At 37.1% G+C, this 142,598-nt stretch overlaps 10 protein-coding genes and 6 long non-coding RNA genes across 20 annotated transcripts; 10 read left to right on the plus strand and 6 right to left on the minus strand.

Moving 5' to 3' along the window:
- Positions 1-2,900: 2,900 nt before the first annotated feature.
- On the plus strand, positions 2,901-3,513 carry LOC139188759 (uncharacterized). Its single transcript, XR_011572010.1, has 2 exons — positions 2,901-3,003; positions 3,116-3,513. It is a non-coding gene; the product is annotated as an uncharacterized lncRNA (long non-coding RNA).
- A 7,953-nt stretch (positions 3,514-11,466) lies between these two features.
- On the plus strand, positions 11,467-14,644 carry LOC103422273 (uncharacterized). 2 transcript variants are annotated; one of them, XR_011572275.1, is made up of 9 exons: positions 11,467-12,048; positions 12,330-12,401; positions 12,508-12,533; positions 12,735-12,781; positions 12,896-12,929; positions 13,109-13,273; positions 13,909-13,980; positions 14,261-14,351; positions 14,459-14,644. It is a non-coding gene; the product is annotated as an uncharacterized lncRNA (long non-coding RNA). The 2 variants fall into 2 exon arrangements; XR_011572274.1 differs by lacking the exon at positions 14,459-14,644 and having other exon boundaries at positions 14,261-14,415.
- A 3,207-nt stretch (positions 14,645-17,851) lies between these two features.
- Positions 17,852-18,815, plus strand: LOC139188686 (zinc finger BED domain-containing protein RICESLEEPER 1-like). The gene is made up of 3 exons (XM_070806357.1): positions 17,852-18,373; positions 18,601-18,662; positions 18,767-18,815. The coding sequence occupies exons 1-3, from the start codon at positions 17,852-17,854 to the stop codon at positions 18,813-18,815; spliced, it is 633 nt and encodes a 210-aa protein (XP_070662458.1).
- A 4,146-nt stretch (positions 18,816-22,961) lies between these two features.
- Positions 22,962-25,399, plus strand: LOC139188901 (uncharacterized protein At4g26485-like). Its single transcript, XM_070806948.1, has 4 exons — positions 22,962-23,273; positions 23,994-24,195; positions 24,419-24,775; positions 25,060-25,399. Exons 1-4 carry the CDS (start codon positions 23,120-23,122, stop codon positions 25,073-25,075), a joined length of 729 nt encoding a protein of 242 aa, XP_070663049.1. The 5' UTR covers positions 22,962-23,119; the 3' UTR covers positions 25,076-25,399.
- Positions 25,400-42,437: 17,038 nt separating this feature from the next.
- Positions 42,438-43,899, minus strand: LOC139188934 (uncharacterized). Its single transcript, XR_011572354.1, has 5 exons — positions 43,709-43,899; positions 43,528-43,625; positions 43,347-43,444; positions 43,166-43,263; positions 42,438-42,990 (listed from the first exon to the last, which is right to left on the minus strand). It is a non-coding gene; the product is annotated as an uncharacterized lncRNA (long non-coding RNA).
- Positions 43,900-58,989: 15,090 nt separating this feature from the next.
- On the plus strand, positions 58,990-62,712 carry LOC103445876 (phosphoglycerate kinase, chloroplastic-like). The gene is made up of 6 exons (XM_008384928.3): positions 58,990-59,724; positions 60,452-60,529; positions 60,655-60,915; positions 61,297-61,614; positions 61,786-61,944; positions 62,277-62,712. The coding sequence occupies exons 1-6, from the start codon at positions 59,308-59,310 to the stop codon at positions 62,484-62,486; spliced, it is 1,443 nt and encodes a 480-aa protein (XP_008383150.1). The 5' UTR covers positions 58,990-59,307; the 3' UTR covers positions 62,487-62,712.
- A 5,599-nt stretch (positions 62,713-68,311) lies between these two features.
- LOC139188838 (uncharacterized) lies at positions 68,312-72,142 on the minus strand. Of its 2 annotated transcripts, XR_011572183.1 has the most exons (4): positions 71,425-72,134; positions 71,046-71,309; positions 69,010-70,444; positions 68,312-68,891 (listed from the first exon to the last, which is right to left on the minus strand). It is a non-coding gene; the product is annotated as an uncharacterized lncRNA (long non-coding RNA). The 2 variants fall into 2 exon arrangements; XR_011572184.1 differs by lacking the exons at positions 68,312-68,891; positions 69,010-70,444 and having other exon boundaries at positions 70,773-71,309; positions 71,425-72,142.
- Positions 72,143-74,529: 2,387 nt separating this feature from the next.
- Positions 74,530-76,910, plus strand: LOC139188783 (uncharacterized). The gene is made up of 5 exons (XR_011572071.1): positions 74,530-74,689; positions 74,774-74,933; positions 75,039-75,107; positions 75,659-75,717; positions 76,650-76,910. It is a non-coding gene; the product is annotated as an uncharacterized lncRNA (long non-coding RNA).
- A 1,322-nt stretch (positions 76,911-78,232) lies between these two features.
- Positions 78,233-81,459, plus strand: LOC103445883 (phosphoglycerate kinase 3, cytosolic). The gene is made up of 7 exons (XM_008384936.4): positions 78,233-78,521; positions 78,634-78,845; positions 79,591-79,668; positions 79,767-80,027; positions 80,216-80,533; positions 80,619-80,777; positions 81,036-81,459. The coding sequence occupies exons 2-7, from the start codon at positions 78,651-78,653 to the stop codon at positions 81,228-81,230; spliced, it is 1,206 nt and encodes a 401-aa protein (XP_008383158.1). The 5' UTR covers positions 78,233-78,521; positions 78,634-78,650; the 3' UTR covers positions 81,231-81,459.
- A 2,014-nt stretch (positions 81,460-83,473) lies between these two features.
- On the plus strand, positions 83,474-85,427 carry LOC103445912 (pyruvate kinase, cytosolic isozyme-like). Its single transcript, XM_008384966.4, has 3 exons — positions 83,474-83,716; positions 83,867-84,328; positions 84,434-85,427. Exons 1-3 carry the CDS (start codon positions 83,474-83,476, stop codon positions 85,241-85,243), a joined length of 1,515 nt encoding a protein of 504 aa, XP_008383188.2. The 3' UTR covers positions 85,244-85,427.
- Positions 85,428-85,506: 79 nt separating this feature from the next.
- LOC103445882 (uncharacterized) lies at positions 85,507-89,974 on the minus strand. The gene is made up of 13 exons (XM_008384935.4): positions 89,833-89,974; positions 88,849-89,058; positions 88,557-88,607; positions 88,163-88,293; positions 87,926-88,042; positions 87,667-87,786; positions 87,271-87,359; positions 86,886-87,052; positions 86,723-86,776; positions 86,370-86,479; positions 86,074-86,187; positions 85,830-85,964; positions 85,507-85,752 (listed from the first exon to the last, which is right to left on the minus strand). Exons 2-13 carry the CDS (start codon positions 89,023-89,025, stop codon positions 85,725-85,727), a joined length of 1,293 nt encoding a protein of 430 aa, XP_008383157.1. The 5' UTR covers positions 89,026-89,058; positions 89,833-89,974; the 3' UTR covers positions 85,507-85,724.
- A 7,350-nt stretch (positions 89,975-97,324) lies between these two features.
- On the plus strand, positions 97,325-101,460 carry LOC103445881 (glyceraldehyde-3-phosphate dehydrogenase GAPCP1, chloroplastic-like). The gene is made up of 14 exons (XM_008384934.3): positions 97,325-97,749; positions 97,893-97,987; positions 98,085-98,152; positions 98,237-98,275; positions 98,573-98,673; positions 99,172-99,284; positions 99,531-99,630; positions 99,715-99,861; positions 100,104-100,164; positions 100,261-100,358; positions 100,472-100,614; positions 100,713-100,796; positions 100,924-101,013; positions 101,133-101,460. The coding sequence occupies exons 1-14, from the start codon at positions 97,654-97,656 to the stop codon at positions 101,179-101,181; spliced, it is 1,284 nt and encodes a 427-aa protein (XP_008383156.1). The 5' UTR covers positions 97,325-97,653; the 3' UTR covers positions 101,182-101,460.
- A 1,465-nt stretch (positions 101,461-102,925) lies between these two features.
- LOC139188425 (uncharacterized) lies at positions 102,926-103,709 on the minus strand. Its single transcript, XR_011571834.1, has 2 exons — positions 103,572-103,709; positions 102,926-103,285 (listed from the first exon to the last, which is right to left on the minus strand). It is a non-coding gene; the product is annotated as an uncharacterized lncRNA (long non-coding RNA).
- A 6,657-nt stretch (positions 103,710-110,366) lies between these two features.
- Positions 110,367-114,982, minus strand: LOC103445879 (uncharacterized). 2 transcript variants are annotated; one of them, XM_008384931.4, is made up of 11 exons: positions 114,686-114,982; positions 113,882-113,943; positions 113,287-113,447; positions 112,763-112,821; positions 112,608-112,631; positions 112,011-112,093; positions 111,827-111,891; positions 111,575-111,624; positions 111,213-111,314; positions 110,763-110,822; positions 110,367-110,650 (listed from the first exon to the last, which is right to left on the minus strand). In XM_008384931.4, exons 1-11 carry the CDS (start codon positions 114,686-114,688, stop codon positions 110,543-110,545), a joined length of 777 nt encoding a protein of 258 aa, XP_008383153.1. In that variant the 5' UTR covers positions 114,689-114,982; the 3' UTR covers positions 110,367-110,542. The 2 variants fall into 2 exon arrangements, with proteins under 2 accessions (XP_008383153.1, XP_028965898.1); XM_029110065.2 differs by lacking the exon at positions 112,608-112,631 and having other exon boundaries at positions 114,686-114,910.
- A 785-nt stretch (positions 114,983-115,767) lies between these two features.
- On the minus strand, positions 115,768-118,663 carry LOC103445878 (uncharacterized). The gene is made up of 10 exons (XM_008384930.4): positions 118,421-118,663; positions 118,264-118,347; positions 117,819-117,949; positions 117,642-117,739; positions 117,365-117,453; positions 117,158-117,266; positions 116,881-117,035; positions 116,658-116,728; positions 116,359-116,473; positions 115,768-116,225 (listed from the first exon to the last, which is right to left on the minus strand). The coding sequence occupies exons 1-10, from the start codon at positions 118,661-118,663 to the stop codon at positions 116,079-116,081; spliced, it is 1,242 nt and encodes a 413-aa protein (XP_008383152.1). The 3' UTR covers positions 115,768-116,078.
- Positions 118,664-118,797: 134 nt separating this feature from the next.
- LOC103445877 (uncharacterized) lies at positions 118,798-122,259 on the plus strand. 2 transcript variants are annotated; one of them, XM_008384929.4, is made up of 10 exons: positions 118,798-119,032; positions 120,099-120,141; positions 120,240-120,359; positions 120,459-120,526; positions 120,857-120,965; positions 121,053-121,121; positions 121,234-121,291; positions 121,524-121,759; positions 121,849-121,900; positions 122,040-122,259. In XM_008384929.4, exons 2-10 carry the CDS (start codon positions 120,139-120,141, stop codon positions 122,105-122,107), a joined length of 783 nt encoding a protein of 260 aa, XP_008383151.1. In that variant the 5' UTR covers positions 118,798-119,032; positions 120,099-120,138; the 3' UTR covers positions 122,108-122,259. The 2 variants fall into 2 exon arrangements, with proteins under 2 accessions (XP_008383151.1, XP_028965899.1); XM_029110066.2 differs by having other exon boundaries at positions 118,952-119,032; positions 120,079-120,141.
- Positions 122,260-142,598: the final 20,339 nt, after the last annotated feature.

Below are 142,598 nucleotides of genomic sequence, written 5' to 3' on the forward strand. Positions count from 1 at the left end.
CTAGGGAAATTTAATTTGAAGATACTGAATATTCCATTAGTGCTAGTTTTGTCATCTAAATTGAATTTTAGAATTGAAATCACTCTCATATAATATAACTCAAAATTTCCAGCTTACTATAAGAGTTCGATTACTATAAAATTGGAATCACACTTCAGGCCTTAGAAGTATTTTTTTGTATTCGTGGAACTTGATTTTCAGTAAGGTCGTACCCAGTGCACAAGGCTCCCGCTTTACGCAGGGTCTGGGAGAGGTGAATGTCGGCTAGCCTTACCCCCATTTATGGAGAGGCTGCTCCCAAGTCTCGAACCCTAGACCTACCGCTCATGGAACTTAATTTTCAGTAAAGAATATAATTTTATATATCCTCTACTCAAAGTCAAATTGCAAAAATACACAAACAAGCACCTCAAAATTGTTATTTCTCTTGAATTTATCAGGCTAAACCCACGGCTTCATGCCTATCCGCTCATGTGAAAGATTTGTGAGGGGTCCATTAAGTATCGAAAGAAGGATATATGCGAAGAGATGATCAAAAGAGCTGTATTTTTGCCAGAGAATTGAGGTTCAATGCATGATTACTTAACAAGGGGATTCACTGCACATATTAGCTTGCCTCATTATTGTCGAGATAATGGTCTACTTCTTCACATTCTCTGTGCAATGCATGCAGTTATCGATAGACAAAGAATCATGGTATACACTTCCGTGTACTAGCTAAAGTATTATGTATATCTGGAGGAGATTATATACACTCTGGTCTCGTAGTAGGTAAACTTAAGGGGGAAAGAGAGATTACTTTAGGCTTTGTTAATTTACTACATGATGATTTTGTTGAAAAAGATTGAAGCCATGATATTTATTTCACTCAAGATTGGGTCTCACTACCAAGTGTTTTGCCTATGGCTTCAGGGGTTATTCGTGTTTGGCATATGCCTGCTTTGACCGAGATCTTTGGAGATGATTACAAAACTAATACAAAAAGACAACCGCCTCTTAGTATTACGATGTAGTGGTATTCTTCTTTAATTGTAAGTGTGATGTCTTAGATTTGATTCTCGCCAAAGACGAATTTGAACCAAATTATTGTTAGCACATTATGAGGCTAAACTCATCCCTTCTTCTTTAGTATATATAATATCGTTTGTTGAAAAAAAGAAGATACAAAAAGGCAACTATTAGAGCATCTCCAAAGGAGATGTCAAAAGATAAATATCAAATGTTAATTTGATCGCTGACGTAGCAATATCAGATTTTCTATTTTTCCAACCAATATTTTTTTTTATTATAAATGATATTTGTAGGATCCATTTTAAAAAGAAATTAATTAAAATAAAATTTTATGATCTATAATTGGTGCATTAATGAGACCTACACAATAAAATAATTATAAATTATTTGACATCACCTTTTCTTATTTGTTAAATTTGGATTTGGATTCCATCCGGATCCAAATTGTGGGGTTCATAGGGATCGTCACATCTTAGTTATTTGTCGTGTTTTAAAAAATCATTTGACTTTTTTTATTTAAAATTAAACATAAATAGTATCTGACAAAAACTGGTCGCACGATGTACGATGAACGACTAGAATGTGGGGATCCCTAGGATCCCCACAAAGTGGATTTACAGTGGATCCTCTTCCGTCAAATTTGACATATGAAAACTCATATGTCAATCCTCATTTGATTACATGACATTCCACTTAGGATTTGACATCTCATTTGGAGATGGTCTTATCATGCATTCCTCTCTTATAAGATGTAGAAACATAAGAGAAAAGTTAAGGTTCCACGAGTTCATAATCACATTTTAAAGCTGCATAAGAATTTTGATAAAAAGTTATCTAAGCTAGTTTGAGTTCGACTACTTTTCTTTTTCCCTTCAATTTCTTGGTATCTTTTTTTTTTTTTTTCCTTTAACATAGACATGCATCATCAACTATAGTACTATCATTTACTCATTTTCCGATTTGACTCAATCAAAAGATGTATCGTGTTCTTTTTTTTTTCAAGTCCAAGGAAAATTAAGTAACATATCTGTTATTTCTTAAAATAATAAAACGTGTTCAAGTATTATTGGGCAAAAATAAAAAAGCCAGTATATAAAGTAGGATGCATTGAATTTAGATTTTGAAATTGATGTCTATCTATTATATAGATCTTGAAATTTTAAATTTTTTTATCTATTCTAACGATGATAAATTAAGGGTAGTGAACAAAAATATTTTTTATAAATACTTACTAATGAGTACCTAAGTATCTAGCTCATAGGTGCACGGATTCACAAGAGTTAAGCATAATTAGTAGTTTTCCAATTTCCAACAAGGAGACCCTACAATTACCAACATACGGCACATTTGGAGTGATAAATGGTAATTATTTAAATGAAATGGGGAGCCTAACAGTTGCCCTATCCTGCAACTCTATATATTTCAACGATCAAGTAAACAATTCTAAGAAATTTCAGACTACTAAAAAAGAGACAAATGGAAGAGGGTAAACAAGAGAAACGGATAAAACATTACAGCAGTTCTCAGAGTATACTTTTAGTGGGTGAGGGTGACTTCTCCTTCGCTGCCTGCTTAGCTAAAAAATTTGGCTCTGCTGCTAGCATGATTGCCACTTCTCTCGACTCCAAAGGTAACATTTTATTCTACTTTTTGATGTAATGGAGTTGTAAGATTCATACAATTGATCCCACTTAGTGGGGCAAGACTTTGTTGTTATTGTATTAGATTCTTCTTCCCGGCTGATTAATTAATCCTTTCAATTATCCTTTGCATTTATGCTAATTAATTTTTAGAATTGTTGTTCTCTAAGTATTTAAGTGCAAAGAGCAACGTGAAGGAGTTAGAAGACAGGGATTGCTTAGTACTGCATGACGTGGACGTCCACACCATGAGCCTACACCCTCTCCTGATTCATAAACTATTTGATCGGATCGTGTTTAATTTTCCTCATGCTGGTTTCTTTCTTCGTGAACACAACAAGTACCAAATTGAGTAAGTTTATATAGAACCTTAACGTTCGAGAAGTACCAATAGACTAAAAGCCCTAGTTATATTCCTCGTTATGTATACGTGAAATAATATTGCATGCAATGCACACTTTCAGGCTTCATCAGAATTTGGTTAGAAATTACTTCAAGAGTGCGCATAAAATGCTGGCCAACTGTGGAGAGATTCATGTGACACACAAGACTGCATATCCTTTCAATGAATGGAAGATTGTAGAGTTGGCAGAAGAATTTGGGCTGCATTTGGTTGAGGAAGCAGAGTTCTCACTATGTGATTATCCAGGTTATTTAAACAGGAGAGGAAGTGGGATCAAATGCTCTATGGAATTTCCTGTGGGAAAGTGTAGCACCTTCAACTTTGCCAAGCAATCTGCAAATAATGACCCTTGAGGCCTTATCTGACTGTTGATTTTTGGAATTTACCAGAACAAAATTGTCCCAATTAAGTTTACTTCAATATTTTGAAGCAATGAAGAAGTGAAGATGTTGGATTGTATTTATATCAATTTTATCATGGTTTCACGTAGACACTGTCCACTTTTGGAGTGAGTTTAAAACGACTTGACGTTAGCATGTAGGACATCAGTCAGATTTAGGTCTTGTTTGGTATAAAGGATTAGCTTCATTTGGAGTAATGTCTCCTATCTCCAAGTTGGTCACCATTTTTCCATGTATACCTTTCAAGTATTTTTAAAATAGTGTCTTGCGGGTGTAAAATTGAACATGCTGAAATGTATTTACAACCAGCATCAATTCGTATGAAATTTATGAAATCATAGGTTAGAGCATACCTTGTAATTTGTGCAAGACGGAATCAATTTTTTATAGGGTGCTGGAAAAACTAAGTTGGAACCTGTTATGGAAGAACATTTCAATCAGATGGACCAAAGCAAAAATGCTGAAACAAATGAGCAACATAAATGTATGAACTGGTTCAATTACGTTTATTTGTTTATATAACTGTTTTAATCGTCCTTACTTTTCAGTTGCTTAAGGTGTAGGCAATTATATCCATACATGAATGAGGTTTACATGTCAGTGTTGAACTACTGAATACAAATTAAGCTTCACTCTGCAAGTTGACACAGGTTGTATAATGTTGTTTGTTGAAATTATCTAGACGATAGAGATGCAGATCATGAGGAGTGGCAACATACCTTGTAATCTTTGTGAGCTAGATAACAACAGCAATGCAGAATTTTTCTTAGGCATTGGAAAAATTATAACAAAAGTTAAAACCACATGATACTGTAACCAAATGACAGAAAATTTATAACAATAACTGAAAATTGAAATTACCAACGGAAAATTAAGCAAAAATCTGTTTTGTACAATACAGATTTGTTGATAATTCGTGCTTGAATAACGCTGCATCTCCTGTTTAACATTAAGTTAACAGGTTGTTTAAATTTTGATGTAAAGCTTTGCTAACATGGGGAAAATGTATAATAAAATAAATATGATAAAAAAAGCGAGGAAACTGAACAGTATGATTCCCAACGGTTTAAAATTGTAAAAATATGCTGCAAAAAGATATGCAAGTGAATTACGTGTTGTCTTCATTGCAAGAATAAACATGCCATATCAGATATGCTTCGTTCAGTGTCTCTGCAACACAGAGATACAATTTGCTGCATTGTTTGTACTTTGATTTTTTCAGGTATTATCATCATTTTCATCTTTCATCTTCGGAGGAACTGAATGTTATCATATATAAACAGACACTTTCTTCTTTCAACTTGTTGTGAACACATTATAAATTGTTTGGCTATTCAATGAAGGATTTAAGATAGACATCCTAAAATATGAATGTAGACGTTTTAACCATAGAAATATTCTGCGGATATCCTTTGGTTGGACAAAAGAACATGATATGAACATGGAAATTATTTCTAATGTATTTAACTAATGATAAAAATGTTGTATGGATAAATTTAAAGATTTCTTGATTGGTGAGGTATTTTTTGGTTTAGCCAAGGTTTATGGAGCGGTTATATTTTTGGTCAAAACGTCTTAGATAATACTTTTGGATGTCCAACTAAACCCATTTATGGGTAGGCAAGTAGTTAACCATGTATTAGGAGCAAGCGAAAAGCATATAGTGTGGATATAGATTGGTAACAACCAGTTCTCTTGAAAAGAAACGTTAGTAAAGATTTGATTTAAGCAGTAAACATTTACAGAAAAGGAATAAATTATAATTTTTTAACATGTTTTGCTGTTGTTACAGAAGTATTCATGTATAAGAGCAGTTCCAGCGTGGGCTACAGCCTGAGGGACATGCGAGGGAACAGGGCCTGAGAGCCCGAGCAATCCAGTCTAGCGTGTGCTGGTGAAGGAGCCTGAGCAGGCCCGAGGGAGAGGCCTGTGGAGAGTTGCCAGCCCGAGAGCCCGGAGTGGGTTTGACGCAAGGCTGACGTCTCCCTGACGTCAGCCACGTTTTTTCTTTTGTTTTACGTCAGTCGATGGGGCCTGCGTGCGCAGCTGCGTCAATGACCGTTGGAGGCCACGTGGCGCCTTGGCGTCCATTGGATCTCAACGGTCATTTGTTTTCTACCGTTAGATTTCCAATAGTAATAATAATTTTAAAACCTTATTTAATGTGGACCGTTGGATCTGAGATCAACAGTCCATGTTATTCACCTTTATAAATTTTTAAAAAAAAAGAAAAAAAAATTAAAAATTAGAAATCTTACTTTTGTGCCACGTGGCACAATTTGGAGTGTTGGAATTGAATTTTTTTTAATCTAACAGCAAAGATTAATTAGGTGAATAAAAATTAAAATAAAATGTAAAAAATTAATAAAAATCTAAAGAAAAAAATTTTGAATTAAAAAAAATGATTTTACTTTTCTATAAATACCTTCTCATTATCTTCTACCTTACACCACATTTTCATATTTTCTCAACTACTTTCAACCACATTCCTATTTTTCTCTCAAAGTTTTAATCCAATTTTTTCCAACAAAATGACTACTGATGCAAGAAAGAATTGGACGCTTATTGAAGATGTTGCGTTATGTACTAGCTGGGTTGAAGTTACTCATGATCCGATTACGGGTAATGAGATGCAGTTGCGAGAAATGTGGAATCTTATTCATACCAATTTTCTTGAGAAAAATGGTGGGAAGGGAACCAAAGAATCGATGTCCAGTCGTTGAAAATTACTTAGCCAATCGTTTAGTACATGGAGAGACGTCTTGGCACAAGCTAGTGGTAATCTTTGAAGTGGGAAAAATTTAGCGGATTAGGTAACAATATATTATTTATTTGTTTGTACTATACCCAAATTTACACTATAATTATTTGTTTGTATTATTTATTTGTTAGCTATTTTGATTATAATTATTTGTTTGTATTATTTATTTGTTTGCTACTTTCATTATAATTATTTGTTTGTTTCATTTATTTGTTACCTACTTTCATTATAATTATTTGTTTGTATTATTTATTTGTTACCTACTTTCATTATAATTATTTGTTTGTCTTATTTATTTGTTACCTACTTTCATTATAATTATTTGTTTGTATTATTTATTTGTTACCTACTTTCATTATAATTATTTGTTTGTCTTATTTATTTGTTAGCTATTTTCATTATAATTATTTCTTCTCCCACATTGTGTAGGAACTTCAAGCACAAGCTTGGTATAATGCCAAAACCAAAAGCAAAAACAAATCATTCAACCGATGGGAATTTTGGAATATTGTCAAAGATTGTCCTAAATTCAGAGTTGTGTCTGTCGATCCAGAAGTTTTCATGAACAGCACCCCTCTACACTCTACATTCGATCATTCAACTGGTGGGCATGTTCATGAAGATGACACAGAAGAAGTGCTCGAAACGCCCCCCTGAACAAGCGTCGCGGTCGACCCGTTATCCAATTAGGCCTCAAGGTAAAAAGGCTTCAAAGAGAAAAAGGGAGTGCTTCCAAGAATGATTATGCAAAGTATATGGAAGAACTTGCTTACCAAGGTGAATTGACTTTGGCGCGGGAAATGTCGAAATTTGAGGCTGATAAGGCTAGAGAGGAGGTAAAAGCTGCAGCTGTTGAGAAAGCATTTCAAGCTAATGAGAGAGAAAGAGAGCTACTTAGGCAAGAAAGGCAACATGCTAGAGAAGAAAGAATGGTTCAACGAGATCGTGACATTATGAACATGCCTTTAGAAGGGAAGTCTCCAAATTCTAAATATTTGTAGAAGTCGGAGAAAGCGAACGTGGTGCGAATGAGGCTTGCAAGAGAAGCGAGAGCAAGAAGAGATGGTCCTAGCATGACAAGAGAAGATCATCCTAGCACCACAAATTGGTTAAGTCATGATGAATAAAGTACTTTGGGTTGTAATTTATTATTTATTGAATAGAGTACTTTATGTTGTTTCCAATTTATTGAATTTAGTACTTTATTTAAAGTGAGAGTGAATTTATTTAATTTGGTAATTTATTTATACTAAGAGAATCTTTATTCAAATGATATAAACACACCAAATAAAATTACATAAACATACCAAAAAATAAAAAACTCACTAAATGAACTAAAAAAAACACACCAAATAAAATTAAATAAACACACCAAATAAAAACAAACACACTAAATGAACTTAAGTATCTTGAGCTTGTTTCAATTCCCACTAGTGCTCTATCAAGTTAATTTGCTGGGCATTGTGCATATATGGCCTTTGAAGTGCAATATATCGTTGAATGAGCATTTAATTGTAACGTCCATCCCTTTCTAATGGCTTGCATTGCACAGGTTCTTCGATGGTGTCATGAGCACAATATATTTGTGTTTTGGAATTGTTCATCGTGTCTGGCTCATATTCATCAACGGCATCATAATCGTACTCATCTTTCACAATCATGTTGTGAAGAATGATGCACGTCATCATGACGGATCGAAGCGACTCTACATCAAACATTCTGGCAACACCCCTGACAATCGCCCATCGAGCTTAGAGGATACCAAAACAACGCTCCACATCCTTCCTGCACCCCTCTTGACAGCTTGCAAAGTGTTTTTCCTTTACACTTCGCGGACGTGGCATTGTTTTGACAAACGTTGACCACCTTGGGTAAATGTCATCTGCTAAGTAGTATGGTCCGTCATACTTACGTCTGTTGACCCAGTACGTGACTTTTGGTGCCTTTCCTTGCAAGACATCGTTGAACACTAGGGATTGGGCAAGGACATTAAGGTAATTTTGAGCTCTGGAACCTTAAAAAAGGCGTGCCAAATCCATGTATCAAAAGATGCCACCGTATCCAAAATGATACTTTTTTATCATTTTTTATCCCCATAAGTGCCTTGCCATGCACTTGGACAACTTTTACAGGTCTAGTGCATACAGTCAATGCTTCCAATCATCCCAGGAAAACCTCGCATCTCACCCTTCTTCAGAAGCCTTTGCAAGTCCATCTTAGTAGGTTTCCAGAGGTACTCTGCGGTGTAGATAGATTTGATTGCTCCGAAAAACCTCATCAGGGATTCAAGAATTGTTGATTTCCCCATCCTCGCTATCTCGTCCACTTGGTTTGCAGATGCTCCATATGCAAGCATCCGTAAGGCAACAGTAATTTTTTGCTCAGGCAGGAGACCCATAGCACCAAAAGCATCTTTCTTTTGCATAAAGTAAGAATCATGATTGCAAACAACGCCCATGATTTTGTTGAACAATTGTCGTTCAATTCTAAAACGACGTCTAAAGTACGTATCAGGGAATGCACTGTTACGGACAAAATAATCGTCCAAGAGATCCGTACCTCGTCGCTGCCTTCTTCTATCAAGGTTTGCGGAACGGCTGGGCCTGCTGATCTGAGCCACAACTTGGATGACTCGACGGGAATGTGAGGTTTTGGCCATTCTTGCTTCGTCATCTCTCCTTCTACGCTCCTCATCATCTTCCATCTCATTTTGGGCCACCTGGAGATTGAACATTCCTTCTGATTGGTTAAACAATTCTTCCTCTTGCTAATCGATTTCCCACATCATCCTTGAAGAAGAAGACATTGTAAGAAGGAAGCAGAAAATAATGATGGAGATTTTGGTGAAGAAGGAAGCAGAAACTATGAATAATGATAGAGATCTTGAGAAAATTGGTGTGAGATTTATGAGGATATATGGTGGATTATATGGAGGATTCGGAAAGGATTAGGTTGTAGATAATGCCACGTGGCATGCTGTCATTTGTTAAAAATTTGATGGAAATCTATCTTCAATGATTGTAAACAAATTATGACATGTGGTGTGACGTGATTGGTTAATAATCTTATTGGAAATCTATCACTAATAATTGTATTTTCAGATAATGACACGTGGCGCAACGAGAATGTTTAAAAATCTTATCGGAAATTCATCACCAATAATTGTCTTTTCGAATAATGACACATGACGGAACAAGAACGATTATAAATCTTATCTGAAATTACAAATAAAATTATTTTGTATTATTTTATAAATAAAAAAATACTAATATTTTATTGCCAATTGCCAGGGCTATTCAGTGTAGGGATAGAGATGTAAAAGACGATTACTGTTCATTAAGGACAATTATTGTTCACTTGGTGGATAGCCCTAGGAGCCTCCACCACGCTGGAACTGCTCTAAAAAATAAAGTAGGTGATTGACTATGTAACTCAGTGAGTCACGAACAACAAGAGTGGTGGCAACGGAAAAGATAGGAAAAAGATGGCAAGTCGTACGATGTTATCTTGATTGGATAAATAAATAAGAACCTGCATAAGCTTTAAAAAAAGCTAATAAAACTATAACCTATTTAAATTTAACATTTTATATTCATTTAAACTGAAATAGAAATCTTACTTAAATTTAAAAATAAGAGATTAAATGGTAGTGGACAAAAGATAGCAAACACAATTAAAATTGGTGAAGTGGGCAATCAGAGGATGTCTGGAGTATCCGGGTGCAAGTATGATGGTTGTGACTATCCTAATTCGATCATGACAGAATATTAAAGATTTTCAATCAGTTTGAGCTCTTAAGGGCTCCAATATAGGGAAAGGAAAGCGGTACAGTTTGGTCTTTTTTTATATATTTTTAGTGCTAATCTGCTGCAAATTTAAGCTTCAAACTTATCATCACCACCGACCTGCAATAACGAAAGAAGAAAAAGAAAGTCGTTGACAATACATGTTTCTTAAATGTGGTGAGACTTTTAGACTCCCACGGGCCTTGGGATAGAAACACACCATTTGGCTAGAAGTATTTTTTTTTTCGTGCTGATTTTGGCCAAAACAAACTGTTCTATCTAAACAAAGCGTTAGAGGCCTTCTTCCTCTGGGTTTGGAACTTTGCAAAATACCATAATGGTGCAGCACCGCTGCTGAAGCGTGATTTCCGAATTGGCAATGCATAGTAGACTAAAATTACAAAGAAATTTAAACTCCAATCATTCCTTTGATTTCTTCTAAAAAATTACAAACACAATCTAATCTAACAATTATTAACGGGTTCCCAGACTGAGTAAAAAATGAAAAGACAAAAAACTTACCCAAAAAATAATAGGACCGCTGGAGACACTGCCAAATTTACGACTAATCAACCATCAACGAAGCAACCAAAATGCAAAATATCCTCTTAGCCAGGAAAACCCTAGCACAAGGATAAGAACTGACCCAAAACAAATGGTTACAATTTTATCCAAATCAAGCAAAACTCACAACAAAAATCAAACACAGTCGTTAGGGAACATACCTCAGTCGTAAAAAATAAATTTCCCATCAATGCAAAAACGGTTGGCCGTCAAATGAAAAACAAAACCCAAACAGATCCGGCCAAAATCAGTGAAGACCAGAGGGTAACGACCGCAAAGACCGCAAAATATTCACTGTTGATCGCAACCCCAGAAATTTTGAGATGAAATAGTCGATATGGCTTGCACTTATATGGAGAGCTTAGAGATGAAAACATCAAAGAAAAGATACAAAATTTGGAGATCTCTCTAAGGTTTCCAAGATTACTTTAATCCATATTATCACTGTTTGGTTGGCAGATTGCATTGAATCCCTAAACACCAAACCCGACGAGTGGATTGGATGACGGATATGCTTGTGGGAAGCCAAATAAATCCAATCCAATCTAGTTGGTTTCGTAGCAGTTGTTTTGGAAAGAGTTTTTATAGATGAAACACCATGAGCATGAATCTGGACATTAAAACCCATATCGGTAAAGCTTAGGAATATATCTCAACCAGTTCCTCGCTGAGCGAGCGAGGATCGCCTAAAAGCCATATCTGGTTTTAGACATTCTTTAGACCTGGTTGAGTATATTCATAATGTATCGTGGTAGCTTCTTTGGTAAAATTGCACATTTTATACACCGATACATATAGAATCCAAATGAATTCTCATTCTTTGCTAAAAGTTGGCGGAACAGTGAAGTACTAACTACCAACATCTTCTCTATATATAAGGCCAGCAGTCCAATTTGGTGTCACTGGGTTCACCAAATTTTTTTGGACAAAAATGCTCTTAAAACAAAAAAATTCAAAAACAGCCCAGAATAATTCCGGAGTATTTTCGTCGTATAAACAATGTTTTTAAAATAATAATTATTTTTATTATAATTTTGTTAGAAAAAAAGTTAAAAACAACTCATTTTCTTTCCTCTCTGCGTGCAGATCAGCAGCTGCACTGCTGTTCTTCTTCTCCTCCTCCTTGATTCTTCTTCACTCCAAAAACTTCATTTCATCGTAACTTTTTCATACGGTGACGAAATCGCGCAAGGTCAGAGTCTATAGATTTGTATCAGAACCCTCTTCCATCTTATATGACACCCATACCTCAAAATCAACTGTGCTCAAAGATTGGAGCCTAGAACAGTGATGATTTTTTGGCGGAGTTTTGCTGATTCCGCCCAATCCCGCCGGAATTTGATCTCGGGGCAAGAGACAAAGTTGATCCTCTCCTGACGATCTTTCTACGAATACTTGAGTTCGTTGAGTGAATTGAAGGGATTGTTGATTGAATTGGTAATTGGATAATGAGGGAATCTAGAAGATCGGGGCACGTTCTCAGGTTTGTACTACTCTATTCCTTTTTTTCTCTCTTTCTGGGAATTTCTTGAATTTGAAGATGCACGTTCTCATTTATTCCATCGATGGCTACTACAAATAATGATCTTTGGTGTGTTTGGTTCCCGAGAAAATCAAGGGAAACTGTTTAATTCCCAACAAGAAAATACTTATCTTGCAAATTTAATTTTCAACCTACGGGGTTTAATTCGTTCTTATGTGCAAAGTTGTTTTGATAGTGATATAGCAGGCTCTGATGCATAACCTTTATTTGATTCATTGTAGCTCCAAGATTATAAGAGTCGGCTATTAGTGTTTGGACATGATGGTCCTTACTTTGATCGTGAAGTTGCACAGGTTCTTTTTCGACGTTCCATCACTCAACGCTGCATTAATTTGTGTTGCTTCCTTTAATGTTGGTCTGCTACCTGTTTGTGATCATCTTTGTGTATGTGCAATGCAGATTCATATGCATGAAGATTTTATAAGGTACGAATAACCATTCATGTTTGTGTATCTCTTTCCTGAAATGCCTATTTAAATTTTTCCCTTTTTAAAATGAGTCAAAGAAACAATTTTCTGGATCTTCCAACACAGAGAGGCCATTGTCCTTGACAAAATGTAAGTAAGATTTAGGTAGATACCTTTTTAGACATGGCTCTTACCATATGTGGATGTTTAACTATGCAGTAGTATTGAAGCTAAATGATGATCGGTTGAACTAGATGCAGGAAAATGTGAGTTTAGTGGAGAAAAACCATGCTTCCAGAATTTGGCATTTATGTTAAATGCTGCTTTTCGTATTTTAGTTTGTTTTTTGGGGTTGTACTGATTATTGTGGCCGCTTGCAGGACGACGTTCTGATTGCCACATTTGGTCGTAATGGTAGAGTACAACCATGTTATTTCGATGCATTTTCTACAAATTTCGGGTTTAGACAGAATAATTGTTGAGATAAGGGAAGGCTGTTGCTCAAGATTGCTCTTAATTTTTTGTTAAATTAATGTTGCATTTGGTATTTTAGAATTTTTTTTGGGCTATACTGATTATGTCGTCGCTTGAAGGAACGACGTTCTCATTGCAGGATTTGGTCGTAAAGGTAGAGCACATTTGGGACCCCATAATCCGCGTGTTCAACTTCCAGAATTCCAGTCCATAGTTGGGAGACAACGAATTTTCAAAACATCAAAGTTCAGGATTTTTGTTTGGCCATCATTGACGAAGTAAAGGTAACTCCGTTCTGGATTTCAACATTTGGGGTTTCATTTATATTTATGGATCTTCCAATGCAAAGGGCATTGTTCTTGAGAAAATGGAAGTGAAATTTAGCTAAATGTGTTTTCCATTAAGAATCCTATCCAATCCTTTTTAGCTAATGGCTTTCAATTTTCATTCTACATTAGTATGGTTCAGTTACCTTCACAAAAAAACACTTTCCCACTCGGACGATAGTATAAAAGTCTTAAACCTGAACATGTACAAAGTGTTTTAGTGTTTGTCTTCCATTTCAACAAAGTGTTTGGTAGTAAAAATATCGTTATGCATGCACAAATATGAAAGGGAAAAACTCTATATGCCGCATGTTGTGACTCCTAAACCCCTGCCACTCAAACTTGCTTCCAAGTGCAACAAAAACATGGATATCTAATATTCACTCGTTGCCAAATAAATTGGCCAAACAAAAGGAAAATATTTGTAACTCACAATATACACATAAATGGTATTGTATGAAATATTCGACATGAACTTTTATTATTAACATCACTTCACTTTTATATGTTACCTAACTGTTGACAATTCACAATCCTCATGTTCTCTTTTCTTTTTTCAAAAATAAATTATCGTGTTTTTTTTTTTCATGTAGGAATGCGAAAAATTCCAAGTTGACTTCAACGGATCAAGTATGGACGGATGTGATAGGAGCAATATATCACAGGTTGTCATCTTAATTGCGTTTCTACTCTTTTTTATTGACTAAAATTTCAGTGTTTTGTTGCTTAATGTTTCAATTTTAATTTTTTTTAAATTAGTAGGGTTCATTTACCTTCACACAAAAAAACCTTTTTTTTTTTGTTCACTCGGATCAAAATACATAAGACTTAAACCTGTATTTTGGTTGGAGATTTACAATTGCACCTTTGTTGTAGTTCAATATGAATTTTTTTCCTTTTTAAAAAAAATTAAAATTCATTCTCTTTTGCAATTTCTTCGTATAGGTCAGCAATGACGGATGAGGATCCTCTCCGGATCCTCTTTGTGAGGATCTCGGGAATCATCAAATCATATCTGTTCATTATACATTGTGTGGTCAGTTTTCGTCAAGTACTGTTGATATTTAATTTTAAATAAAAGTATCTAAAATAATTCCTGACCGTACGGTGTACAATGAACGGACACGATTTGAGGAACCACAGGATCCTCACAAAGAGGATCCGAATTCGGCAATGACGAAGTTTGATTGGGGCAAATAAATGTTCACAATTCTCGAGAACAATCAAAGCAAAGGTTTCGTAGGAGCAATCAACAAAGACACGGACACCAAACTGTGAATTCATCACAGAGGGCTCAAAATTCAATGCAACGTGCCAATTATCAAACTCGATTAACTACGTCAATATAGTACAAAATCAAATGGAAAAAAAGAAAAAACAAAGAAACTATAGGATCAACATTAGCGGGGAACTATGATTTTTTTCTTTTGGACTCTAATAATTATATATTTGTAAATCCATACGATGTATGAATATTTTTGGACAAAAATGCCCTTTAAACAAAAAATTCAAAAGCAGCCCAAAATAATACAAGGGTATTTTTGTCATATAAACGGTGTTTTTTAATAATTAATTCTTTTTGTACAGTTTTATTTTTTATTTTTTATAATTATTATCTCACAATAAGTTAGCAATAATGTGATTCAATCAGTTGTTTATTAAATATTATTTTATGTATTTTTAAACACATTCAAAACATCTTAAGAGACGCGTACCGCCGGTGATAAAAAAAGTCTTTCGCACGCGCGCAATAATGTGATTCAATCAATTGTTTATTAAATATTATTTACTCTATTTTTAAACACTTAAGAGACGCGTAGTGTCAGTTATAAAAAAGGTATTTCGTATCTGCATAATAATGTGATTTAATTAGTTGTCAAATGATTTTTTTTTTGAAAAAATGATTTTATCTGCACTAAGGGGGAGAGGGTGATCTTATCTTCACAATGGCCTAGCAGTAATGTGATTCAATAAGTTGTTTATTAAATATTATTTTCTCTATTCTTAATGTAAATTCAATAGAATATAGATGGAAATTAAAAGACCGATTTTATTATGTGGATTAGCTGTTTTGATTGGTTTATGAGGGGTTTCTTCTAGTATGATCTAATATTATTCATTTACTTCAAATATTTGATTTTCTTTTTGTCACTAAAAAAAGTTATTAAAACATTCATGCATATAAATACATTTAAAACGTGTAAGTCGCGCGTAATTTTTTTAACTCTCATCATGTTACGAGACTTTAATCCATTTCACACATGTGGGATTTAATTTCAACAGTCATCGTCTTTTCTTATTTTTGAATTTCTAGGTACAAGTCTATCACCCTTTAAAAGAAGGGATGACAATTCTAACCGTTAAACCCAATAAGCATAAATAATCGCCCGAATGGGTTGGATTTAGATATGAAAATTCGGATATGGTATGGATAGGGGGAAAAACAGTGAACTTTATTCAGTTATGGTTTTGGATATGCTTATAGGAGTCTTCAATCCGTATCCGTCCCCAAATCCGACCCGAATATTATATATATATATATATATATAATGTAATTTTATTCAATTTACTGAACCCTCCCCATACTAATTCATTATGCATGCATCAAACCCTATACTATTTTTATTATGCACCAAACATCATGCATGGGGCATACCAACAACCTCATCAATTCAATACTCTTATTGTTATACTCAATCAAATTAATTCATTGAATCATTTTATATATCAATTATCAAATGTTCCAAAAGTGTATCAGATTCATCTCTCTTCAAGAGTCTCACTGTCAAGAAATTGGTGTATGTTGTTAGCTCAATAGGTACTCTTTCATTCTTTTTCATGTTATTTGATTCATGCAAATTCTCAATTAGCATCAGTTTTCTAGTTTATTACATATGTTATGAGGCCATAGAATTATGAAAAATTAAATCAATAATTGTCTTCTTGTTTGTTGTTATATATTTAGTTTACATGTTAATTGATTCAGTTTCAGTATTATACCATGTCTTTGTTTACATATTAATGGATTTGGTTGTGTTCACAGCAATCAAAATGTCTAAAAGAAAATTTAAGTCTCAAGAAGAAACAATATCTACCCCAACTGATTGTAATCTAGCACCTACATTGAATCCAAGTGTTGTGCAACGAGAAATACTAAATCAAATTGCTCGGCCCCAAGATATACCAACTCCAAATGAGGTCACTGGTAAGACTAAGGAACTTGGAGGTGATGATGGTGAAGGTAATAATTTGAGACTTCGCAATTTGGTGTGGCAACATTACACAAGAACAATAGTTGATGGGGTGATGAAAGCAATATGTAATTATTGTAACAAGAAGCTTGGTGGGAACACTGGAAATGGAACCAGCCATTTGAGGCATTATGTGACGATATGTCAGGCTAACCCAAAAAGTGGGAGATGGGAAAGTAGAGTTGTATACATTTGATCAAGAAAATGCAAGGAGAGCTCTCGCCCAAATGATAATATTGCATGAGTACCCTCTTTCCATGGTTGAGTATGTTGGATTTAGAAACTTCATGAGTGTTGTCCAACCGTTGTTTAAGGTTGTTTCAAGAAACACAATCAAGAGTGATATCCTAAAAATATATGATTATGAGCATTCGAAAACAATGCAATTGTTAGATGAAAATAAGACTAGAATTGCCATAACTACTGATATGTGGACTACAAGTAATCAGAACAGAGGATTTATGGTAATAACGGTATATTTTATTGATGACTCTTGGACATTGCAGAGCCGAATAATAAGGTGATATTTTTAATACTTTAACTTCTATTTAATTATTGTCTAGCTTTAGATTTATATTTCAGATTCTTTATTGTAACCATCTTCTTTGTAACCTTTTCATATTTATTTATGTGCCTTGTCCGCATACTGCCGAGACACTTTTAGATGTTTTGATGGAGTGCTTGCTAGATTGGAACCTCGATCATAAGCTTTCTACCTTAACCATAGATAATTGCACTACAAGTGATAAAATGATTGATCTTATTCTTAAAAAACTTTCTAGTAGTTCACTTTTGTTGGGTGGAGGGTTCTTTCACATGCGTTGTTGTGTGCATGTATTAAACTTGATTATGAAGGATGGTCTGGAAGTGATTGGTGGTGGTGTTGAAAAATTCGTGATAGTGTTGTGTACTGGAAAGCGACACAAAAAAGAGAGGAAAAGTTTGAGGAAGCATCACGTCAGTTGAAGCTTCCAAGCACTAAGAAGATGGTGCTTGATTGTAAAACTAAGTGGAATTCCACTTTTTTAATGATTCAATATGCTTTGATTTGCAAGGATGTTTTCCCTTGTTTGGAACAATAAGAGTCGCAATATAAGTGTTTGCCTGATGATAGAGATTGGGAGATGGCAAGAGAGACTTGTGAGAAGTTAAAGTTGTTTTATAATGTCTCCGAGTTGTTTTCTGGAACTAAATACCCTACAACCAATCTTTATTTTCCAAAGATTTGTGAGATCAGGTTGTCGCTAACCTGGTGGCTTACCTCTAGACGTGATGAAAAAAAAATATGGCAAGAAGTATGATTGAGAAATTTGATCAATATTGGAGTGTGATTCATGGAATAGTGGTTGTAGCTACTGTATTGGATCCAAGATTCAAGATGAGGTTGATTGAGTATTTCTTTCCTCTAATGTACGGGCAATATGCTTCGAATGAAATTGATAAGATTCGCAAATATTGTTATGATTTGGTAAAAGAGTGCGAATCTAATCATATCTTTAACATGGGTCATCAACCATCATTCACTTCATCTCAATTGAATCAATCTGACTTTGAAGAGATGAATCCTTTAATGGATAACTTTGACTTGTTTGTTTCTAGTACTGTAAGCACTGATAATGTAAAATTAGAATTAGATCACTATTTGGATGAGGCTGTTTTGCCTAGAACATATGATTTTGATATTTTGGGTTGGTGGAAATCAAATGGGACTAAATATCCTATCTTAAGTGCTTTGGCAAGGGATACATTAGCTATTCCTGTATCTACAGTTACTTCCGAATCAGCTTTCAGTACTAGTGGGAGATTTGTAAGTCCACATCGTAGTAAACTTCATCCAAAGACATTGGAAGCCTTAAAGCATGTGGGCCCAAAATTGGTTACGGAAAGAAATTCAAGGTACCCCAATATTAATTTATTTTCATCTTATATTTGTGCATGTTCTTTAAACTTAATTTCGAAATTATTTTTCAAATTTAATTAATTAGTATGCATTCAATTTTAGAACTAATTTAAGTATTTATGTTTCACAACTAGCTTCTTGTCCTAATGCACACGTCGGTTGCTACATTTATTTTAAAGATATGGATATGGATGAGGTAAGTATTGGCAATTATATTATATGTATATAACTATCTTCTTTTTAGATTATATGTGTATAACGATTCATATTAATTATTTTGTCATTTGCTTAATAGTGTAGGAATCATGCTCCATTGATGGGCGTTAAGGAGGAGCACCATGAAATATGATGCTGGCTTGGTGGAATTAGAAGCGAAGTGCAAATATCTCGTTCTTTTGTCGTCACAAGTTTTGGAATTATTAGGCAATTTGTTTTGTCTTCCTTTCGTATTTTCTTTTGTCCTCTTTTTCTTTTTTATTGGACCAATTTATCATATTAGCTTATCATGAACAACTTCAAATATATTGTTCTGTTTTTTGTAATTGGATGTTGCTATTTAATGACATAATTAGTATTTACTAAAATTTATAGTGCGTCAATCAGATGAATATATATATATATATTTTTTTTTGACGAAGATGAATATAACCGATTGAAAATCTGTTATTCGGTAGATATGATTATGAATAATCCCAAATAATTAATTTACAGTTATATATATGATTAATTTTCGTAATTATAGGAAGGAATATATTCCGTCCTCAAATCGAACCGTTGCCAAAGTCTCTTTAGAAAAAGAAGAAACTCTTGACCATAAAAAGATAAGAAACTAATGAAAAGCAAAAGCATAAAGGACCATCAGGGCTCCTCACACAAAGGAAGTAATGAGCAGATCACGCGTTTCTCTAGCCGTATTTTATTAGTTAATTAAAATTTATATTTGATCATTTAATATTATGATCTAATGATATTTTTCTTCACTTATAAATGAGAAGTTCTAGGTTCGAATCTCATTGATAATGAATTTGATACCAAATTAAGTTATCTATTATGTAACTTAATCAAACTTTCTCTTCCTTTTAATTTAAAATATATCGTCAAACTCAAATTTAAACACACTCCAATACATAAACAATAGAAATATGTTTTTTTATTTTGAATTTCTAGGTACATTTCTTTATCATCTTTTAAAAGCCAGGAGGATCATTTCTGAATCCTCTTTATGAGGATTCTAAGAATTTTCAAATCGTGTCCGTTTATTATATATCGTGTGATCAATTTTCGTCAAGTACTATTTATATTTAATTTAAAATATGTTTGAACGAATATAATTTGAAGATCTTCAAAATTCTTATAAAGACAATCCGATCCTCATTCTCAGGCCCTTTAGAAAAGGAAAAAAAAACCAATGAAGAGCAAAAGCGTCAAGGGCCACCAGTGCCACCACACAAAGCAAAAGCATAAAAATTATTAAGTATCAGAAATTGGTGGACCCAAGATTTGCTCCGCTTGGGCGAGTGGATGCAACGCGCGAAGAAAGCAGTGACAAGTGGGTCCCAACAGTACATTTGGGGCACACATCACAAGGGGTAATGTAACGGGATGATGAGTCTACAGAAATAGATCTCACTAGAAGTTGTAGCCGCGCGCTTATCAGACCTTAAAAGTTAAAACGCCACAATAGTTTTCAAACATTTACATTTAGATACACCAATTTAAATTGGTCTCAATTGAAGCTTAGACAAATTCGACAAGGATTGTCTGATCTTCCACTTTCGATGTCTTTTCGTCCCCTTCTGTTTTGTGTGGTCACGGTTAAATCACGTTAATATTTTATATTATTTTTTATAGAGATAATAAGATAAAAATAAATAATAATATAAAATATTGACGTGACTTAACCGTAACCACACAAACAGAAGGGCACCCAAAGTAGAAGGACAGACAATCCTTATCCTAAACAAAATCCAATTGAAAAAATGTCACATTTTTTAATCATACTTCTTATTCGGTTTCATAATAACACAAATCAAAAGAATAAGTTAAGAAATTTCGTAGTTGTTCAAGTGAATTATATGTTCACAAAATTAAAAAATTATTTTCCCAACAGAAATATACCATGGTCTAAATTTAGATTACATAGTAATCACTTGCAATGCGTACAATCCCCGCATGCCCCAGCGCAAACTGGTAGCACACGATCATCAACCTAGAGGCCTTCAACATCTTCCCCAACACTCAACAATGCTGTAAAAAAAATAAAGCATTTCGACACATAATTTGAAATAATTCAGAATTGCAAGCAAAAAAAAAAAAAAAAAAAAAAAATCAAGACAAAAATTAAAAAGAAACTACGTACAAATGAAAACTGTTGAGAACGACATCACTTATCAACATCTCGGAGTTGATTTTAAATCAGTTCCGAAAATCGCACCCGTATCTTGGGGAAGCATAACAGCTAGTAATATATAAAGTCAACAACTTCTTTTGGGATCATAAGCTTCACCAAATATTTCTAGACAAAAATACCTTTAAAACAAAAAAATTTAAAAGCAATCCAAAATAATATATCAAATAATGAAGGGGTATTTTCATCTTTTTAGTAGTGTTTTTTAATAATTAGTTCTTTTGTACAGTTTTTTAATATTTTTTATTTTAAATTAGTATCTTATAATAGATTAGCAATAATGTGATTCAATTAGTTGTTCATTAAATATTATTTTCTCCATTTTTAAACACGTTCAAAATATCTTAAGAGGTGTATAATACCAGTTATAAAAAAATTATTTCACATGTGCATAATAATGTGATTAAATTAATTGTCAAAAGATTTTTTTTAAACAAATAATATTATCTACCTAAGAGAGAGGAATGTGGGTTTAGCCTCACAATTAGCTAGTAATAATGTGATTCAATCAGTTGTTCATTAAATATTATTTTCTCTATTCTTGATGTAAATTCAATATAATGTAGATGAAAATTGAAAGATCGATTTTATTATATTAATCCAGCCACTTTGATTGGTTTGTGAGGGGTTTTTCTAGCATGATCTAAGATTATTTATTTACTTCAAATATTTAACTTTCTTTTTATCAATTCACGCATATAAATTCATTTAAAACGTGTAAATCATATGTAGCATGTTGTGATTAAAAAAATGCATTCTTTACGCGCATCAACGTATGCATAAAAGCTAGTATTGTGTTAACGTATCATCAATTTTAGTTCCATAAAAATTATTTATATTTCATCACGTTTTTAACTGTACATTATATTTATGTTTTCCTACATTATTTGGCGGGGGAAAGCTTCCCCAGGAAGCTAGAGGCCCAAGCTTCTATAACGCACGTACGCGACACACCGACGTTCCATTTTGGACTTCCACCATTACTTTATTTATTTTGGGACTTAAAAAGAATCATTGTATACCTAAACGAACACTGCCTCAAATGAAAAAGTCCCCTCAGTGTAAATTTTAAATTTGAGGTTTATGTAACTTTAAATCGTTAATCTCCAAAGGTTAATAAGAACAAAAATCTAGAATGCATCTATACTACTGATTGCAATTGATACTTCTTTTAAAATGCACTTCAAGTGTTTTTGAGTTTGTAAAACACTTTCATAAAAAATGTTTTCAATCATTGTAAAAGTACTTTTAGCAAACTCTATTTTTTTAATTATAACCGCTAGAGCTTAGGCCAACCTAAAACCAGGTCGAAAACAACATAAGTGAGTTGTATCAATTAGATAGAGAAGCGTGTTTGTCATTTTGCACTTAAATCTGAATCCATATATATCTTTGTATTAGAATGAACAATGTTTACTGAACACTCATTTTTGTTTCTGAACACTCTCATTTATTCGTATTTCTTATTCTTCTTTACTTTAGTCAATGTAAATGTCAAAAATAAACATGAGTATTGAAAAAATAAGTTGTGTGGGAGTCCCTTCCCATTCGAATAATAAGAATGTTACTATGTCCAAAATACTGCTCCATCTTGAAATTTAAATTTTTCTAGACATTTGCTATTAGTATTTTTCTTTAGTTGTAACTTGTAGGTGAAAGCTGTTAGATTCTAGTTTCGTTTTGAATAACAGTAGTTTCCATTGTAATTTGTTGTGAGGATAGCTTTTTAGTCAATTATTTGGGACATTCTTTTTTCCTTCGACTGAGTTGAAATTCCTGACAAACTTTTATCGAAGCTCATGTATTCATACTATCCTCTTATTGTACGGTTTCTAGCATTCTTAATGAATATTGTACTTTCTAAAAAAAAATTAATCTTATTAAATTGATCGGAATCATCTTTCAATGGAAGAGGATCCTCTCCGGATCTTTTTTTTGGATCCTGGGGATCCAGTGATCGTAGTCATTCATCGTACATCATGCGATTAGTTTTTGTTAAGTACTATTTATATTTAATTTTAAATTTTAAATTTTAAATAATTTCTAGCCACACAATGTATAATAAACGGTCACGATGACGAAATCCAAGGGATAGCGTAGCGACTCAAAAAGTTCGAAAGTGCTGCTAAATAAAGGTTCGAAAGTTAAACCGGTTTTAGTTTCCCAAGAGGAAAATAATAGTAGCAAGGCAAAACAATTCTGAGAATATTGAAGAAGACAAAGAAGAGAATCACTGAATCAGTCAAATGGAAGTGTTTAGCTTTGAGAAAAGGATTAAGCATTACAGCAGCTACCAGAAGATACTGTTAGTGGGAGAAGGAGACTTCTCTTTTGCCGTTTGCTTAGCCAGAGCTTTTGGTTTCGCTGTCAACATGGTTGCCACTTCTCTTGACTCCAGAGGTAATTCCAACACAGTGACCATCATTGTTAATTTTCTGATTTAAATTGTAATGTATTTCATGTGTTTCAATGTACAAGAGACCAAGTATATATGAGAGGAGAGGAGAGAGAGATGGGTACAAGTAACCAACTGGGAAACCCAGTGACCGGATAAACCGAGACTTAATCCAATCCTTAAAGCAAGGAGATTACACCAAACACTAGGTTATGAAGCTAATCACGTCAACTCCCTTCAATCAAAGGAAGATAGCTGTTTTAAACTCGAGATAATGATGACCTTGATATCTAGGAAGGGTGAACCTAGAAACCGAGAGATCAAGGGTGTGTACACTTCAACAATCATTGACTTGTGTTAACATCCAACTACTTTAAATCTTTGTCCTAATTTCATCCCAATTCATTGAGTTTTGAAGAAACCCCAGTTGAAATTTAAATTAATTGAAAAAACCAATTTAGTATTGTTGTTGCAAATTAACTCTCTATTTGGTGCTAAAATTTACATTTTAGTGGTGACCCAAATGAAATAATTGATTGAGGGGACCAAAGATTTTATCTTTTTGCTTAAACTATAGAGGGTTTCTGAAACCTGGTTGAAATCCTTTGCATGCTAATTGTAGAATTCATCATTGGTGAAATAATAGGCAAAGGGGCACAAAGATTTGATTTTTATTATGTTTAAACTAAACGGGTTTTGATTGATCATTTGCATGCTAAATGTAGAGTCGTTAATGGTGAATTACTCAAAAGCTATGAGCAATGTGAAGGAATTAGAGTCCAGGGGATGCATTGTACTGCATGAGGTGGATGTCCATAGCATGAGCAGGCACCCTTTCCTGATTAGTGTACGCTTTGATCGCATAATCTATAATTTTCCTCACGCCGGTTACTTGCATGGCTCTGAACGCAACAAGTTACAGATTTGGTAAGTTCAAACACACTCATTTATGCAGCTTTTTGTTTAAGCTCATGGTATATTTTGTGCTCATACGGTGTTTGTTTTAGGGCAAAGCTGGTATTTAAGGTTTATACGAGAATGGTTACTAAACGAAGGATGTGAATGACTTAATTTTGATAGCAAGCAGAACACTAGCCCAACAATGTAAACATAGGACTCAAATTCTAGACTAAATTCATGCATTTTTCAGGTCTCATCAGCATTTGGTCAGGGGATTCTTTGAGAATGCAATGGAAATGTTGACCGGAGTAGGAGAAATTCATGTGACACACAAGACAACAATTCCCTTCAGTGAATGGAAAATAGTGGAGTTAGCTTATATGGCTGGATTATATTTGGTTCATGAAGAACAATTCTCGATATGGGATTATCCAGGTTATGAAAATAAGAGAGGAGCTGGGATGTGTGATCAAACTTTTCATATTGGAAGGTGTAGCACCTTCAAGTTTGCCAGGATATTGTACCGTTCTACCACTTTTGGTTTCCACCTTGGCGCTACTTCTTCGGGTCCAGGGCCTGGATGGGATGAGTGTCCTCCCATGCAACTGTAAGCACATCATATCAAATTTGTTTTGTGATGATTTTGATTACTACTACATGAGCAAGCGAGTTGCATTGCGTGAGCCTAAATTTTTAGAGTTAGTACACCAAATGAGAAAATTGACCCTGCAACTCCCTCCATAAATAGGGCATTAAAAATGAGTATAATTTTGTACCCGTGGAAAGAAAATAAGTTCCCAGTCACGGAGTCACCTTATATTTCCAGCTTCATATGTTCATCATTAACTTATTGTAACGGAACTTTTTTCCTAACTCTTGTTTTTCTTGCAGGCCATTTTACACATAAAGTGATATTGACTGCTAGCAAAAAGTAGCATAGAGAGTACGCTTTCAATCGATAGGCGTTGGGATTCTTCATGAAACATGAGTCCCCTTGTTTCTTTCCCTATAACTTCAGAAGCTTTACTTACCAGCTTAGTTTTGAAAGTGATCATCTTGGCAGAACCTAGCTTTTTGTTGTATATGATTTTTAGTAGAAAATCAAGGACCAAGCTTTGTAAGATGATCTTTATTTAGACATTGTAGTATGATCCCAGTCGAATACATTATGTTGCTATATGTATATATTCATATTCTGACGATGAACTGCAGTTATCTATTGATGTATTAATCTTGTGCCTCTTACCATGTTTTACCTTTTGTCCAGCTACCTGATCCTCGAATCTCTGGAAGGGTTTTATTTAGGAAATATTTTTGCTCACCGCTTTCAAGTGACAATGAAGCTCGCCGCGTTATTTTTCATTGTTGGATATGTTTAAATTTCGTGATCTGTGTAGAAAATAGACACAAATTTCAAAATTTAAACTTATAGATAGGGTGGAGCATGAGCAAAATGTACCATTTTACTGAGGGCGTCACTAGGGAAGTTTAATTTGAAGGTACTGAATATTCCAGGAGTGCTAGATTTGTCATCTAAACCGAATTTTAGAATTAAAATCACTCTCATATAACTCAAATTTTCCGACTCACGGTAAGAATTTGATTCTTATAAAATTGGAATCATACTTGAGGGCCTTAAAAGTTGTTTTTGTATTCGTGGAACTTGACTTTGAGTGGCTAATATAATTTTATAAATCCTCTACTCAAAGTCAAATTGCAAAAAGACAGAGACATGCACTTCAAAATATTTATTTCTCTTGAATTTATCAGGCTAAACCCACGACTTGATGCCTATCCGCTCATGTGAAAGATTTGTGATGAATGCGTCCGGTAAGTATCGAAAGAATGATATTATACAATTACAAATTAATACAAAAAGGAAACTATTATCATGCACTCCTCTTTTGTAAGTTGTAGAAACATAAGCGAAAAGTTAATATTCCATGAGTTAATAATCACATTTTTAAACTGCCAATAATAATTTTGGTAAAAAGTTATCTAAGTTAGTTTGAGTTCGTCTACTTTTATTTTTTTCCTTCAATTTCTTGGTATCTGTCTTTTTTCCTTCAACATAGACATGCATCATCAGCTACAGTACTATCCTTTACTCACATTCAGATTTGGCTCAAGCAAAAGATGTATCGTGTTTTTTTTAAAGTCCAAGAAAAATTAAAGAACATGTCTGTGAAATCCCGTTCCTGGATTTCACTATTGTAATCCATGTATTTGTATTTTAAGATTTTATATTATTTTTTGAGAATTTATTTTAATTTGTTTGAATTTAGATTTTTTATTAAACTAGTTACGAAAAAGTGAAGTTTGGAAATTAATTATTTAAAATTCATAGACCGTTCAAGGTTACAATTTATATCTTCGAATAGAGCTCGATCTCACGAACGCGTAGGTGCAAACCGTTCGTGGAACGGAGTTATAACGAAAGAGTTATTAACGTTTAAAGTTAGGGACGTTTATGGAATTTTGGCCTTAACTAGAAGACCATATTTTCTGGAGTTTGAGATGTGCCATGTGTGTGGCTGAGATGAAAGAAAAGAAAAGAGAAAGGAGAGATGGACGATTGTGATGGAGAGGGAAGAAGAGAAATGAGAGTAAGGAGGGAAAGGAAGGAGAGGCTGGCCAATAGGGAGGAAAAGAAAGGAAGGGAAGGGAGAGAGGGGAGGCTCACCAGATCATTTTGTCCGGTTCCCTTCTTTGACCCGACCCGACGGGTTTGACGAATTCTGATGGCTTTCTCGCCATTTCTCCGACGAAGTAAGGCGATCTACCACCTGGAAAACGTTCCATGATCTTCCCTCTACCCAACACACAAAAAAACTAACAAAATTTGGCTCGGGTTCACGAAGAACCGCACTGGTGGGTGAGGGGGTTCTATGGCGGCGATCCACTATTTATGAAGGTAATACAGCCAACAACCACCATCAATAGACTCCCCTAAACCCCAGGAACAAATCCCAAACAACTATAGAGGCGACGGAGCACCGGAGTTGACGAATCGAAGTACACTTTCTTTAGGATTTCAGGTAGGTTTGGATGAAATTGGGACACTTCCCGGCTGAATTGGACTTGACCACAGGTATGAAAATTGCCCCCCTCATTGAGATGTAATTGACTGTAAAATTTGGTAATTTTTTAAAATAGTTGAATTTTCCGTTGAGTCAGGGCGGCCGACCTCACCCACGGCGGCACGTGCGACGATGCGGGGCTAGTGGGCCAATGATGTCTTCCTAAGTTCAATTAGATGCTCTGATTCCATAATTGATATCCGTATGACGTAATTTGATTGTTTGAAGTTAGTTTCATTACGATACATTACTTGATCAAAATATGAATCGCCAATCCGACCGTTGAATCATCACCAAACCCTAATGCGTTATAGAACATAATATTTGAAGATAATTGGAATTGACGGATCGGGAATCCGACATACGGATCTTCCCGAATTAGATTTCTAAGTTAGTAAAAGTAATTGTTAACTGCCACCTAATTCTAGCAATTGGCGGAGATCCGACCGTTGGATCACAATGAGATTTTAATATGTTATTCTTTGAGTATAATTTGGACCTTAGGAAGTTACAGATATAGATTATGATGTGCAGATCTTCCGGATTAAATTGCTAGGGTGTGGACACCACCTTTGACGTTTGGTCAACAGGTCTTGAACCATTTGAATTACTAAAATTAGTATTACTGGAGACTCAGTGAAGCTTTGTGGATTTGCCTGGGTGAGTGACTTTAATATATGTGATATGGTGATTACCCGATTCCTTATATTAATATCCTTTGTGGATATGACATGGTTTTATAAATGTGTTTTCTGTTAAAATATGATTCTTTTATAATTGGCCATCGATCTATTTTTATTAAATGTGATTTGATTCATGGATTGGTAATATTTGTGAAAAAGTGATTCGAATTGCATATTGAAATGTTTTGTAAATTGAGGGCTGGTAGGGGACTATGACCCTACTTGGTTAATCTGTATTGGGGGGGTCACTAGTCGTCCTGCTTGGTTAATCCGCATTGGGGGACCATACTATATATGGATCGCGCTTGGTTAATCCGCGTTGGGCGATCCTTATGGCCATTTATACTTAGGAGTGATCATGCTTAGTTAATCCGCTTTGAGTGATCACTGCCTAACAGTTCTATAGGTGTGACACTGCTTGGTTTATTCTCGTTGGGGGGTCACTACTTACCTGATTATCTTGACCCTGCTTGGTTACTCTGCATTAGGGGGTCACTAGTGGTCCTGCTTGGTTAATCCGCGTTGGGGAACCATACTGTTTGTACCATACTTGACTAATCCCGAAACTACTAAGCATCGGTCAACGTTATACCGTCAAGGACCTAGAAGAGTTTCCCTCCAACCAGGAGGCCAATCACAGAGCGACACATGTCGACATCAGAAGCCAATCATAGCGCGACACGTGTCTACATCAGAAGCCAATCACAACACGACATGTGTCAATGTCAAAATAAAGCTAGAAACTTTCTTCTATAAAAGGAGATCATTCTCCCACAATATTGCCTAATGTCATTTGTACTAAATAATTCACTAGTACTCACTAAAGGAGAGCTTGAACCTATGTATTTGTGTAAACCCTTCACAATTAATGAGATCTCCTATACTCCATGGACATAGCCAATCTGGGTGAACCATGTACATCTTGTGTTTGCTTCCCTGTCTTTATCTATTTGCATACTTATCCACACTAGTGACCGGAGCAATGTAGCGAAGGTCATAAACTTAACACTTTCTGTTGTACCAAAGTCCTCATTGATTTTGTGCATCAACACATACTATATATGGATCACACTTGATTAATCCGCGTTGGGCGATCCTTATGGCTATGTATGCTTATGAGTGATCATGCTTGGTTAATCCACATTGGGTGATCACTTCCTAACAGCTGTAGGGGTCATTGTCTACTTGGTTACTTTTTCAGGGGTGGCTCTGCTTGGTTAATCCGCTTTGGGGGGCCATTTCATGTTTGGTTATTTATGTAGGCTTCGGTCGAACTGTGTCCCTCTAGCCCTAGTTTTTAATGTACATATGAACGATGGTTTTTGAGAGTCTTGGTGGTTTGAATGGGAAAAGCCGTTGGATGTCTGGGTGACTCATTCGGAGTTGTTAGAGACTTGACTATGTTTTCATATTTACGAACTTTTATTTGAGGTTTATAAACTGTGATCGATGGTCTTTCTTTTTGTTGATGCACAAAACTGGAGGGGTCTTGGAACAACGTAAATCCGACCGTGAATCTACAAGAATGTAAAGAACACAAGATGTATCGTGGTTCACCCCAATGTTTGGGCTACGTCCACACTGATGTTGATTGTATTTCTCTATAACTGTATGTATGATTACAAGCTCATGGGGAGTCCCCCTGAGAAAGAGAGTGTTGTTGTGTTTGTGAGGGTATTGCCCTTTGTTGGGTTCACCAAGTCCGATTTGTGAGGGGGGAATGAGTCTCCTTTTATAGAATAAGAGGCTCCTCCTTTTACATAATTATGGGCTGGGTAATGAGGCCCAAATGTTGAGGCCTAATGTGTCAAGGTCTGAGGCCCAATATGTGTGGTACCAACAATAATCCCCCAAGTCTTCAGTCAAAAGAGTCTTTTAGCTGGAGACTTAAAATTCAGTCCATGTGTGGGTCGAAGTAACTAGATGTCGTCTAGAACTGATACTCGATGTGAGGCGGTGCTTAATGTGAAATGATGTTCAACTAGAAGTAGCACATGTTGCGAGGCTGTTCGGCTTGTGGCTTATGTTGCCTTGATTGGCTCAGCTTGTGGCGTTGAAGGTGAGGGAGTCCCTTTTATAAAATAATGGTTCGCTCCTCAATACATAAATGATGGGCTAGAGTTGGTGCTCGTGGCGAGGCAATTGCTCAGCAGGCGGTGATGCTATCTAATGATGGTAAGGGAGTCCCTTTTATAGAATAAAGGCTCTCTCCTCAATACATAAATGATGGGTTAGGAATGATGCTCACGGCGAGGCGGTTGCTCAGCAGGCGGCGATGTTCTCTAATAATGGTGAGGGAGTCCATTTTATAGAATAAGGGCTTGCTCCTCAATACATAAGTGATGGGCTAGAGTTGGTGCTCGCGGCGAGGCGATTGCTCAGCAGGCGGCAATACTCTCTAATGATGGTGAGGGAGTCCCTTTTATAGAATAAGGGCTCGTTCCTCAATACATAAGTGATGGGTTATGAGTGATGCTCGCGGCAAGGCAGTTGCTCAGCTGGCGGCAATGCTCTCTAATGAAGGTGAGGGAGTCCTTTTTATAAAATAAGGGTTCACTCTTCAATACATGAATAATGGGTTAGATTTGGTGCTCGTGGCAATGTGGTTGCTTAGCAGGCGGCAATACTCTCTAATGATGGTGAGGGAGTCTCTTTTATAGAATAAGGGCTCGCTCCTCAATACATAAATGATGGTAAATGAGTCCCTTTTATAGAATAAGGGCTCGTTCCTCAATACATAAATAATGGGTTAAGTCCCCCAAGTATTTTTTATGAGGCCCAGTTGCGGAAACCCAATATATGGTACATAGTGTAGTCCCCCAAGTCTTTAGTCAATAAAGTATGTTGGGTGGAGACTTAAAATTCAATCCATGTATGGGCCAAAGTGGCGGTTGTTCGGAGGCGGTCTTTGTATACCATGCACTGAAGCTTTGTAGGTGAAGCTTTGAAAGTGAAGCTTTGAAGCTGGAGCTTTTGTAAATGAAGCTTTGAAGTCGGAGTTTTCGAAGCTGAAGCTCTGTAAATAAAGCTTTCGAAGCTGATTGACATGAGTGATGCTCATGAATGTTTATGTTAATTGACATGAGTGATGCTCATGGATGTTAACATGAGTGATGCTCATGAATGTTGACATGAGCGATGCTCATGAATGTTTATGTATGATTGACATGTGTGATGCTCATAAATGTTTATGTATGATTGACATGAATGATGCTCATGTATAATTTTGGGGTACTAGACGTACTTTTGATCACCTGGTTGGTGATAATAGCGGCAGACTGCCGAATAATTTTGGAGTACTGGACGTACTTTTGATCACCTGCTTGGTGATAATAGCGGCAGGTTGCCGAATAATTTTGGAGTATTGGACGTATTTTTGATCACCTGTTTGGTGATAAGCAAGTGGGTGTTCGGTCAGACAAGAGATCATCATGAGCACGTGGCTCATCAGTCTATAAGTTGGTAGACTTCTTTAATCAGCAACAATGTAGATCAGTGGATCTAGTTGCTCAATAATTCCTGACAATAAATGACAGTATAAGTATGACCGTATAATAAATAAATCAAACTGACAAAGTTTGTCCTGTATGCCTTCTGTGAATAAATGATTTATTCTGTTGTGTGATGTTGCATAAATCAACAATATATTAGGTATTGCCTAAATGTGTGTGTATATATATAATCATGAATAAATGATTTATTCAGTTGTTTGATAAATGACATGCTGCATAAATCAACAATATATTAGGTATTGCCTAAATGTGTGTGTATATATATAATCATGAATAAATGATTTATTCTGTTGTTTGATAAATCACATGTTGTATAAATGACATAGTTTAATGGCAATCATATATTCTAGGTCATGAATAAATATTGTATATATGTCACTAGGTAATGAATAATATATATGTGTGTGTGTATATATATATATATATATTATATTTTCAGGCAAGTTGTTGATATCCAATTTGGTCAGATGAGGTGATATATAATGTAAATGGTGTAGTGGGTGTACAGACTCTGCCACGTTTTACGGTAGTGGTCATAAAGTGATCAATGTAATGATGACCGTTACAAACAATAATAATAATAATAAAGTAGTAACAGTAAGAGTCTAAGGTCATGTGACCCGACATAATGAGCATATAAATGTAATCATGTAACTTTATTATAATGACAATGGGGCACACAACCAATATATATTAGTTAAAGTTTTGTGAGTGCCGTGACAAACATAATGATAAAATATTAAAGAATAAACAAGTATTGTAAGCTTGAAGATTGTAGACAAGCAAATGCTGTAAAGTGTATGCACACTGTAAAAGAGTATGCTCATTGTAAAGCAAACGCTGTGATTGGAATTCCAGTAATGATGTGAAGATGTGATGGTGTGGTTTCCAACAACAAGATCACCACAAAATAATAATGAAATATTAAATAATAAACTAGTTAATGATTTTGCAGAAAACTTATCTTCTTCGTTGCTTTTCCCGTGGCTTTCTCAGAAAAACCAATTCTCCATTATTCTTAGGGGCTGTGAGATAGCTGGGGAAGCAGCAGGGGTATGAGTACTAGTACTCGGAGCTGGTGCGGGAACAAAGGCTGTGTGCTTCCTTTGTTCTTTTCCCATCAACATTTGGAGCCTCCCCTTGAGCATAAGGCCATGCCTTTCACCGGTGGAGGCACGGAGCCCTCTCTGGTTTCGGTGTCTAAGCTTTAGAATTAGAATTTTGAGTACCCCATTGTCTTGCAGCACTGCTTCTAGCTCTATTCTTTGATTTCTTGGCAATCACCTCCCACCCTCCGTCATCCTCGGCCGAGCCTAGACTAAAGTCTACAACACATGACTCAAATCTTCAATCTTAGGGCTACTTACTCCCGAGACATCTTTTCCCTTGACATTTCCACCACTTCTTCTCACATTCATCATACCAAACAATTCCTTTTCTGGAACATTGATGAACAACGCCGATTGTAGTCGGAAAAAAAGTCATGTGTGCCGGAAGGAGAGATTCTCGATGGGTGGTGTGAATCACGCGCTCTCCAAGTGTAAGCGAGGTTGAGAAAGTGAGAGTGAGAGTGAGTCGTAGCAGAAGAAATGGCATGGAAGGGAAGTCTTTTGATTGGCTAGGATGATGTGTTTTGTTAAGAGTGTTGAGAGCAGAGGATCTCAAGTGGGTTTTCAGTTTGGAGGAGTAGGAGGAGAGGAGAGAGTTGGGAATGTGAAGCTTGTTCGTAGCTATTGCCGTGATAGGGAGTTGAAGTGGAAGGCATGGATTCTGCAGTGACTGTGCAGGTGTTTAGTTCTTCGGTTTCTACAGATTCACGGTAGAGGTTGTGAGGTTTGATGAAAAAATGAAAGAGAACCAACATAGCTTTTTGTGTCGTTCCCACAGACGGCGCCAAATGTTGATACACAAAACCGAAGGGGTCTTGGAACAACGTAAATCCGACCGTGAATCTGCAAGAATGTAAAACATACAAGATGTATCGTGGTTCACCCTAATGTTTGGGCTACGTCCACACTGATGTTGATTGTATTTCTCTGTAACTGTATGTATGGATTACAAGCTCAAGGGGAGTCCCCTTGAGGAAGAGAGTGTTGTTGTGTTTGTGAAGGTATTGCCCTCTGTTGGGTTCACCAAGTCCGATTTGTGAAGGGGGGATGAGTCCTTTTTTTTTTAGAATAAGGGGCTCCCCTTTTACATAATTATGGGCTGGGTAATGAGGCCCAAATGTTGAAGCCCAATGTGTCAAGGTCTGAGGCCCAATATGTGTGGTACCAACACTTTTTATTGATTATCACATACTTGTATTATTGTCACTCACCCGAGCTTCGCAACTTATTCGAGTTCTATTTGGCCGGTGCACCATTTCCATGATGTAGGCACTGATTTTACATATGACAGGTCTGGGTAGATTATTAGAAACCGCTTGGTATTTTGGTTCCGTTAAGTGGTCCAGAACATGGTGTTGTTGGATTCCGTTGAGTGGTCCGGAATCCTTGCTCTCGCTTATGCCCATAAGGCTAGTCTAGAACCCTAGATTCGAGTGAATGAGAATTACCCACAATAGACCTTGTGAATATAAAATGGATTTACCATGTTATTGCTTATAATCCAAATAAGGAATTATATAGAGTTCCGTAGTTAAATTCGTGAAATGATATGTTATCACATTGTTTGATTAACGTAATTAGATGCTAAGATCGTGCATCTTTGATTCATGAATTGATTAATTGACGGGATTGTGGAATGACGTTGGATATGAGTGTCGTTATTATGATTATTTTAGTTGATCAATGTTTCTAGATAATAATATTGTGCATTGTTAATTCTTTAATATATTACACGCTATGAATTGTGATTTTATGTGGGAAACATGATGAGTTACGTGATGGTTGAAGTGGAAATGTTAATTGTCATGTGGGATTGTTATGTTGGATATCATTGTTATTGTTAGGGCTGGTTCGGTATGGGATACCGAACCGAAAATGACATACCAAATCCCGAACCGAAAATTTTCGGGACGGAAATAAGAGGACAGATCCCAAACCGAAACTTCGGGATTCCCAAAAAAATTTCGGTATTTCGGGATTTCCCGAAACCGAACTTGCATTGAAATCCAAATCAACTAATTGAAATCGAAAACATTCGAACCTGCATAAAAAACCCAAAATGAAATCAGAGAAGTGACAGTGAATCAGTGAAGATTGATGGGAGATAGAGAGACAGAGTGAAGAGATAGTTCGTCCTCCTCCTGACCCGAGCCCCTAATTCGAAACCCTAAGCCCCAATTCGAAACCCTAATTTGAAACCCCACATAGAGAATCAATGGAGAGAATAGGAGGTGGGGATGAAGCCGTGATGTGTGGTGGTGGCCGGAGGGGAGAGAGTTCGTCGGAGTGAGACTGTGAGAGGGTGGTGGCTGCTAGGCTTCGAATTCGAGAAGGAGAGACAGAGAATCTGAGACTGAGTGAAGAGCCAAAGATGAGAAATGAGAGAGAGTGAGTATGATGTGTCGGCTTGGGTTTGAATTGAGTTGAAGGAATATTTTGGTGGCTTCGCCTTTCTGGGTTGCAAAGCAGATGGAGAGAGAGAGAGAGAGAGCAGACAGCACCCATGTGCTTTGATAAAACTTAAAACGCCAGGCACACAATCAAATCCTTATCCCCACATTTAAGTTATTATAATAATATAAATAGGCCTTATACATATATTCCAACATATATATAACAATAGGGTTTAAAGTTCGGTTCGGGATGGGAATACCGAACAATTTTAAGTGTGTTTGTACCATACTTGACCAATCCCGAAACTACCGAGCACCGGCCAACGCTATACTGTCAAGGACCCAGAAGAGTTCCCCTCCGACCAGGAGGCCAATCACTACTCGACACGTGTCAAGATTAGAAGCCAATCAGAGCGCAGCACGTGTCGACATCAAGAACCAATCACAACATGACACATGTCAATGTGACAAAGCTACAAGTTTTTCTATAAATAGGGGTCATTCCCCCACAATATTGCCTAATGCCATTTTGTGTTAAATCATTCACAAGAACTCACTAAATTGAGAGCTTGATCCTTTGTACTTGTGTAAGCCCTTCACTACTAATAAGAACTCCTCTACTCCGTGGACGTAGCCAATCTGGGTGAACCACGTACATCCTGTGTTTGCTTCTCTGTCTCTATTCATTTACGTACTTATCCTCACTAGTGACTGAAGCAACCAAGCGAAGGTCATAAAACCTGACACTTTCTGTTGTACCAAAGTCTTCGCTGATTTTGTGCATCAACATTTGGCGCCGTATGTGGGAAACGACACTTATTCCTACTCTCTTCAGCTGTGTCAAGCTGGTTTCTATCATTCGTACACTTTCTTTTGATCAGGCATCCCTCTCCAACATGGGAAGCGAAGGAAGCCACAGCACACAGAATGACACCCCCCTTGCACATAGTGCGAAACAACGAAAGAAGGAAGGAAAACGAGTTCTTCTTCAAGCTAAAGTCGATGAGTTGGAAGCTCAGAACAACAAGATAGCAATGAGGAATGAGGTCCTCCAGGAGCAATATGAGAAGCTCTTCGAGACACTCCACGAAGCTAGGCAAGCTCAGACACGCGAGCTTGTTGCCCCCGTGGAAGTCAACCATCAACTGGGTGCCCTCCGACATGGAGGGTCACATGCATTCGACATAGATATCCCTGATAGGGAACAGATTACCCCTCGACTTGATAATCAACATGAGGCTTCTCTTAACCCAGTTGCTTCGACCCGAACCATGAGAAGCGGAGGGAGACACCTCTTTGCTGAAGGGGCAGAAGGATCGAAAGCCGTCTTTCGCGATTGTCGGGATTTCCTGAAGCAACGTCGAGAGAATTCCATCCATATAAGCTCAAAGATCAATGACCCAAGGATTTCTGAGAGACTCGGTCCCCTGCCACGGCCCGAGCCGGCCACCAACTTGGGGAAGGTGCAACAAGTCCTAGAGAGACATGAGGGTACAGGGGACTCAGAGGTGTTCCGACAGACATACCCTGGAAGCCAGTACAGCGAGTCCAGGGAAAAATCACATGCCCTTGATCAAACCTTCCTAATTCCAAGAGGAGATGGAGATTTACGAAAGAAAGCTCCAGTGGCACATAACTCCGCTCAGGACCCCCTTGTCCTACAACTTCTTGAGGAAGTAAACAAGTTGAAGGCTGAACGTCAGGCTGAAATACCTGACTGGAACCAACCCAGGCCTGGCCCTCTTACAAGGAGGATCCTCAACACCCCCCTTCAAACAAAGACAAAGCAGAAGCTTGGCTTGCAACTTTATACTGGAAAAGAGGACCCGATTGAGCACCTTAACCTCTTTGAGTCCACCATGGCATACCGGATGCACACCGACGAAGAGCGATGTCTTCTCTTCCCCTCCACCCTCTCTGGCGGAGCTCTAAATTGGTATTGTCGTCTTACACCTGAGACGGTAGACTCATTTGAGGAATTGAGGAAACTATTTGTTTCCCAACACATTTTCCAAACCGATCGCTTGCACTCTGCAGATGACCTGTACACTATCCGCCAGAAGCCAGACGAGTCATTACGTATGTATGCTGGCCGCTTCAGCCATGAATACTCCCGGTGTGCCGAGGCAGACGACAAGACTGCCCTCAAAGCCTTCACGGCAGGCCTACGTGATTGTTTCTTTAAATACATGATCAATGCCAAGACTTGGAAGACTTACTCTGAGGTGATGGCGCAGGCTTATAACCATGCCTCCGCCGAGGCAAAGACATATCAGGAGAAACCCCCTACAACCATCCTTTATCAACAAGTGGGAGGTGGAAGCCAGACTCACCTAAATGAGAAGACCTCGACTTTCCAAACAGCAGTGGCACCTCCCCATGCCTTGCATAATGCTTCGCCGAATCAACAGACATATCAATTTCAAGGCAAGAGGAAGGATTTCCATCCTCACCACTCTCATTTCAGTAAAAAGAGTAAGGGACACTATCCCGATAACCAAGGGTATCGCCACAATAACGCTCGCCCCCAGGCAGTCAATGCAGTGGGTCAAACCCGCGTCAAGATACCCCCTACCCCAAGGTATGAGACATACACGCCCTTGAATGCCACATGCGCGGCCATTTACCCCAGCATAGCTCACCTGATACCAAAGCCAAAGCCGAGGCACCCAGATTACACGCCCCCGAATAACGCGGGCATGTTTTGTTGCTACCATGAGCATAACGGCCATGATAGCGAGAAATGTATCATCCTCCGTGATCGTATTGAAGCTTTGGCACGAGAAGGAAAAATTGATCAATTCCTCCTTCACCCTCAAAGGGATAACCGTAACCAACGCCAGGTGAATGTCATATATTCCATAAGCGGCGGCACACCCATATCTGAATCTTCCAATAGGGCCATGAAAAACAGTGAACGAATTCTGAGGCCTGGTCACCAAGTGTTTCACGTGGAAGACATCAGGGGAGGGAAGTATCAAAAGCCTAACTGGGATCCGATATGTTTCTACCCTGAGGAAGAAAGAGGCATCATCTACCCTCATAACGACCCATTGATCGTGGAGGCTCACATAGCCAACTTTGATGTTCGACGAATCCTCGTAGACATAGGGGCTTCGGTCAATATCATGTTTGCCGAAGCTTTCAGGGCACTCAGTGTAGCTGAACACTTGCTCGATCGCTCGATTTCTCCTCTGATAAGCTTCTCCGGTGATATCGTGCAACCCTTAGGGAGCATACATTTACCCTTTACTATTGGTACAGGCCCTTACACGGCTACCATTACCACTAACTTCCTAGTGGTTGACTGCCCAACGGCATACAATGTCATCTTTGGGCGCACAGGCATCAATGATCTCAAGGCTATGGTATCCACGCATATGCTGTTGATGAAATTTCCAACCCCCCATGGCAACGGCTACATCAGAGGAGATCAGCTTAGTGCACGATCATGTTACAACACTTCAGTTAAGCAACAACACTTGCCCGGACCCAAGGAAACCCTGTCTGTACATGACCAAGTCACAAAGACCAGCCTAGATGAAGCGAACTTGGATCTTCCTGATAGCAACAATCAACCCGATGATCCTCGAGATGACTCTTTCACCCAGCAAGCCCAACCTGCTGAAGAGTTGGAGAAGGTACCTATCTCAAGAGATTATCCAGATCGCATGGTGAAGATTGGCACCACATTGTCACCACCCCTTCGGTTAGCATTGATATCTTTTTTGAAAGAGAACACTGAAGTCTTCGCCTGGTCATACGAGGACATGCCAGGCATCTCTCCCGATGTCATCTGTCATCGTTTGAGTATTGACCCCAAGATCAAGCCGGTGAGACAGAAGCGAAGATCTTATGACGCTGAACGATACGAGGCAATGAAAGCAGAAGTTGAAAAACTCAAAGGCATAGGCTTTGTCCGCGAAGTCAATTACCCGACATGGGTAGCAAATGTGGTCCTTGTTAAGAAAAATCCGACCAAAGAAAGTCTTTTGCTTCAAAAGGTCTTGTGGAGAATGTGTGTTGACTACACCGACCTAAACAAAGGGTGTCCGAAAGATAGCTTCCCTCTTCCTCTTATTGACAGACTTATAGACTCTACGGCCGGGTGTGAACTCCTGAGCTTCATGGATGCTTACTCAGGATACAACCAAATCCTCATGAACCCTTCGGATCAAGAACACACAGCCTTCACTACCGACAGAGGACTATACTGCTACAAAGTCATGCCTTTCGGCCTAAAGAATGCAGGAGCGACTTATCAGAGACTAGTCAACTCAATGTTCGCCGAGCAGATTGGGAAGAGCATGGAAGTTTACGTTGATGATATGTTAGTCAAGAGCAAACATGCTGACCAACACATCACCAACCTATATGAAACTTTCACTATTTTGAAGAGGTATCGAATGAGGTTAAACCCCAACAAATGTGCCTTTGGCGTAGGCTCTGGCAAATTCTTAGGTTTCATGATTAGCCAACGAGGCATTGAAGCTAATCCCGAGAAGATCAAAGCAATCCTCGACATGAAGGAACCGGTAACTTCAAAGGACATCCAGAGCCTTACTGGCAAGGTGGCAGCCTTAACCAGGTTCATTTCTAAGGCCACAGACAAATGTGCTCCCTTTTTTAAAGCACTTAAGGGAAGTAGGAAGTACATTACATGGACTGATGAATGTGCCGAGGCATTCAAAAACCTCAAGGAGTACATGAGTAAAGCCCCTCTACTCTCCAAGCCCGAGGTAGGAGACATTCTCATTATCTACCTATCGGTATCAGCTTCAGCCGTAAGTTCCGTTCTCATTCGAAATGATGGGAATATTGAGCGACCTGTCTACTACGCTAGCAAAGCCTTACAAGATGCGGAGACACGGTACTCTAACATTGAGAAATTGGCTCTGGCATTGGTCATGTCTGCTCGAAAACTCCGCCCTTACTTCCAAGCGCACTCCATCATCGTGCTTACCAATTATCCTCTTCGACAGATACTCCAAAGTCCTGACACTTCAGGGCGAATGATCAAATGGGCAATAGCGTTGGGTGAGTTTGACATCTCCTACCAACCAAAGCCAGTTGAGAAGGGCCAAGCAGTAGCAGATTTCATCGCCGACTTCACATATCCTGTTGACATTGCTTCTACACCTGAAGCAGTAGCTTCATTACCATCGGAAGCTCAGAAAGTAGAATCAACGACCTCAGCATGGAGTCTGTATGTTGATGGCTCATCCAACCAACAGGGCTGTGGAGCGGGACTAGTCTTGACTACGCCCGACAAAGTAGCAATGGAGTATGCTCTTCGTTTCAAATTCAAGGCATCAAACAATGAGGCCGAGTATGAAGCCCTTCTAGCAGGATTACGTTTGGCCAAACACCTCGGGGTTAAACAAATTGATATTTTCAGTGACTCCCAATTAGTGGTCAACCAGGTTACCAACAACTTTGATGCTAAGGACAGCTCCATGGCAGCATATCTTGCGCAAACACAACTTTTGCTCAAGCACTTCCACTACCAGATCACCCAAGTTCCTCGAGCGGCAAACAGTCATGCAGACGCCCTGGCTCGCCTCGCCTCAGCTGTGGAAGACAAGATTGGAAGAAAAATTCATGTCGAACTGTTGGCAACACCAAGCACCATGGCCGCAGAAGTATGCAACTTACAACGGGGGGATAGTTGGATCACCCCGATCTATAATTTCCTTGCTCATGGCACCCTCCCAAATGATAAAGTCCAGGCTAAGCAAATTCGATACAAGTCTACCCGCTACCTGATCATCAATGATCAACTCTATAAGCGAGGTTTTAGCCTGCCATACTTAAGGTGTCTTACGCCTGCCGAGGCGGAAATCGTCCTTCGGGAAATACATGAGGGAGTCTGTGGAGATCATGCTGGATCTCGGTCCCTAGCACACAAGACTTTTCGCCAAGGATATTACTGGCCAACACTCCACCAGGATGCCATCAAAGTATCCCGCTCATGTGACAAATGTCAACGATATGCGGCTATTCCTCATTCCCCTCCAGAGCCTCTTACTCCTATGATCAGCCCTTGGCCCTTCGCCCAGTGGGGACTTGATTTGATCGGCCCAATGCCGGCAGGGAAGGGCAAAGTCTGTTACGCAGTCGTTGCAGTGGACTACTTCACAAAGTGGGCCGAAGTAGAACCCTTGGCAACCATTACTGAGGCAAAGATAGAAGACTTCGTGTGGAAGAACATCCTTTGTAGATTCGGCATTCCCAATGCGATAGTCACTGACAATGGGCGACAGTTTGACAACAAGAAGTTCAGGTTGTTCTGCTCTAAGTTTAACATCAACTTATGCTTTGCCTCTCCAGCTCATCCCCAGTCTAATGGACAAGTTGAGGCCATCAACAAAATAATCAAGCGCACTTTGAAAACCAGCTTGGACAAAGCTAAAGGCTGTTGGCCAGAATTTGTACCCCAAGTTCTTTGGTCATATCGCACTTCATATCGGACTTCAACAGGAGAAACTCCATTCTCACTTGCCTTTGGCACAGAGGCGGTTGTCCCTGTTGAGCTCGAGCAAGCAACATTCCGAGTCCAGAACTACATTCAAAGTGAAAATGACAAACAACTCACCCTCAACTTGGATTTAGTCGAGGAACACAGAAACCAAGCTCACTTGAGGAATGTCGCCTACAAGCAGCGCATCTCCAACTATTATGACTCTAGGGTCAAGCCTCGTTCTTTCAAAATAGGAGACTGGGTCTTAAAGAAAAGATTACTCTGCGACAGAGTCCCGAGTGAAGGCACACTTAGTCCAAACTGGGATGGACCGTATGAAGTCATTGGCATCAGTCGCCCTGGCTCTTACACACTTAGAAGCTCCGATGGCAAGACCCTTGGCCATCCATGGAACGCTGATCACTTGAAGTACTACTACAAATAGACTCACGATGTACAAGTGTTGAGCTATAGCCGTTCGGCATCCTATGTAATGAAGGCCATTTGGCAATGAATTCAATAAAGAGGTAATTTAGCCAACTCAGCCCTCACTCTTTTACATTCATAGCAAGCGATGCCGGAACCCTTCTCAATCAGAAAGCAATCTGTCTTCCACAGTCACTACAAAACAAGCAAATGAAGACCGTGTCAAGCGCCAAAAAAAAAAAAAAAAAAAAAAACAACTTCATCCAAAAAGCTTCACCCGAAAAGCTTCACCTCCAAAGCTTCACCCACAAAGCTTCACCTAAAAAGCTTCACCCAAAAAGCTTCACCATCAAAGCTTCACCTAAAAAGCTTCACCCAAAAAGCTTCACCTAAAAAGCTTCACCCAAAAAACTTCACCATCAAAGCTTCACCTAAAAAAGCTTCACCCAAAAAGCTTCACCCGAAAAGCTTCACCTAAAAAGCTTCACCCAAAAAGCTTCACCCGAAAAGCTTCACCTAAAAAGCTTCACCCACAAAGCTTCACCTAAAAAGCTTCACCCAACAAGCTTCACCCGAAAAGCTTCACCTCCAAAGCTTCACCCACAAAGCTTCAACACCAAAGCTTCACCTACAAAGCTTCAACACAAAACCTTGCTCCAAATAAACAAATTTTGTTCACAAAACCCAAGATGCCCTTGAACTTGTACAAAAACACTTGGGTAAACATAAACATTTTTTGTTTTACACCCACAAGGGCCCAAAATTTTCCTTCTTATTTATTCACTTATATATGTTCCCAAACATATTATAATAGATCCAACAACAAGCCAAAGTCCCAAATTTCATAATGGACAAAAGTACAAGCAATTCATCAATAATGAAGGTGCTACAAAAATTGGAATCTGCCCCAAAATAGAAATCCAACCCAAGAGACTTTTTCTCTCTCTCCCTCTTCCGCCTCCTTTCATCTATCAAATTTCTGCAACCTCTGCTCTTCTCCAATGGAGCTGAATTTTGGACACCCTATAGTTCTTGAGCATATGAACAACTTTCAAGAAGGAACCATTTCTGTTTGAGCGACGGAAATTAAAGTGTTGAAGCTCCAAACATGATAGTCGGCTTCTTGCAGATTTCGAAGCTGTTGTGATGTTTCGAAGATCTGGAAATATTTAACCGTTAGTTCATCCTGAATTTTTGATATGTTATGAAAGAGTCGATGAGGAACAACTTCAATGAAGAAAGCATACCGATCTGAACAAGAGAAAATGGAGTTTCGAAGCTCACAACAAATCTGACGGGTTGACAGACAAATAATAACCAGTCATTCATCATACCTGAATTTCTTGAGTTATACAGCTCCGAGGGATCTCAAATTTGGATATGTTGTAGTTCACAAGCTGAGGAACAACTTCAATGAAGAAAGCATACCGATCTGAACAAGAGAAAATGGAGTTTCGAAGCTCACAACAAATCTGACGGGTTGACAGAAAAATAATAACCAGTCATTCATCATACCTGAGTTTCTTGAGTTATACAGCTCCGAGGGATCTCAAATTTGGATATGTTGTAGTTCACAAGCTGAGGAACAACTTCAATGAAGAAAGCATACCGATCTGAACAAGAGAAAATGGAGTTTCGAAGCTCACAACAAATCTGACGGGTTGACAGAAAAATAATAACCAGTCATTCATCATACCTGAGTTTCTTGAGTTATACAGCTCCGAGGGATCTCAAATTTGGATATGTTGTAGTTCACAAGCTGAGGAACAACTTCAATGAAGAAAGCATGCTGATCTGAGCAAGAGAAAATAGAGTTTCCAAGCTCACAACAAATCTGACGGGTTGACAGACAAATGATAAACAGTCACTCATCATACCTGGATTTCTGGAGTTGTACTGCTCCGATGGCTCTCCAATTTGGATATGTTGTAGTTAAGGAATTAACGAACAACTTTCATGAAGACAACTTTGTGATTCGACCTACAGATGATGGTGTTATGTTGAAAAACAATTCCGGTTGTTAGGGGAAATGAAAAACAATTCCACCAAAGAAACATCATTATGATGTTTCATCATTATGGTGTTTTCATCATTATGATGTTTCATCATTATGGTGTTTTCATCATTATGATGCTTTCATCATTGTGATGCTTCCATCATTGTGATGCTTCCATTATGATGTTAATGCACCAACGGTTACACCTTCTGCAATTCCACTTATTCGGGCCTAGCAACCTTCATCAACAAAATCTATGAAGAAAAAGTCCGGGGCTACCACTTAGAAAACAAAAGAATGAAGTTTTGGTACTTACGACATGGACTATTAGCAAGACACCTCATTCGTCAACTCCCTCGACTAGAGACTTGGGGGACTCCCACCATATGCTACTACGCCTTGGTACTCAAAAGTTCGTGACTACTCAGTGACTTGGATTTTTCAAGTCTCCAACCGAGAAGTTTTCCTCACTCGGGAAATTAAGGGAACACTACCTCAAACTACATGCTTCACTCACAAAGCTTCAACAATACAGGTTTCAACAAAAGCAAAAATTCAAAGAACTTTATGAAGAAGGCTTTGGTGTATTTAACACAATATGTTGAAATGAAGCAAAGCTTATTTATTAATATTTTCGATAAGCCACAAATATGTACATATACATGAGTCAAAATAAACAAACAAAAGGGAGCCTTCACAAAGGTTGCTTAGGGGAAGTCTCAGCAGTCGGTAGAGCCCCAGAAAGAGAAAGCACCGGAGGGTGGTTATCCGGAGCCTCAGTACTTGACAAAACCCCAGAAGGAGGAGGCATTGGAGGTTCATCATTTGAAGCTTCATTACCAGGTACAGCCCCAGAGGACGAAGGCAATAAATGCCTTTGGAACAAACCCACAAACCGCTGATGATCAAGTAAAACCTTACCATCAGATTCCTTCATCTGGTCAAGCTTCCTCTTCATGTTTGTAGCATAGTCATGGGCGAACCGGTGCAACTGCTTATTCTCATGCTTGAGCCCTCTAATCTCCTGTTTGAGACTCATCACTTCAGCAGCCAATGATTCAACTTGGCGGGTTCTAGCAAATAGGCGTTGGGCCATATTAGACACAGAACCTGCACACTGAACACTAAGAGCCAGAGAGTCCTTAACAGCCAACTCATCAGACCGTTTGGAAAGTAGTCTGTTATCTTTGGGAGTGAGAAGGTTCCTGGCCACCACTGCAGCGGTCATATCATTCTTCATCACAGAATCCCCAACGGTAAGAGGACCAGTAGGGGATATGAAGGATGGGCGCCATATATTGTCTGGAGAAGGCGTGGCTGTCTCTTCTCCAAGGTTCAAGTCAAAACGACGGTCGGAGGGTCCAGACATTTTCAAATGTGTTGAAGAAGGAAGAGGTCAGACAAATCAAGATCTTAGAAGTGCAAGAAATGAGCTTCTACTGGTAGAGATTCAAGTGTGCTGTGGAACTTAATGCCAGCCTCTATAAAAATCTGCACTCGACGGAGCTTCAGAAATCGAAGAGGCGTTTGCTTTCTCAAAAGCTGGGCTGCTCAGAGACCACGAGGGCCGATCTCAGAAATCGAAGAGGCGAATGCTTTCTCAAAAGCTGGGCTGCTCAGAGACCACGAGGGCCGATCTCAGAAATCGAAGAAGCACCTGCTTTTTCAGCCTCATCAGCACCTGTCACATGCACACTCAGCTTTGCGGAAATTACGGGCAATCTGTCGAAGATTTCTGGTGAAGTAGAAAGCACGTGAATCTTACTGTTCAATCACCGCTCTCCATATGCACCATCAACTCCTCGGGTACCACATATAACTTTGTCAAAGATCTCTGACAAAGTTTAGGCACGAGAATTTCGAAGTTCCAGCTACCCTACTATTACCCATAAGGGTAAAGGAACAGCACCACTGCTTGACAACTGGAAAGTCCCTATGTGTGTCGACCTCCGTGTTTTGCGGCAAGACAGGTTGGCAAGAACGTCCAACCTTTACTCACATTCGAGAAAAGACTCCCAACATAATTACTTTCTCAAAAACCGGAGTAGCACCGCTTTCCGAATCTCGAGAGTCAGATCCTCGACGGGATTGCTTGTTCGAAAACCGAAGAGGCACAACTCTCAGAACTTCGAGAGCCAGATTTCCTTAGATAAAGCTTGTCTGTAATCTTCACACGTAATATCAGCTTTCCAGATACCACATACCACTTTTTCAAAGTGCTCTGACAAAATTAAAACACGTGAAGCTGGCAGCTCCCACTACATTGCTGTGACCAAGAAGGGTAAAGGAATAGCATTACTACTTGTTATTGGGAAATCCCTATATACATTGACCTCCCTCCTCAACGGACAGGCAAACCTGCAAAAATGCTCAACCCTTTCTCGCATTCGAAAAGGCACCCTCAACATAACCTCTCGAAATACTCAGCTTTATTTCCCCCCGATAATACCTCAGCAAATAAGCCACACCAAGAACAAGAGTATCTCATATCATCAGGGTCGAAAGCAAGAGTATCCCATATCATGCTTTCTCCCTGTCTTTGTCTTTGTCCTTGTCCACACCTGCAGGACAAGGAGAAAGAGAGCAGTCAGTCGGAACCTGAAATCAAACCTCCAATTTGGAACTGACTGCCTGGAGCCTTTGCCTGGTCGCTTACTTAGCATTGCTCTCGAGTACTCATCCTCAACTGCTGTCAAGGTCACGAATTCCACCGGCAAATACCTCATGACAGTTGATCAGATATTGGCTCTTTACACTGAAGCTGCCAAGCGTGAATGAGTCACTATGAAGGAATGTTCTGAAGGACCATTTAAATGCAAAGGTTGCACACCACTTCTGCCATGCAAAAGATTGAAGCAGAAGGTTCAACGGTGGGCTGAAACAGATCACTACAGCACGACACCTTTCCATACCACATTCATTATTCCGTCAACAGCAATAGTATCCCATATCATCAAGGTCGAACGTACTCTAGATTTGATGGACTTGTTTTGACCCTCAAATTTTTGAGTCGGCCTTATACTCTGAAGGGCACCAGAAAACCCTCCAGCACAGTTCAAGAATAAGCCTGTGGAAAGTTACTTCTTCAAAAGCAAAAGTATCTCATATCATCTCTTATCCATTTGCTTCTCCTTATCCTGGCAGTTGAATGAGAGACAAGGAGAATGAGAACAATCAACCGGAAGCCGAAGTCAAACCTCTGCTCCTGGGTTGCTTACTTGGAAGTTTGACTGCTTACCTTGTCTGTCACCTCTTTCGGCAGATCTCCTAGCTCGGCGACTTGGGGGACTCCTACTATAGGGTTTGTATCGCACTTGACCAAGCCCGAAACTACAAGTAAGCTTCAAGTGAAATTGATACATTACCTTGTGCGTCAACATCAGCTAAATACACCATTCCCGGATGGAGGAAAGGTACTTCCAGAGAAGGGCAGATGAAGATCAGACCACACTTCGGTACTTAGAAGTTTCGTGATTACTCAAGGGATTGGATCTTGCAAGTCCCCAACCGAGGAGTTTCCCTCACTCGGGAACTTAGGGGAGCACTGTTTGTACCATACTTGACCAATCCCGAAACTACCGAGCACCGGCCAACGCTATACTGTCAAGGACCCAGAAGAGTTCCCCTCCGACCAGGAGGCCAATCACTACTCGACACGTGTCAAGATTAGAAGCCAATCAGAGCGCAGCACGTGTCGACATCAAGAACCAATCACAACATGACACATGTCAATGTGACAAAGCTACAAGTTTTTCTATAAATAGGGGTCATTCCCCCACAATATTGCCTAATGCCATTTTGTGTTAAATCATTCACAAGAACTCACTAAATTGAGAGCTTGATCCTTTGTACTTGTGTAAGCCCTTCACTACTAATAAGAACTCCTCTACTCCGTGGACGTAGCCAATCTGGGTGAACCACGTACATCCTGTGTTTGCTTCTCTGTCTCTATTCATTTACGTACTTATCCTCACTAGTGACTGAAGCAACCAAGCGAAGGTCATAAAACCTGACACTTTCTGTTGTACCAAAGTCTTCGCTGATTTTGTGCATCAACAAAGTGTGAGACCGAATCCCATACCGAAAAATTCGGGATCGGTTTGGTTTCGGTACCAAAATTTTCGGGATTTTCGGTATGGTTTTTTTTCGGTTTGGTTTCGGTATGGTTTCGGTATGGTTTGGGATTTTCGGTATTTTTTTCCACCCCTAGTTATTGTTATGATTAGACTTGTTGATAAATATGGCTAGAGAATATGATTGTGTTTCGTCGTTTGTTCTTTGAAATATTGCATGATATGCATTGTGGTATATTGTTGGGATATAACGATTTATGTGATGAATATTCGAGTGTAGTGAAATAATGAACTACGAATGGTTTAATCCTTATTTAGGGTACGTAAGCAATCTAACGAGGATGTTAGATGTAGTCATAAAGTCTACGAAGAATTATTGCGCAGATGGATCTAATGTTGTGTTTTGCCATTTTTCGGAGGCGGGGTGTGTTAGAGATACGGGTATTTGATGACGTCACATGTCAATCCTGGACGTATGTCGGGATCAAGGTGTGACAATGTCTATTATTTTTTAAACAATAAAACGTGTTAAAATATTATTGTGCCAAAATAAAAAAGTGAGTATATATAGTAGGGTGTATTTTTGCTTACCACCATAAAATAGTGATAATCTCATCGCCCTATTTATCACAGTTGGATGATTTTAGATTTTGAAATTGATGTCTATCTACTACACAGATTTTAAAATTTAAACTCTTCTAACGATTATAAATTAGGTGATGAACAAAAATATTTCTTATAAGTACTTACTAGTGAGTACTTATGTATCTAGAACAAAAGGTGCACAGATTCACAAGAGTTAAGCATAATTAGCAGTCTTCCAATTTCCAACAAGAAGACCCTACAATTACCATAGACGCGCACGCATGTAGAGCCTATAAATTTGGAGTGATAAATGGTAATTATTTAAATCATATGGGGAGCCTAACAATTGCCCCATCCTGTAACTCTATATATTTCAACGATCAAGTAGACAATTCCAAGAAATTTCAGATAAAAAAAAAAAAAAAAAGAGACAAATGGAAGAGGATAAACAAGAGAAACGGATAAAACATTACAGTAGTTCTCAGAGTATATTTTTAGACCATCTTCAATCTTTGGAATAAAATTTAAATTTTTTAATCCAGAAATAGTTTTTCTACTTCAACTCTTATAACCTAACATTTTAGCTTTAGATTATTAAAGAATGAATCTCACCCGTTAGATTTAAAGGAGATGAAAATCTATGTCGTTTGATAGAAATAAAGGAGATGAGATTGCATATGGGTGGCCGACAATACCATCAAGTTGGGCCCCACTTCCCCTCAAAGTGTCCCCTTTTCCTTGCTTTTTGGCGCATTTCCATGCTTTTAGCGCGTTAACTAGGGCGCTTTCTCTTTTTGCACAATGCGTCTGCACGCACAGTGGGCCAATATATTAACCGGTTTCTTGGCTAGTATTTGAGTTCTAGCACTCAACTCATTTTTAGAACAAGGGTTGGAATGATTTTTTTTTGGGGGGGGGGGGTGTGGGGATGGAGTGGGCATAGAAGGGAAATTTTAGAACTTACTCCAAGGATTGGAGTTGGTCTTAATGGGTGAGGGTGACTTCTCCTTCGCTGCTTGCTTAGCTACAAACTCTGGCTCTTCTGCTAACATGATTGCAGCTTCTCTAGACTCTAAAGATAACATTTTATTCTACTTTTTGGTGCAACAATGTTGGAGGATTCATATAGCCGACCCCTCTTAATAGGGCAAGACTTTGTTGTTGTAGTATTAGATACTTCTTCCTGGCTGATTAATTAATCCTTTCAATTATCCTTTGCATTCATGCTAATTAATTTTCAGTTGTTCTCTTAAGTATTTAAGTGCAAAGAGCAACGTGAAGTAGTATACTGCATGAAGTGGACGTCCACACCATGAGCCAACACCCTCACCTGATTCATAAACCATTTGATCGGATCGTGTTTAATTTTCCTCACGCTGTTTTCTTTCTTCGTGGACACGACAAGTACCAAATTGAGTAAGTTTATATATAACCTTAACGTTAGATAAGTACCCAGAGACTAAAAGCTCTAGTTATATATTTATATATAAAGCCGGCAACCCCATTTTGGGATCATGGCTTCACCAAAAATAATTGTATAAAAATGCTCCTCCAAACAAAAAAGTTCAAAAGTAGTCCAAAATAATGCAGGGATATTTTCGTCATATAAACAGTATTTTTTAATAAATAATTCTTTTCATACAGTGTTTTTTTTAATAATTAGTACCTGACAATAACCTAGCAATAATGTAATTCAATCAATTATTTATTAAATATTAATTTCTCTATTTTCAAACACGTTCAAAACATCTTAAGAGGCGAATAGTGCCGGTTATGAAAAAGGTATTTCGCACGCGCATAATAATGTGATTTAATTAGTTGTCAAATGGTTAGTTTTTTTTTAATTTCTTTTTCGAGCAAACAATATTATCTAGACTAAGCGGAAGGGGGGTGGGCTTAGTCTCACAATGAGTTAAAAAAATGTGATTCAATCAATTGTTTATTAAATATTATTTTCTCTATTTTTAAACACGTTCAAAACATCTTAAGAGACACATACTGCCTGTGATAAAAAAAAAACATTTCGCACGCGCACAATAATGTGATTCAATAAATTGTATTATTTTCTCTATTTTTAAACACTGCGTAGTGCCAGTTATAAAAAAAAATAAAAAATAAAAGTCTTTTACACGTGCATAATAATGTGATTTAATTAGTTGTCAAATGATCTTTTTTTTAACAAACGATGTTATTTACACTAAGGGGGAAGGGGTGAACTTAACCTCACAATAGGCAAGCAATAATGTAATTTAATCAATTGTTTATTAAATATTATTTTCTATATTCTTAATGTAAATTCAATAGAATGTAGATGTAAATTGAAAGACCGGCTTTATTATGCGGATTCAACTGTTTTGATTGGTTGATGAGGGGTTTCTTCTAGCATGGTCTAATATTATTCATTTACTTCAAATATTTGACTTTCTTTTTGTCATTGAAAAAATTATTGAAGCAATTTACGCATATAAATATATTTAAAACATGTAAATCACGCATAGTACGCATAATTAAAAAAATACCTTATGCACTGCGTGCGTGCATAAAGGCTAGTTCCTTGTTATTTATACGTGAAATAATATTGCATGCATTGCACTTTCAGGCTTCATCAGAATTTGGTTACAAATTACTTCAAGAGTGCGCATAAAATGCTGACCAACTGTGGAGAGATTCATGTGACAAACAAGACTGCACATCCTTTCAAAGAGTGGAAGATTGTAGAGTTGGCAGAAGAATTTGGGCTGCATTTGGTTGAGGAATCAGAGTTATCACTATATGATTATCCAGGTTATTTAAACAGGAGAGGAAGTGGGATTGCTCTATGGAATTTCCTGTGGGAAAGTGTAGTACCTTCAAAGTTTGCCAAGCAAGCTGCAAATAATGAACCTTGAGGCCTTATCTGACTGTTGATTTTTGTTTTTGTTTTCGTTGACATTGGAATTTACCAGAACAAAATTGTCCCAATTAAGTTTACTTCAATATTTTGAAGCAATGAGAAGTGAAGATGTTGGATTGTATTTATATCAATTTTATCATGGTTTCACGTAGACACTGTCCACTTTTGGAGAGATTTTTCAGTATGATCGATACACGAGATGATACTTCACGTGTCACTATACAAATGGTGGGATATGTGTGCTAAAAAGTTAATAACTTAAAAAAATAAAATTTCCCATAATTTCTATTAGAACACATGATATACTACTTGTATTCCCGTCACAATGAAAAATTTCTCCCACTTTTAAAGTGAGTTTAAAGCAACTTGACGATAGCATGTAGGACATCACTCATATTTAGACCTTGTTTGGTACAAAGGATTAGTTGATTTTTTCGTTTAGAGTAATGTCTCCTATCTCCAAGTTGGTCATCATTTTTCCATGTATACATTCCAAATATTTTTATAATAGCATCTTATTTACTCGAATCAAATCATCTATACCATATAATTTCTTAAATTAATAAAACTTTAAGCCCCGATCTTGAAAAATAATTAACAATAATATTATTTGTACACATAAAACTGACAATTTTTAATAGAAGTAAACCCTACCATCGTATATGAGATCCGTCTATATTAATTACTATGCAAGAAAATTTGTTAATTTTGTGTGCATAATTAGTATTATCTCAATAATAAGGATAAATTGTCGATTGATTTCTTGAACTATCACCCTAGTTAAAATTGACTCTTTAGAGGATGTCAAATTTTAAACATAAAATTTGAATTTGATAGCTTATGTGGTATTTTGATATCTTTCAAAAATTTGTTTTCCATTCGGTATGTCAAATTAAATATTATTTTATTACACTATTTTCTTTTCTTTTTATTTTATTACACTGTTTCTTCAACCCAATTCCTAAAGTTTCAATCTTTGTGCAATTCTTCGTCTGGGTTTTGCTAAAATCCAACTTATGATCCCAACCCTCAAATATGGCGGTCGTGGAGCAAATCAACGGTTCAAATTCACGGCACGTCATCCCATCCTCCCCCTTCTCCTTCTCCTCCTTCAAAGACATCCAAACACTCTGCGCCGGCGAAACCGACGACCACTCCCAGCAACCGACAACCAGCGCCGCCACCAAAAAAGCCTCCGCTATTTTCCATCGCATCCGAGTCGCCAACTCGCTCCTTCGCGCCTGGTCAGCCGCCCAGCTGTTCACATCCTCACACCTCAAACCTCAAACCGTTTGAAATTCAGAGCCTTTGGCGGGTCCTGAGCTTGGACCCGAGATAGGTTGAGAGCTTGAGGACGGGGGCAAAATGGGCAGATGACGGCTTGGGGAAAGAGTGAGAGGGGTAGGGGGTGTTGACGAAAAGGGTGGCCATGGACGCCATTGAAGGAGGTGACCAAGGTTCAAACGCCTCTGTTTTTAATCCGAGTTCCTCCAAACTCTTCAATTCAGGGATTGACATCTTTCGAATTGGAGTCTTACATTTGGGTTTTAGGTTGAGATCGTGAGGTTAGTTTCTGGGTTAGGTTCTGAGAAAAGGGGAGAAGAAGGACGAGCAAGGAGAGTTGCAGATTTGATAAAAAAATTCATAAAAATATATTTGACGTGGCAATTTGGCAGCTAAGGGAAAGTTACTATCTCACATCAGATTTAATTTATCGATTGGAAAACATTGTAGTTGTTTTTTTTATTTTTTATTTTTTTTTACAGTTATTGCTGATTTGGATATTTTTACATTTTTTAAAGATGCTTTTAAACTATTATTTATGATAAATTAAGAATATAAACTTTTCTAAAATAGACAATTCACCCAATGATTTGAAAAACTTGGAAATATAGCCATTTTAGAAATCACCTGTTGGAATATAACCTACATTTTTCATTTATTATAAAACTAACCAAAATTGATGTTAAAAAGTCTTATTGCCCTTAGTTTAAAAAACCTTCCCTGCTTTCAGAATCGTGGTGTTTCTTTTCTAAATCTTCGTCCCCGTTGTTTTTTTTTCTTAAACAAAATTTCCTCCACAAAACGCTCCAAACTAGTTTTGAATAAAATATAAACAGTCCAAACACGGCAAATATAGAAAAAGTCGAAAATGTAATCTCATCACTTGTCTGCCTTAGGGACGTTTGCAGCAACTTGTCCTCTGAGACCACCAGTCCACCTAGCAGCATTGAAACCAACCTTCTTCCCAGGAGAAGCCTTACGCCATACTATTGTAGCCGATCCAATATGTCTTTTTAATTGCAGTTACTGCTTGGCAGGATCACTAGATGAAGTTTGGTGGTGGTGTTTCAATGGAGATGAGGAGTCTAAAGACAGCACAGGAGTGTTAATAGAAGGTTAAGGGGAATTATGTCTTTTTAATTGTAATTTTGGTTTAGTTTTATAAAATTAGAAAATGTAGGTTATATTTCAACAAGTGATTTAAAAAATGGCTATATTTCCAAATATCCCCAATGATTCATCCAATTTGTTGTTAGCATGTCTAGGGCTGAGTTTTCTGCCAATGACACAATTTTGTCTGAAATTTTTTTTCTTTTAATTCGTCGCTAATGCAGCTTCTTTTCTTTTCATCAAACGCAATTTAGACCTCAATTTTTTGATAAGTTATTTTTAAGAAGGCAAGTACTATCTTATTTTTACTTCTCATACCCTTCTTAATTTTCCGTCATCTAATTGAATGAATTGAATAAGATCAAGGATCAATATGTGAAAAGTAAAAATGGAGGTGTGAATAACAATTTCTTTTTAAGAAAATGCATGAGGATGGTCTGCGTGTTTGTTTTTTTGAGTGCAAGACTATACAAGTCTTTTAATATGCACCGTCCAAAACGACAAGGGCTATATTTCTTTATTCACCAATATTCGCACCCCGTCCCTTCTTTTTTCCGGTGGCACGGCAGCCGCCGTTGTCAATACCAGTACCCACCCCGTCTCCCTTCCTCCCTCCAAGTTGAGATACATTGAAACCAAAACAAAATATTATTCAGTTAAGATGAAAGAGCAAAAAGGTGGCCAAGACGACAATGGTTGGCATCCCAATGAGACTTTGGCAGTCTTACCTTGAGGGCGGAAGAGGGAGGAGGAAGGATGATCTGCCATGGCCCATTGCATGTGGAAATGGAAGGGAAGAGGGACGGGTGGGGAGGTGAAAAGTTGAAGTTTGGAGAATGATATATTAAATACGTGGCATCGTTATAACCCTTGGATCGTTTTGGACGGTGCATATTAAAAGACTTGTACGGTCTTGCAATGAAAAAACATGCAGAGAACCCCCAACCAGCCCTTAATGGTCTACGTTGGAAATTAACAAAGGCAGTCAATTGAATGCGACCCTTTTTCTTCTTAATCCCTGTGTTTACGTTGTGTGTGCTTAATTTCCAGTTCCAAATCAAACAGTTGATTGGCCATTCCTTCCCTCTAACTCTTCGTGTTTAATGTTGCATAATAAAATAAGAAGAAATTGGGAGTAAATTAAAGAGACTCAAATGGAAGAGGAGAAAAAGATCATGCACTACAGCGGCTCTCAGAAGATACTGTTAGTAGGTGAGGGCAACTTCTCTTTTGCTGCTTGCTTAGCCACTGCATTTGCCTCTGCAAGCAACATTGTAGCCACTTCTCTCGACTCCAAAGGTAATACGAGTGATAATCTATTTTATTTTTGCTATGGTGCAGTGAGAATCTACGCTAGGGATACTATTGACTTTCTTAAATTAAGAACATTTTGTTTTTAGTGTGGGGTTCAACGATCAAAATTGTTTAGTTTTTAGATTCTCTTTCAATGATTCTCTATGCAAAATATAGATCAAATCAACAATTATTTAGTTGTTTGATTGTCTTCATTTTCATTTCAACGAACCATGTTTTTTTTCTCCACATTTTAGATTATCAAACATTTATTTATTAAAAAAATAAATTTAGATGTACTTTTTGTTGGAAAATATTAGGTTTACTTTAATGTTTGGTTTTCTAGGCTTAGCCCATTAGTATTAGGGTTTCGTTTTCTTGCTTATTAGGGTTATGTTAGTTCTCTATATATATGGTGTTTTGTAGCTTGTATAATTAACAAGTTAGTCACAATGTAGTCTCTAGGGTTTTTGTAGCCGTCTCGGCATTCTCTGTTTGATATCAATAATATTTCTAGTTTTGTAATCCGTTTGTTTGTTCATTGTGGTATGTGCACTCTGATATTCAACTTGGTATCAGAGCGGGTTTGATTCCTCGGAATTTAATCTGTTCTGGATGGATATCAATTTGTTCATCTGTTTGTCCACTGCGTATCAGTTCGTCATGGTATGTTTTGTTGGTTTGTCTGTCTGGTAGTAGTTAGGGTTTTGTTATATGTTTTTAAAAAAAATAAAAAATTTGATTCAGTTTGCTGCGTCATGTCATCGTCCTCTGCTAAACTTGGAATCGCCGCCACGAACCCCACATCACCAGCGTGCTCCTACCATCAGGACATCACCGCGCCAACCCGCCACGCCTGCACCCAGTGCCACCATGTCCCGCCTACAACCCCGTTGTCTTACCACCACCTGCTGTAAACCCACATCGCTCGCCTGCTTGCGCGCCGTGCAGACCGAATCTGATAAAGCCACACCAACTTGCTGCAAATACATGCAGTTGATCCATACCCATGAGCCTGCTTGAATCTTCGCACCCGACCCGCTTGTCGCCTGCACCCACTGCTTGCTTGCCGTTCCCATTGTTCGTTGACTAGAACTCGCGCTTGGTTTACGCGTTCTGGAGAAAACCATTGGAAAAAAGGAAGCAGAATAAAAAGTAAGAAAAAGAAAAAAAAAAGTGATGTTTGAGGAAAAGGACAAAAAGAAAAAAAAGAAAAAAAAGAAAAAGAAATGCAAAAGTATTAGAAGTTGGGCTTGCCGTTGGTCTTGTTGATTGTTTTGGAGAATGACTATGGTCGTCTGCTATTGTACCCACAACGATTGTTCGAGTGCTTGGATTGTTGATTACTCGAGTGATTATTGTTGAGGTTTTCGTCTGCTTGTTTGTTGTCGTTGGGCTATTGGAATCTCGTCCGTTTAGTGACAAGGTCCATGCTCAAACGAAATATGTCTGCCCTCTGCCATGTGAATCTATATCCACCTGCCTGTCTGTCTGTCCGCGTTGCGAAGCCTGCCTGTCTGTCTGTTCACGTTGCGGAGCCTGCCTATCTGTCTGTCCGCGTTGCGGAGCCTGCCTGCCTGTCTGTCAGCGTTGCGGAGCCTGCCTGCCTGTCTGTCCGCGTTGCGGAGCCTGTCTGCCTGTCTGTCTGTCCCCCTAACGGAGCCAGTCCACATCTGCTTGTTTGCAAACCCATGTCGTATACCGCCATGAGTTTGACTGGGGGTGTTGGAAAATATTAGGTTTACTTTAATGTTTGGTTTTCTAGGCTTAGCCCGTTAGTATTAGGGTTTCGTTTTCTTGCTTATTAGGGTTATGTTAGTTCTCTATATATATGGTGTTTTGTAGCTTGTATAATTAACAAGTTAGTCACAATGTAGTCTCTAGGGTTTTTGTAGCCGTCTCGGCATTCTCTGTTTGATATCAATAATATTTCTAGTTTTGTAATCCGTTTGTTTGTTCATTGTGGTATGTGCACTCTGATATTCAACTCTTTTTTTCTTTTTTTTTTGCAAAACTGACCCTTAAATGAGAACAAAAAATGTAGACGGTTTCCAATCGTTGAAATGCATTCTAGGGTAGCCTTCAAAAGAATGTCCTTAACTTATATACTGATATTTATATATGTACATACCAATTTCTTGACTAAAATCCCTTCCATACCAATTGCAGAGTCATTTATGGAGAAGTACCCAAATGCAGTGAGGACCTTGAACGAATTAGAGGGAAAGGGATGTGTAGTATTGCATGAAGTGGATGTAGATACCATGAGCCAACACCCTCTGCTAGCCGATAAACTATTTGATCGAATAGTCTTTAATTTTCCTCATGCGGGTTTCGTCGGGATGGAAAGCCACAGGTTTCAAATTGAGTGAGTTTTAATACAGATTAATTCTACACTAATCAAATGTGGAGTGATGCATTAGAGCGATGAATTTTTCAGGTTGCATCAAGATTTGGTCAAGCGATTCTTCACCACTGCGTGTGAAATGCTGATGGCAAGAGGAGAAGTTCATGTGACTCACAAGACCGCTCATCCTTTCAGCAACTGGAACATTGTGAAGTTAGCAGAAGAGGTAGGGTTATACCTGGTTGAGGAAGCACCCTTCACGCGAGATGATTATCCAGGTTATCTCAATAAGAAAGGAAGCGGGAGAAAATGCAACCGGACATTTCGTGTTGGACAGTGTAGTACTTACAAATTTACCAAGCTACCTCTTCAACTTCTGGTTCTTGGTTCACCTTCTTGAATTCTTGATCTGATTGTGCTCTCTCGTCTCTGTTCTTCAACATGTATACTGTTTTCTTTTCTTACTGTTTAAACTTTGGTATGGGGTATCACAGCAACAAGTCAGCAAGTCCATTTGATCATTTCTCTATACGGAGTTTTCATTTATCTCGAGATCTTCCTTCTTGAAAGATCCAACTAATTGATGGAAGACAATTCTTCATGTTCAATGTAGATCCGAATGGTTCCCGAGGAATGGCCTAGTGATGAACTAATGACTGCACTTCAAAGGCCTTTCTTACACCAGTTATACTTTCAATCTCTTGTGCTCCGCCTTGCAAATAGAAAACACAGAAAAAATGTTGATTTAGGAACGAGTACCACAACTAAAACAAACTAACAAGACATGAGCAGAACTTACCTCGTCACCAATGTGAGAAAGAAGTCATTTTCGTGAATTGGGGTTTTGTTTTATTGCCTATTAGGTATTAAGGTTAGCTCTCTATAAATACGATGAGTTGCATCTTTGGTTGATAATAAGTCTATCAAGATATAGTCTTCTAATACGTGACCGTCATAGCCGTCTTTATTTTCCATCAATAAAATAATATTCGTAGTTTAATAATCCTTTTGTTTGTTTGTGTACTATAATTTTCAACTCATGTGAGATACCAATACACGAAATATAAAATCCATATCAAGTCCATTCAACATCTAACGGTCATATACAACTAAAAGAAAGAAAATAATTAGCGTAATAGGTTATGAGGTCTACTACTCAACATTTGGTATGTCTAGGGTACTTTTAATTTTTCTTACCTTTGAATTCATAACTAGTATATTTGCCAAGTAGTGAAAAGCCAATTGGACAAGTGGTTAACAACTTGGAGCCACTATAGGATCAAAGTGTAGCAGTCATTCACGAGCTCTTGGCAACATGCTTACAAACATACAACATAAATGTCATTAAAAAGTTTTAAAAGGCGTTAGACGTTAATTAGGCGACATGCAGGAGTTTAGCGTTGAGACGTCTAGACGGCGTTAGACAAATATTTTTAGAAGATTATTGAATACGAATCACATGCTATCATGTAATTTAACTGTTCTATTTAACAATGCGAATGGACTTAAAACACCAACATTGTGACATAGTGTATACTATACAAAGATATAAAAAGGACAATGAAGAAGGGGAGACTAGTATAGACTTGAAGATGAGTCCAAAGAACCCATCAATTTGGTGAAATGAATATTTTTGTGATCATAGGCTGATTCATTTACCTCCCATCATATCACATTTTGCCACTTTTTTCAATCTCACAAAATCATCCAACACTTTGAACCTCTCCTCAACGATAAGGAGGAGTCCACAGCCCCCCACACAAACCACCCACTAAATCCCGTTGTTCTTCTCCTCCACATCTCTCCCAGTATACACAGTTGGAAAAACAACCACATTAACCTTTCATCTCACTCAGTCAACCTCCGTTTACTATCCCACACCTCCACCAACAGCAATGGCCTCCACCACCGCACCCACCACCTTCTCCCTCCTCCACTCCGCCACCACCTCCACCTCCCGCACCCGCGCTTCCCTCTCCCACGTCTCCCTCCCCTCCTCCCTCAAACCCACCGCCCTCCGCCGCCTCGGCTTCTCCGCTGCCGACCCCCTCCTCGCACTTCAAGTAGCTTCCAAAGTCCGATCCTTTGGCTCCGGCAAAGGGGTCAGAGGCGTCGTTGCGATGGCGAAGAAGAGCGTCGGGGACCTTACCGCGGCGGAGCTGAAGGGGAAGAAGGTGTTCGTCAGGGCTGACTTGAATGTGCCTTTGGATGACAGCCAGAACATCACTGATGATACTAGAATCCGCGCTGCTATCCCCACCATTAAGCATTTGATTGAGAAGGGGGCGAAGGTCATCCTTTCCAGTCATTTGGTATGTTTGTTCTTTCAATTATGTGCTTTTTTTTACTGGGTTTTGCTTGTTTTCTCTGTTTATATGGTTTCTTTGTCAACTTTGCTGAAATGGGTTCTGTTAGTTAGCTCTCTTTTTTCCCTTTTGATTTGATTCGGAATTGGGCTGAAGTCGAAATCTTTCGATATGTGCTATGGTCTCTTTCAAAAATGTATGAGCTTTGAGTTGTGTTTGTGTGAGATTCTGGATTTATTTTGGGGCTTGATTTTGGTCCCATTGGTTTATTTAGTTTTACAGTTTTATTAATGTACTAATTTGGTAGCTTTTTTCTCTGTACTTGTTACAATGTGGATTTCCAAAATCATTTTCCCTCATTGGTTGGAAATTTTTGTTTCCGACTGATGAATTTGATAGTTCTGTTTGGGATTTAGACTATTAGTTACTCTGCCACTACCAAGAACTGATGGGGTTTATGTCTTCATTTTCCTATTTGATGTTTGGGCAGATCTCATCAGTTATTGAATGATGTCATGCAATAAATCTTTGATTTTTCTTTAAGCACAGGCTTTTTTCATCGCCCATCAAGAATATTGTTGTAGATTTCAGTGTTGATGGTTGGGGGCCTTGGGGCTATGTTTTCAACTTTTATGGTGCTTTATGATTCTGGTTTTGTTTGTACTTTTGGCATCTGTTTGTTGCCAAATACAGTGGTATGATGCAAGCTGAATCAATGTGCATTTTATTTCAGGGACGACCAAAAGGTGTGACCCCAAAATTTAGCTTGGCACCTCTTGTACCTCGGCTATCGGAGCTTCTTGGCATTCAGGTTTACATTTTTATTGAAGAGAAAATTGTATAAGAAGAAAAATCAAGATGGCAGTGACAACGGGTGTATATTGAAACTTATTTTTTGCTACTTCTACTTTTGTTTGCCTATCGTAACTGAAACAGGTTGTCAAAGCTGAGGACTCTATTGGTCCAGAAGTAGAAAAGCTGGTGGCTTCACTTCCTGAAGGTGGTGTTCTTCTTCTTGAAAATGTGAGATTTTACAAGGAAGAAGAGAAGAATGATCCTGAGCATGCAAAGAAGCTTGCCGCCTTAGCAGATCTTTATGTCAACGATGCCTTTGGGACAGCACATAGAGCTCATGCCTCAACTGAGGGAGTCACAAAGTTCTTGAGGCCATCTGTTGCTGGTTTCCTTTTGCAGAAGGTGAGGCTTCCCATTCTTGTCTCTGCTGTATCATTTACCTTAATAATCTGCAGACCTTTCCAATCCTTCAAGGAATACATATTTCATAATTTGAAGCCTTAGTTATAACTTATAACTATTCAAGCTACCATAATATTTAGATTCAAACATGCAACTCATGCTGGCTTGGGTTATTGGACTGTTATTGTCACTCTTGCGGAGAGTTTACACATTAGTAATTGCTAAGACGTCTTACTAATTAAAAATCATGATTTCCAATTTCTGTTTACTTCCTAACAAAAACGTGACATTACAAATGTGATCAAGTATCAGCCAAACACCCTCACCGCTTTTCTGTATTAATTCCTGGTTTAAATGTTAATGCTTATTTATTCTTCTTAGGAACTTGACTATCTCGTTGGGGCTGTATCAAGCCCAAAAAGACCATTTGCTGCCATTGTTGGTGGCTCAAAGGTTTCATCCAAGATTGGAGTGATTGAGTCGCTTTTGGAGAAGGTTGATATCTTACTTCTTGGTGGAGGTATGATTTTCACATTTTACAAAGCACAAGGTCTCTCAGTCGGTTCATCTCTGGTGGAAGAAGATAAACTAGAACTTGCTACATCACTCATGGCAAAGGCCAATGCAAAAGGAGTGTCTCTTTTGCTGCCCACTGATGTCGTAATCGCAGACAAGTTTGCCCCTGATGCAAACAGCAAGGTACATAATCTTAATGTACATTTACAACTTGATTCTTCAGATTCTTCGATTTGCTCTATCTTCTTGCTGGAAACTAGTTGATTCAACGTCAGCAATAATATTGTGTGTTTATGTTTAACTTTGATCAGCACTTCATGTGAAAGAAATGACAAATTGGTTTTGTACTTGCAGATTGTTCCAGCTTCAAGCATTCCTGACGGGTGGATGGGATTGGATATTGGTCCAGACTCTATTAAGACATTCAATGATGCACTGGATACCACTAAAACCATAATCTGGAATGGACCGATGGGAGTGTTTGAGTTTGACAAGTTCGCAGAAGGAACAGAGGTATGCAAGAGTCTTCTTTCTGGTTTTCACTTTTTGTTCATCATCGTTCCTATACATCTTCTTACGAATGCATACTGAGTGGACAAGTGTTATCTTGTAACGTAGTCAACATCTATCTCTTGAGGATCCTCAAGAGATGAGATGGTCAGATAGATAGTTCTCGAATCCTTTTGCACTGTTTACCTAAGTTTAGTTTAATGTGTTTGACCGTGTCGTAGATTTGTGTTGTGTGAGGGAACTCTTTAGCTTCTCTCGCCCATTATGATTACTTTATCCGGCTATATGAATGTGATGTGTGGGTGGTGATTTAAGTTGCAACTCTTTCTTTGCAGTCTGTTGCAAAGAAGCTTGCGGAACTTAGTGGGAAGGGAGTGACAACAATCATCGGAGGTGGAGATTCTGTTGCAGCCGTGGAGAAAGTAGGAGTCGCTAGTGTGATGAGCCACATATCAACTGGTGGTGGTGCGAGTTTGGAGTTGTTGGAAGGCAAAGAACTTCCTGGTGTACTTGCTCTTGACGAAGCCACACCAGTTCCTGTGTAAGAACAATCTTTTTTCCTGTTTGTTTTTTTCCCTGCCCACCGTGTTGGTGTTTCATTCGAGTCTGTAAACGAGAAATGGCATGTAGGAAGATGTGAGTTCGAGTTGTGAATGTCTGATGTTACCTTCAGTATAAGGTCCCATTATGTCTATATAAAGTTTCCATAAGAGATGGCGGGGAGGGACAAACGCAGCCGTCCGAGCAATCTAATAATTTTGTTCTTTGCGACCCTTTCTTTTTAATATGTCTCAAGGTTGGTTCTCTATCCCAATCACAATCCGTTAACCCCTGCGCCCTACGGATTTGGTTTACGGTTCAAAGTTACAATTTTGAATTTTCCAAGCGGCGAAATTCAAACATTCAACGGGCTGACAAGTACAATCTTCATAAAATATAGCTAGTCCTTTCGTTTTCGGACCAAAAAAAAATAAAAGTTCAAAACCTACGTTGTTTGTCATGGTACACAAAAGATGCGTACGGATTTTGTTTTTTATTCTAAAACTAGAATTTTCAGGTACGCTACAGCCTTACGGGTGTTCTCAATTCATGTCTGCTGTGCGTGACAAAATGATGCCAACATATCTAGATTAATTACAAGAAAATATCAAAAAATCTCATCAAACAAATAATTCATTCGTTATAATGACAAAACATAACAATTACGGGGAAAATCAACTAAATAATTCATTCGTTACAATGTCAAAACATAACAGTCATGCATCGTATTGACAACTACTATATATGCATCTAAAAATATGTGTTCACATTTCAAATCTCCTGACCTGAAGGGAACATTGTCACTGGAAATCACCTTAGCAGTAAACAAAGAAAATTAAACAAAATCATCCAAAGATCGAATCGAGCTAAGTAGAGATCTAACCCTATAAATGTCATAACCGGTCGTAATTCTGTAAAACGGAATTCCTTTCGCCATCACCTCTGTCCTCAACTTCATCACGGCCTTGTGTGCATCAGGACGCCCAGGATAGTATATGGTCATCCTCTCCTAATCATGAGCATGCCCGAGAATATAATATGCGAACTCAATAACATATGAACGGCATTGATACTGTATGACTACCTCCTTGGCTTGGGAAATAAATGAAATCTCTTTCGATTTCCAATAGTCACAATTTAACCATAGACGCTGAAAAGACAAACAATCAAGTAAATTGAATGAAAACAAAACACCAACGAAATAAATAACGAGTTTGTGACTACAACGTAAATCAATTTATTGCTTAATTTGTGAAGTGTAGTCTTACCTCAACAATATCTGGATGCAGAATAAGAACTTTAACCTTGCGGATGCTACAAAGAAAATCAAATAAGCCATCAAAATTACAGGTCATAAATGAAGAAGAAGTCTCAGCCTTCTCCAAGCACATTAAGTTTCCAAGATTCAGGCGAGTCATAAATTCCCCAAACCATTCCAAATACTTGAGATTTGGAGCAGAAATGTTGACCAATCTGTCTGTCTTCCCCCCAATCGGTGCATTGAAATGTAATTTTTCAAGTCTGTCACATGAGATGTTAACATGGCGTTTGTCGTTGTAGGCATGAGACTCATACCAAATTGATTCCAGAGATGAGCTTTCAATGACAAGATTGTTGACCCCAACACAATCTTTAAGAAGTAATTCCTTCATGCATGTGCAGCAAGCTGAAATCCAATTCAAAAATCGATCATCATCATTGTTTATCGAAACATCTTTGAACCTCAGGTACGTATTCGAGATTAAACGAAGAATCCATGGAGGCAACATCACTAATCCTGCACTTCATTTGCACAAGCAGAGATTTCAACGATCTACAGTATAAGAGGGAAGCAGGAAGCTCTCCAAACGTAATAGGAGTGATAACAAGATGAATCACTTCAACATTGCACTTCACTGCAATTTCAATCCATTCCCTCAATAGCGATTGGAAATAAACATCATAGTCGTCATCATGAAAATAATCACGAAGGTTCCAACAAAAGCGAAAGCATTGGATCTTATGATGCACTCCACGTTGAATGAAGAACCTACTCAAAGTGTACCCACCACACCGGAAAAATCATGAAAAATCATGTACGGGGTTGACATATAAAAATCTCTGCATGTTTTGGACACGCAGCCAACCCTAGTGAGGTCTTTGAAGTTGAGGCGGGACAAAATATCATGAGCGATCTCAGTTGGGAGATTAGTGAATCTATCTATATTACTAGCTTGATCACACCTTGGAGTGGCCATTGAAAAAGCAAAAAACAATCACAGATTCGCAGACAGGAAGAACAAAACCACTCAACTATGTTATAGGTGGAATTAGGGTTTTTGTGACCTAGAAAAACAAAGGAATTAGGGTTTTCTGCTGCTTTTGTTGTATTGGTCTTTCGGTGACGGTGATCCACTCTTTGTGTCTAGCACTAAAACTTCACTAATCAACACATGCAATACGTGAGTCTTGATGTACTCATCAAGATAGAACGCTTGGTAGTAGTATGAAGCTTACCTTCGCCGGAAACGGTGAGAAACTCGCCGGAGAATTGAGCCGCGTCAGAGCTAAATAAATCAACGGGTTTGGATTCGAATTTCTAGAAACAAATGTAGAGGATGGGTGCCGGGTGCTAGGTGGAATCTAATGATGGTGATTATGTGGTCTAATTCCACCGCCTGACGGCGGAACCGTTGCGCCTGTCGCTGGAACGGCGGTGTCTGGATTCTGTCGAGAGAGAGATTCAGAGAGAGAAAGTGAAGGGGAAGAGAGACAGAACGGGGAAAAGAGAGTTAAATTAAACCCTAATCCACAATTTGCTACGAATATGAGTGCCGCCTAACCATAGCCTAATTTTTCTACCAACTTTTTAATAAAAAATTTAGTACCAGATTTAGCCCTATGTAAAAACACTTTAAAAACCGTGTTAGAAATTATTCCTCAAATAATTTGTAGTCAAAGAAAAAGAAAATAGAAAAAAGAGCCTAAGATCTCTATGGTGATAGAGTATGATAAGCTCCGTGATTAAAAAAATTAGAGATTAAACCTTTTGGTGAGTCTGTTAGGATTGAACCCAAAATTGAAAATTCATTCATTTCTCTCTAAATAGTATGCACATGAATCTCACATAAAGGTCGTACCCAGTGCACAAGGTTCCTGCTTTACGCAGGGTCTGGGAGAGGTGAATGTCGGCTAGCCTTACCCAGTGCACATGAATCTCACATGAGAGAATAAAATATTTATTCAACGCTCGTATTCGCTCCGCATTCCAAAAGATTAAATAGCGACGTGGGTGTTAATTTTATCGTTTGAAATCAAACTGAAATGTGTGAAATGTAATCGTTGATTGAAATCAGTAAGGTTTGGTTGATGTTTGAGTAGCCACATTGATGGCTAGGAGACAAATGAAAGGAGCCGTGCAATCTTGGGTTTTTCGTGGTTCAATCCACCCGGCGTGGTCTTCTGCTTGAAGTTTTTTTAACCTTTTTTCCAATCGATGACCTCCACGTAGCTGGCTTGGTTTAGGCCCCGTTTGGGATTGAGGTGATTTTAAAAAAAGCAACTGTGAAAAAAAGCTGAGGGTCATTTTTGTGTTTGGTAAACTGAAAAAAAGGGCTTATTTTGGAAGCTGCTGTGAGAATAAGCTGAAAATCAAAGGAAAAGCTGAAGCTGCTATTTGCTGCTTTGAAAAAAAGCCAGTTTTTTCAAAGCACACGGAGCTACAGTGCTCCTTTAATGAAAAGACACACTATCATCCTGCTTTTTTTTCCAAAAGCACTTTCACAAAAAAGTTTACCAAACACTCTACTGGCTTTATTTCACAGCCGCTTATTCTCACAGCACAGCCGCTTATTCTCACAGCAGCTTTTTTTCAAAGCACAGCAATACCAAACCAGCCCTTAGAATGGTAACTGTTATTGTCGGTATGTATAGGAAGTTGTTAAGTGAGAACTTCTAACTTTATTTCCTGCTGGATAAAAATTCAATATCAAAAAACTAATAAAGAAAGCACAGGTTCGACAAAAAAAGACAGAGCAGAGACAGATTCTTGAATGCAACATTAGCCAAGCCCATCCATAATCGCTTTTCCCATGCGAAATCGACTGCTAAGTTTAATTCAATTTCTCATGTGAACTAAAACATACAAGAAAGAAGGAGCAACGTCAATCAAAAAACAAAACGTAAAACTCCATAGGATTAGTTTTCTCACTCAAACACAATTCGATTAATTTCTAACGATGAACCCTAACAACCAGCTGATTCCCATTTTATTGTTCCACTCTTTGATTTCAATTAAACATTTCATTTCATGCACGCAAATTCGATAGCATATGATAAAGGTTAACAACCCACATCGCGATTTCATCGCTCCGCATTGGGTGGTGACTATGAATGAGTATTAGTTATTAGCTTCTAACAGTTGAATAAGAGGGAAATAACGATTTTAACCTCACACGTGAGGCTCACGTGCAAGCTGTTAACAGAAGAATGACAAACTTTCAGTTTAGGGCATGAATCATAACAAACTCACCTCAAGAATTTTTTTCCTAATTTTTTTTTCACCAAGAGTACCATTTATTCGATTAGGCAAAAAAAAAAAAAATTTACAAAATTTCAATTGAGAAACGAATAGCCCTAGCTGCGAACAACCTCCCTCTGTTCTCTTCATCCCTCACACCTTTCTAAACTCTTCCGTCCACCCCACCCACCCCAAATTTTATCTCTATTTTTCTTCCTATTATACAACCCTTGCTTTTGAATTGCAAATCAAGAACATATATATATATATATATATATGGATATGAATCGTAAATCCAGATCTTGCATGGTAAGAAATAAAGAGATAGAAAGAGGAGAAAAAAAAATGATGCTAACTTTCCCCGCAACAAAGAGAAAAGGAGTTACCGCTGTCATATATGGTGCTAGTTATGGATATGAATATTAAGGTTAGTATAAAATATTTGACCACGTAGTAGCTTTGTTTTGTGTGAGGGAACTCTTTAGCTTCTCTTGCCATATGAATGTGATGTGTGGGCGGTGATTTAAGTTGTAACTCTTACTCTGCAGTCTGTAGCAAAGAAGCTTGCAGAACTTAGTGGAAGGGAGTGACAACAATCATCGGAGGTGGAGATTCTGTTGCGGCCGTGGGGAAAGTAGGAATTGCTAGTGTGATGAGCCACATATCAACTGCTGGTGGTGCGAGTGTGGAGTTGTTGGAAGACAAAGAACTTCCTGGTTACGTTTCATATAAGGTCCCAATATGTCTCTATATAAAGTTTCCATAAGAGATGGCAGGGAGGGACAATGGCAGCCATTCGAACAATCTAATAAATTTGTTCTTTGCAACATTTTCTTTTTAAAATATCTTGAGGTTTAGTTCTCTATCCCAGTCACAATCTGTTAACCCCTGCACCCTACGGATTTAATTTCCGATTAAATTACAATTTTCAAGCCGCGAAAATCAAACATTCAACGGACCGACAAGTACAATCTTTAGACCAAAAAAATTAAAAGTTCAAAACCTATGAGGTTCATCATAGCTTATATAAGAGTAATGCTACACTTATCATCTATTTGTACCATCTCTCTAATAAAGGTAGGGCCCACAAACACATGTGAGTCTCATCTATATTAGAATGGTACAAAATCATAGTACAAGTAGGTGGTAAGAATAACATTTTTTTTTTTATAAAAATGCTTACGGATTTTGTTTTTTATTCTAAAACTAGAATTTTCAGTTAGCTTACAGTGTTCTCAATTCATGTCTTTTGTATGTGAAGAACTGATGCAAACATATCTAGTCTACTTCGTACTAGAAACATCAAAATCTCAAGTACACTAGGCGGTGAAAATCAAACAAATAATAATTCACCCATTACAATGACAAAATTCATCGCATCGACAACTGCTATGCATATAAACAATGTGCACCGAACAAATTAACTATGAATACATTTGAAATGCAAAATCAAACTCAGCAAATGTAGCATAAAATCACTCTAAATTTGATTCTACCATACAAATATCAACCGGTGTTCACATTTCAAGTGTCATAACCTGGTGGAATCATGACATTGGAAATCACCTTAGCAGCAAACAAAGAAAAGTAAACAAAATAAGCCAAAGGTTGAACATAACTAAAGAATCTAACCACCTGATAGTCGTGATGGATCATATTTTTTTTAAAGTGAATTCCTTTTGACATCATCGCTGTTCTCAACTTTATCAAGACATCATGTACATCATAACGGTGACTCTGAAAATAGTATATGGTCATCTTCCCCAAATCGTGAGCATGCTCGAGTTTATAATATGCGAACTCAATAACATTAGACTGGTGTTCATCATATTGTATGACTTAAACTCCTTGGCTTCAGAAATAAACGAAAGCTCTCTTTCGATTTCCAACAGTCCCTATTTAACCATAGGTACTGAAAAGGCAGACAATCAAGAAAATTGTTAGATGAAAACAAAACAGCAACGAAATAAATAACGAGTTTGTGACCAAATTGTGAATCAATTTGCTTAATTTCTGAAGTGTAATCTTACCTCAAGAATGATTGGATCCAAAATAAGAACTTTAACCTTGCGGATGCTACAAAGAAAATCAAATAAGACATCAAAGTTGGAGATCTGAGTTGTAGAATAAATCATAGCCTTCTCCAAGAACATTAAGTTTCCAAGATTTTGGCGAGTCTTAAATTCCCCAAACCATTCCAAATACTTGAGATTTGGAGCAGAAATGTTGACCAATCCAATCGGTGCATCGAAATGTAATTTTTCAAGTCTGTCACCGGAGATGTTAAGATGGCATTCGTCGTTGAAGTCATGAGACTCACACCAAAATGATTCCAGAGAAGAGCTTTCGATGATAAGATTGTTGACCCCAAGACAATTTTCAAGAAGTAATTCCTTAATGGATGTACAGGAACCTGAAAGCCACTTAAAAAATCGATCATCATCATCCTTTATCGAAACATCTTTCAACCTCAGGTATTCAAGATTAGACAAAAAATCCATGGTGGGCACAACACTAATATTGCAGATCATGTACACAAGCAAAGATTTCAACGATTTACATGGTAAAAGGGAAGCAGGAAGCTCTCCAAACGTAACAAGATGAAGCACTTCAACATTGCACCCCACTGCAATTTCAATCCATTCCCTCAATCGCGATTGGAAATGTACCTCATGTGCATCCTCATGATAATCACAAAGGTACTAACAAAAGCGAAAGCATTGTATCTTACGATGCACCCCACGTTGAATGAAAAACTTACTCAAAGAATCCAAAACACTTCTGTTCTTTCGACAAGTGGAGATATTCACCAGTACACCGTAAAAATCATGAAAATTCAAGTACGGGGTCGACACATAAAACTTTCTGCATGTTTTGGACACACAGCCAACCCTAATTAGGTCTTCGAAGTTCAAGTGGGACAAAATCTGATGAGCGATTTCGATTGGGAGATTACTGAATCGATCTAATCTACTACTGTTTGCTATCCGATTGCTAAAACTTTTAGGAATTACAGTGGCCATTGAAAACGAAAAGCACAAATCACCGTTCACAGTTCACAGACAAGAAGAACAAGATCACACTGACTATGATCAAGAAAATAGGAGAGAGATAGACAAATACTACACCTCTCTCTACAAGTTTCAGGCGCGCGGTTTGTGAGGCGGTGGTGTTTGCCTCTTCTTTCTAGGTTCTTTGATGCTCCTTCTGTGATTAGGCAACACTTTTCTTCCCTGTTGTTGGACTGGGAGTCGCAGTGCAACTCCTGCTTGTATTTTTCTTTGCTAATTTCAATATATTACTATCTTTACCAAAACACACACACACAAAAAAAAGGAGTCGTTGGAAGGCAAAGAACTTCCTGGTGTACTTGCTTTTGACAAAGCCACGCCAGTTCCTGTGTATGAACAATTTTTTTTTCCTGTATTTTTTTCCCTGCCCACCTTGTTGGTGTTTCATTCGAGTCTGTAAAAGAGAAATGGCGTGGAGGAAGGTGTGAGTTCGAGTTGTGAATGCCTAATGTTACCTTCAATATAAGGTCCCAAAATGTCTCTATATAATGTTTCCATATGAGATGGCGGGGAGGGACAAAGGCAGCCATTCGAGCAATCTAATAAATTTGTGTTAACCCCTGTCCGAGCAATCTAATAAATTTGTGTTAACCCCTGCGCCCTACGGATTTGGTTTCCGATTCTAAGTTACAATTTGTCAAGCTGCGAAAATCAAATATTCAACGGACTGACAACTACAATTTTCATAAATGTAGTTAGTCCTTTGTTTTCAGACCAAAAAATAAAAGTTCAAAATATATAAAAATGCGTACAGATTTTATTTTTTATTCTAAAACTAGAATTTTTAGTTACATTGCAGCCATACGTTGTTCTCAATTCATGTACTCTGCTGAATGTGAAGAAATGATGCCAACATATCTAGACAAATACAGCCGGTGTTCACATTTCAATCTCATAACATGGTGGGAAACATGACATTGGAACTCACCTCAGCAGCAAACAAAGAAAATTAAACAAAATCACCAAAGATTGAACCGAACTAAGGATCTAATCACCTGATGGTCGTAATGGGTCACAATTTTGTGAAAGTGAATGCCTTTCGACATCACCGTTGTTCTCAACTTCACCATGGCGTTGAGCACCTCAGAACGATGAGGATAGTATATGATCATCTTCTCCAAGTCATGAGCATGCTCGAGAATACAATATGCGAACTCAATAACATTAGACCGAAATTTATAATGTATGACTACCTCCTTGGCATGAGAAATAAAAGAAAGCTCCTTTGATTTCCAATAGTCCCTTTTTAACCGTAGGCACTGAAAAGACAGACAATCAAGTAAATAGAACGAAAACAAAACACCAACGAAATATATAAGAGTTTGCGAACCATAACGTGAATCATTTTGCTGAATTTGTGTAGTGTAGTCTTACCTCAAGAGTATCTGGGTCCAAAAAAAGTAATTTAACCTTGCGGGTGCTACAAACAAAATCAAATAAGACATCAAAGTTACAGTTCCAAGGGGAAGAACAAATCACAGCCTTCTCCTAAAACATTAAGTTTCCAAGATTTTGGCGATTCGAAAATTCCCAATCCATTCCAAATACTTAAGATTCGGAGCAGAAATGTTGACCAATCTGTTTGTCTTCCTCCCAATCGGTTCAACAAAATGTAATTTTTCAAGTCTGTCACCAGAGAAGTTAACATGGCATCCGTCGTTGTATTAATGAGACTGAGAGCAAAATGATTCCAGAGATGAGCTTTCGATGACAAGGTTGTTGACCCCAACACAATCTTCAAGAAGTAATTCCTTAATGGATGTGCAGCAACCTGAAATCCACTTCAAAAATCGATCACCATCATTCTTTATCGAAACATCTTTTAACCTCATGCATTCGAGATTAGACGAAAAATCCATGGAGGGCACAACACTAATGTTGCAGATCATGTCCACAGTTAAAGACTTCAACGATTTACAGTGCAAGAGGGAAGCAGGAAGCTCTCTAAACGTATTATTAGGAATGACAACAAGATGAATCACTTCAACGTTGCACCTCACTGCAATTTCAATCCATTCCCTCAATCGCGATTGGAAATAAACATCACAGTCATCATCGTCGTCGTCGTCACCATCATCAACCCAAAGGTCCCAACGAAAACGAAAGCTTTGTATCTTATGATGCACCCCACGTTGAACGAAGAACCTACTCAAGGAATCCAAAACCCTTTTCAGACGAGTGGATGTATCCACACCAGATAAGTCGTGAAAATTCAAGTACGGGGTCGATATATAAGCGGTGTAGTCAAACTTGGATTTTAAAGATTTTAAAATCCTAGTGTAGTCAATTAAAAGATTTTAAAGAATTTTAGAATCCATTAAAATTTAGGTGTAGTCAATTAAAAGATTTTAAAGGATTTTAGAATCCATCCAAATCTAAAGGAGTTGTATTCAATTGAGAATTTGAGAGACTTTAATGGATTTATAAATCTGTGGATTTTTATGGAGTTTAATTGATTTGTAGAGATTCCATATAAAATTTTGATTCAATTCCCTCGAAATCTCATGGGAAGAGATGAGATTTGTGGATGCTTAAAATACACTATGAAATCTCTCAAATTCCCTCAAATTCCTCAACTTTCTCAAATTCTTTAAAATAAATTTCTAATTGAATACACCTGGAATGTTATAAACTTCTTTAAATCATAATTGAATACACCCAGATTTCTAAGGATTTTAATAAACCATCTTAAAATTCTAATTGAATACACCTAAAATTTCAGAGAATCACTTAAAATCCTGATTGAATACCCCTAGATTCATTAAAAGAATTAAAATCCCTTAAAATCCCAATTGAATACACCCCCCCTTCAATTAGAATTTTAAAATAGTTTATTAAAATCCTTAGAAATCCAGGTGTATTCAATTAAGATTTTAAATAAGTTTATAACATTCCAGGTGTATTCAATTAGAAATTTATTTTAAAGAATTTGAGAAAGTTAGGAATTAGAGGGAATTAGAGAGATTTCGTAGTGTATTTTAAGTATCCACAAATCTCACCTCTTCCCATGAGATTTCGAGGGAATTGAATCAAAATTTTATATGGAATCTCTACAAATTAATTAAACTCCATAAAAATCCATAGATTTATAAATCCATTAAAATCTCTCACATTCTCAATTGAATACACCCCCTGAATACACCTTGAATTTTAGAGAATCACTTAAAATTCTGATTGAAATACCCCTAGATTCATTAAAAGAATTAAAATCAATCAAAATTCCAATTGAATACAGCCCCTAAATGTATTCAAAAAATTAAGATTTTAAAGGAATTTAAAAAGTTGTGGATTTTGTGGGATTTGAAAGCGAAAACTATATATAACCAAAACTAAAAAGAATCCAACCTCAACCCCATTTCAAATCCTTCTCCCACAATCCACCACAATCCATTCAAATTCTTTAAAATCCATATGAATTTTGTAAGAGTCTTTAATTATCTTAAATCCTATCAAATCTATCACTTTTAAAACCATTTAAAATCCTTTTAAAATCCTTTAAAACTCTCTGCATCTTTTGGACAGACAGCCAACCCTAGTGAGGTATTTGAAGTTGAGGCGAGACAAAATATCACTGCGAGCATGCTCAAAACTTGCAGTGGTCATTGAAAAAGCAAAGTACAATCGCCGTTTCACATATGGGAAAAACAAAATCACTCAACTATATATGTTGTAGGTGGAAACCGAGAAAAAAAAAGAAAAAAAGGAATTAGGGTTTTTGTAGCCGAGGAAAAAAAGAAGAGATAATTGAAACAATAGTCCATGAATTTTGTCACAAGGTCTCTGAACTAAATATTCATGAATATCGGTCATTGGACATGATGTGATAATGTGGAATGTATTCAATAATATGTAGAGTTTGAATAAAATAATCCATGTATTTGACAAAATATATATATATATATATAATCCATGTATTTATATCTTTTAATTTTTTTTCTTACCCTTATCTCTTCCTTGAAATTCTCACTCAGTAATTACAATTGTTATAGAAAGGGTGATGTAAGGGAGACCAATACCAAATTTTATAAATCATATGATGTGGTTGTTGATAATTGGATTATTTATTAATATTAAGTGTTGATCAAAGTGTCAATTGACCCCATGACTACCACAACCTTGCGCATTACACTCCTCCCACATACTGATAACGTAATACTATCGGATCGGATATCCAGTAATCCAACAAATCAGATATGGATTTTGTAGCGAAAGATCCATTGCGGTTGATGTCACAGCCCGTTCCAAAATATTACATTCGTGGCTGTGAATGGACGAAATTGCCCTTAAGAAATACTAAGTATGTGAAGCTCAAGTTGATAATTATCTAGGTTCCTAAGTTTTGAAAATAAAATGGAATTTAATAAGGATGGAACTTAGATTTTTAGGTTAAAATTTTGTGGTTTGGAGTTGGGGATTGGAAAAGGACCACGTGGGATCCCCACACCCCTCAATCTTCTCCCTATTTTCTGCATGCTGTCTCTCTCTCTCTTCCCTCACGACTCTCTCACTCTCTCTGTCACTCTTCTTCTCCGTTCGAACCAAACCAACCACAAAACCACCCTAAACTTCTACCAACGACGGAGTTAAGACCACCATCAAACTCCTGGAACCTCCACGATCACGATGGTATCCATTTCAGGTAAGTTTTGCTTCGGAAAAACCCTAGTTTCAAAGTTCCCGTGAAATGGTACTGTTCATGATCTTCTAAATGACTACGTTTTAGGCTAAAAAAAGATCACAGCGGGCTTAGTGAGGTCCCAAGGAAGCTCGGAGTGCTTCGTTGGAAGTTTTTGGACGTAAGAACACGGAGATCGACAAGTTCAAAGTTTGGCCGGAGCTTTCGAGGCTTTTTCCGGCGAATCTCCGGCGAGTTAGGAGTCGAGGTAGGTATCCATCTCTTCATCTCGTCAAGTACTACAACTTTCCTTTTTGTTTCACTCAATTTCGTTGATTATTGAAGAAGTTATACTCATTTGAAAAATACCCAGTTTCCGGCGACCTCCGAGGCTTTCGAGGCAGTTTCCGGCCAAACCACGGCGAACTAGGTGTTTTGCAAGGTACCATTCTATTTGTCTCTTCAAGGGCTACAACTTTAGTTTTTGAATCACTTGATTTCGTTGAGAAATGACAAAGTTATGGCAATTTGAAAAACGGCCGCCGGAAAAACCAGTCCGGCGACCCAAGGAAGAAGAAGGTGCGCGTGGGGGCGCGTGGACCCGTACCTTCCTTGGCGCGTGGGGGCGCGTGCTACAGTAAAAAATTATTTTAAAAATATTTCGACGTCCGTGACGTCGAGTAGATCACCGTGGTATATTCATATACCCAATTTGAGCACCATATGAGAAAGTTATTACGAATTGTTGGTTAGGTGCTTTAAATAACGTTTTATAGTTTTTGCAATAGGTGAAAATGTGAATTAACGATCCGACCGTTGGATGGTGATGAAATTTAGGAAGTTGTCCTAGAGGTATATTGTGGACCTCTGGAAGTTATGGATTTAAAATCTGAGTGGCAGATCTTCCGGATCGATCTACGTAGTGACGTATTTTATATAAGTTATATATTCTATCGATATGAATTCTGAGGTTGGAATTGATTATTGTTTTAGGCGCCGATCGTCATGACGCCTTGGCGTATTGTGCTAGGGAGTTGTAGGGCGAACTCCAGGTGAGTGGGCAGTTTTGTTTTCCGTATACATATATACTTACCGTTTTCCCAGAAATTGAAAATGCATGAAATTATGCTTTAAATGAAAATGTATAAAAGTATATGAGATATATTAGTTGAAATGCCATGCATAGAAGTATGCGAAAAGTATATAGAATTATACGAAAAATGTGAATTGAGATGCCATGCATAAAAGTATATGAAAAGTATATAGAAATGTGAATCGAATTGCCATGCATGAAATGATATGAAAAGTATGAATTGAGATATGATGCATATGAATGAATGGTGCGGCGGACGCACAGGTGAGTATCAGGTGAGTATTTAATTACTATTATGATGATGTTGATGTATATTGAGCTCAAATCCTGCACCATGGTTTAGTGCTTATAGTATTCACCGCATCGCACGCTCGCCTTGGATCCAAGTAGATGCTGGTCGCATAGTCCACACGAAGTGGGTGCGACGGGCCAGTCGAAGAGTGTTAGTGAGATTTCGACTGGTGGGTGACCTTAGATTATGTGCACAGATGATTGATGAGAAAGCACTAGAGCGTAACTTGTGTGCAGAAGGCCGGACAGGTCACAGAGGTGACTCCGGTAGAGTGAGAGTGATAGAATTTGAGCTCTAGGTTCAACCGTACAGGGCTATTAGAGGGCCTCCGGTTGATTACTTTCTTGCACCTGATATGATTATTGTTGATGCATCCATACTTAACTGTTGAATTAGACATGGCACGGCATGATTGATAAAGAAAAAAATGTTGAGTTAATGAATTGAAGTTTTGAGAATATATATGTATATTTATATTTTACATTTCTGGGAAAGTATACAAGTTTTACGGAGAGGGGTTACAACGTTTTGAGAAATGTTTGGATTTGGAAAAGAATTGTTTTACTGACCCACTCAATTTTGGTTTTGCGCCCCTCCAGGTTCAGGAATCACAAAGGTGTGGTGGCTACGAGGAATTCGACGGTGTTCTGACAGATTGGACAAAATTAGGACTCACCTTCGGGTGTATCAACTTATAAATTGTATTTTAAAGCTTCCGTACTGTGCAAATGGTTACGTCACTCTCACGTGACGGCCAGCATGCCCTCCTTCGGGACGGGGTGTGTCAGTTGAACTTTTTTTTTTCGAGTCAGATATCAAATATAAGGTGATCCACACATTTTGTGTGTAAAATTTTGAAAGTTTATAGAGCAAATAAGGAGAGAAATGTGAGTTAATTTGTTTTTCTTTTATTGATTTTTATTCATTTTTTACGGAGAGATGAGGGAGGGGAAAGGAAACTTAGGCCATCTCTAACCGATGGCTGGCCAAATGGCTTGTTTTAGCCCTTTGGCCCTCCAAAATTCTCCAAGATATTAATATTTTAATGAACAGTGCAATGCCATATTTGCCTCCGTCTCCAATCGAGGGCCAGAGGGTCAGAGGGCTCATTTTAGCCCTGTCACAAAAAACTGTCTCCAACCGAGGGCCAAATGGCCATAGGGCCAAACATAATTTATTATTTAAAAACTACAACTTAAATTAAAATCCAATGGCTAGAAGTTATAGGAAAAAAATGGAATTTAAAAAAAAAATATGAAACAAATTTTGTGAAATAGAAGTTTTAGGAAAAAAAATGAAATTTAAAAAAAAATATGAAACAAATTTTGTGAAATATAAGTTATAGGAAAAAAAATATGAAACAAATTTTGTGAAATAGAATTTATATGAAAAAAAATGAAATTTAAAAAAAAATATGAAATAAATTTTGTGAAATAGAAGTTATAGGAAAAAAATGGAATTTAAAAAATATATGAACCAAATTTTGTAAAATAGAAGTTATACAAAAAAAAATATGAAACAAATTTTGTAAAATATAAGTTATAGAAAAAAAGTTATAGGAAGTTATAGAAAAAAAAAGGTTTAAATTCATAAAAAAAAAAAAAAAATTTGAATACAACGGCTAGTGACTGGCTAGCCATGGGAATTCAAATTCAAATTAGTGTCGGTTTTAATAGACATTGTTCAAACTGATATTATATTAACATTGCTATTAATGTCGGTTATAACCGACACTAATAATATAGTGTATATTATTTCTGTTGGTTATAACCGACAAAAATAACAAAACATTAAAAAAAAATGACCAGCCCTCTAGCCCTCTCCGATTTTGTGGGGTCATCCCAGATTCCAGAGCCCTCTGGCCTAGCCTTCAGTTGGAGACGATTTTCGAACTATTTTCGGCGCTCTGGACCCTTCGGTTAGAGATAGCCTTAGGATTTAGAAAGGGGTGGGATGATTTGAAGACATGAGTGAGGAAAGAAAAAAAATTTGATCAAATTATCTTATGTCCGTAATTTTTTTCTAATATTTGTATTAAATTGTGAATAGAAGATCCAATAAATTTTTTTTTAATTTTTATTTTTACAAAATAAATTGTATTAATCGCGTATAGAAATCTAGATTACCGATTACGTAAAAATGACCCTATTATAGGATGCCAGGAATATTTCAAAACATCTTTAGGTGAAGAAAAGTAGAATTTATACCACCTCCACAAAACCGTCAACTGCCAGCCCAAGGTTTTCCCCAAGGCCAGGCCCAGAGAAACAAGAGTCAATAATCCTTAAGCTCTTCGTGCTGCCCAAGAATAGCAATAACTAGGTGCGCTCCTAAGGAAAAAACTCGCACGTGTCGTACATCCCACGCACCAAATCTTCCTCTATAAAGTAAGCTTTCTCGCACAACCGAGTCCTCAATTCATAGATCTCTCACTCCCAAAAACCCACTACATTTTCTCTCATCTTTGTTCGGTAAGCCCTCCAAGATCCAATCTTTCACTTCCTTTCGTATTTATTTGTTAATTAAATGATCTGGGTTTTTATAATTCTGATCGATTTGTACTGTTTTTGGATTGTTTTGAAGGTGATTTTTGTGCTGTGATGGCGACCAAGAAGAGCGTGAGTACTTTGAAGGAGGCTGAGTTGAAGGGGAAGAGAGTGTTTGTGAGGGTTGATCTGAACGTTCCTTTGGATGACAACTCCAACATCACTGACGATACTAGAATCCGCGCCGCCGTGCCCACCATCAAGTACTTGCTCGGCCATGGCGCCAAAGTTATCCTTGCTTCTCACCTGGTAATCCATGGCTTCGATTAATCCGCAGTTGCTTTTTTATTTTCCTGTTTTAGAATCTGGGTTCCTTTTTTGGGTGATCAAGTATTTGGGTTTGTGTCGGTTTGCAAGATTTGTGTGTTTTGAATCGATTAGGTTTTTATTGAAGTTGTTCTGAATTCTGAAAATTACTGATTGGATCTGCTTTGCATGGTCAGCTTAGATATTATAAGTTTGATTGATAAGGATTGTGATGGATTTTCTGCTAGATCTATGTCGGTCAATTTGAAGATCCCCATTTTGTTTTACTATTCTTTATTTTTTTTAGTTATCTTATTATTTTGACCATATCATTTGCTTTAATTTTGTTCCCAGTGTCTAGTAATTCATCTGTCATTGTTTCGTGGTAGTGACTGTTTTCTGTTACTCCTATAATTGATCCTTTGAAGGCAATGAAGAATCATTATAGATTGTTTCCTTTGAAAAGTTCGTTTCTTAAAAACATCGCCTTTGATGACCTTGGCAAGTTGTGCAGCTCTTGGGGTGCTTAAGCAGTTGTCCTTCAAATTTCTCTGTTTTCACATTTCACTGCTTTTTTTTACTTGTGTATTACTTTTGCTACATGCCTGGATATAGTGGGATGGATTTGTGTTGCAAGGTCTGGTGTCAATGGTGTTTCAGTTTGTGTTTACATTCTTATTTGCTATACCAATTTGTGGTAACCTTTGAAAGTTACTTATGAAAATATTCTCTGAATTGTTGTTTTCAGGGACGTCCCAAGGGAGTCACTCCCAAGTACAGTTTGAAGCCTCTCGTGCCCAGACTTTCTGAGCTCCTTGGACTCGAGGTTTGTATTTTATTAAACATTACAATTTTTGTCTGACGGTGTTTTTCTCATGGGAAGCACTATTTGCTCATCACGTGTTTATTTATTTTCTGTTACAGGTTAAGATTGCCAATGACTGTATTGGTGAGGAAGTCGAGAAATTGGTTGCTCAACTTCCAGAGGGAGGAGTTTTGCTCCTTGAGAATGTTAGGTTCTACAAGGAGGAAGAGAAGAATGACCCTGAATTCGCCAAGAAGCTTGCTTCACTTGCAGATGTTTATGTGAATGATGCTTTTGGTACTGCTCATAGGGCTCATGCATCAACAGAGGGATTGGCTAAGTACCTGAAGCCTTCCGTAGCTGGATTCCTTATGCAGAAGGTATGTAGTTGTATCTGACCAATTGCACTTACTTAAACTATGAATGCTCCACTGCCCTGCTTCTCATTGAAGTTTTTCCCTCTAAGAATAACGGCGGTCGCACGATGTTTCACACATTCACTTTTCATATTTGGTACAACAATTTTCTTGTTGTGCTAACCCATGTTCTATTTATGTGGTGATATCAGGAACTCGACTATCTTGTCGGTGCCGTGTCAAATCCTAAGAGGCCATTTGCTGCTATTGTTGGCGGTTCAAAAGTGTCAACCAAGATTGGAGTGATAGAATCCTTGTTGGCGAAGGTTAACGTTCTCTTGCTTGGTGGAGGAATGATCTTTACTTTCTACAAGGCCCAAGGCCATTCAGTTGGATCTTCCCTTGTGGAGGAGGACAAGCTTGATCTTGCAAAGTCACTTCTTGAGAAGGCCAAGTCCAAGGGGGTTTCTATTCTCCTCCCAACTGATGTGGTTATTGCTGACAAGTTTGCTGCTGATGCAAACAGCAAGGTCAGTAGTTCCTCTCTTTTCTTTTAAAAATCATCTTGAAAAGGTGATACCTTTGTGAGTCTCAAATGCATATATATTCCTGCAGGTTGTGCCAGCGTCTGCTATTCCAGATGGTTGGATGGGATTGGATATTGGACCAGACTCGATCAAAACTTTCAGTGAAGCTCTCGATACCACTCAAACTATTATCTGGAACGGACCTATGGGTGTTTTCGAATTTGAGAAGTTTGCTGCTGGGACTGAGGTAAATAACAACTAAATTTCTGATGATTTCGAAGTTTTCAAGTATCAACCTCATCCGTAGAAGCCTCCGTGCTATGATGTCCATCATAAGTTCTTATATTATCACTTGTGAATTGTCTGATAAAATGCGGATCCGTAAATTCGTATATTTGTATTGTCTAAAGTCGTATTTTACAACTGTTTTGGTACTTGAGAACCTTAATCAGAGATTTGACACATTTAGGCACAGATACTAATCTAATTCTTTTCTCGTGATCAGGCAATAGCTAAGAAGCTTGCAGAGCTGAGCGGCAAGGGCGTGACAACAATAATCGGAGGTGGTGACTCAGTCGCCGCCGTTGAGAAGGCTGGGCTTGCTGAGAAGATGAGCCACATCTCCACCGGAGGCGGTGCAAGCTTAGAGCTCCTCGAAGGGAAAACACTACCCGGAGTCCTTGCTCTCGACGATGCTTAAGCTGAAATATTACTCGGTTTTTGCGCATTTTGTTGCAGTTTGATGGTTGGGTTTTCAACCAGAATGGATCAAGTAAAAACAGAGCTGGTCGTGTAGAGGCTTATAGGGTTAGGGTTTTGAATAAGTGCTGTCTTGAGATACTTGATATCAGTTTGGTATGGAATGTCATGTTTTTGGAACATAGCTGTTTTGTGCTGATCGTATAATCGCATCGGATGGTTTGATGGTATACACTTCACTAAAGTGTTTCGATAAAATATAATTCATCATTGTCATCTGTTTATATTATAGCATGTGAATTAGTAAAATGCATATTATTATAGCGTGTGAATTAGTAAAATTGCATTGCACCAAATAATGGCTGTAGGTTCTATATTCAGGATGTTTGTAACCTCGAAATGCGTGATGAGCCGGGCAACAGGCCTTTCATCTTTGATATGTAGGACGTGTTGCTTAGGATATTGACAATTTTGTAAGCGTTGTATGCCCTACTTGTTAAATGGGGTTGGGGGCTTCAAATTGACTGAGGGCGGGATTGGAAAAGGATCCGAGAATCCTTTTCCTAGGGATTTCGCGATCGTGATCGTTCATCGTACGCGATTGTGATTGTTCATCATACATCGTGCACCGTACGAGAAGACCTTAGTGTAGATAATATCGTTTCTTCAAAAAAAAAAAAAACACTTACTTAACCAGGCAAATAAGACACCAAAAATTGCAAGGCCTGCAATAAAAACGGAAAAGACTCCACCATCGAGTAGGGGTGGGCACTTGGAGCACTTGGAACTGAAAACCGAAACCGAAACATGAACCAAATTGAACTGCACCAAACGATTTGGTTTTACAATTTTTTAAAACGGTTTGGTTTCGGTTTTGGCTTTTGAAAACTGCACCGAACCGAATCGCACCGCAAATATTAATAAACATTTAATTAAATGTCCATATTAGATTTCATGTTTTAATTGGTTGTTTGTTAGAATCCATACACTTAATATGGACTCAACCATACTAGAATATCATCATTCATCACTTTCTTTCGTTCATTAACTTGAAGGACCCTTGTTATTTTATACCATCACACACACACATGTATATGTATAAGGGTGGACTAATCTTATTATCAAGAGTTGAACAATGATCTAATGAAGTCCACTCATTTGAAGAATGATATCACATATTCTAGTATGAAAATTTCGCCCAATTTTAATGAATTGAAAGTTATTCAATTTGTTTTATATTATACCTTGTACGGGACACCCTTTTGTTGCACAAACATGTTTTAACATCACCCTTTTGTTGCACAAACATGTTTTAACATCACAACTGCATGCAACATGCTAATTGTTTACATAACAAATGTCTTTTTCCCGTTGCTGTTGTTGCAATACATGCGTAATAGCAGTTGTTCTAATCAAACTTTTTGATGTTGCAGGAATGATTGTTAAACGCAAAACTTTAAATTTTATATGTTCAAATTGGAAAATGCTTATTAATATGTTAAATTACAAATTGTACACTGTTTCTTAAAAACCAAATTGAAACTGTCTAAAACCGGACCGAACCGAAAAAAATTTCTGTTTCGATTTTGGTTTCACTCAAAACCGTACCGAACTGAACCGTGCCCACACCCTTACCATTGAGTATTCGATTTTGACCACATAAACAAAAAAGAAGGTAGAGTACGCAGAAAGTAAGAGGTACATAATTTTCCAAATAAATCAAAACCGAAAACAAAGTATCCTCCAAGAAACACATGAATGCTGAATTTATTAGGTAATTTTTTTTTTCCAACGAAAAGTGGGGGTTGGGGTCTGAAATATTCTAGAGTGTTCCAAAATCATATGTGAGATTTTATATTCCCTTTGAAAATTTTGGCCTTCTGGTCCAAGGCAAAGTAATCAACTAGGAAAGTCCTTTGGTCCAAAGCAATAATAATAATTACACAGAAAATAATTAACTAGGAAAGTCCTTTGGTCCAAATCAATAGTATTAATTACACAGAAAATAAATTCAATTTCCTTTTCCTTGCTTACTCGGGAATAAAGGGAAATATGCCAATTGCAATAGCAAAACCCCAACGCAAAAGTCCCTACAAGAAGTTAGTAACACCCCTATATATATCTCATCTTTCAACGCTTTAACTCACAACTCACAAGAGACGTCCTGCCCAAGAAACCTTTTGTTTCAAAACCCTACCCAAAACCCTTCCTACACCCTTTGCTTTCTGTGAAGTTTGGTTTGTGATGGCAATGGAGAAGGTGCTTGAAGTTGTGGGGGATAGAAAGCCTAAGACTAAGATCGTGTGCACGTTGGGGCCGTCTTCGCGGTCCGTTGAGATGCTGGAGAAGCTTCTGAGGGCCGGGATGAACGTGGCTCGCTTCAACTTCTCACATGGTACTCATGCTTACCATCAAGAGACTCTGGATAATCTTAGGACCGCCATGAACAACACCGGCATCCTCTGCGCCGTCATGTTGGACACTAAGGTAAAATCTCATGCGATTACTTGTTGAGATTCTGATTTTTGAAAAAAAAAAAGATGAGAAATTGTTTGATGATTTTTTCTTTTCTTTCCTTTTCCTTTTTGTGATTATTGTGAACAATTGGGCAACAATGGTGTTATTTTCTTTCTACAGGGTCCAGAAATTCGAACGGGATTTCTGAAAGACGGGAAGTCTATAAATCTTAAACAAGGTCAAGAGATCACCATCACCACTGACTATAACATTCTTGGTGATGAGAGTTTGATCTGTATGAGCTACAAAAGGTTGGCTGAGGATGTGAAACCGCAAACCGATATCTTGTGTGCTGATGGAAAAATTACTCTGAGGGTTCTGGCTTGCGACGAGGAGCGTGGTTTGGTGCATTGTCGCTGTGAAAACTCTGCAGAGCTGGGTGAGAAGAAGAATGTCAATCTCCCTGGAGTGGTTGTTGATCTGCCAACACTAACAGAGAAGGACAAAGTTGATATCTTGGAGTGGGGGGTTCCCAATAAGATTGACATGATCGCACTCTCTTTCGTGCGCAAAGGTTCAGACCTTCTTGAGGTCAGAAAATTGTTGGGGGAGCATGCAAAGAATATAATGCTCATGTCCAAGGTAAGTGGTTGAAAATTATTGTAGACTAAACCCTAAACCCTATTTGGTTTCAGAGTTTGAACTTTTTGTATTACTGATTCTTATGGGTGTTTTCTTCTGTGGTAGGTTGAGAATCAAGAAGGGGTTTCCAACTTTGATGAAATTCTTGCAAATTCGGATGCGTTTATGGTGGCGAGGGGTGACCTCGGAATGGAGATTCCAATTGAGAAGATATTCTTAGCTCAGAAATTAATGATAGAGAAGGCCAACAGACTAGGAAAGCCGATCGTGACTGCTACTCAGCTGTTAGAATCCATGGTCAAGTCTCCTCGTCCCACACGAGCTGAAGCCACCGATGTTGCCAATGCAGTTCTTGACGGAACTGACTGTGTGATGCTCAGCGGTGAAACAGCAGCGGGAGCCTATCCAGAAATTGCAGTTCAAACCATGGCCAAAATCTGTGTTTCTGCTGAGGACTCTATAAATTATGGGGAGCTTTTCAAAAGAAAGATGGAAGTTGCAGCAATGCCTATGTCCCCACTAGAGAGCTTGGCCTCCTCAGCAGTTCAGACAGCGAATTGCATCAAGGCGGCACTGATTTTAGTCCTCACCAAAGGAGGCAGCACGGCTAAGCTGGTGGCTAAGTACAGGCCAAGTATGCCGATTTTGTCTGTGGTGGTGCCTGAGATAACAACAGACTCTTTCGAGTGGTCTTGCAGCGATGCAGCTCCAGCTAGGCACGGCCTTATTTACCAGGGAGTTCTGCCTCTTCTCAGCTCAAGTCCCATTAGGGCTTCTCATGCTGAGTCCACCGAAGAGAGCATACATTTTGCCATTCAACATGCAAAAGCAAAGGGACTTTGCAAGCCTGGAGACTCCGTTGTGGCGTTGCACCGCGTTAACACTGATATGATCAAGATCTTGACTGTGAAGTGATGACGCTAACACCAATATGATCAAGATTTTGACTGTGATTTGAGGGTTATTCTTAATTAGGGGAGCTGAGGTTGACATGCATTTATCATAATTTGATTTTGCGGCATCCAATTTTGACTTTAATTTTTTGTTTTAGAGTTTAATTCTGAGGTTAGAACAAATAATATGATGTTTTAGAGTTTAATTTTTTGTTTTTGAGTCATTTTACAGAAGTATACAATGATGATTAACAAAAAGAACTATCATCTTTTGAGAAAACAGACGCACCAAAGTGTTAATATTTTATACTCGGACATAGTTTTTGCCAAAAAAAAAAGTAGCTCTTAAAAAATATCACAAAAGCAATTCTAAAAGAGAACCAGTTCTATATCCTGGCAGCATTTTACTCAATTCATTCGAGTTTTTCACGTATGCTTCTGCTGAATCCGAAGGATGGAATCCTTTACAACCGAAGGTGGCAACGTATGTGATTTTCGTCAGCTTACATGATGGAGCAGCTCCTGTGCTCCCTACAACGACAAGGTTGATTCATCAGTCATGAACAGCAGATTCTGAATTTTTACAAGTGAAGTGAGATGGTACATACTCAATACACTTCTTCGAGTCTCCATAGTGGCTCAAGGCTTGTTCAAACTTGAGCCACTGTGGACCTGAATCCTGAAGATTCACATTTTTTGGCCCCAAGATATAAGCCTGAACAACAAACTCCGGAGTTCTTAACCTGCTCGTTTATTATGACCATCAAATTAGACATAACATGGTCAACGATGTCAACATTAGGCGATTGAAAAATTCTTTCCAGCGACAAAGAAATCCTGTAACTTACTTACCTCCCTTCATATTCCACTAACCATACTAAATAGGCTGCACCAAAGTACATCGAGAAAAATGGCTTCCAAATATCATCGGCTTGATTAGGTTTATATGCTCTAAAGCCCATCTCGCTGCATGCAACGTGGAAGTTTAAGTGCATAGTAAAAATTCAAAATAATCTGCGGTGACATTTCCAAACATTGGAAACCATGACAAGCTAAGAACTTGATCTCTATACAGATTGTTATAAAGTTTCGAGCATGCTCCTCGGTTCAAATTAAGAAATTTTGTTCTTTTTATGAGATTGACATACTTGTAAAGCCATAAAGCCGTAGAATAGTCGATTCCCATTATTCCAGCACGTGGTCCGACACCATTCAGGAAACGCAAGCTAACAACCTCTGCAAGAGCACAAAGAACTGACTGTGCAAAAAATAAGTCCCCCGAAAAGAAGAATAACAAAGTAAAAGACTCTGATTGTTGGAGTCAAAGAAGTGAACTGAGTGAGGATAGAAATGCTTATGACACTGAAGAACACAAGATGAAAATGACAAATAGTTTCGTTATTTTCCAGGCTTTTACATATCTCAGATGAAGAATCAGGTTGTAATAAGCGGTGTCCAAAACAGTCGAAAACATATTCCACAACTTAGAGATTATACTTACAGCTTTCATTGGCTTTGTACTGAAGTGCTTTGTGAGTATAATATCTGCAACTGCCTGCAAGAAGTCAATATCATTTAGGTGACATGTTAAGCTTGATTTCATTCACAACGATAGCCATAGAAATATAATCCTGAACTTCAAACCGGTCTTTCTAAATTCATACCTTCAGTTCTGCACGAGAAAGATATGGTCTTTTCTTTTCGTCAATGGAGAATCGTACTTTTCCTTCTTTCTCTCCAGTCCTAGTCCACTCTTGAGAGACGTCATGATGATTCCACATTTCTGCCATGTCTTCTGGGGAAGCTCTGGCATCCCAATAAACATGATGACCTGATGAAATGAGGAATAAAAACGACAGAAATTCTTATCAAAACAACACATGGTTGGATTAGTACCATCCGTGCCAACTCACGGACTGCAACCTCCACAAATGTTCTCTTTACAATGTTCGTACCAAGCAAAACATAATATATTTTTCTAAAACAGATTTATCAGTTGATATGACCCGAATAACAGTAGCTCGATCTGTAACTGGAAAGAGGACCAACCTGTGTTGTGTGAGGGTGCAGTCGGCGCAGCATGATGGGCATTAGAAGCAGAACCATGGATTGGAGATCGATGACCTTCAAAACATTTTCTGCACGAAGGTGTGATACAACGTTATCAGAAAGGAATATATCTGAAAAAAGTTAGCTTCTACTTAACCCTGAGACTTCATAATTCAACAAGCATAACACATTGTTTTCATTTCGCTACAAATAATTCGTCGTTCACTGCACAACAATTTCTAACTTGGCTCCAATTCTTCACCAAACATTCTAAACCTTTATACAGTTGAGTGGAAAACATTTCAGTGCATCATTTACATTGTCAAAAACAAACTATCGTTACGAAAAATGCTTAAACCAAGTTCCAGATTATAGTGATAGAGAGGAGACAGCAACCTGGATGGAAGACTTTCCTTGACCGAAAGATACCGTTGCCAATACTGCAAAGTTGATTTGTGAGTTGCCTTCTTGGTACCACCTTTATATGCCCTAACTATGAATTCTTCACCTCTTTCTCTACAAACAAAGACAGAACTCGGAAGTACATATCAATACGAATCTTAGTAGGTGGACATGACCAAGTTCACATTCCTAGGAACCAAATGTAACCAGATACCAAAAAATGATCAGATGAACACTACATTTTGTAACTTACTTGTTATCAAACTTTGCTAACCATTTAAGATACGCAGCACCAAAATATACATTTACAAAAGGCTTGAACAGAAGATCGTGATTCCCTTGAATATCATATGCATGGTAACCCAAATCACTGCAAGAAAGTTTCACTTACATCGTCATTGCTCCAAATTACATAAAAAGTAGATAACGAACATTGCTGGTCCATTTAAGAGGTCTTCTCTCAAATTAAATCAGTTCATAAAGGCTGTACCTAGCTAGCCAGTCAACGGTCTTTGGAAAAAGTTGCATGATCCCTACAGAGGTGGACTTGGATTTTTTATCATACTGCGTAGCCAGGGGCTGTCTATCACTTGCAAGTTCAGAAATAGCACAAATCATATCCTGCAGGAAACAAAAGGAAAAAATTAAGGGGAAAGAAAAGACGTAGCCGCGTAACAAGGGGATGTTTATTGTTCTGCAGAAATTGAAGCTGCATTCACAGCAGCTGATGACTCAATTGCGAAGACCATATGTATATGCCACCAAGGAAACGTCCATTCTTTATTCTTTTGGATGAAGGAAAAAGTGTGTTCAATTCAAGCTGATTAAAACACATATAGAAAGGAAACAGACTCGCTAATCTTTTCTTATCATAGAAAACTTACAGGATCTATATGTGAACCAAAATGACGGCAGATGATGATCTCAGCCACAGCCTGCAAAACAGCCATTTTATGCAAGGTAAATTATTCAACAAATTCGGAAGCAAATGGTCTGCGCCTAATTTATTCCAAAAGAGTTCTCTTTAGCCTTCTTAGTAAAAATTGTTCCCGTTAACGATACTAACAGTTGCAAAAGAAAATGTAATCGGTTAATTGCCTAGTCTCATACTTCAAAACTTCTTAGTTAAACTTATAGTAACTGTCATTTCCTTCAATGTAGTTACAACTGCTTCACCTTCATCTCGATCTGTGTCAAATACGCATTTCCATCGGGATCGCGCGAGATGTGAACTTTCTGGCCTTTGGTCTCTCCAGCATCTAACCATTCTGCAGCCACATAAGGACTACTCCACATTTCTTCCAGGTCATGAGGATCAACACAGTCATTCCAATATTTATAGCTGACAGCCATCCTCGTAATTTTGTTGGATCTTTATCCTAGCATCTGATATACAACAAGAAGATTAATTTCTTACAGCAGTATTCATCAAGTTCCCAAATTAAGTACAATACCGTGCAATTCATCGCAGTTTTAAGGCTGTAAATAATGATTTAATTCATTTGTTCCCTAACACGAAAATTTGCAACCTGAATCATACATATTTCCGCTTTAACAACATCCAAAGCTCAAAACAAATGAACAACCCCATAAAAAACCTGCAGTTCTTCACCATATATTGCATATGATAAACTATCCACAGAACATAAAGCTAACCAACAATGAGTAAAAAGGGCGACCCCAGGCCAACAAGGCTCACCGCCTTGTGAGAGTGGGGGTTGGGGGAATGTCTACACAGCCTTTCCCTTGCTTTGCAAAGAGGCTGTTTTCACGACTCAAACCCGTGACCTTTAGGTCACAAAAGAACAACATTTATGTTGTAACAAGGCTCGCCCTCCCAGCCAACAAAGAGTAATAGAGCAAAATAACACAATCAAATGAGAAAACCGAAATTAAACCCCATAACATGCCAACCCAAAACAAACACATAGAAATACAATATACATGCATATACAAAATTTATTCCATGCATAATTAAATTGGGATCTCTAATCATATATGTGACATTTTACGTTGTTATACTGAGAGTCAAAAATGCGTGTCAAGCTTTGTTATTACATTTAAACATGCATGATCTCGTACAATCAACGATCTTTATTCATGTTTTGACAACATAAATGGGAAGATAAATTTTTCAAAGGGGCAAAAGAGTTGGATTACCAGCGCAAAGAGGTGCTATAAGAAGGAGGAAATAGTTTCCTTCACTTCTTCCTTCCCAGGGGCCGATGCTAAGAGAAAGATCGGAGAGAATGGATTTATTTTTTATTTTTTATTTTTGATCTCGAGAGAGGAAAGATTGCTCAAATGTTATATATGAAACGGAAGGTGGAAAATTGACAATGGTTGCCGGGAATGTGGCAATACCACTCTTCGTTTGGCAGAGCTTGTCAGAGAATGACACTTGGCTATCCATGCCTAACCAATGCTGAAACTTTCTTCATTTTATTTTTCAGATGATTCTAAAGAGACCAAAATTTAAAATTATTTTTTATAAAACACATGATGTGACGGTTGATGGTTGGACTCTTCTTTTAAATCATTAAAAATAATTGAACCATACATATCATATAATCTACAAAAAAAATAGTCTCAAAATGTGGTATCCCTAAATTTCTTTCCTTAATAAACTAAAAATTTTCCGTTTTTACTCTTTTCTTTTTCGTGATATAAACTCTACATCAAGTAAAAAGGTAATTTGCAAGAGGTTAATAACTTGGTTAAGAGAATTTATCTTTGTGTCCGAGGCTCTGAGTTCAATTTTGTTCTCTCAATATCGTTTGCATAAAAAATAGAACGTTAATTTTATTTTTGTTACGCCTTCGTAAATTATCAATTTTATTCTAACATTATTTGTAGAAAATATATAAGTTTGGTTACATGAAATCATGAATGTTCAAATGTAAATGAACACAAACTACAAACACACAACCTCAAGAACATATGATAAAACTTGGAATAGAAGAAAACTATTACCAGCCTAAAACCTAATAATTAACCTAAAGTGCTGCATCAAACTCGCGTAAATCACTTGACTAAACTAATTTGATGCATGCAAACCTAATTACTATATTAAGTATATTAACATTTAGCATCGTGTAAGAATTACTGACAACTTGGAAAAAAATAACGAAATGGTTTGGTGATCACTTGCAATCTTGCATACATGATGCGATACCATAATCTCTACACCAATCTAAGTTTAATATGAATTAAATAATATCATTTGTGTATATATTGTAACAACCCGTACTGGAATTTACGAAACGAAGGGGTATTTTTGTAATTTCACTAAATTTGGGATATTTATTTTTAAAATTGTTTTTGGATCTTAAATGGTGAGCCAAGTGGGCCCGTTTTGCTTTTTGGTCCCCGGCCTTTCTTCTTGGGTTGCCACGTGGCACCCTCTCTCCCTCACTTTCCTCTCTTCCTCTCATCTCCCCCAATCTCTCTCTCTTTCTCACGACTCACTCCCTCTCCCTCTCTCTCGCAAACCTCTCTCCCTCAGCTCTCTTCCTCGAGGTGCCAACCCATACATACACACCAACCTTCGAACCTAAGGACCAAGACACCAACCCTTGAACCCCAGGGTCGAAAGGTGTAGTGCCATGGAAACCGGTGTGAAGGTTTGGAGAACCCAACGAGTTCCTGACAGCTTTCAAGGCAGTTCCCGGCCAACTCCAGCCATGATTGAGGAAACTAAAGGTCCCGTCTTAACCTACGTTCTTTAAGCTTCAATTTGGTAGGTGAATTGAGTCCTAGGTTTGAGCAACGACGTTGAACGGAGCTCGGGAAGTTTTGGCTTCCTTCTCCATCGAGTTTGGCCGGCCCTAACTCGTTGGGCCTTGAACCCAACCCAGATCTAAACCAGGCTTTCAATCCTAAACCCTTAAAGTCTAACCCAAAATCCTTTTTAACCCAAGCCTTGGGGTTGTATAGGACTCAGGCTTTAAGCCTGTTAACCCCAAACCCAAACCCTATTTTAAAACCCTCAGAACCCAGGCCTTTTGGGCCGAGTAAACTAGGGCCTTCGGCCCATTGAAACCAAGCCCAAAGCCCAGGCCCAAACCTAACAAACCCTAGGCCCAAACCTAACTAACCCGGACCCCATGGCGCTCGTGAAGGCGTGTGGGCCTATGCGTGAAAGGCCATCGGTGTCGGCGGGTGGAGCACACATGTCGCTGTCCATAGCGGTGTTTGTAAATTTTCCAGCCAACTTTCCGGCGGTGCGTGGGGGTACCCGAGGTCATTTTTTATGTTTTTCGACGTCCTGAATCTGTTTATGATGTCCGTTTTTTTTCAAATTCAATCATTTGAATAGATTTTTATTAATTGAACCCTTTATGTGCTTAGGGGCAATTATTTGTGGCGTTTCCGTCTTCGCTAGTTTGCGTGGCTCTTCGGCGGTGAAGTATCTATGAGTGGACCGCTTCTAAAATGCATTTTTTAATAGTACAAATGCATACATGAAAAGCATGATTTAATGGTTACGTTTTATAAGTAAATTAGATTTACACGTTATTATTATCATGCTTTACTAAGAATATTTTGGAATGCCATAATTTATCGAACTTATGCTCCTTGTAGTATATATGATGGATGACTATATACTATGAAGATGTTTTGAGATATATGTACGTATGTTGGAAAGATTATATACAATGTTTTGTGCTTATCTAGTGGTCATTATTCTGCCTACGGGTGATGATACTTATTTGGCCTACGGGTCGGGTGATGTAGGGGCCTACGGGTCAATTATGATACCACTATTTAGCACAATATATATATACGAGATAGGTTTTATGAAAGGTTTCATGGCATGCTAGGGTTTTTGGAAAAACCTATTACGTATTATGCTATTGATGTTTTCATAAAACTTTGGGGGTTCGTACGTTGTTGAATAACTATTTTAGTATTATATATATCAACTTGGTCCCCTCATGTTTTGTTTTTCACCTCAGGACTTAGGTTCGAGGCGTACAATCTAGTCGTCAAGACACTTCCACATCGGCATCTTCGAGTCCTCTCAGTTTAAGACCCATCCTTTTGTTCATTCAATTTTATATTCTTCCCCTTGGTGTTTTAGTTAGATTGTATGCTCTGAACAAGTTCCTAAGTTGCATAATCATTGTATTTAAATTTATAAGTTTTATTTATGTTCGTTACTTCTCATGCATATTAGTATGGCTTCGTCACCTTCGGGTGTCAACCAGCACATGCCTACCTCGGGTATTTGGAGAATATCGGGATCGGGCATGTCATATATACTATATACAATAAGTACTCGAAATCTACATATGGCCGTGATTTTAATTGAAGAGAACAGAGATAGAAGGAAGACAGATGAGAAAAGTTGACAGGAGAGTAAGAAAACATATACAAAATGATCATATAAAATCTAAAATTAAAGTAATATGTTCAATATTGGTGTTTTGCCTTCTAATATTTTGAAAATGTTTGAGATTGTTTTTTTAAGTAAACTCACTTTTTGACATTCAGAATAGTATTAAAAATTCGTTAAGCGGAAAATCTTAAAAGTAATTCTAGGTTAAGTCGGGTGCTTCCTCAATAAGCGCTTCCACGTGAAACACTCAGATTATTAATGTAAATCTCTACATATTTATGATAAAAACACTATAAGCGTTGTGAGGATAATTGTTTCCTACATAAGCAATTCCAAACAAAATTTTCAACCATGTATTAGCTTTGTTTTCCTTTCTTAATTTCATTTGTGCGTTGAGAGCCAACCATATAATCGCATGCATCATGAGTTCCCAATACAACTTTAACCTCTTGATTAGTAAACAACTACTCATATGTGTTGATTTCTTATTATATTGTAGGCATCTAATTACAATTATAATTCGAATATAAGCTTATAACCAAGTAGGCTATAGACTATTATTGGTGTGCCTATATTTGACGGGTAACTTTGAATGTTACTCTTCCAACAACTTTCTTTATTTTTTAAGCCTTCTATGGAATCCATAATCTAATAACTGAGGCTTACGACTAGTTAGTGTGGAGCCAAAAATAATCACAAGGCGGCACATGGATCTTTGGATTAAAAGAACAAGAATACCCTTGAGGCACATCAGAGTTCCTATGCGTAAGCAGCAGGTAATCATCTTTCAATCAAGTCAAAAGTGCCCGAAATAGGTAACAATTCAAAGCCTATTTCATCCATCCTCATCAAATCCTTCCTACAAGGTAATTCCCAAAACCTTCCTTTTAAATTATGTTAATTGATTAATTAATGGATTTATTACCTAATTAATCCATTAATTACCAATTAAATCACCAATTATACCCCAAAAAACACACCAAAGGCCGGTCACCCTTTCTCCCAAGGGAACCGGCCATGCCTTATATATTCTACCACATTTTCCCCTTTTATGATATTAATTAGCTAGTTAATTAGGTAATTATTTTATTGGCTAATTAATTAGCTAATTATTTCAATAACTCCCAATTTAACACAAATGAAGAACCTAGCCCACAAAGGGAGCTAGGTGGCCGGTCCTCTCTCACTCAAGGAGGCCGGTCACTCTCCTATTTAAACCCCATCATTCTCCTCAAAATTCACGTCCAACTCTCTTACTAAAATTCTCAAACACTTTCTCTCTAAATTCTAACTTTGGCATTGGAGGTTCTTCGGCCAAAGCCCCCCCCATTCATCGTGGGCACGTGAGACTCTTGGCCTTGACCAAATGTGTTAATTGTTTTGTAGATGCAATTTTGTCCAAGATCAAGAAGGAAGAAATTTGCATTTACAATTAGCACACCTAAATCTACAATAAAAAATGTTGAGACTATACATAATAGTTGCTTATGAAAGAGACCGCGTACACCGCCACTGTGATAGCCGCTAAACCCCTTTCATACAAGTCTCTCTCTTTATTGAGGTTTACATGTACCATCGACTATATGGATGGTCCCATAATTAGGTATTTCATTAGGGAGTGAATAATATTCCCGAAAGTAAGAATTGCACTTGTTACTTTGCAAGCACATATGCCTCCCGTCTTCTACCTTCCTAACCTTATACTAAGATGCATGCTAAGGTCAGTCGAACGTGTGCATGTGCGAAATCAATTTCTCTTCCGGCTTTTAGATCTTAATCTACATCACAAAGAGTGTTAAAATCAAATGGGAATGGCCGCACGTGATTAATTTCTTCTTGTGCATGCATGAAGTATCTTCCTACTTCTAGGGAAGACCACGTGCAAAGCTGTGTTTGCTTGTTTTCAACCCTGCCTACCACTTCACACACCGACAAAACAAAGGCCAAATTAGTATTGTGCACAACGCGTGGGCTCGACGCTGAGATACCACGTTCAATAATCAATGTCAATAATTTAGATTATCGACACTTTCCTCTACTTGTACGATGAAGGTCCCCACTCTGACCCCCCCGGCGACCAACACAAATAACAAAAGCAGGTTTGTGCGGTTCGAATTTGAAGGGTTGGTAAGTTAGTAGTTGTATTTAGATATCTGTACATCTTGTTTTTTTTTTTTGTCGTTATTAAGTTCTTGATTAAAAATTCTTTGACCAAAATGTTTAACGGCTAAAAATTTTAATGAATAAAATACACTGAAATATAATAGAATTTCAGTGGTATTCAAATTGATTTTAGGTTCGACAAAAAAAAAATGATTTTAGGACTTAAGAATTAGAACTTGATCCTGTTTAAATTTACCTAACTTAACTCGGTATAGCCACTTAGTACTATATATGGTCGAGTAATATTCATCTTCACTTGTAGGTGAGAGATCTCAGGTTCGATTCTTGCCAAAAGCTAATTTAAACCACATTATTGTAAGCCCATTGTGAGACTTAGCCCACTTTCCATCCCATAATATTGTTTGTTCAAACAAAAAAAAGCTCGTTAGATGGCGATACTTCTCTTTTGTCAATGGTAAGAGATTTCATATCAAATTATTCCTCTCCCTTCAAGAAAAATAACTAACCCATAAGTACAAATAAGTATTAAAATTCGTTTTTTCCAAGTGTTAGACTCGAGTAACAATACCAAACTTACGTTTTTCGATCCATGGTAACCTTCTAGTACGAGTTTAAATTTCGAGTTAGACTTTGAGGTTGAACATCCAAGTTTCAATCCTCCATGGCTGCGTGTGAATTATGTTTAGTATGACTTTGTTGAACACCATTTATTTAGTGCGTCATATAATTTAGTTATGTCTCACATATATATCAATTTTTGCAATAAATTACTAGTAACACATGTTGGTCAACAAAATAAATGGAAATTGGATTCCTCCCTCTACTCCTGAACAACCATATTGAAATCAAGATGCAATGATTTGTCAAAGTTTCAAGATAGCATCGGATCCATACGTACTCCTTTTTTAGAAGTTAAGCGAACTAAGAAAGTTGGGATATTTAGGGGTTTTTTTATTTATTTATAAAAAAGACCAGTTGATGGCTTCATCATGACAGTCCACATTCTTGAGGGAAAACCTCTTGTATGCGCACGAACGAATCACATGGATGTCTCACACACTAAACACATCCAACTCCACTACAGCTTTTGTGCTTGTTATCGTATGCGGGTGCTATACTTCACAAAATAAAATCTTTTCTTTACCTAAATCACCCCGTCTTCCATTTTATTAACGCACACTCAAAGATTTAAGTTTCAAATTCGGTGGATGGTTTGGTAATTCTAATATAGATAAAGGTAATGCCAAGAAGATCAAAGTTCTACACCAAATTTTATAAACCAAATAATGTGAATATTGACGATTGAATTATAAGTAATGCGTAGACCAAATTTTTTAAATCAAATTTTGCAAACTAAATGATGTGGTCGTAGATAATTTGATTATTAATTAAGTGTCGATTAACGTGCTTGTTCATTTGGTTTGCAATTTGGTTTTAAAAATTTAATCTCCCTAACATTACTCTTGAATTATTATCAAAAGATAGACGTGATTCTTTGAATTATTATCAAAACATTGCAATTTGATTGCATGAAAGAAAGTTTGGAACCTTATGCAAAATAGAAAAACAAGAAGTGAGGGAAAACCTCCTGTATGCACACGAACGAATCACATAGATGTCTAAGTTCTAATCCCACACACTAAACACATCCAACTTCACCATAGCTTTTGTGCTTGTTATCGTATACGGGTGCTATACTTCACAAAATAAAATATTTTCTTTACCTAAATGACCCCGTCTTCCATTTTATTAACGCACAATCAAGATTCAAGTTTTGAAATTGACGGATAGTTTAGTAATTTTAATATAGAGAAAGGTGTAATGCCAAGAAGATCAAAGTTATAAACTAAATTTTGTAAACCGAATAATGTAAATGTATTGAATTATTACCGAATGAGAACGTGAATCTTTGGATGGACACAAAGATCTTCCCCTGTTGAGTCCGGCTCATAACAAAAACAAGTACACTGGACCGGGAACGTGAACCGGCCGCCTGTAGGGCCGGAATCTAAAAGAAGGGAAAAGCCCCAAAAGGCCCACACAGCTCCAACTGTCACCCGTCGAGGACTACGAGATCCTCTCTCTCCTCCCCATGTCACGACAAACTCACCTACGTAATGTACACAGCTGCACACCCGCTGTTTCCACTCTCATTATAAGCCATGCATCCTTAAATATCAACCGTCTGTCCTCAATGCCTCGATAAAACAACGGTTAAAATCCATCAAGGTTTCGAGGTGGTTCGCAGGAGATTATTCCCGTAAGGAACGTGAAGAAAGAGAGGAGGCAGGAGAGAGAGTTTCTCCAGGAGAGATCCATAAGAACCTCCGCATGCTTTCTCACACTTCTCATATTTTTTTTTTAATTAAAAAATATAAAAACAAAAAGCACATTCCGGTTCTGTTGGTGGGCTGTTCGGAGTCCCCAAAAGCTGCTTAAAAGCTTCTCGCTTTTTAGGGCTTTTCATTCCATTTACTTCAGACGAAGAGAGTAAGAGAGCTCCGATCCGATCACAAATGGCGGCTTCTTCTCTGCTTAGATCTACAGTCTCAGCTCCGTTGATCGAAGCCTCCCGAGCCGACCTCGCCGCCTCCGCCTCCGCCTCTTTCAAGGTCTGTTTTTTCACTCCCCTAAGCTGCTTGTGGCTGATCACCACCTAACTGTCCTAAAACATCGTCGTATTGCTTCAAGCATTTCAGAATTTGTTGAAACAAAGGACTGAAAAATGTAGTCTTTTGTTTTATTTGATGTTCAGGTGTCAAGCGTCGGGTTCAGTCGCAATCTGAACTGTCCCAAGGTGCAATCCTCCATATTTGGCACTTCCATCCCAAGCGGGTTATCATCTTTACAGTTGAGCAAATCAGTCTCATTTAATCTGTTTAACTTTTTGGTTTTTCGATTTGAGGCTTTGTTTGTAATAGATTGTGATATATGTTATGTTTACTAGGATTTGCAGCGCCAGGAGCGTCCAACCCATCAAGGCCACAGCCACTGAACTGCCACCCACGGTTCAGAGTAAGAACTCCAAAAATATTTTTCAAACACGGAATTGATTTATATTGCTCCGAAGCTTACTTTTGATTGGTTTGTTTTGTTTAGAATCAGGGAGTGGTGGGAAGACAAAGATCGGAATCAATGGTAAGTTCGTTGAAATTGTGCGTTCTCTTGCTTGTCTGTAGACATGACTGATGTTTTCTTTGCTTAGTTTAGGTTAGTTTGATTACTAAGTAATAAGTTGTTTGACTATAATTTCAATATTACTGTTTTTGCTTTTCTCATTAGCTTCTTTAATTGTTTCTGGATGCTAAACAATTGTTAGCTGTTAGTCATATTACTGCTGATATATCAATAACTCACTATTTACATTTTACTAAAGTTTAGATTGTCTTGGCTTATAAAGGGTGATGGTATATGCTGAAATCACTATTCCTGCAGGTTTTGGTAGAATCGGAAGGTTGGTTCTAAGGATTGCAACCACTAGAGATGATATCGAAGTGGTGGCAGTCAATGATCCTTTAGTTGATCCTAAGTACATGGTAAGCAATAAGGATGTAGCATTAACAGTGTTTATTTGCAATATGCTAATTTCCATTGTCATAATTCCATAGCACATAGTGCCATATTGTTGCCAGTTGTTCTTTATGTTTTAAGATTAGAGTGATGTTCATTAGACAGTGTCATCTCTGTTTGGGTATTGAAAGCTTGACCGCACTAAAAAAGTCAATGGAATTTGTGCTTAGATTTGGAACAGAGTCAAATTATAGGAAGTGTTACATTTGAACAGTTTCCAATTACCCTGTTTTTCTTTCTGTTAATATTGGTACAGTAGATCTTGTGAAAGACTGAAATTTTAGATATTTTTGTCAGTTATTTTCATGCAAGTAAAAAGTAAAAAATTTATGATTTTTTTCCTGGGTTTTCATTTTGCTCCCTTCGTATACCCAGTTTCAAACTTATTACTGACAAGAATGCTCTTGTGTTTTTCCTTGATTCTTATGAAGGTTTAATTTTCCTTTCATTTTTTCCATGTCCAGGCTTACATGTTTAAGTATGACTCTACACATGGAATATTCGATGGATCAATTAGTGTTGTGGATAATTCCACCTTGGAAATAAATGGGAAGGAAATCAAAGTTGTGAGCAAAAGGTATTGTGCTGTGATTTTCAATGGTAATTTAATATTCTAGAGAACAATGTGGACAGAAGAATTTTCTTTTCTTTTCTTTTCGAGACTTGGGAGCAGCCTCTCCATAAATGGGGGTAAGGCTAGCCGACATTCACCTCTCCCAGACCCTGCGTAAAGCGAGAGCCTTGTGCACTGGGTACGACCTTTTTATTGTAATAGTATCATATGGAGCATTTGTTTTGGGATTAACTTCTGACCCTTATCCAGAGATCCTGCTGAGATTCCTTGGGGTGATTATGGGGTTGAGTATGTTGTCGAATCTTCTGGGATTTTTACAACACTTGAGAAGGCGGCATTACATAAAAAGGTTTGTTGCTTTAAGTCAGTTTTCTGCACTGTTTTGCCCGTTACTGGCACACCAAGTTAATCTCTGATTGCTTCTCTTTTGCAGGGTGGTGCAAAGAAAGTGGTAATATCCGCCCCATCAGCTGATGCACCCATGTTTGTGGTAGGAGTAAATGAGAATACATACAAGCCAAATATGGACATTGTTTCAAATGCAAGCTGTACCACCAACTGCCTTGCTCCTCTTGCCAAGGTTTGGTTGCATCTTATAAATTATTGATATTAACTTTTGGCTACAGTATAATTTTAACTATCGTTCAGGATGTTAGATGTTATCTAAAAACATGTCTGCTATTATATCTTTTTCCTTCCAATTATAATTCTTTTCAGCATTGGTCACCAAATAGTTCGTTATCTCTATTATGTCTGTTGCTAGCACTTCATAACAAGCTACGGCCTCTTGCCATATCTTACCTTACTAAATTTATTTTGTAGGTGATTCATGAGGAATTTGGTATTCTTGAAGGTTTGATGACCACTGTGCATGCAACTACAGGTTTCTCTCTCTCTCTCTCTCTCTCTAAAACTCAAGTATGTGCGTTGTAGATCACTTGTTATGGTGTTTAACTCACTGATGGTTTTACACGTTCAGCAACACAGAAGACAGTGGATGGCCCTTCAATGAAGGATTGGAGAGGAGGCCGAGGAGCTGGACAGAACATCATACCTAGTTCTACCGGTGCTGCAAAGGTACTATACCTGAAATTAGATTCTTGGTGGTACTAACTTAAGATATTTTGGCGTTTTAAATTATTTTCGGGGTCTAAAGGTACACTAATCTCTTTTGTTTCTTGGAAATGTAGGCAGTTGGAAAAGTTCTACCAGAACTCAATGGAAAGCTCACTGGTATGGCCTTCCGTGTCCCAACTCCTAATGTATCTGTCGTGGACTTAACTTGTCGACTTGAGAAGAGTTCTTCATATGAGGATGTCAAAGCCACGATCAGGTACATGTTCTGCATTTTGTTTGTATAGTATCTGCCTTTATGCTTCTTTCTTACTCCCTTCTTTGGATAGCTCATTCACTTTGATATCTTACATGAAGGTATGCTGCTGATGGGCCACTTAGAGGCATCCTCGGATACACAGAAGAAGATGTCGTCTCCAATGACTTTGTCGGTGACTCAAGGTAGGATCCTTTTCTTTTTCCTAAGCTTTCTTCAAAAGGAAAGCAGCACTAGCATGAATCTACTCGGTAAGATTCAGTTGTGGAAGTTCTTTACTGATCTGTCTTTAATTTATTCCTCAAATTCCAGGTCTAGTATATTCGATGCCAAGGCTGGATTGGCACTCAGTTCCTCCTTTGTTAAGCTTGTTTCGTGGTACGACAACGAGTGGGGATACAGGTAAACACTTCACGCTTTGCATGCATATTACAATTTTGCTGCCCACGGTATCTGTTAATTCAAAGTCTATGGTGTCTAAGTCAATGCGTATGACTAATCACGCTTTGTATTTCTTACAGCAACCGAGTTTTGGACCTCATAGAGCACATGGCGTTAGTGGCAGCATAGGTATCTGTTGTCAACGAGTGCCTCCGAAATTTTATCACTTTGATGCTTGCCATGAGTTTGGTTGAAGAAGTAGTTTATACACATGATCTCGTTTTTATTGAAGTGGAGATTTAGACGGACGTCGCATATTTCTACTTGAAAATAATGGAAATTTTGATTTGTATGATGAGCTCCCAGGTCGTTTGGGCTAAATACATCATCTATTTGTACCCGCATTATAATATACCTCTCTGTTGAAGGGCCTTTTTCCCTTTGTCCAAGAAAAGTCTTTAACGTGAATGTTCTCATAATTTAGCAGTAACTTTGGCGGAAATTTCCTACCATCTTTACTTTGACAACCAAAGTCCAAAAGTTCATCCATCACCCTTAGGCATAGCGCCTAGGTGGCGTTAGGTGGGGATTTTTAGAATAGTGGACAGGGGTACACCGCAAGAAGCTGGCTCGTGTCAATTATTCTCCTTCTCGTCCTTCTCTTGGCTGCTAGTACAGTCTCTTTACTTTCCAGTGAAATTTTCTTTGTTTCGGCCTTAATCTTGACAATCATTTGGGAACTTGTCTTGCTTCTCAATTCAGGGATTTTGTAGAAAAAATGCATACAGACCCAGGGTCGACCTAGTTGAAGGCTCAACAAGTTGTGCCTTAGAGTTTAATACATTGGTATCACACTCACTTTTGGCTACTGTGCACATAGTGGAAGGCTAAGCTTGTATGTCTAAGTAGCTATGTCACCACAGTTGAATCGAAAAATAAGAATTTGGATCTAAACTTTTGAGCTTGTGAAAACAGACGGATAAATTGTGCATCAGATGTATTCGAACCACAAACTAAAAATAAGTGCTCAAAATCAGGCAATCCGATTCCCACCAAAGTCATATGAGCTTGAGCTGCACGTGTTAGTTATCGATATCTCATACATAAGCACTGCGATTTGCTTAATTAATTCTTCGAGATTTATTATGAAATCCTCTCTTAATTCTCATACAAAGCATAGTCGGATTTTATTTATAAAAAAAAAAATCCAGTTCTACCAAACAAAAAAACTTTGAGGGGGCTATTTACAAAACTTCAATGCATCTCATATACTATAAATATGGGTGTTTAGTGGCAGGCATGGATACAAAGCTCTTTGGCTTCATGTGAGAGGGAGAATCATGTTGTCTGTTAATTTGGATTCTCATTAATTATAGACATCTATATACTTGGATATGGTAAATCTCATAAAGCTAAGACGTTCAATTATTTTTTGTTTCACAGATAACCTACAAATTTTGCACTTTAGTGACCAAAAAAGAACAAGTTCTTTAGAGATAGGCCCTTACAAGTTACAACTCATATTTCGGAATTGAGTTTTTGGAGACCCGGCCCAAAGTAGAATCCATGAGTTTTGGTGCCATTTGTAAATTCTTCTTCCTCTAGTGTGATGGTGAGAAGGAAAATTTTCTTTGATAAGCTCTTTGTATGATTGATAGCATCCATGAAAACCTCTGAATTGATACCCTTTTGTTTTTTTTTTGAAAGATCAGTTTTGGTTTATACTCTCGTTGCCGCTCATGAACTTTTATCTGTCATAAGACAGAAGGAAAATTGGATCTACGTATATGCAGCGATTGTGTATTCGGCATGGAAAAGATTGTGATTGTGTGGATATTAGTATGATTTATATGTGATATTTAATTGAGTTTATACTGCCTCCAGCCCTCCAGCATGTTCAAAAGTTCAAAATATATAAAAAGATCAGTTCACGTTTAAATTTCATTAATTTGTGATACCAAAATCTAAGGCATCTTATTTCATTATAATACGCATATAATGTTCCTTAACAATATAAATAAATTTCTTATATCGTTATGACTATCGCTACCAGCCTACCACTCTAATTGCAGCGCCTTGCAATTTGCATGGTGGGCTATTATTTTAGAAATAAAAATAATATAATTTCATGGAGGGCAAGGCTTGTTGCACAAACAGAGGAATAAGGAGCATTTGCCGCCATCGTAACCGTGCCCCTTGCATTTTCTGACCCAGGGAGGTGTCCTGGTGCATCCGCCGATAAGTTCTGTACAGTCCCCGATTTGAATAGCTTCAGTATTCTTCACTGTCTCATCTGCATGGGAATAATACAAATGATATATAAAAAGATTGATAATAATTTAATACAGATAATATATCACGCATTCACTAAATTTTGAGCTTCAAAATAAGCTGAGGGAGAAATACTAACTCATCATTAATGTAATTTTAACTGTTAAAAATCAAGCCCTCAGGGTTAATTAATAGGGATGACCGTGGCCTAATGATTTATGAAGAAAATAAGTTTCGAGTTTGATTTCTTCCAATATATGTTTACTAATTGTTTGTGTGAGAGGGAGAGAATGAGAGTACATAGTTACCGGAAGCTAGAAGGATGATGAGCAACAAAACAAGCACAAAGAACTTCCTCACCAATGTCGCCATAACCTTTCTCTCTTGTTCGTTTCTCAATTGCCTTATAGCTTCGACTCTCTCTTTCCAGCACTATATGTATATTTGCAGACACATCTTAGATCCCTAGGCTTTTTATAATATGGATTTTCAGGTTTTTATCAAGGAAAACAACGTGATTATTTAAAAATTGCAATACCAGTGTGGTAATCCAGTGTTCTTAGTACTTGGTGAACTTCAATTTTCTGTTAATTTTCCTCATTTACCATGATCTTTACAACTTCAATTTTCTGTTTTATTTCCTAGTTTATAGTGTGAACATTTCAATTATGTGAATTTCTTTCCTAATTTACAATGTGAATATGAGAATATGAGAATATGAAAATAGAAAAGTCCATAAATAATATTCGTAAGAATTAGAGACGAATTGATACTTCGAAATCATTTTCTGTTTTTTTTGGGCTTATTATATTAAGATCCCACAAATTGTTGAATAAACCCCACATTTGATTTTTCAATTAAAAACTATCTTAATACACTCCACATACTTCCCCATAATACCCTCACACCCCACATTCTCAATATACACCTTACATTTTCTACATGCGCCCCATATTTTCTATACACACCACATTTCTCAAATCTTATAAAGCTTTTAATTTGGACAAAAAATGTCAACTGGAATTTTGACAAAAGATGTTGCCTTTAAAGCATATGTGGGTTATTTTCAATTCCACCATTAAAACTCATGTCGTCTGTTTTTAATATGTGGTGGTAATTTTAGGTGTTTAATTTTTCATGTAATCCTTATGATCCCTAAAAGATGAATACAAATATAGAAGCTTGAATAACGCAACAAGGGCAATATTAAATAATTATCGATGTCGTCAAATCACTAAAACAATAAAAAATATGAAGTCTTATCTCATGTGAAGCTTCCAAAACATCGATTTCGTGTTTCATTCGTCAAAAAATAATTTTTCTCAATTAATATGTTTGTAATTTCATTGGTTAGGGTTTTGTTCAACAATGGAGGGTCCGAAGGGTTTTGATAGTTGAAGAAGATAAATAATACGTTAAAAGTAATTTGGGGGGCATTTAGAATATTTTTTTTTTAACCTGATAAGGTCAAAATTGTCATTGCATAGTAGAGTAAATAAGTCATTTAATATTAAATTTTAATGTGGGGTGCATTTAACATTTTGTGGGATGCTAATATAAATATTTTTTTTATCCTAATTTATAATGGGACAGGTTGAATTTTCTGTTTTCTTCCCTAATTTACAATGAGAAAGCTTTAATTTTCTGTTTTCTTCCCTAATTTACAATGGAACAACTTCAATGTTCTGTTTTCTTTCCTAATTTACAATGAGACAACTTTCCTACAGAAATAAAAATAAAAAAACCTCCCAGAGGGTTTAGCATGCATTAATCCCCCAAACAAAACACCGCTTAGAAATAAATCCCAATTTTCATTCTGTTTATTTGTAAGTCCTCAATTTTTGTTGTTATTTAATAATGTGATTCACCGATTTTTTGGTTGGGTAGTTTACTTAAGGATTTAACCACATAGGTATAGGTATATATATTTAAAAAAAAACAGTAGCGGTCTTATATATTACCAAAAAAAAAAAAAACAGAGATGATTTCCACGTGCCTCTTTAAGAAATAGTACAATTTTTAAGGGTATTAACCACATAGCTAGGTATTGGTCTTACTCCAAATGGGGTTTCTCTAAAACTAGTTTTTCTTCTCTCCTATGTCTCTTTAATATTTCTTCTAAGATTATTCTTAAAAATTTGTCAATTTTGAGGGCTGTAATTTTTCTAACCGAAGGTAACATCTATGTTCTTTTGTTTTTGAATGATGTGTTTTGGTTCATATTCTCGTTGTGTATCATAAACTTTTATCCAAGTGTGATAACACCAAAGGAAAATTAGACCTCAAAAAGATTATGATTGTGCGTCGGCTATAGCTTAATTATATATAAAAAAGTCACTTCCTATACTAATTTCATTGATTCATGATACGAAAATCTCATGCATCTTATTTCATGATACACATATATAATGTACCTTAACAAATTCACTAGCTCAATTATTTAATCATAATTAACTTAAAATAATGCTATCATCACCACACTAATTGCTCTTGCAATTTGCATGGTAATTTTATTTAGGAATTATTTTAGGTAGGGCAAGGCCTGTCGCACGCGCAGAGGAACGCGGAGCATTTGCCGCCCTCATAACCCTGATTTATGCATTTCCTATTACAGATGCGGCCGGGTCTTGATGCAAAAGCCAATAAGTTTATGTTCCGTGCAATCCCCAATTTGAACAGCTTTCGTGTTCTTCATTTGTTCTTGTCCAACAGCTTCAGTGTTCTTCACTGTCTCATCTGAATGTCAATAACACAAATGATGTATAAAAGATTATCCATAATTGTGTTTGTTGTGTGCGTGAGAGGGAGAGAGTGAGAGTACTTAATTACCAGAAGTTAGAAGGATGATGAGCAACAAAACAAGCACAAAGAGCTTCCTTGCGAAAGTCGCCATGCCCTTCTTTCTTCAGTATTTTTCAGTTGCCTTATAGCTACAACTCTCTCTTATTCCAACACTGTATAGTATGGTTTCGTAGAGACATCCTAAGACCCTAGGGTTTATAGTATGAATTTTCAGGGTTTGATCAAGGAAACAAAGTCATCTACAGTACTGTGGTAGCCAGTCTCTTTTTATTACAATGGGACAACTTCCATTTTCTGTTCTCTTTCCCTAATTTATATTGGGAAAACTTCAATCTTCTGTTTTCTTCCCTAATTTACAATGGGGACAGCTTTAATTTTCTGTTTTCTTTCCAAATTTACAATGAGACAACTTTAATTTTCTGTTTTATTCCTTAATTTGGTTACTCTGAGGTATGTTCAATATCATAGCCGCTGATGTCAAAGCTAGTATCAGTTCATCTCTAATTCTTATCGATATCATTTATCGTTCACCAAAAAAAATGACTTACCTTGGACTTCCTTTTAGTATACTAAACTTGCTCGAAGTTTATCAAAATAATCTTGTTATGTGGAAAAATTAGATAGGATTATGTCAACGCATATTGGCTAACTCTTTTAACCTTTGTAGTTTAGTCTCATGGGCAGTTTAGTGCATTATTATCATCTTCCTTCTCACAGCAATAGCATATGCATGTAACACTGATTGAAGGAAATAGCTCATACATAACAGTTCTCGCAATAGTTGAGTCTCTTTTCTCATTTTTGTTGTTGTAGGTATTACAATAATTTAGGGGACGTTGCGTATGAGTGAAAACTCAACATCTTATTCATTAGGATATTGGATCACATGCAAAACATGTAACAAAAAGAAAAGAAAAAATGTAGGTATAGACTATAGTATCATCATACACCACAAATATAATATCCAACATGGTGCAGTAATTGATCTCGCCACCTTACATCTTCAAGTTGATATCACACTGGACGCCACCACGCATATATAGCCCCCAATGGCTAGCAAAAGTGTTGCTTCCGAATTTAAAATTGTATAAAACATGTAAAAAGTTATAAATATATAAAAGATAGCAATACTATTTATATATATGTGGAAGTCTACTTATAATTCTATTTACAATAAGGAACAAAAATTAGAAAATAATTGTCCTCTTAATCAAAACCCATCACTATACTGCTGGAGAGATTCTTTCTGGAAACCATGACATAGTTTCGATAGATTTACTCATCAAACATGTGTTTGTCATGGGTTCAAAAACTACACTATTCGTCTATTAAGAACTTGTCACGTGATGGCCTGGTGACAAGAGTATCTCTTATGTCAGTTGTCTTTGTGTGTATAGTGAAAGTAAGGACTTGAAGCATGACGAAAATTTCTTTTTACAATCACAAATTTTCCTGGTGACCACATTCAGGCTTCAACAATGTAATAATTCCCAAAAAGAGGGTACAAGAGGTGACGTTATTATGGGAGCATATAGAAGCAAAGTTTCACATGAATACAATCAAAACTTTTGACATATAAGTAATGAATGATTTCCTTCTTGGGAGGGTTTTGGGAAAGGATGTACCCAGTACCCCTCTCCCCGTTTCTCTCTACTACATGTAACCATTGTGTTCGGGTTTTAGTGCTTAACGGGTGCTGGCATAGTACTTCTCTGAAGAGATGACTCTTCGAAGATTATGCAATTATCGATAGAGTCCCCAACTACAGGATGAATAGCAAATATCTCAATAAATTTTCTAGGTTACGATGTACTGTCACGTTTATAACCTTGCATAGTACTTCTCTGAAGAGGTTACAGTTTGTAAGCTTGGCAAGCTAGCCAATTTGTTATTCTCTATATGCCTTCAAAATCGGCAACAAATAAAAGAAATGCAACACTGAAGAAAAAATATATTCTCTGAATTCAAGTATGTAAATTCGGAGCAAGATTTGAAGAGCTTACAAAGATGATAAGGTTACTAATGTGAATATGCCCACATAAAACAAGTATGTGGCTAAGGATGGAGGATGAAAGCAAATTATATGCCTCAAATACGTAGAAGTTTAGTTTTTACTATTTTGGAGTGTAAGCTTTCTACATGCATTAAAAGAGATTTCGGGTGGAAATCTCTCTATATATAGAGGTATGTTTGTATCGCACCGGTAGTACAAAGGGATGAAAAACAGAAAGTAACAATTCTGTTTTCGTCACCTCTCCTTCTCTATGTTCATTTCTCTTGCTTGACTTCAGTAAAGAAAATAAACATAGTGTTTTGTTAATCCCTGTTCACTCAAAGGTTCTCACTCTTTTTCCCTATTTACAACTGTTCGGTAGTAATAGCCGACAGTGGTAATAGAGCTGGTCACAGTGGTGTCGGTAGCAATGGTGGTTGGAATTGTGGTAGTAGTGAAGGTAACAGGGTGGAGATGGCAGAGGTGGTGGTGGCCGTGGTGAGGTAATGGGGTTGAGAATGTGGTGATGGTGGTGAAAGGTGCATGGGGTGGGGGCGGGTGATGCGGTGGATAATATGGTGGTGGTGGAGTCGGTGGTGGAGGCGGAGGTGCATGCGGTGGTGGTCATGGTAAGATAGTGGCGGTGGAGTGGTGAGACGGTGGAGGTGGTGGTGTGAAAGATGGTAGCGGTGGTTGTTGTGGTGGTCGTAGTGGCGATAGTTTATGGTAGCCGTGACACATAGGCCATTGTTTTCTGCATTTTTCGTTTTCTAAGTTTATTTTCACAAAACAGTCTGCCAAACATAGTTTCACCCATTTTTGTTTATACAAAATTGTTTTATAAAAGGGAAATCTTATTTGAACTCATATAACCTCTTTATACACCCAACTTACTCTCTTCATCCATATTGTTTTTTATTAAAGAATAATCTCTCTTTAAACCCAAATTTATTACCTAAACCACCCTCTCAAAACTTTTTCAAAATGTAAAGTTATATTTACACCCATTCCCTTTATAGAATAATATCTCTAATTGAATGTTTCTATTCAAAGAGGCATCCTTTGCCCTTCTATAATTGCATATGCCGTATAGGACTGGCATTTCCATGGCTGCTTTTTTTTCTTTATGCTACCAAACCCATCCATAGACTTGAATTTGCCACATAATGCAATGAAAGCTCCAATTCAATCCGTCACTTTGCCGGAAACATTTGGCCTTGATGCTTTGAATTTGGATGGAGGCATGTTCATTGAGGGGCAATATTCTCATTAAGTCATTTTCATTCATCTTTCTGTTCTTTTAAATGAATGTACGATGCAAATAACCTTGTTTCCTCAGGGCCTATGATAATCATCACGCGAGTCAGGAAGACATCACACTACCAGGTTGTAGAAGTTAATTGCTGTTTGGAATTCTCATCTTTATTATTTGTCTTTATCTACACCAAGAATCAAGTTATATATCTTTTAAGTACTAATCAAAAGTCCTTACAAGGTGTTTTGGGGCACAGACAGACACATGCAGAGAAAAACAAATACAATATAATATAAAAAGTATGAAATTTAATCCAAAGAAGAAGCAAACGAACAAAATATCCATAAATCGAGTCATACCTTAGTTGGAGGATTCAAAACTTCAAAATCATCATCAATCAATAGAAAAGCTTGTTATTCTCTATCAAAGCTATTAGGGTTTTAGCCGGAAAGAATGTAGGATAAACAAAGGGTGATGCTAGGGTTTAGTTATAGTGTGAGGGTTTATTGATAAATTTGAGTTTTATTATTAATTTCATTTTGTACTTAATAGTAATTATGCAATAGGGAAAAGAACAAGATTTCCTTTGTGAGAGCGTAAATAAATGAACAAGATTTGAGGAACAAGAGAGGACCCAGCACTACTGAAATAAGGAGGGCAGCTAATGTATAATTATAAGTTGCCATTTGTAAACAATATCCGGATGGCCTTTTGTAGTACTTTTCATTTTCTTGGTTCTCTTACCTCTTTCGTTTCTCTTGCAACCAATGCATAGTCTCCCTCTTGCAACCAATGCATAGTCTCTGGAACATCACTCATTTGACGAACCATATGTTCAAAAAATGAAACGCTCGGTCAATAAAAGCTCACCACATGACGTGTTTTGATCGCATAAGAGAGTATCTCCTTTTCGTTAGATATGAATTTCATTTTTGTTTAGACAGAATGTAAGTTCCAGATGCTGGCTTCACTTATTCAGATATTGTACTAGATATTCCACGAAACAAAGAGGCAAAAATTGTACCAGATAATATACATTCCAGACCAACGATCTAACCGATTGTAAAGTGTAAAAATCATATATTTTAGAGCTCGAGGTTTTGGTCGTCGTGTTTTGAAGACGAACCGAGTTCAATTACAGGGCAGTACTCCTCAATCACAGTAATAAGCTGAGAGACTTCTAATTCACCAAAAAGCAGTCCTAATCAGTTCTGGCTCCATTCAGGCAATTAACCCTTTTGGATTGCTCCGTTCTCCTTCAAGTACTCGACAAATTCGTCAATCAGATATGGCCAGGCACCTTCCGCGTCATAGTTTGACAGTGACGGATCCACAGCCTACAAGCAGAATATCAAGTTAACCAATGAAATAAAAAGAATAGAAATGGGTAGCATTGTTCCTTTTTTTTTTTTTTTTTTTTTTTGGTTACATAGATGCTTGGTATCGTACCGTTGCAAACTCCAATAGTTGAGACCATGTGTCCCTCGAAATGGCCTTGTTATGCCGAGCCTGAAATGATGGAATCAAGGACGGAAAATATATTAACAGGAACAAATCAAGAAAATAATAACCTAGAATACAAGAAATTATGATACTGTGGCAGTATGGGATACCACAATATTTTTGCTGGTAATTTTGTATTTCTCACAATCAATTTGGGATGTATAATGCCATTTCAACAAATCAACGCAAACATACTTTCTAAAGATGTAACAGGCGTGACAATGATTTCGTAAAAGAATGATGCAGGAATAAAGGTAACAACATGAGGCCTCCATTTTGCAGAGAAACTGTAACATTTATCAGAACTCCTTGGCAACGATTCCTATCCGATAATATAAATGATTACTGCAAGCCCAGCGTAGCTACTTTCAACAAATAATAAATTTTGTAACTTACCGGTAAGAACTGACACCAATGTTCAACATACGGCCACTGCTTTTCAGCAAACACTAATTGCCACATTCCAATTGCAGTATCCAATGCCAAAGATTTCTGACCCTGAAATGAAAATGAAGCAATATACGTGTATATGATTATGAACGCGGAATATAATCACGCGTGCACACACACACACACAAATTAATACCAGAATTTATTTAAGATACCGTATCAGATATTTTTTTTTTTTGTTTTGTTCATGAATCATAATATATGTCAAGGAACTCATTTCTAGTTTTATCTATCAAATTTGAGATATAAGCACCGTCTAGAATGCAACAAATAAAATTCTTCATGCGCTAAAAAGTATAAACACATACCTTTTCTTTTGCCCAGTCAAAAGCAAAATTATATACCTCTCGAAACTTTTCTGGAAAATAAAAAGAAGATCATGTCAGCAATAAAAAGGTACTCTCGCAAAATTCAAGTCACATCAATATCTTTACATTACAGTTATGCTATTTGAACAAATACATGTTAACATCATGAATATCTTCCACAAAAAACCAAAAAAATGATATACAAATAAAATTTTAATTACTTAAATAAAACTATAATCACATTTCACTTACGTTCATCTTTCAGCTCGGATCTCATAAATGGTATCTTTTCACGAAACTTGTCCAAAGAATCTATCCTGCCATCAAATAACACAAACTTCTGTTAATTGAATTTCTCTCATAGTTATAGACTATGTACCTATTATAATTTGAGGTTTAGAAGAATATAAAAAACATCAAAATCCTTTGTACCTACCCTAGTGGTTCTAATCCCTCTACGAACTCCTCTTTGGAAAATTCACACATGGTAGCTGCCTTCATGTGCCAAGAAACAACTAACTGCATCAACAGCCCATTGTACCAAAAATAACCAGCCAAGTCACAAGGTTAAGTTGAAAAAATGTAGGCAAATAAAAAAACAAAAGTTAACCAATCAAATTGGAAACATATATTTGATTTTCATGAAGGTTACTTTTCATATGACAATATCTTCATTACCTGCATCACAATTTCTCTTTTATGTAGTTCAAGGTAAATTTCACCAATGTCCCAAAATTTTAGCCCGCTACACATTAGTCTCCAAACTTGAAAATGTAACATTTAATCCCCTAGAAATCTATGTTAGACTGTGCACATACATGTGGAAGGCCCCAGCCAGAAAATCACTATATCTATATGAAATTTTGTCAGAATTTCTGTTGAATTTTCAAGCAAGAAGGTTCTTTAGCTCAAATAGACAGAACTTCGTAGAATTTAATTTTTACATTGCCTAAACAGTAATTTGGCGGACTTGAAAGGAACTTTGTAGGCATGCACATCTTAACCATAACAAGGTTTATTCGAATATACCTACCATGACTATATCTTGAGGATCCACCTGTCAAATCATGACAGCTAGTATGTCAATCAAATTAAAAGAACAAGAAAATGAAAGAAAACAATCATAAGAAACAAACAATATTAAAGACAAATGATTGAGACAGGTTAATATCTGCACCAAACAGTTACCTGAAGATCATTGCAAAGGAGGCTGATACCATCAACAAGTATCATATCAACATCTGGATCTGAGAAAAAAAAAATTATTCTATTAGTGAAAAGAAAATTCTGCTAACCATATAAACTTAGGTTAAAAATTACCAAAAAAAAAAAGAAGAAGAAGAAAGAAACATTTGATTTTAGGTACAATGCTATTATAGTATCACTTATCACAAATGAGAAATTTATATTTGTATGTGCAATATTATCACTAATCCTCAAGTACATAAGTATGAACCAATCCAGTATCGCGAATATATATTTGAGTAAGACAATTGATGAAGAAGCTTGAAGGAAAAAAAATCCATTGGGTTCACAACTAAAGTAATAGGATTCCAACCAAATTCAGCTATTACAAACTTGATGACACCGCATGCTTGTGAATTTATAAACTGATTACACCTCTGTCCTTTCTATTTCCTATGAATGTGAACAAAAGATATACACTAATGTCTAAGATTGAGGACAAGAGTGAATGGAAAGGTAAAGCTTGCCTTTATATGTATTGTATAATTCCTCCAATTGTCTAGAATTAGTATTAGAATCAGTATTAGAATCAGTCTCTGCTTGCAGCTGGGGCTGAGTGTAGAAGATATCAAACGCTCCTTCAAGATGCCAATCACTCTCCTTCAGAACCTGCAGAGCCACTTTTTCACTGCATATGATGGGGAGTTAGACTACTCAATCCAAGAATCACACAAAAACTGCTCAAGAGAAAGGGTAGAAAAAGGTACGATACACGCCCACCAGTCTAATACAAAGCACATATGTGTGTGCACAGACCAATTAAACCAATTCAACTTCAAAAGATACATAAACAAGCTGACGATTAAAACTGCTCAACTCAACCAAATCTAACACAACACAATCACGTGTCCCTTAGAAAGGCAAAAATTAAGTTGAAGTTATATGTAACATTTTAAAATCCTCATGATCGATTCAACATGCAATGTCAACTGGTTTTAAATGGTGCTCTAAATATCAATGCATGACATGCATAAGCTAGCAAAACCACTGAGTAAAACTGCAATGGATTCAAAGACGTGAAATGAAGAAAAACAGAAAAGTTGCATATGATTGTCGGATTACCTCGCTCCAGTTATCATGATGAACTGCTGGAGCTTATCGCGTTGCCCTTTACCCAACTTGTTCTGTCAAAAAGAGAATCCAAGGTGAAGCGGAGAGAGGGAGTACAAAACCAAATTATGCATGCATATTGATTCAGGTATTCGCAAGTGTATGCGCGCACAAACAAATGAACGTATATGATTAGCATAACATCAACATCCACGAACTAATTTTTGCAAAAATGTAACTTAAATGTGGGTAATCTTTTAAGAGGACAATGAAAAGTTGGGTAATGGGCTCTGTCTTGTGTTACCAATACTATAGGTTACTTTTTACGTCAAGAAAACCCAAATATAACCAAATTTTCCTCAAATTCACATCAACAAAGGTTTTCCCTGCCATAAATTTAATTTTACATCAATTTTCTTCAAAACCTAAGAAACCAACAGCCTCTTTTTAACTGATCTCACTACCAAAAAAGCCCGAAAACTCCCTAACCAGTGTACGTTCTCGAACTCAAAACACACATCTTTTAATCCCTTTTCTCAGCTTTCCCAACTTCTCAATACATGAAATATTACTAAAAATCGAAACTTTGGTCTGACAGGAGTGAAAAAGTTGCTATAATTTGCAGAACAAGTCACATCCAGAACAAATCATGAAAAAGTGAAACATTACAGAGTAAAAGTTAAAATTAACCGTAGAGAAGCGAGAGACTGGTCAGGAACAATAAGCATACATGAAACTGAACCAATCAGAATCGAAGAAATTTAACACAAAAATCATGGAATAAGAAAATAAAGCTGAAAAATAGAGAGTGCTCACCATCTTTGAGGTGGACGATGATGAAAACGCAAACCTTGAACTGCTCCTAGAGAGAGAAAACCAAGGTTTTGCTCAGTTTCTGTGTAATACGTACACAGAGAAATACAGAAGAAGAATCTGTCTGTATCTCCCTCAATGGGGTCTGGCTTTCTGGGTTCCTTGCATATTGTGTTTCCAATTGGTTTTTATTTCTGTTTTTCCTTTTTTTTTTGTTTAATTGCTTTTTTCCGAGGCCACGGGCAGCGACCGTTAAATGCGTGTGGATTTACCGTGAGGGCCGCGTGTTTAATGTCCAGTAAGCGATTATAAATACGTGACACAACTATCTTTAACATTCGTTTGACCGCTAAATGCGTTCGAGATTTATTATGAAAACTGTGTGTAAACGGCTGATAATCGTGCATGAATTGGCCGTCAAATGCATGTGAGGTCCACTACAAGAGTCACACATATTCATGGTACATAATCGTTCATAAAAATGTGGGATGACGATCTTTTAACGTTCATCGACAGTTAGATGCGGATGAAATTATTTAGTGAAAGCTATATAAGTATTACAAAATGGTTCATAATTAGTAAGCTTCTGCCGGACGCTATGTCCTACCCGGCTACAACCCTTCAACACTCAATGCAGGAGCAGGACTGCATTATTTTTGAAAAATAAAAAATAAACAATATTTGGGTAAAATATCTATGCAAAAAGGAACAATATGCGTTTCGGTTCAAACTATCTTTTCTTTTTTATTGTAGATTAAAGCAGTTTAGAAGATCGCAAGCACACGCTTTTTTTTTAATTGCTGCTATGAATTTTTTCGTTGTCTTGGATCTATCTTGCAAAATAACGAAGAACTATATAGAGAGCTCAACCGTAAAATACAAGCTGGATGGATGAAGTGGAATAGTGCATTGGGTGTGTTGCGGTATCGTCGTATGCCACTAAAGCTCAAGCGAAATTTTACAAGATAACAATAAAGCCAGCCATTATGGCACGAAATGTTGGGCGATCAAAAAGCAATACGTGCAAAAAATGAGCGTAAAGGAGATGAGAATGCTTTAGTTGGAATGATCCAAGACAAAGGTAATGCACTTTAAGCCAACTCTTCATATGGATCGAGTTAGACATATGGATTAAGTTAGACATGAACACATCGGTTCTCATGTCTCAAACATTACTTATACCAACAAAATTGCCCAGAAAGAAAATCTGGGTAAGAGTTGAGCACATGATCAAAATCTCACATCACTCCGATACAAAAACTGTGGAAGTTTTTGACAGTCAAAATCTATCGTTCCGATAAATAAGAAAACTACAGAACACTTGATTTAAGACTAATACTAGCAAGACTTGATCTCATATCTAGACGGTACAAAGTATTGGCAAGAGAGCAAATGGCTAAGAAAGTTGAACCCAAGCGAATTCTTCTTTGTAAACCACACTTGCATCACAAGAGGCTTCACATGTATACACGGCGATTGTAGCCCAATCAAGAGAGTCCACGTCGTTCTTCACGTTGAAGTAAAATAGCAACTGAGGCATAATCTGAAGCCAATAAAACTCACAAGGTTAAAATTTTGACTAGAACGAAACGGGCAGTCGTGGTAGTAAAAGAAACTGAAATGCACAAACTTGGAATCGAGCTTCAATCAAAACGAACAATTGTTATATCTGGTACCTGAAATTCAAAACACATTGGGCCACTACAATAACTACATTTAGGAATATCAGCCGTGGATGGCCGGCCACTTGACACAGGCCATAAGGGTTTAGCACCGGAACTCCTACAATACCTGTTATTTGGAAGAAAAAAAATGGAAATGGATCAACTATTGTGAAGTAAAATAGTGGTTATGATCAATGAAAGCCAAGGAATGTAACAAGCGCAAAAAACTTTGAAGTAACACTCTGCACCAAGTCACATCCTTCAGAAATCTGTATCTTGATTTGAATGGATTTATCCAAAAAAAAATTCACCTTAGTATTTGTTCAGGGGCCAGGGCTATGCGCACGTGGAATGAAGCCCAGCTCTTTCTATCACCATCACCCTTTTACAGAGGTATAAACGTGTAAGAGTTCAAGCAACTAAAAACTATTATTCTCTTATCAGAGAAAAAATGAAGGAAGAAGAGCACAACTTTCATTTCTACCAATACATAGACAACATAAATGTTAGTTATGAGAGAACAACAATTAATACCGTAAAATTGTCTGCTATCGACATTAGCCCATCATCCATTCGGTTACTAGAGACCAAGGAATTAGTGCCCACACTCTCATCAGGCATCTCCGTGTAATATGAACTTTCAGGCTCCTGTATAATTTTGTACTCTGGCCATAGATTATTACTTGCAACTGTTCACAATTGAAAAACAAGAGAGTGTATTAAGATCTTGAACCCAACCCACCAAATCTCAAAAGTGCAGTTAAATTGCCGACCCAAAACTCCTCCCAAGAAAATACAACTTCGTACTTGCCTTTTAGAACTACAGCAGAAGTGGTTTCACTGTTAGCAGAGCTACTGTCGGCCAGCTGAATCCTCAATCGTTGACAATCATGTTCATGACCAGACCGAGAATGCTTGACCTACAAACCACCAAAACATATTTGGTATGCTTTAAGGATGGCTGATGCTACTTCAAAGGGGAAAAAAGATGCTGCAGAAACCCAAAAAATCCAATTACCCAATGTTTCTCTGAGCAATAAAGTGTTTTTCTGCAACCAGTACAGCGTTTACTCCCCTTCCAGGTACCACACCAATTACATAGTGCAGCTACAACAATCAAAAGGCAAATATCATCAAAAGATCCCTTCAATTGGAAGAGTGTTTAAAAGACGTCAAATTGCAATACTGAAGGAGCATAAATATACATAAACAAGGTTGAACAAGCTAAAACAATCTGGCAATAATTCATAAGCAAAAGCTAGCAACTGTAAATGCTAACTGATACAAGATGCTACCTCCAGCCATAAGAGGATCCTCCGTACTATCCTTCTTCGGAGGCTCACTTGAGTAGAAAGGATTATCGCGAGGTAATTGGCAGCGGAAAACCTTCACGCTATAAGAAAAAACATCACATAATCAGAAGAAAAAAAACCACAAATCCTTTGGTATAGACATGATAGGGAGAACAATACCTTCTAGAGGGCTCGTCCCGCTGGCATTTCCATTGTTCATGTTGATCACGACGAAGACACGCCATTGACGTACACATAAACACAAACAATGTTCGGTGAAATGCAGATTCCTTCTCCTCTGGCGCATATACCTAGCCACCCAATAAACACAAAGACCAAATATCACAATCTAATTGTCAACTTTTACTACTTGAAAATGGCATAAAAAGCGCGACCCCAAGCAAACAAGGCTTCCCGCTCTGCGAAAGTCGGGGAGGAACTCGTATGTATGCTGCTTTACTCTTGCTTTGCATGCAAAGAGGCTTGTTCCACGATTCGAACCGTGACCATTTGATCACATGTCACAAAGGAGCAACGTTTCCGTTCTGTTACACCAACTCGCCCTCGACTTGAAAATGGCATAATAAAGATATAATCTGATCAATGAAATTCAAGCATCCCTCACCTGAAGCACAAATTGCAAAGGTTCACCGCATATGTCGCAGCAGCAAGATCTTCCGGACGGCAAGTTTTCTGGATCCAGCCAAGCCTATATGACAAGCCAAAACATCAGAAAAGTCCGACTAGTATGTAAATTGAAATTGAAGGGTTTAATGGCATACGGGAACGCCTCCAGCCTTGGAGGGAAAGAAATGGCGAAGAAGAGAGCGGGATTTCTTAGGCTTTTTCACAAAACCTAAAATCACAGAATTTCTTGCTTCTTCGTCTTCCTCTTCTTCGTCATCGTCATCCATAGCAACATCTGGCTCTTTCTGTTCTTCTTCTTCGTCGCTGTCATCGTCCAGTGATGTGATTCTAAGGCCTTTAAACTCCTCCGTACCGTCACCTTTCACACTGCCTGCCATTTCCCTTCACAATTTAAGTAGGGTGAAGTTTGCGGCGGAGCTGGTGATGTCAGCTGGGCTTACGGCGGATGAGCTGCCGTGAAGGTTGAAGACGAGAAGGAGGAGAAAGGGGTGGGTGAGCTGGGCCGGATATGGGCCTTTATTTTATTTTCTCAATTTTCTCTATATTACTGGACACGTGGCTTCTTCTGATTGACCTTTCAGATGTGTACCATGTTCCTTCGCACAGTCTATCACAACAAACAAACCTATATATCCTAAACCCCCGAGCACTTCCCTGCCCAATCAGTTCACCGCCTTCTTCCTGTTGGCTCTTCATCTCCTCCTTCCGTCTTCTTCCTAGGCCCTAGGGTTTACTGAAACTCACAGGTATGAACTTTGACTCCGACTGGTTCTTCATATGGCGTTTTTTAATTCCATATTTTTTCTTGAAATTATTTTGTTTATTACTCACCTCCTGTTTATTTATTGTCAAATTATTTTCTGAAATAAAAGAGGTGAAATATGTGATTGCGTATTTTGGCTAAACGTGGGTGAAAGGAAAGAGCAAATTTGAATATGTATTTCTGCATTTCTAATATATGTGAAGATATATTTCAATTTTTGGGGTGAATTTAAAGCTCGAGTCTTGAGATTTTGAAGTTGCAATGCTGTCTGTGCAGAGTAGAATTTTCTGATGTTTGTAACTTTGTATGATGTTTTGGAGTTGTGATTTGTCCTCCGTTTCGATAAGCACTACCAGAATTCTGCTCATAGGACATGATTGTATACGCAGAAATGTGATTTTACATTCGACTTAAAAAAAAATGTGATTAGTTTTGTGGATTGAAACCGTGTGAATTTAGGGTGCATGTTAGACAAAGGGCGGAGAGGGAGATTCGGAGAAGCTCTTTATTTGGGTTTCTATAATAAAGTGAAAAAAGGGTGATATGCGTTTATAGGGTATACTAGTGCTAATATGTGAAAAAAGGATGCTATTTTTTATAGAACTATGGGATCCGGGGCTAGAGCCGCTTCATTCCAAAACATTTAACCCACAAATTAGAAACCCTAGCCACAGATAACTCACAGAGTTCCTTTCAAAGTCCTTCCTCCTCATCAACCCTCTCTCAAACCACTTACAGCCGCATCTCCTCCTCTCAGCCTATCCTTACTCTTGTCTCTCTAGTCTTCGACTAGTTTGAAAGTTTAAATGACTGAAATTTTGTTTTGAACGTGGTTGGTATTGGATGATATCACAGGATAGGAAGTAAGCCAGGTCAAGGAAAATCCTTTTTGTTACTGTTAGATGGTTATTCTTTTTTTCTTTTTTTTTGGTTCTTTTTTTCCCTGATAGTTAACCATTTTAGTTTCAATTAAATTTATGTTTGTGATTATGGTTTTATAGATTTGTCCTGAGGCTTACTGTGTGACAGTTTTGCTCTTTGTGTGACAGTTTCTGACAACAAACCGGGAGTGACAAATTTTTAGTAGCTATGGTTTGTTCTCCATCTCTCTTTGCTGTATTTCGTTTAAGCGTTCATAATGTGTAGGACGCATTTAATATTGTATGGCAATGTTTTTTTGTGAAATTCAGCCGCAGGGAGATTACATAGACCTTCACAGGAAGCGGTATGGGTACCGACCTGACCACTTCGAGCGAAAGCGCAAGAAGGAGGCTCGTCTCGTCCATAAGCGTTCTGAGACTGCTCAGAAGGTCAATTCCAATCCTTTTCCTTTATTTTTCGTGGAAAGTGACAATCAAATTGGAACTTTAAGCTTATTTTGTTCATTTGGAATGTTTGTATTGGAACAGGCCCTAGGTATCAAGGGTAAGATGTTTGCTAAGAAGCGCTATGCTGAAAAGGCTCTCATGAAGAAAACGTGAGTTCTCTAGTGTCTTTTTCCCAGTAGAATAGACTGTTGAGATGTACCTTACAGCACTTAAACTACATTCATATGATGTGCTTCTAACAGTTTGTTTCATATTGCACTTGTCATGACTATTAATTTGCTGCTGCATATACACATAGACATAGTTACATTCATATTTAAACTGCATAAGCTACACTTTACATAACCTTATTTGTGGCTTTTTATATTGTTTAGTGGCTATTGTCTTTATGTTGATTCCTTATTGTATCTTTTGTTTGTTATGCTACTGACGATTTACATATATGTAGAGTTAAATTTATGTTTTGTGAATGCCCACAGGTTGATTATGCATGAGGAGTCATCAACTAGGCGCAAGGTGGATGATGATGTTCATGAAGGCTCTATTCCCGCATATTTGATCGATCGTGTCAATACAACACGTGCGAAAGTACGGATTTCCAGCTATTAATAGATATTTTTCTTAAAAAGGAAGATATTTGTTCATGTTTCTTATCTGACGTTATGCTGGAAATAGATTCTGAACAACACCATTAAGCAAAAGCGGAAGGAGAAAGCTGGGAAATGGGAAGTCCCACTGCCCAAGGTAAGAGCACATGCCACGCTTTTTCTTTTTTTCTCTGTTTTTCTGTGCGACTCATTTTTTATTGTATGCTAATCATTGATATAATGTTCTGACAGTTTTATATCTTCTCTAGGTGAGGCCTGTGGCTGAAGATGAGATGTTCAAAATTCTTAGATCTGGAAAACGCAAGAGTAAGTATCTCCAACTTCTTCCTCTCTACTTCCATAGCAATCAAAGTGTGCTGTTGGTTCATTTATTGTCTAAATTTATCGTTTATAATGATTTCCGGCCTAAATGCGATCAAGCTAAAGTTCGTATAACATGACATTGAGGATAATTGAAAGTTTGAAACTGATGCCAGTATTTTCATGTGAATGTATTACTTAGTCCTCTGTTGCTTATTTGCTCAATTCTTTTTTGTAGCCAAGCAATGGAAGAGGATGGTCACAAAAGCTACATTGGTGGGACCTGGTTTCACGAGGAAACCTCCTAAGTATGAGCGATTTATCCGTCCCAGTGGATTGCGATTCACCAAAGCTCACGTGACACACCCTGAACTTAAAGCCACTTTTAACCTTGAGATCATTGGTGTGAAGAAGAATCCTAATGGTCAAATGTATACATCTCTTGGTGTGTTGACCAAGGGAACCATCATTGAGGTAAATCTTTCATTATGTGATCATTTATGACCATTTATAATGCCAATCCCTTGGTGTTTTACGCTATCTACTTATTTTGTGGATATCAGGTGAATGTCAGTGAACTCGGTCTAGTCACACCTGCTGGGAAAGTTGTATGGGGTGAGTTCAGCCTTTTTTGTGGTGGTCGGCATTTTATCTGATGCCATCTCATTTATAGCTTTGCCATCACTCTTTTAAAGGCGGATAGTTTAGATTCTGACTTGTTGCTGCATTTGTCTCTTCTTTGTGGTTGATGCAGGGAAGTATGCTCAGGTGACAAATAATCCAGAGAACGACGGGTGTGTTAATGCAGTTCTGCTCGTTTAAGAGGATCGCTTGATGAACATCAGTGAATTGTAGTAAACTGATGTCGTCTCGTTTCGTGGACCACGAAATTTTGGGGTGTTGAGTGCATATTGTGGCTTGTTCAGAATAGTTGTTTATTTCCAAATTAGCATCAACCGAGAAGTTTTTTCCAACTGACCTGGATGCCTGAAATGTATTTTGGTTGAGGTCACTACAGAAGCAGGCTTGCAATTATTTGTCATTTCTTGGTACTGTGGTAGCACAATTTGTACTGATTAGTCTGGTAAAATTACGTACAACTCAATAGCATCACTCAGATATGCATGAAAATTAATGTTTGGGTCGAGCGTTAATGCTCGATAAGGGGTGAATCTGCTAAGACGCGTTAAAAACCGATCATGTTCGTGTTATATCGTGAAATTCACTAGTGATTTGTTAAGAAATCCAACATAAATTTCACGTAGAATAAACTTTACATAGAATATATTTCTTTCCACACGTGAGACCAAAACGTGTCTGTAAAGAGGAAAACGGATCAAAACGGAGACTAAAATGTGTCTGTAAAGAGGAAAACAATCAAAACAGCAGTTTAATTCAACGTGTCTTTGAAGAGGAAAATGGATCAAAACTCGGTTTGATTCAAGCAGTAAGCAATTCTTTTTTCTTTTGTATTCTTTCAAATTTGTCACCCCAATTACAGTAGCAGAATTTCATAAGTTGATACATAATTTTGTTTTCCCAACCCATGAAATCATCCTAAAATTCAGCATAAGATCATACTTCAAATTTACAACGAAGGTGTCGATTCATTTTGTTTGAAGCCCGGTTTACAAAAGCTCAATCCACAACAACTACACTCTCCGTACTTCTCTTCGCAACGTTGAAAGATGTCACCAAAGCACCGAGCATCACTAAACTAAGATTGAACACTCACTTAAGCAAACTAATATCGACGGAGTGGACCTAGCTAGCTAGCTTGCATGCCAGGAGATGCGACTTCCAAATTCAAAAGTGAGACACCGACCGACGCATTGACGCATAATATATTCCTGCATGATTGAATGTTTACCAAAAGGATCATCGGCCAACTTTTCCACCCAAAACCATCACGGGTGATCCCGTGGTTGAAGATGAATTTTAGGTTCGTATTCTACACAGTACGTTCTAGGTTCGATTTCTAACATTGGTGAATCGCACGATAGTAGAGATGTTGAAATGCCTCTGTGAGTCCCGACTCTCAAAAAGATGAATTACCGTGATGAAGCCATCAGCTAATCATTTTTAAAAAATTAAAAAGAATGCTTTTCCCATCCAGTACCAACAGATTATCTAAAACGGTGTAAAGTTTAAAGCATTGCATTTATTTACGAATAATATATTGTTTGAGTAAGAACTTCATATTTGTCGAGGTTTGTCTCGCCCCCCCCCCCCACACCATGTCCTACTTTTTCCAAAGTGGAACAAGATAATTAGTATTTATTAATTTAATTTGTTTTTAATTACCAGGATTCCACTAATATCCCACCAATGCTCTTCCTCTCTGATTTTTCCTAGGAGAGGATTAGAATTTCGCATCCCATTGAACGTACACGCATTATCTTTTTGTATTATTTATTTATTTATTTTTAAACAAACAACTTTATCTACACTCACGGGATTGGTGTGCTAAGTCAGGCTAGCAATAATGTGGTTTAAATTTGTATTTGTCGAGAATCGAACCATTTACAAGTGAAAAGATATATCACTAAATCATAATACTAAATAGCTCTTTTTGGATTATTGTGTCATCGTGCAATTATTAAAATTTATTTTCCTTCTTGTTATTTTTTTTTTTTTAAGATGTGTTAGATATTAACTACGTACAGCACTATAGCTAGCTATCCAATGTTGCAAAAGCAAAGCAAAACCATATAAGTTATCTTGAGAATTACAATAATATATATATATATATATATATATATATTCTTAAACCCGATGGATGACTATTGTTCATTAACAGTGGGCTTCCTGTTTCATCTTTTGTTTTCTTCATGGTTTCAGGTTTTTTCAGGTTGTATAGTGATTTGCCGCTTTTGCCCTCTTCTTGGTTTTGTTCCCGCTTGTTGGTGATGCTGGAAACATGTTTTGATTGCTTTTGGTTTACATTGTGCCGCGTGTTGATCATCCTTTGCATTTGGCTTTTCAACTTTTCTCTTTTATTTTTCTTTACTTTCCCGCACATTTGCTCTCTTATTTCTCTTTCTTTTTTGTTTCGACTTCTACGTTTCCTCCCCTTTCTGTATTGCTGCTTGCAAATATAGGTTTGTAAACTCTTCTCTTTTATTTTTCTTTTCTTTCCCGCATGTTTGCTGTCTTATTTCCCTTTCTTTTTGCTTTTGACTTATGCTTTTTCTCCTCTTTCTGTATTGCTACTTGCAAACCTGAATTTGTAAGTTTGGTCCTTATTTTTGTTGTGCTTTTTGCCTTTGATTTTGGTTTGCTTTCGAGCTTTTGTTTTGTCCACGGAACTGTGACGTTGTTTTGCCGTCTATGATGTTCTTTCGTTGGAGCATGCATTTTTAATTTGTTTTTTTTTACTGGAAACAGGTTCTGTGTTGAGGATTTATGGTTGGAGTTCTTGCTTTCTTTTGTCAGGTATTAAGTTTTTTTACTTTTTCCGTTTGTCAATTTATATGGGTGTTATATCATACATTTTAGTGTTTAGTTGAATTTATGCTGTTTTTTTTGCTGGTTGGTTTTGCTTCTGTTTAGAAATTGTACTATGATATCTGTTAATGTCACATCCTAGTCTCGACTCCGTCGTAGCACCCCCTTTCTGTTAGTTGATGTGGGATCTTACAATCCAATCCACCCCACTTAAGGGGAACCTGGCATCCTCGCCGGCACATCCACATCGAACGGCAGAGTGGCTCTGATACCAAATTGTCACATCCCAGCTTGACTCCGCCGTAGTACGATATTGTCCGTTTTTGGCTTACAATTCCCTCACGGTTTTGTTTTGGGTTTCGGCGCGAGAACTTCTATAGGGAAGGGAGCATGTACATATAAGGCACATCACCCCCTCTTCGTTGGTCGATGTGGGATCTTACAGTTAATATTTCACACTATATAAGTCTAACTATATACTATATCAAGTGTTGTTATTAAAGTGGTGATGGTGATGCTTCTGTTAATATGGACTCTGTATTATTAAAAGTGGTGACAATGATGTTTCTGTTTATTGCTGCTTGCAAATATGGGTTTGTAAGTTTGGTCCTCATTTTTTGTGCTTTTTGCCTTTCATTTTGTTTTGCTTTCAAGCTTTTGTTTTTCCCTTGGAACTATGATGTTATTTTTCCGTCCATGACATGATGTTCTTTCGTTGGAGCATGCAATTTTAATTTTTTTTTTTTTTTTGAATCAGGTTCTGTGTTGAGGATTTGTGGTTGGAGTTCTTGCTTTCTTTTGTCAAGTATTAAGTTTTTTGGTTAATCTCAGTTTACTACCCTAAACTTTCTTGATTTTCAACATTTGATACATCAAGTTTTTTTCATCCCAGAGTGGTACCTGAAGTCATAATTTTGGGACAACTTCATACCTCCATTAAGGTTACTGTTAAATTAGCCTTTAACTTGTGATGTGGCGTCCACGTGGACAATAACTGGACGTCACATGTCAATATGGGTCCACGTGGATATTAAAAAAATTTAAAACTTCAAAAATTCAAAATTAAAAAAAAATTCAAAATCAAAATTATTTTCTCTTCCCCTTCTCTTCGACTCCACTCTCTTTCATACCCAACCCACCTCTCCCTCACTTCCCCCAACTCCTTCCTCTTATAGCCATCCCTCACGAATAGGTCATCTATGTAAAACCCATCCCTTTCCTCCTACACCACAGTGGCGCAGTACCATTTTCCTCAACTGTAACCACTGCTGCTACTGCATCTCTAATCAGCCCTTCGTCATCTTCAGCCTCACATTCTCTGAAACCCAAACCTTCTGGGGCCTCATCGCCTCTCAGTTTTCGTCATCTTCCACATCTGTCAAATCCGTCCTCATCTCCACTCTTATCGTCGGTGCCGTAGTTGTCTTTGTGCACGACACCTTTAAGGTTCCCAAAGACCTTTTCCTCTACGAGCAAGAGCCTTCCCCCTCCACTGGCTTCTTTTCCTTCCTCAACAGTGTCACACCCTATGTCGCTGTCAGCACATCCCCAGCCGTCGTCGCCGCTTACGGTTGAACCTATCTACCTCCCCTAAATCGTAATTAGATCGCGCACAAGGCGAATATGGTATAATAAATTTGAGGTGTTTGTCATATAAATATATGTAGGGTGGATTTTCTTGGCGAATTTGTATGGATCTAGTGTACCTTCTTCGTTCTGATTTAGATAGAAAAATTCATGGTTCTTGGTAGATCTATAAATCAAACTTATGTCCTTTCATTTCTTCATTAAGTCATGTAGTATATTGGGGTCAAGCTCTGGGGTACGTCGTTGAAGGAATATGGGGCTGAGGTAGGTGGCGGTTGTAACATCCCACATCGTCCAAGAGAGTGGATCTTGTAAGCCTTATATGTATATTCACATCTTTACCTAGCATGAGGCATTTTGGGAGTTCACTGGTTTTGGGTTCCATCGGAACTTCGAAGTTAAGCGAGTTCGCGCGAGAGCAATCCCAGGATGGGTGACCTACTGGGAAGTTCTCGTGTGAGTTCCTAGAAACAAAACCGTGAGGGCGTGGTTGTGGCCCAAAGAGGATAATATTGTGCTACAGTGGAGTCGAGCCTGGAATGTGGTGAGGGCCCGGGTTGGGATGTGACGATTTGGTATCAGAACTAATCCCTGGCCGAAAGTGTGCCGACGAGGACGTCGGGCCCTTAAGGGGGGTGGATTGTAACATCTCACATCGCCCAGGGGAGTGGATCTTGTAAGCTTTATATGTATATTCTCATATCTACCTAGCACTAGGCCTTTTAGGAGCTCACTGGCTTCGGGTTCTATCGGAACTCTGAAGTTAAGCGAGTTTGCTCGAGAGCATTCTCAGGATGGGTGACCTATTGGAAGTTCTCGTGTGAGTTCCCAGAAACAAAACCGTGAAGGCGTGGTCGGGGCCCAAGGCGGACAATATCGTGTTACGGCGGAATCGAGCCCGGGATGTGGTGGGGGCCCGGGCCGGGATGTGATAGCGGTGCAGCGGCGACCATAGTTGCGATTGGGAAAATGGTATTGGCGCCATTATGGTTTATGAGGAATGGGCTGGGGCAATGAGGTGGGTCAAGAATGAAGGAAAGTGTAGTCAAATAAGGAGGGGAGTGAAAAAAAAATTTTACTTTTTAATATCCACGTGGACCCATATTGACACGTGACGTCTAGTCATTGTCCATGTGGGCGCCACGTCACAAGTTAACGACTAACTTAACAGCAACCTTAATGGAGGTATGAAGTTGTCCCAAAATTATGACTTTAGGTACCACTGTGGGATGAAAAAAACTTGATGTATCAAATGTTGAAAATCAAGAAACTTTAAGGTAGTAAACTAAGATTAACCCTAAGTTTTTTTACTTTTTCCTTTTATCGATTTATCTGGGTGTTATATGATGCGTTTTAGTGTTCAGTTGGATTTATGTTTTTTTTTTTTTTTGCTGGTTGTGTGGAGCCAAAAATAATCAAGAAAATCACAAGGGCGACACATAGACTTTTGGGTAAAAAAGACAAAATTACCCTCGAGGCACACCGGGATTCTCACGCGCATGCAATGGACAATAGCGGCTCAATCGAGGTCAAAGATGATCAAAATGGTATTCTTTTAAACCCTCTCATCACTCCTTATTAAATCCTCACCCACAAGGTAACTCTCGATCATCTTTTTCAAATTAGGATTAATTGCCAAAATCAATTGATTAATTTCCTAATTAATTGATTAATTGCCAAACTAATTGCAAGGTATTATTTTACATAATATATTGCAATCAATCCCATAAATCAACCAAATGTGGCCGGTCCCAATTCTCCTAATAGGGTTGGCCACACTCCTATATATAGCCACTCATTTTCTCCAAAACCTAAGTCCAATTCTCTCCCAAAAATTATCTAAACACTTTCTCTCAAATTCTAACTTTGGCATCGAAGATTCTTCGGCCAAAGCCCCCCCTCCCCATTCATCATGGGCGTGAGAGGCTTTTGGCCTTGATCTTAGGTGTTGATTGTTTTACACGTGCATTTTCGTCAAAGGAGAAAAAGACGGAAATTTGCATCTACAGGTTGGTTTTGTTTCTATTTCGAAATTGTACTATGGTATCTGTTAATATATCATACTATATAAGTATAATATAAACTATATCAAGTGTTGTTAAAGTGGTGATGGTGATGCTTCTGTTAATATGGACTATGTATTATTAAAAGTGGTGATTGTGATGTTTTTGTTTATAACCAAATAAGAACACTATTAAATTAATCGTTTTCCTACTGCAATTTAATAGCAACTACTTTCATTCGAATGAATGGCTATTCACTATCAATTTTGAAATCACCGTGGCTAATCTACAGCTGCTTTCATATTGATTGGCCAAAGAAATCTTATGATTTGGATTTCACTTGGCTGTGAATATCAACCATAATTCAGAGTAAAAAAGATAAGGTTTCTTTGGTAAATCAATTATGGTTTAGATTTCACTAAGCTGTGAATTTAACAACAGCTACTTTCATTCAAATGAATGACTGTTTGCTATCCTTTTTGAAATCACCATGACTAATCTACACCTACTTTCATGTTGATTCACCAAAGAAATCTTATCATTTAGATTTCACTAGGCTATGGATTTCAACCATAATTCACAGGAAAAAACATAAGGTTTCTTTAGTAAATCAATTATGATTTACATTTGACTAGGCGGTCAATTTAACAACAGCTACTTTCATTCAAATGAATGGATGTTCGCTATCCATTTTGAAATCACCATGACTAATCTACACCTACTTTCATATTGATTCACGGTATTGATTCACCAAAGAGACCTTATGATTTACTTACATTTCGCTAGGATGTGAATATCAACCATAATACATAGTACAAAACATAAGGTTTCTTTCGTAAATCAATTATGGTTTAGATTTCACTAAGCTGTGAATATTTACATTTGTTGGTGGTGTTGACCTTTGGTGTTTTTCCAAGTTGTTTAGCTTGCTATTGCTATATGGCATGTAGGGTTTTTAGTTGGTTCTCTAACTATATTATCGTGGTGATTAAATTTGGCGTGATGTAAATTAAAGTGTCTGGATAAAACTAGGAACAGGTGATGTTCATTGTTCCCTTAGATGGAGTAATGCATTAGTTTAGCTTATGAGTCATAAATTTTTAATTATAATTTGATCGTTAGTTAGCTTAAATCAGAGCTGATATGATTTAGTATCATTTGCCAATTTGTTGATAAAGTCTGAAAATACTCTTTATCTTCATTTTAACTAGGTTATGGTGTTCTGGACAGGCCTATTTAATATTTATTATTTGTTGCATCAAAATCATCTCAATGCTTAATGAAATTTGATAGGATCCACAAACAATAAATTTTTAGTCTAATTCTATTAATCCAAAGAGACTGACAACTGATTTAGTGATTGTGTGTGTTTTGATTTGATTATTATTATTGGATAACTATTCTCACTCAAAATTAGATTTCAATTATAGTTTCTCTATATGTTTATAATATTTATAAAAATGGATATTATAGTGTGGCTGGTATTTTAAACTTTTTCCTTACGCCGTTTATAAATTTATAAAATTTGTATTTCATTTGTATAGATTAAATGGAAGACGAAGGTCCAACTTCGCTTGATCAATTGGTGGCATATAAAAAGGTTGTCAGAATTAAAGTACGTGTTTGTAGGATATGGAGACCAAAGTATCCAGACATAGGCGACAAATATACAGGCCTGCACTGTATATTGGTTGATGAAAAATTTTGTGATAATTTTTTTATCAAATTACTTTATAGACATTTGATCGTCTATGTTAAGAATGAATTGTTTGCTTTAAAGCACATAATATAGTTTTTATACTCTCTGTACTAAACATTGTGTACAATTTATTTCTAAACTCTTTATTCTCCAATTTTATGTTGTCAAATCAAACATTTGTTTTGGCGTTTACTCTGTGTACTGCACAGTTTTTTTTATGCGTATTCATCTCCTTTGAACTGTTAGTTACAATTGTTTGTTTACTATTGCTATTTACTATCCATGTTGTTGTTTAATATTGGTCATCTATGCATAATTCCATGTTATTTCAACTATAAAAGTTAGAACAATTTGTTTATCCACAGTGTTCTCAATGTTTTTTTTTCTTGTTTTTTTATCTCTTTTATTGTCAAGCAACAAGCTATCGAAGCATCTTCTAATGAAATGGACTATGAAATAATAGTTCCAAAGATTGAAGTGGGTGCTTGTTATGAAATCATGAATTTCCATACTAACATGGCAAGTGCTTAGTATAGAGTTGTTCCGCATGACACCCACATCATATTCACTTACAAGATAGTTTTTAAGAAGTTGGCATGTGTCTTTCCGCCTATTCCACGACACAAATTTTTCTTGCAAGATTATAGCATATTGTATCCTCGGTTAAACAAGCTTGATATCTTAACAGGTAATCATATACATAAATAAGCATATTAATATGTGTCAGTGCTTATTTTATTCAACGTTTTCCTACCAATTTGGTTTTTTTTTTCAAATTTGAAGATGTTATTGGCCACCTGATTGTAGTCCAGCCTTTAGAACCAATACAGATCAATCAGAGAATTGATCACAAATGTGATTTGGTTATACAAAACATCAGGTCATTTCGTGTCCATAATAAAATTTAAATTTTTTTTACCTCTCAATTCCATCTCAATAGTCTAATAGTCATATTCTTCTGTTAAAAATAGTTTCAAGAATTTTAAATACAAAGTTAAGATTTTCATGACTTTTAAATTTTTTTTTTTCTTTTTGGCTTTTGTTGTTTTACAAAAATGAAGAGGGTAAGATTACACTGTGGTCAGATGTTGCACATGCCTTTTCTACTTTCGCATTAATAGAGTTGCCCCAACCAATCATTGTTGTTTTTACAAACCTGAGGATAAAACTGTTTGCTGGTATTTACTTTAATATTTTTTTTTTTATAATCTGTTTAGCTATTAAATTGGCTTTTGTTATGTTTCTCTGCGCTTGCAAAACCATGTTAGGTGATTTTATTTTATGAGAAGTGTATTAAAACATTGACTGCATTAATGTCTTATCTCTTTATGTCGATGCACAACAAAAACAAATGTTATCTTATGATGTTGCATCATTACAAGTATAAATTAGCAATTTTTCTAGACATTAATAAATATATTTTAGTTAATCATAATCAAAGATAGCTTCTCACATAAAAAAGAGTCAAACTGCTGATGAGAGATCCACATCATGTTTGCAAAAAGGATGTTATTACCATAATAAACATATTGTACATGTTGTTTTTTATACAAGAAACTTAATTTTCATCCTGCCCTTTTTGTGTTATATATGATTTTATTGTGATACATAGTATTTAAAATCTATAGAACGATCTTAAATTCTATAACCTATAGTTTACAATTTTTGTTTGCCTAGATTGAAAACTATTTCAAATGTCAATTATTGCATAATTTTTCTCTTTTTCTATCTTGACTTTTGTTTAATGTACATACAACATCATCTTGAACAGCACTAGTTCAACACTTTTCTTTATAGATCCAAACATTCCATAATTGAATACGTACAAATCATTGTGAGTCCATTCATTCTGCATCACGTGGTTCTCATAGAATGATAATCATCGAGTGGTTATATTTAAAAAAAAAAAAATTATCTCTCTATTTTTCCAATCTTCAATATAAATTATTACAGGTTTTCAAGTTGGCCTCATTCTATTAAAACACTACCTCCTTCTTCCAAGCAAGCCAATGAGGAAGACATTTTGCAAACTAGGAAAAAGGTGACAATTGAGGACTTAGGATGACTGTTAAGGTGGAATACTAGGTTAATCATTTTTGTATACTGATGATCAGGTATTTGATAATGTCTTTTCTGTAAATTATATAAGGGGAAACTTGATATAAATCCAATTTTTTGAGCCAATAGTAGGAATAGTCCACTTTATTAAAATAAGTCCAATTTTTTATATTTAATTATTTAATTATCAATAGTTATTTGTTCAATGATAAGATTGATTATAAAAATCAAATTTCTTCCCAATTATCTCTTTGCTTATTTTTTTTTATTTATCTTTTTGTTATTTCTCATTCTTCCTCCTGCTTTAAACCCCATTTATAGATTTTATTTTTAATTTTTATAATCAACATATATCACAGGTTAATTATATTTATCTACCTATATGACAGATTCTTTTTTTATAATCAACCTGTCATAGATTAATGTGTCTTGCTTGTAGGTATGTTATGTTTTTTTCTACCTTTTAATTAGGTTTCATATCTCACGTATAGGTATTATATACATTCATATTTTTGTTACTTGAGTTAGGGTAGATGTTTTGCAGATAAATTTATGTTAGTATATTAGTTTTTTTGTTATAAGATATTAAATATATTTTTTGGAGTTTGAAAATGCATAATTTTAGAAGATTTTAATTGACTTTTAATATTTTTAGAAAATATAAAATGAGTATAAAAGAAATAAAAATATATAATTAGATAACTTGATTCACTCTTAAAAATACTCTATGTTTTTTGACCTGGATCTAAAAGCCCCTTATTATATAAACTTAGACAGCTTTGTAAAAATATTTGCTCCATTTTCTGTTTAGTATTTATAACACTATTTGCATATTTATATGTTACAAACATAATCTATAATTATATTTTCACTTCCGCAACAACATATAGGTAAAATTTACTAGTGTAGATATATAGCTTGATGGATTACTTAAAAAATGGTTTCTTAAAGCAATGAATAAACATATCCAACAAGTTTTGCTTTGATTGAGCCAAGTCTGGTCTCCAATGGAATTCCCAATGACACAGCATACGCCATCAGCATCACATCACTCGCACATTCTCACATATTCTCAGATTTCTTCTTGGAGATGAAGTCAAGAATTTCTTAAGATTTTAGACTGCCGATCAACTGTGACATATTAATTAACATCGGTATTATTTTTTGAGTTTTTGACAAAAATACTCATTATTTGCAAATCTAAATAAAAAATACTCAAACTTTGAATCTTTAGCTAACTATATACTCACTTTGACTAGGGTTTATTCACTACTTTAGTCCAGAGTTTTGCTCTCTTAAGATCCTCATTTTAAAGGACGTGTGATATAAACTAGTACAATCTTGTGGTTAGTATACATTTGGTGGAGAGCATGCCTCTTAAGCCCTTGATTTGTTTGCCACCAAAATCCCTGCAACTTGAACCTCCATCTTCAACAAATTTGACCTAAACACCAGACTAGTGACTTATATCTCCATCCCCAATAATCTTCAACAGCTCGTCATGCCCTAAGGAAAGGGATCCTCACTAAATCCCTTCCTCCTAATCCATCAAGTTTTGGGATCCGGACCATTGAAATTTAATCCAACGGCTACAAACAGGGATCCATTTTAAAAGTTATTATGACTTTAACCGTTGGATCAAAGTTCAACGGCTTGGATCCCTGAACTTGGTGGATTAGAAGAAAGGGATCCTTTCCGGATCCCTTTCCATGCCCTAAAGCCCTTGTCCTTTTCTTTCAATATTAATATCTCTCCACCTCATCCTGGACAAAACGAAAAGTCTAAAATCAACAAACAACTAGTGGAAGGGCTAGGATTGTACGTGAGAGAGAGGGGGGGGGGGTTTACAATATTTATGTGTATACTAAAACGGATTGAACTCATTGGTCTTTCCAGCCGTATTCATTAACACAATGGAACTCGAAAACTTGAAGAACTAGCCTTGGTTGTACCTTAATTACCTTGGTGCCCAAAGAATCCTCTTATTATGATGCAGTTTAGACTAGCATGAGCAATTGGAGTACACAAACCGAAACACCTCTTAAATTCAATAGAATAAAAATATTACACAAACTTAGACAACCAAGTAAGAGGTAGAGAAATACAAAGAAATCGAATTTGGTAGAAAAAAAGAAGGGTAAGGGAAAAGGTTTGCAAACAATGAAGGGGTGAGTTGCTTTAGAAAAGAGAACGGAGTTTCACATACATTTTTTTATCCTCTTACACATCCATTTTTAATTTTTACTATTGGTTTCATTTGATTTATTCAATCTGATAGTCATAAATAAAAAGAGGTGTTAGAAACTAAAAATGATGTGTGAAAATCATTTCCGCTATAAAATAATAGAGTACATATTACTCTTCTTGAGAAAATAAAATAATAGCAGGGTTGCTTTTTATATTCAAGATTGCTTGTCTCTTATAAAAACTCCCATACCTAAACTCATTGTTTCATTAACACACAAAAAAAGAAAAAAAAAAGTGAATTACTGTGACAAAACCACCCGCTGATCTTTTTTTAAAAATTAAAAAGAATGATTTTCCCACCTAGTACCAACAAATTATCTAAAACGATATAAAGTTCAAAAGCATTACATTTATTTACGAATAATATATGTATATATATATATATTTTTTTTTTTTGAGAAAAAACTGGAAATATATTACTAAAGCTAAAAGCCAGAGCGCTACAAGAAAGCCTACCGCGAGGCCAATAAACAAAACGAATAATATATTGTTTGAGTAAAACTTCATATTTGTCGAGGTTTGTCGCACCACCCCCCAACCACGTCCTGCTTTTTCCCAAAGTGGAATAAGATCATGGACAAAGATTTCTTAGGGATCCCGTAATGATGATTAATTTTAAATTTTAAATATTGAAATGATTTCTGACCGCATAATGTATAATGAACGGTCACGATCACGGAATCCCTAAAATTCTCAAGAAAAGAATTGAACAATGATCTTTTTCCCAAGATAATTAGTATTTATTAATTTAATTTGTTTTTAATTACAAGGATTCCACTAATATCCCACCAATCCTCTTCCTCTCTGCTTTTTCCTAGGAGAGATTAGAATTTCGCATCCCATTGAAGGTAGACGCATTATCTTTTTGTATTATTTATATATTTATTTATTTATTTTTAAACAAACGACATTATTTACACTAACAGAAGGGTTGTGTTAAGCCGAGCTAGCAATAATGTGGTTCAAATTCATATTTGGCGAGAATCAAACTTAAAACTTTTCACTTACAAGTAAAGAAAAATATCACACCGTAGTACTAAGGGACTCTTTTTGTATTTTTGTGTCATTGTGCAATTATTAAATTTTATTTTCCTTCTTGTTAATTTTTTTTAAAAGATGTCTTAGATATTAACTACGTACAGCGCTATAGTTAGCTATCCAAAGTTGCAAAAGCAAAGCAAAACCATATAAGTTATCTTGAGAATTACAATAATATATAGCTTGATAGATTAATTAAAGGGGTGTGCTATCCACACACCCCAAATTACTTCCCATACACCCCTGGTTAATTTCTGTCCGTTGATCTTCTTCAATTCATCCGATCCGACGGCCGAAAATTAAAAGGGTGTGTGAGAAGTAAAATGGGTTGTGTGGATATCACACCCCTAATTAAAAATGGTTTCTTAAAGCAATGAATAAATATATCCAACAAGTTTTGCTTTGATTGAGCCAAGTCTGGTCTCCAATGGAATTCCCAATGACACAGCATACGCATCGGCATCACATCACTCGCACATTTTCACATATTCTCAGATTTCTTCTTAGCGATGAAGTTAAGAATTTCTTAAGATTTTAGACTGCCGATCAACTGTGACATATTAATTAACGTCGGTATTATTTTTTGAGTTTTTGACAAAAATACTCATTATTTGCAAAGCTAAATAAAAAATACTCAAACTTTGAATCTTTAGCCAACTATATACTCACTTTGACTAGGGTTTATTCATCACTTTAGTCCACAGTCTTGCTCTCCTAAGATCCTCATTTTGAGGACGTGTGATATAAACTAATACAATTTTGTAGCTAGTATACATTTGGTGGAGAGCATGCCTCTTAAGCCCTTGATTTTGTTTGCCACCAAAATTCCTGCAACTTGAACCTCAATCTTTGACAAATTTGACCTAAACACCAAACCAGCAACTTATATCTCCATCCCCAATAATCTTAAACAGCTCGTCATGCCGATAGGCCCTTGCCCTTTTCTTTCAATATTAATATCTCTTCACCTCATCTTGGACAAAACGAAAAGTCTAAAATCAACAAACAACTAGTGTCGGGGCTGGCTAGGATTGTAAGTGAGAGGGGGTTTTCTCAAATATTTATGTGTATACTAAAAAGGATTGAACTTATTGGTCTCTCCAGCCGTATTCGTTAACGCAATGGAACTCCAAAACTTGAAGAACTAGCCTTAGTTGTACCTTAATTACCTTGGTGCTAGGGACAGAGCCAGAAATTTCTTCTAGTGGGGGCAACCGAAACAACTAAGAAAACTTTATTATAGTATGGTTATACGCAATATGATATTAAGGATGGTTTCAAATTATGATATCACAATTTCAATGTTACAAAAATTTCAATATAGTAGTGAAAAGTGGCAAAGTGATGAGAAAAATATAAGTACATGATAGGTGGGAGAAGGTTTTTTTGATTTGAATGAACAAGAGCACTATTGCTCATATAATATTTGATATGGAGTATAAGTAGAATGAATGTATGTTGGATATTAGATACATATATTTTCTTCAAAGATAACCCGTGTATATTATATAATTGTAGTCTACAACTAAACAAATGAATTGCTTGAGTGGAGGCATCTGCCCCCAGTGAGCCTTCATTGACTCCGTCATGCCCAAAGAAACCTCTTACTATGATGCAGTTTAGACTAGCATGAGCAATTGGAGTACACAAACTAAAAGACCTCTTAAATTCAATAGAATACAAATATTACACAAATTCTGACAACCAAGTAAGAGGTAGAGAAATACAAAGAAATCTAATTTGGTAGAAAATAGAAGAGTAAGGGAAGAGGTTTGCAAACAATGAAGGGGTGAGTTGCTTTAGAAAAGAGAATTGATTTTCACACTTTTTTTATCTTCTTACATACCCAAGTTCAATCTTGACTATTATTTTCGTTTGATTTATTTAATTCGATGATCATAAATAAAGAGAGGTGTTAGAAGCTAAAAATGATGTATAAAAATTATTTCCGCTAGTAAATAATAGAGTGCATACTCTAGTTGAGAAAATAGAATTAATAGCGGGTTTGCTTTTTCTATTCAAGATTGATCATCTCTTATAAAAACTCCCCTACCCAAACTCATTGTTTCATTATACAAAACAAAATATATAAAACCCAAAAGACCAAATGATGTCGTTCTCCTCATCCTCTCTCGTGAAGCTTAATAAAAGTTAGAGCCAATGGGTAGATTTCATACGCCTTTCTCATAATTCACAAGTCAAGACGAAGGTGTGACCACTCTAATCAATATATTCTCTTGAGCTACAAGATATAAATGTCAACAGAAGGCTATAATATTGGGATATTCCAACATCAAAAGATATAGGAGAAGGATTGTCTGCCCTTTCACTTTCGGTGCCCTCATGTGCCCTCCTATTTTGTGTGGTCACGGTTAAGTCACGTTAACATTTTATATTTTTTTTATAGAGATAATAAGACAAAAATAAATAATAATATAAAATATTAACATGACTTAACAATGACCACACAAATAAAAATCACCGAAAATGAAAGGGCAGACAATCATTGTGAAAATATATATTGACAAAATATGCAATACATATAGGTTTGGCTGCACAGTGACATAGACCTTGTGGTGCCGTATTTTTACTTTTCCCTTAAATTAATGGGCATCACAATATCCTAGACCGCTCACATTTCTCATCATGCCTCTACTTATCACTAGGCTTCACATTAATGATAAGACTCACTTCTATTACAACATTGTCAGCAATCTAATTAAATTTGTGTGTCTAAATTAATAAGAATGAAATTTTTTAGGATGAGCGTGAAAAAGAGATTTTATAAAGAATGAAATTTTAACGAAAATTTTTATGTATCGTTCATTTTAATGAAAAATTATATTTTTACATTAACAAGTTAATTCTGGTATTATTTATTTTACCTTTTATTTTGTTCTTATTGTTAAAACTTAAAATTTTCAAATCATTTTCATTAATTTTCCTTTCAAATAAATGAGAACTCGAAACCTTTGGACATCGTTTGGGTCATTTTCATCATTGGAAATTGAAAATGCATTTTTGTGATTCATCATGATTAAATTATTTACACGAGGAATGCTGACTATTTTTCCCCATTTATCTTCACCACTTAGTGGATGCCATATAGACTTATCTTGCACCAAATTTATGCCTTCATTGTGTTTAAAATTTCTTTTGTCTTGTTCACTAATGCCCCATTTGAAAACCCATTTGTCAATTAAATCATTAATCATCCAATTATTAATATTTATAATGTTATAATGTTTGTTTAAATATATATATATATATATATATATTTATAATGTTATAGGATAAGTATGTATCTCTTGAAGGTTGAAGCGAGACGAAAGTAAATATTAACGGAATGGCATAAGCAGTGGCCATGAATTGATAAGTTGGTTACATTGCATATTTTTTTGTATTACACAAATTATGAGCTTATAATGTGATGCAGGATGACTCAATCTCTATTTAATGTAATAAATATATGTTAGTGGGGTAGATTGAGTGGGGTTAATATTAATGAGTTCATTAACTCTAGCAATGATGTATGTATCAGTAATTTTTAAGAGGGGGTTAGATTTTTATAAATTATGAGTATTTTGTATTCTAGGGGGAAGATGATGATGAATTGAACAAAAAATTGAGGGCAGTTTGAGAGAGTTTTCTTATTTTTGTTCTTGTTCTATCAACTTGGATATTCCAATGGAATTAACAAGGTATAGACACTCCAACGATCATTGGCCATTCTCATGCAGAGAATCAACAACGCTCATGTGATAAACTTCTTGGCATTCATGGTGAATCAACAAGAGGTTTAGGACATGAAATTCGGTATTGTCTTTGACAATCAACGAATCTGCGAGGAAAAGTTACGCATTTCATGTGTTTTTGTTTTAACATTCGTACTCCATTCGAGGATCGATATCCAGATTTGTTATAAAGACAATACCGAATTCCACAATTCTAAACCTCTTGTTGATTCACCAAGAATGCCAAGAAGTTTATCACACGAGCGTTGTTGATTCTCTACACGAGAATGGTCAATGATTGTTGGGGTGTCTATACCTCGTTAATTTTGTTGGAATATCTGAGTTGATAGAACAAGAACAAAAATGAAAAAACTCTCTCAAATTGCACTCAATTTTCAATTCAATTAATCATCATATTCCCCCTAGAATACAAAATACTCATAATTTATAAAGGGGTGTGCGGTGTGCTATCCACACACCCATTTTTACTTCTCTCACACCCCTTGTTAATTTCTATCCTTTGATATTCTTTAATTCATCCAATCCTACGGCCAAAAATTAAAAGGATGTAAGAAAAGTAAAAAAATGTGTGTGGATATCACACCCCTTTATAAAAATCTAACCCCCTCTTAATAATTACTGATACATGCATCATTACTAGAGTTAATGAACTCAATAATATTAACCCCACTTAATCTACCCCACTAACATATATTTATTACATTAAATAAAGATTGAGTCATCCTGCATCATAATGTTAAGTTGTATTGTTTGACTAGGATGCTAAGGTGAAAATGTTCAAAATCAAACTGTCCAGAATGAAGCTGGTGCACCAAGCTACAATTTTATTGGTTTTGCAACAGATGGGAAATGTTCAAAACCATGGTTGTCCATGAATTGTAGATGTTGTTTTTGCACTACAAGAGAACCAAAGAGATCATGTTGTTTTTGCACCAGATGAAAAATGTTCAGTTAATTATTCTTGGAGTGTGAAAATTTAAGTAGTGAAATGTTGTAGCGAGGTTTGTGTTAATTTTTCTTCGTCTCGAGTGTGAAAACCTTTGGACCTCCTTTGGATCATTTTCATCATATGGAAAATGGAAAAGCATTTAATTGATGGATCCTACAAGAGCTCAACTGGTTAAAAATAAGGAAAACTAATGAAAATGGCTTGAAAACTTTGAGTTTTAATGATAAGGACAAAATAAAGGATAAAATGAATAGTACCAGGATTGACTTTTTAATGTAAAAATGTGGTTTTTCGTTAAAGTGAACAGTACCAGGTGCTTTTCGTTAAAGTTCCCTTAAAAATATTCCTAAGTTTGATTTACTCTTCTTCTTTGTATCAAAAAGCAAAATTTTGATTCCTATGGCACACAAAAAGTAACGTTGTCTGAAGAAGGTTAATTCCCAAAGAACTCATTCTACAAACCAAATTATACTTAGAATCCTACATGCAATATCACAAGAAATTTCTCTCCACGGAAATATGAACAACGATCCAATTTCATCTATGAAGAATTTCGAATCCCAAAAGATTAGGACCACAAGGTCTATCTAGAAAATAAGATAATCGAGATCAATGAATCTCTCTCTAGCATGATATTAATCTCACAATTTACACGACCTGCGAAAATTTGTAATAACTATATGTATAAACTTGTTGTAGGTAAGTTTTTATGCAACACACAAATAGTGTTTTCTTTTTGCCAAACATGATCAACCAACAACCACCACAGGTGATCCAGTGGTTGGGAAAGAATTCTAGACCCGTATTCCACACAACACGTCTTGAGTTCGATTCTTTACATTGTATAAAATCACATGATGACGGCCATGAGAGCTAAATTACCTGAGTGGCTTTTCATGGCAAAAAAAGAAAAAAAAAGTAAACTACCGTTACGAAGTGATCAGTTGTCTCCTCTTACAAAAAGAATTCATCAATCAGCGTAGAGACGTGTAAAAAGAAAAGCATACGAGTCGGTACGCGTAGATTCTATGCATCTTGCAAGGGAAGGAAATATTGCCGCTACCTTTTTGTGTGTTGGGCATGCAAAGATTTAACCCCAACAAAACTTATTCCATTTAAAGCCACTTTGTTAGGAGTACCAATGAGGAAGGTTCGCGTATGAAACAAAATCATATTTCTTTATGATTATTTTTCTTCTTAATGTATATTTTTGGGGCTATTTTCAACTTTCTTTTAAATATCATAGCTTAGGAAAACTTGAAATTAAACCCTTATAAATGAAGATAATTGGCTCGTTTGGAAATGTTTTTAAAATGACATAAAGCGGTTACAGTACTTTTTTAGAATTCACTTGAATTTGTTACTAAGGATTAATTTCAATTACATTACCATAATGATAACTTGATTAATTATTTTTGTTTTTGGAATTATAATTCATTTAGTTCAAAAAACAATTATGGAAAATTTTATTTAAATTCATTTAATCTCTTTCTATACCCAATTTAAATTTTAAATGTTAATTATCTTTTTTATCCTCTTGCATAATTACCATCAATTACAAGATGAAATTAATCAATAAACCCGCACATTATAATTAAACATTACCATCACTTATTATCTTACGTTCATTCCGACTAAAATCCTAATAACTCTTATAGAGAAAAACAAGTTTTTTTTTTTATATCGATGGCTACAATCCTAATTCCAGCAAGGATGGAGGAGCTGGATAAACCAGCTTTCACTCTCAAACCATTCGAATTAAATAAATTAACAACATATAAAGTACAAATAAAAGCCTTGAAGATGTACCTATGTTACAGACCGCATCTTTTATTGTCTCAACAAACCTTCTATAATCATGGTCAGTTGATGTGCTCTGGACTCAAATCTCCAAGGAGTCCCCTTGAAATAAAAGGACCTGCATGAAAACTAGGAGAGAATTTATAGCCAACACGAATCTGCACTATGTCCGACATTGCCGGCCATGAGCGCTCTATGGCTTCGTGAAAATTTTCCTCATATTTCTCGCCTCAGCTACTACAATTGCATCTGTGAGGGGGTACAAGTAGACCTAGCATTTGTGTCATGTTTTTCGTGTTCGAGTTGTTTTCGTGTCATACCCGATATCTTAACGGGTCGTGTCGTGTAACACCCATTAAAATAAACGAGTAAAATGACCCGACCCGAAATTGACCCGATAATATTAACAGGTAATATGACCCGACCCGTTACCCGTTAAGGAAAATATATTTTAAACCAATAAATAATCAAATGAAAAACAAAATACTAAATAAGTATATACATACCATATTGTCACATCCAAAACATAAAAATGCATTTTTCTTTTAAGTATATTTTCACTTACCTAAAGTCTTTAATAGTTTTTTCATTAATGTAGAAGTGTAAAAAAAATATAGAAAAAAATATATAAACGCTCATAATGACAAGCTTTACAACTTTCATGAAGAGCTTAACTTTGAAATTCACCACTATAATCATATAAATCATAGATCAAATTTAACCGTTGATT

Source organism: Malus domestica, chromosome 10, assembly GCF_042453785.1.
Source record: "Malus domestica chromosome 10, GDT2T_hap1".
NCBI lineage: Eukaryota > Viridiplantae > Streptophyta > Magnoliopsida > Rosales > Rosaceae > Malus > Malus domestica.

Bases quoted from the DNA above. Each gene is read 5' to 3' on its own strand.
- LOC103445882 (XM_008384935.4), bottom strand. From the start codon at position 89,025: ATGGCTGTCAGCTATAAATATTGGAATGACTGTGTTGATCCTCATGAC. The intron at 88,043-88,162 runs GTACAGCCTTTA...ACTTTCTTGCAG, and splicing joins ACCGTTGACTGGCTAGCTAG to TGATTTGGGTTACCATGCAT. The intron at 86,480-86,722 runs GTAAGTATAATC...TTTTTTGCACAG, and splicing joins GTACAAAGCCAATGAAAGCT to TCAGTTCTTTGTGCTCTTGC.
- LOC103445883 (XM_008384936.4), top strand. From the start codon at position 78,651: ATGGCGACCAAGAAGAGCGTGAGTACTTTGAAGGAGGCTGAGTTGAAG. The intron at 80,028-80,215 runs GTATGTAGTTGT...TGGTGATATCAG, and splicing joins CTGGATTCCTTATGCAGAAG to GAACTCGACTATCTTGTCGG. The intron at 80,778-81,035 runs GTAAATAACAAC...TCTCGTGATCAG, and splicing joins AGTTTGCTGCTGGGACTGAG to GCAATAGCTAAGAAGCTTGC.
- LOC103445877 (XM_008384929.4), top strand. The intron at 120,360-120,458 runs GTCAATTCCAAT...GTATTGGAACAG, and splicing joins GTTCTGAGACTGCTCAGAAG to GCCCTAGGTATCAAGGGTAA. The intron at 120,527-120,856 runs GTGAGTTCTCTA...GAATGCCCACAG, and splicing joins AAGGCTCTCATGAAGAAAAC to GTTGATTATGCATGAGGAGT.
- LOC103445876 (XM_008384928.3), top strand. From the start codon at position 59,308: ATGGCCTCCACCACCGCACCCACCACCTTCTCCCTCCTCCACTCCGCC. The intron at 60,916-61,296 runs GTGAGGCTTCCC...TATTCTTCTTAG, and splicing joins CTGGTTTCCTTTTGCAGAAG to GAACTTGACTATCTCGTTGG. The intron at 61,945-62,276 runs GTATGCAAGAGT...CTTTCTTTGCAG, and splicing joins AGTTCGCAGAAGGAACAGAG to TCTGTTGCAAAGAAGCTTGC.
- LOC139188686 (XM_070806357.1), top strand. From the start codon at position 17,852: ATGGCAAGAAGTATGATTGAGAAATTTGATCAATATTGGAGTGTGATT. The intron at 18,374-18,600 runs GTAAGTCCACAT...TTTCACAACTAG, and splicing joins TCAGTACTAGTGGGAGATTT to CTTCTTGTCCTAATGCACAC. The intron at 18,663-18,766 runs GTAAGTATTGGC...TTAATAGTGTAG, and splicing joins AAGATATGGATATGGATGAG to GAATCATGCTCCATTGATGG.
- LOC103445879 (XM_008384931.4), bottom strand. The intron at 112,632-112,762 runs GTAACTGTTTGG...ATGATTTGACAG, and splicing joins TCCTTTGCAATGATCTTCAG to GTGGATCCTCAAGATATAGT. The intron at 111,315-111,574 runs GTATGTGTTTAT...TTTTCATTTCAG, and splicing joins TTGACTGGGCAAAAGAAAAG to GGTCAGAAATCTTTGGCATT.
- LOC103445878 (XM_008384930.4), bottom strand. From the start codon at position 118,663: ATGGCAGGCAGTGTGAAAGGTGACGGTACGGAGGAGTTTAAAGGCCTT. The intron at 117,950-118,263 runs GTGAGGGATGCT...TTGGGTGGCTAG, and splicing joins CTTTGCAATTTGTGCTTCAG to GTATATGCGCCAGAGGAGAA. The intron at 117,740-117,818 runs GTATTGTTCTCC...TTTTTCTTATAG, and splicing joins CGGGACGAGCCCTCTAGAAG to CGTGAAGGTTTTCCGCTGCC.
- LOC103445881 (XM_008384934.3), top strand. From the start codon at position 97,654: ATGGCGGCTTCTTCTCTGCTTAGATCTACAGTCTCAGCTCCGTTGATC. The intron at 98,153-98,236 runs GTAAGAACTCCA...TGTTTTGTTTAG, and splicing joins ACTGCCACCCACGGTTCAGA to AATCAGGGAGTGGTGGGAAG. The intron at 98,276-98,572 runs GTAAGTTCGTTG...CTATTCCTGCAG, and splicing joins GACAAAGATCGGAATCAATG to GTTTTGGTAGAATCGGAAGG.
- LOC139188901 (XM_070806948.1), top strand. From the start codon at position 23,120: ATGGAAGTGTTTAGCTTTGAGAAAAGGATTAAGCATTACAGCAGCTAC. The intron at 23,274-23,993 runs GTAATTCCAACA...TGCTAAATGTAG, and splicing joins CACTTCTCTTGACTCCAGAG to AGTCGTTAATGGTGAATTAC. The intron at 24,196-24,418 runs GTAAGTTCAAAC...TGCATTTTTCAG, and splicing joins CGCAACAAGTTACAGATTTG to GTCTCATCAGCATTTGGTCA.
- LOC103445912 (XM_008384966.4), top strand. From the start codon at position 83,474: ATGGCAATGGAGAAGGTGCTTGAAGTTGTGGGGGATAGAAAGCCTAAG. The intron at 83,717-83,866 runs GTAAAATCTCAT...TTCTTTCTACAG, and splicing joins CCGTCATGTTGGACACTAAG to GGTCCAGAAATTCGAACGGG. The intron at 84,329-84,433 runs GTAAGTGGTTGA...CTTCTGTGGTAG, and splicing joins ATATAATGCTCATGTCCAAG to GTTGAGAATCAAGAAGGGGT.